The sequence below is a fragment of the Aotus nancymaae genome, unplaced genomic scaffold (genome assembly GCF_030222135.1).
Source record: "Aotus nancymaae isolate 86718 unplaced genomic scaffold, 86718_ANA_hifiasm-v0.15.2.pri h1tg000075l, whole genome shotgun sequence".
Lineage (NCBI taxonomy): Eukaryota > Metazoa > Chordata > Mammalia > Primates > Aotidae > Aotus > Aotus nancymaae.
In genome coordinates this window covers 1716031-1837926 of record NW_026988490.1, presented here as the reverse complement: position 1 = coordinate 1837926, position 121896 = coordinate 1716031, and the positions used below count along the sequence as shown (strand labels likewise).

Here is a 121896-nt window from a genome sequence, read left to right as displayed (position 1 = left end):
TGGGATTTTTGCAGCACTTTGGATTTCAGATTTGAGGATCAGGGAAGCTCAGCCTGTACCTCCTTCTTCTTGAACTCTCCTCGCTCCAGGTTCTTCTCTTAGAAACATGGACCGACACTTCTCAGCACACACCTGAGGGAGTGGGCAGGCTGGAGAAGGGCTGTTGACCTCCTGTTTCTAGGGGTCGTCAGCAAGAAGCTACCTGTGTGAGGATTGGGGAGGAATTTAACTTTCCAACTTCATTTTCTATCTTCCTTGCTTAAAAAAATAATACTCTTGATAGCAAAACTAGAAAGTTTGCCAGTGTAAAAATGTGTGCAGACAAGCGCGTGACTCGTAAAGCTTTGATCAAATGTCTTACAGGAACGGGCAGATCTCTGCAGAGCAGGCTTACGATGCTGAGCGTGAGGATGACGGGAATTTCATTTTATGCTCAGTGCCTCTTGCCAGCCGAGGAGGAAGGACAATAAGGCTGGGAAGAAAAGGCCTGGAGATTGGGAAGTGAGACCCATTCTGCCACTAGCATCACCTCATCGCAAAAGGTTCTTTTAAAAATCATTGTTTTTAAAGACACAGACATATTTAGAATCCTAAATAAGCATCAGAGGTGCACAGAGTGACACGCTTGGGAAATTCAGGTGAGGGTAGTTTGTCACAGTGCAAACTCATCAGTGCGTTGCCAGGCAGAGCAGGTGCTAACTTCTTTTAATGAGGCACTATTGGTAAGACTGCACGTGGAAGGAAGGCCAGATCTGGACGGGAGGAAACAGGAAACACACTAACGGCATTCTGTGAAAAATCAGGTGCTAAACTATTTAGAACAGGACAGCCACAGGAGAGATCTGGAGTTAAAAGACTATCTGCTCTGATTGTGGAACTAGTTAAAACTCCCTACCAAGCTTGAAAAACACTAAGTCAAAATGTTTTCCAAATTTTGTAGAGCTGCAAGGTGAACAAGGAAGAATGAAAGAAGGTGCTAAAAAGATTGACGTGCGGAGAGCATTTGCTGGTTGGAGGTAGGAAATGGGTTTATTTACCTTACCCTTCAAAGCAATTTTAAAGAAACCGATTTAGTTTCTAACTGCTGGCGTCGTTAAAAGACGGAAAGGGAAAGCAGTCAGAAAGGCCGGTATCGAAGTAATGGACAAGCAAAGACAAAATACATTTAAAATAGTGTGTACTATTATAAAAATCCTGTTAAAGTTAGAAATAGTAAATGTCGTGACAAATATATGTGAAACGCTCTCAATATTAACCACTTGTTCTATCACACATGACTGTGTTCTTAGAATAGATGCTATTCTCATGTTTTGAAAAAAAATTAAAAGAACAAAAATTTGTTACCACATTCCTCTTCTTCAAAAGACGGAAAACGTCTTTTGATGTTTAGCGGATGAAGCTAAAAAAGCAAAGATAAAAAATTGATATGGAAAGCACCTTCATTTAAGAAAATCCATTTAGAGCTTTCTTTCCGTCAGAGATGATGTATTTTAATCTTTGTGGAAAGGAGAATCAAAAAGCTGGATGTTTCCCTTTGTGATTTGGTTGCCTGGGAGCTCAGAGCCAAACTTACGATTCTGTTAGAACCACTGTCATTTATTGCTTCCTGATTGCCCATTCACGTTTTATAGGCTTTAAACACTTTCTCTGGTTCAGGGTTTTTCTTTTTTATAATGCTTTTTTATTACACAAGATATGCACACGCTGCTGTTGCAGCACAGAGTAGAAATCAACAAATACTAACACCCATACATCTGTATGTCCTGTCACCCAAAGGCAACCATCAAAAATGCACCGCTTTCATGCCCTCTGGATGTGTGTGTGTGCATGCATGTACGTGTGCAGGAACACATAAATCAGATAATTCTCATGTACCAGTGTGTATTCTCTGTTTCATTTTACTGTAAACATTAGCTGATGTTAGTGAATAATCATGTGTGTATTCCTGAGTTGTTTCATTCTGAGTTGTTTCACTTAGAATAGTGACTCCCAGCTCCATTCAGGCTGCTGCAGAAGACATTCTTACATTTTTGTATGGATGAGTAGCGTTCCATGGTATATAGATACCACACTTTTTTCCTCATCCATTCTGTTCTATGGAAATACTATGTTTTATTTGACCTGTTTTTGATGTTTTTATATTGTAAAAAATGCCTAAATATGTTCTTTAAAAAATTTTCAGTAGCTTTAGGGGTACAGGTAGTTTTGGGTTGCATGGATGAATTGTGTCGTGATGAAATCTGAAATTTTAATGCACCCGTCACCTAATAGTGTACATTTATCCGATATGCAGGTTTTTATCCCTGACCAGCACTCTCACCCTCTCCACTTCCGAGTCTCAGATGTCCACGATCCCACCCTGTGTGCCTTTACTTCCCCATAGCTTAGCTCCCACTTACATGCGAGAACACATGGTGTGTGGTTTCCCACTCCTGAGTCGTTTCACTTAGAATAGTGGCTTCCAGCTCCATTCAAGTTGCTGCAAAAGGTGTTCTTACATTTTTGTACGGATGAGTAGCGTTCCGTGGTATAGACACACCACACTTCTTTATCCACATTTCAGTCCATAGGTGCTTAGGTCGGTGCTATATCTTTTCAGTTGTGAATTATGCCACCATATATATGTATATATATATGTGTGTGTGTATCTCTCTCTATATATAGATATAGATATACATACATACATACATACATGTATGCAGGTATCTTTTTTATGTCATGACTTCTTTTCCTTTGGGTAGATACCCAGTATGGGATTGCTCGACCCAATGGTAGATCTACTTTTAGTCCCTTGAGAAATCTCCGTACTGTTTTCCATAGTGGTTGTGCTAATTTACATTCCTTCCAGCAGTGTGTAAGTTTCCCCTTTTCACCACACCCATGCCAGTGTCTGTGGTTCTTCTTTGACTTTTAAATAATGGCCATTCTGGCTTGGGCAGAATGGCAATCTCCAAAGTGGCATCTCCTTATGCCACTTAATTTGCATTTCTCTGATGATCAGCAGTGTTAAGCTTGTCTGTGTATGCCATTTGCCCACTTTGTGACGGGGTTGTTTGTTTTTTCCTTGCTGATTTGTCTGAGTTCCTTGTTGATGCTGGATATTAGCTCTTTGTCAGATGCATAGTTTGAAAATATTTTCTCTCATTCTGTGGGTTGTCTGTTTACTCTGATGATTACTTCTTTTGCTATGCAGAAGCTTTTTAGTTTAACTAGGTCCCACTTACTTATTTTTGTTTTTGTTGCATTTGCTTTTGGGGTCTTAGTTATAAATTATTTGCCTAGACCAATGTTCAGAAGAGTTTGTCCCTGGGATGCAAGGCTGGTTCAATATACACAAATCAATAAACATAATTTATCACGTAAACAGAACCAATGACAAAAACTACATGATTATCTCAATAGATGCAGAAAAGACCTTTGATAAAATTCAACACCCCTGTTTGCTCATGGATAGGAAGTATCAATATCATGAAAATGGCCATACTGCCCTAAGTAATTTATAGATTCAATGCTATTCCCATCAGGCTGCCACTGCTGACTTTCTTCACAGAATTAGAAAAAACTACTTTAAATTTTATATGGAACCAAAAAAGAGCCTGTATAGCCAAGACAATCCTAAGCAAAAAGAACAAAGCTGGAGGCATCACGCTACCTGACTTCAGACTATGCTACAAGGCTACAGTAACCAAAACAGCATGGTACTGGTACCAAAACAGAGATATAGACCAATGGATCAGAACAGAGGCCTCAGAAATAACACCACATATCTACAACCATCTGATCTTTGACAAATTGGACAAAAACAAGCAATGGGGGAAAGAATTCCCTATTTAATAAATGGAAAACTGACTAGCCATACATAGAGAACTGAAACGGACCCCTTCCTCACACTTCATACAAAAATTAACTCAAGATGGATTAAAGACTTAAATGTAAGACCTAAAACCATAAAACTCCTGGAAGAAAACCTAGGCATTACCATTCAGGACATAGGCCTGGGCAAAGACTTCATGACTAAAACACCGAAAGTAATGGCAACAAAAGCCAAAATTGACAAATGGGATCTAATTAAACTAAAGAGCTTCTGTACAGCAAAAGAAACTATCATCAGAGTGAACAGGCAACCTACAGAATGGGACAGAATTTTTGCCATTTTTTATCCAACTGACAAAGATCTAATATCCAGAATCTACAAGGAGCTTAAACAAATTTACAAGAAAAAAACAAACAACTCCATCGAAAAGTGGGCAAAGTATATGAACAGACACTTTTCAAAAAAAAGACATTTAAGTGGCCAAAAAACATATGAAAAAATGCTCAGCATCACTGGTCATTAGAGAAATGCAAATAAAAACCGCAATGAGGTATCATCTCATGCCAGTTAGAATGGCGGTCATTAAAAGTCAGGAAACAACAGATGCTGGAGAGAATGTGGAGAAATAAGAACACTTTTACTCTGTTGGTGGGAGTGTAAATTAGAAGACAGTGTGGCAGTTCCTCAAAGATCTAGAAATAGAAATTCCATTTGACCCAGCAATCCCATTACCAGATATACACCCAAAGGGTTATAAATCATTCTACTGTAAAGACACATGCACATGTGTGTTTTTTGCATCACTATTCACAATAGCAAAGACATGGAATCAACCCAAATGCCCATCAGTGATAGACTGGATTAAAAAAATGTGGCACGTATACACCATGGAATACTATGCAGCCGCAAAAAAGAATGAGTTCATGTCTTTTGCAGGGACATGGATGAAGCTGGAAACCATCATTCTCAGCAAACTAATACAGGAACAGAAAACCTAACACGGCATGTTCTCACTCTTAAGTGGAAGTTGAACAACAAGAATGTATGGGCACAGGGAGGGGAACATCATACCTGGGGCCCGTTGGGGGATAGGGAACAAGGGAAGGGATGGCATTAGGAGAAACACCTCATGTAGATGACGGGTTGATGGGTGCAGTAAGCACCATGGCATGTGTATACCTATGTAACAAATCTGCATGTTCTGTACATACATCCCAGAACTTAAAGCATAATTTTTAAAAAAGTTTGAAAATTTATTATGAAATTTGCAGGTGCATCAATTGTCAATCATTTAAGATGTAGAACAATATGATGCAATTTTGAACAAGGTTGTAGACCATCTTATTTTTTAGAAAGACTGTTAATAAAAGCATTCACTGTTAAAATACCAGAAAAATGGTATTTGGATGCAGATATGAATAAAAATTTTATGAAGTTTATGGCCAGTTGCAGTGGCTCACACCTGTAATCCTGCACTTTGGGAAGCATAGGTGGGTGGATCACTTGAGCCCAGGAGTTATGGCAAAATCCCATCTCTACCAAAAAAAAAAAAAAAACAAAAAAAACAACAGAAGTTAGCTGGGCATGGTGGCACACATGTGTAGTCCCAGCTACTCAGGAGGCTGAGGCAAGAGGATCACCTGAGCCTGGGAAGTTGGGGCTGCAGCAAGCTGACATCACGCCACTGCACTCCAGCCTGGGTGACAGAGTAAGACCCTGTCTCTAAAAAAATGTTATTCGCACATTCTAAGAATAATTATTTCACCAATTTCTTAATAGAGAATGAATATAAAGAAGTTTTTAAAAGCACTTTTGCTTTAATGTTTATAAATGTGTTATTTTGGACATAATTTATTGTTGAAAATAGTTTTGGTGATAAATATAAGTCTACTCATAGAATAAACCTGATTTATCAACCAATACATAAATATATCCTAATATATATAATTTAGTCATTTTAAGAACTACTTTTCACCCTCAAATTGTCCCCAAATGCACAATAAGGTCTTCCCACCTGCAGTGTAGTTTTCTTGTGTTCGATGTTTCTTGCACCTCCTAAGCAAGGAAAAATAGTTAAATAACAAACTGCGTATCCTGTATCTGTACTCTACAACCTGTAACATTCATTATTTCAGTTTACATGAAGACCTATTCTTTCATTAGATCAATTATCCCTTACCAAATACCATTGAATCTGCTCTTTCAGTGTGAGTATAAAATGCATGTGTGCGAGATCAGCTACATCTCCAAGCCAACCACTCCCCTGCAGACTCCCCCCCAGGGATGATAAGGGATTAGGACTTTCAGGGAACAGACCCTTCTGCTCCTGAGACCTCTCACAGGCCGATAAGCTTCACACTGCCTTGCCCTTGCAGTGCTCAAACAAATAGACTGCATCATTAGTAACACGTGGCTGGTCTTCCCTGTACTCACCTATAAATTCTATTGGTTAAACACAATACAAAATAAACAAAGCAAATTCTAAAATACCAGCAGGCACGATGAGTCCGTCACTTGCATGAAATCAAAATAATAATCCATCACTATCTACAAAGGGGCAAAAGAAAAATTCTACTTCCTTTTTGTATTAATTTGTGTATAAGTAACTGAGAAAATCTAAATGTCTGGACTGTGATATCAACAGCAAAATAACCCCAAGCACTCTAATTAAAAGACATAGACTGGGTAAGTGGTTTTAAAAAAGCAAACTAGGCCGGGCGCGGTGGCTCACGCCTGTAATCCCACCACTTTGGGAGGCCGAGGCAGGTGGCTCACCTGAGGTCAGGAGTTTGAGACCTGACCAACATGGTGAAACCCCGTCTCTAAAAAAATTTTAAAAATTAAATGAAAATGAAAAAAATTAAAAAGCAAACCAGCAAAGCACACCATCCGTTTCCACAAAGCACAGACGTTTTCTGCTTGTCCACTGCTGTATCCTTCTACAATGACTGGAGCTTGGTAAGAACTCAAGAAATACCTTCTCCTTCCATGACTGCCCTCACCCTGGCGGGAGCTGGAGTCCACAGAGAGCCTTGCCTTTTGCCACTTCCAGTGGAGCGTCCTCCACTGCTGGTTGGGGATTAACAGCAACGATTGCAGGCAGTCACATTTGTTTCTGGTTAATTTAAGGCCCATTTTATGTATCACATTTATATGTTAGATGTTCAAAAGAAATATTGGAAAATGTATCATTGGAATTCTGTTTGATAATCTCATGTTCCTTGGATATATATTTTGAAGCCACAAGCAACGGGGTTTCTTTTCCATTTTCTAGTCCAGAGGGGTGTGTATGTGAGAGAGTTTGTGTGTTTAACAATTTCTGTATAGTTTTTAGGACGCACATTAACATTATTTTGCAAATGTAGTCACACATATGACTGTAAAACAGACCATGTAAATGGTGCTGTGAGGCCAGCATGTGGAAAGTGTGTCTCGTTGTAATCCTTCAGACACCACTATGTCTACCCCTTGAGATTTCTGGGCAATAGAAGGTTTAGAGCCCCTGTTCTTATCCCATATTTACGATGCATAAATCTCATTGCCAGGTGCTCATCACGTGCTAGTACCTGAGAAAAAGACACTTTCTTGCCCTGAAAGAAACTCATAATCTAATAAAGTTAAGTTAAACAAGATCAACTTGAACATAAACGCAAAAAGGCAGAGAGAAGGAATGATGAAAAATGAACACTTTAAAGCTCAAACGTGGAAAACCATGCTGCCCTCTCTATGCCGTCAAGCATCTTTGATTGAACCAAGTATCTTCATCCCAGGGAGTCTCTTCCTGTTTCTTCAGTTGACCTCCCTCCTTAACAACATGCTGATGATGAACAGTCTCTTAAGACGAGTCTTTAGAGAATGGCAAGGGTTGCCACCCCACCCCACCCTGCCTCTGGCTGGCACAGTAATAATAGGTCGCAACCCTGATTGATTCCTACAGAGCATCCATGCAGCCACCTCCAGGTGGTCGGAGTATTTATATGAAATGAGATGCATTTACTATCCCTGATTTGAATTTGATTAGCACCTTTTTAGTGATAAGTATGTAAATGCAGTGTAAGTGTTTAATGGTAAACCCAAAACTATGGTGAGCAACTAAGCTAACGAAACTTTGGCAAACAGCCTTGTCCCCAGCCTAACTCCATCTAAGATGTTCACTGAACACAGAGTTATGTGACAGTGTCTGTCTCTGCCATCTGCAACTGTTGACTAAGTGTCTCGTCCATGTACCAACATTGGAATCAGCACGACTCTGAAGTGGATACACAGCTGTCTCGGTGACCATATTCAGGCCTTGAGTTTTTTCTGTGGCGTGGCTGCACTGCTGGGACTTAGCCCCGCCTCGCTCCACCCAAGTCTCCGGCACACAGCGGTCCCACTGTTCCATCTCGAAGCCCTCCCACCATAATTCGGACTGTGGGGAAGGGAGGCTGGAGCCTGTGCCCATCTGCTGCACCTGCATCCTGGGGCTTGGTTTTGCCCCTCTAGGGCCTTAAATACTTCAGAAAGGAATCCCCCTGTGGTATATCTGGTGATCACCGACTCCACAATCTTTTGTGGTCCTTTTCCCCAGAAATATGGACCTTGGTTTTAAGCTTGTTGTAAACTATACACTGCTATAAAAGTTTTATAACCATAATAAAGGGAAAATTTAACTTTAAAAAATTCAAAATTTCCATAAATGTATGGGGGTAAAAGTGTAATTTTGTGAAGTCAGGTCTTCTAGGATATCCATTATCAAATAATATACATGGTACCCATTGAGTAACCTCTTATCATCCACGGCCCTCCCTCCCCTCCACCCCTTAGACTCTCCAGTGTCTGTGATTCCATGCTCTATGTCCATGTGTGCACATTTTGTGGTATCTGTCTTTCTGGGTCTGCCTTGCCTCACTTAGGATGACGACCTCCAGTTCCATCCATGTTGCTACAAAAGACGTGATTTCTTTATGTAACGGGTGAACAGTGCTCCATTGTGTTTGCACTCCACACTCTCTTCATCCAGTCATCCCCGGAGCGTCACTTAGGTTGTTTCCGTATCTTTGCTGTTGTGAATAGCGCAGTGATAGACCGAAGCGTACAGGAATCTTTCTTTTTTTTTTTTTTGGAGATGGAGTTTTGCTCTTGTTACCCAGGCTGGAGTGCAATGGCGCGATCTCGGCTCACCACAACCTCCGCCTCCTGGGCTCAGGCAATTCTCCTGCCTCAGCCTCCTGAGTAGCTGGGATTACAGGCACGCGCCACCATGCCCAGCTAATTTTTTGTATTAGTATAGACGAGGTTTCACCATGTTGACCAGGATGGTCTCGATCTCTTGACCTTGTGATGATCCACCCGCCTCGGCCTCCCAAAGTGCTGGGATTACAGGCTTGAGTCACCGCGCCCGGCCAGGAATCTTTCTAATGTAATACTTTATTTCCCTTTGGGTAGATACCCACTAGTGGGGTTGCTGGATCAAATGGTAGAGCTGCTTTTATTTCTCTGAGAAATCTCCACGCTGTTTTCCATAGAGGTTGTACCAATTTACATATTCCCGCCAACAGCGTATGAGCCCCGTTTTCTCCACGTCCTTGCCAACACCTGCTGTATTTTGTCTTTTTAATAACAGCCATTTTAACTGGCGTAAGATGGTATCTCATTATGGTTTTAATTCAGGGCAACTGTTTGAATACAAATAGCTGGGCAGTTGCCATGTTACCTCCTTATTTTCTAGTCAGTTCTAAGGTGCTGAGCCACTGTAAGGCAGCTGCATGAATTGTGCTGTAGGAATTCAGGCTTTGACACATTATCACCCTGTCCAGAGGCATGACAGAGTCGGGAAGCAGCACATATGCCATGCCTGACACTGTGTGCCACACCCAAATAAAATGCGTCCCTTGCCATTTTTAAAAGATCTTTTGATTATAACTCATTCTATTATAAAGACACATGCACACGTATGTTCATTGCCACACTGTTTACAATAGCAAAGACTTCAAACCAACCCAAATGCCCATCAATGATAGACTGGATAAAGAAAACATGGCACATATACACCATGGAATACTATGCAGCCGTCAAAAAGGATGAGTTCATGTCTTTTGCAGGGACATGGATGAAACTGGAAACCATCATTCTCAGCAAACTGATAGAACAGAAAACCAAACACTGCATGTTCTCACTCATAAGCAGATGTTGAACAACGAGAACACATGGACACAGGGAGGGGAACATCACACACCAGGGCCTGGGGGGTGGGAGGGTTTGGGGAGGAATAGCAGGGGTTTGGGGGATTGGGGAGGGATAGCATTAGGAGAAATACCTAATGTAGATGACGGGGCGATGGATGCAGCAAACCACCACCACAGCATGTGTATACCTAGGTAACAAACCCGCACGATCTGCGCACGTGCCCTAGAACTTAAAGTGTAATAAATACATTTTTTAAAAGGATCTCCTTTTAAGAGACTTTTTATTTAGCATTTAAAAAAATAGGTAGGTTAAGTGAAGAAATAGGAAGAGAGGAGCCCTAGGGTAAAGATACTTTGATCAATCAAAGATGCTGACAGCATACAGAGGGCAGCATGCTTTTCCACATTTAAGCTTTAAAGTGTTCATTGTTCATTATTTCTTCTCTTTGTCTTTTGGATTTATGTTCAGTTGATCTTTGTGAAGTTTTCGGATCAGGATTATTTTGTCTTCATAAAAGAAGTTGAGAAGTATTCCCTACTCCTCTTTCCTTTCTGAAGATTATGTGTAAGATTGACATCAACTCCGTCTTAAATCATTCATAGAATTCAACAGTAAAATCATTTAGGCGCCAAGTTTTCTTTGTAGAAAATTTTTATTATAAATCTGAAGTCTTCAATAGATATAAAGTGATTCAGGTTTATTATGTTTTTCTGGTGCCAGTTTAGGAGCTGTGCCTTTCAAGGAATTTATTCATTTTTGTTAAGTTACCACACTCACTGGTAGAACATTGCTCAAAACAATTTCTTGTGCATAACAAATTATTACTCTAGGATCTGTAGTGATAGCTTCTCTTTTATTCCCAATATTTTAAATGTCATTTATCCTGGTTTTATTTCTTCCTTAACTCAAGATCAAGCAGGTTTAGTCTTCAGTTTTCTTCTAGAAATTGTATAGTTTAAATTTTCCACTACAGTCTGTGCAGTTTGAGTTTTGTACAAGTTTATTTTATTTTACTTTTTTTGCACATGCATTTACATTCCTCTTGGCACAATATGATTAATATAACTTTACAGGAAGTCATGAAACTGGTTCTTGTGAACTCCAATTTTGGTCTTTCATTATTGCTTTGTCTATTCAAGATCTTTTGCATTTCCATATAAATTTTGAAATTATCTTGTTGATGTCTACTAAGAAAACTGACTGAGATTTTCACTGAGGTTGCATTGATTCTATAGATCAGTTTGGGAGAAAGCTGACCTCAACAGTTCTGAGTCTTTCAAATCATGAACAAAGTATCTCTGAATATTTTGTTCAAACCATCAACAAATACCTTGTATTTAATTTCTTTCCTCAATGTTTTGTAGTTTTTGACATTCAAACTATAATCATATTTTGTTTGATTTATTTCTTATTACTTATGTTTTTATGCTGTTGTAAATGGTATTTTTTTTAAATTTCAGATTCTAATAGGTATACTGGTATATAATGTGACTAAGTTTTATACATTGCTATTGTTCTCTGCAGTTTTGCTAAACTCTCTTACTAGTTTTAAAAGATTTTTGTAGACTTTTTGAGGTTTCCTAAATAGACAATGATGTCGTGTATAGACAGAGACAGTCTAATTTATTCTTTCCAAATTGTATGTATTGTATTTATTTTGTTATTGCACTGATTTGGATTCCAAAAACAACGTTCAATAGGAATGGTGGGAGAGGAGGTGCTTGTCTTGTTCTCAATTTTAGGGGGAATGTATTGAGCCTCTTATAAATGAAGTTGGCTGTAGGTGTGTTGTAGATGCAGTTGGTTACAAGATCCCTTTTTTTCTGGATTGCTGAATGTTTTTATCATGACTGTATGCTGAGTTTTGTCAAATGACTTTTTCTGCATCAATTAAGATGATCCTTTGCTTTTTCTCAGTCCGTTAATATAGTGAATTACCTTGATTGACATTTGAATATTAAACAAGCCTTGCATTCCTGGGATAAACCCCACTTGGCCTTTGTGATGGTTAATTTCGTGTGTCAACTTGGCTGTTCCATAGGGTGACCAGATTAAACATTATTTCTGAGTGTGTCTGTGAGAGCGTCTCTGGCTATGAGATTAGCGTTTGAGTTGGTGGACTCGGTACCATAGCTTGTCCTCCCCAGTGTGGACGGGGGTCAAGCAATCCACTGAGGCCCAGAGTGGAGCAAACAGAGAAGGAAGGAGGAAGTCGCTCCCTTCTTTTCTGCCTTACTGCTGATCTCATCTCCTCCTGCCTTCAGCCTGAGACTTACACCATCCTCTCCCCTGGTTCTCAGGCTGTCTGATTTGGACTGAATTACACCGCCTGTTTCCATAGGTCTCCAGCTTGAATATAGCAGATTGTAAAACTTCACAGCCTCCAGAATTGCAAGAACCAGTTTCTCACAATAACTCTCTCTATATATACATATATATTTATGTATATATGCATATATGCACACATATGTACTCATATATGTGTATGTATATAATTGTTTTGGACTTTGGAATATGTTCATTATGCTTACCCATTGAGCATTTCTATGTAAGTGCTGTGCCGCTAGGGATCCTCAGTTGAAAACTTCTAATCCAAAATCTTCCCGTAAGCATTTCCTTTGGGCAACATGTCGGCACACAAAAAGTTTTGGATTTTGGATTTTTGGATTAGGATGCCTAACCTGTGAATGTGTGTGTGTGTGTGTGTGTGTGTGTGTGTGTGTGTGTTCTGCTTCTCTGGAGAGCCCTGACTAATGTAGTCTAGATCCTTTTTATATATCATTGACTTTGATTGGTTAATGTTTTGTTGTAATTGTATCTGAGTCCATGAGGAACTTGGGTATTTATGTATGGTATAAGTCCAGTTGTCTTTCTTGTAAGGGGCTTTGAATCCCCTGGTATTACAGTGATGCTAGTCTAAAGAAATCAGTTAGAGAATATTCCCTTTTCTTCTATTTCTTGAAAATGACTGTGAAGAATTGGTATAGTATTTTTCCCTAAATGCTTGGTGGACTTTACCAATGAGATCACCTGGTAAAGATTTATAAAGCCTGAAGATTTATTTGAGGTAAGAATTTTAACTAAAAATTCAATTTTAAAAATGGACGTAAGTTTATTATGCTTACCTACTTCTTTTTGACAAATTTTTGAAGTAAAATTTATATACTGTGCAATATATTTAAAACGTGTAATACTGTTTAGAAAATGTGCAGCTTTGCAACCATCAGCACAATCCAGTTTTAGAAAATGTCCATCATTCCAAGAAGATGCTCTGATCTGATTTGCAGGAATTCTGCCCTCTCATCCCCACCCCAGCCAGCCACTAATTTACCTTCTGTCTTTGCTGGTGTGTCTGTTCTGGACATTGTATATATATGGAATCATAAAATATGTGGTCTTCTTGTTATTGAGTGGCAAAATTCTTTGTCTATTCTAAATACAACTTTGTTAGCAGATAAATGATTGGAAAATATTTTCTCCCAGTCTGTGTCTTGCCTATTCACTTTTTTGATGGTGACTTTTAACATGCACAAGTTATAAAATGTTGATGAATAATCACTTTTTTCTTTATGGACTGTCCTTTTAGGCAAAAATTTCTTGATCGTTTTCTTAATCTCTCTTAATCTTAGCCCAAGATCATGATTTTTTTCCTAACTTTTCTAAAAGTTTTATACATTTAGTACTTATATGTAAATCTTTGACCTGGTTTGAGTTAATTTTTATGTATGGTATAAGGTCAGACTCTAAGTTCATATCTTCGAATGTGTCTATTCACTTGTTCCAGTACCATTCTTTGAAGACAACCCTTTTCCCCGTTAAATTGGCACCATTGTCAGAAATTAATTGTTCCTCGATGAAAAGTTTTATTTCTGGACACTCAGTTCTGCACCATTAATTTATCATCTATTCTTGTGCCAGCATCCGATTTTCTTGATTAGTGTAGCTTTATGGTAAACTTTGAAATCAGGAAGGAAAGCTTCTTCAACTTTATGTTTCTTTTCCAAGATTGTTTTACAATTTGGGGACTTTTGCTTTTTTACATTAATTGTTGAATCATTGTACCATTTTATGCATAAAAATGTCTGCTTAACTTTTAATTGGGTTACATTTAATCTTTAGATAAATTCAGGGAGAATCAGTAACTTAGTAACATCCAGTCTGACAATCCATGAACATGGAACATGGCAAACTGTACTTTTGTTAAATTTATGCCTAAATATTTTCTCATTTTGAGGTTATCATGATTAGAATTTTATTTTTAATTTTATTTCCATATTGTTTATTTTTACGTATAGAAATGCAATTAATTTTTGTATATTGATCTTGCCTCCTGCAACCTTGCTGAGCTTATTAGTGTGCGCGTGTGTGTCTGTGTCTGTGTGTGTACATAGAATCTAGGATTATTGGATAATGTCATCTTTAAATAAAGACAGTTGTATTTCCTTTTTTGCGTCCTGGGTGGCATTGTAAATCCATTTTTCTAGGTTGCACTGGAGAGAATGTTCACTGCCATTTGAACAAAAGTGGCATGAGTGGACACCTCTACTGTTTTCCTAAAATTAATAGAAAAACCTTCAGGCTTTTTTCATTGAGTATAATGTTAGCTATGGGTTCTTCCTAGGTATCCATTGTCAGATTAAGGAAGTTCTCTTCTATTCTAATTTGTTGATACCTTTTACCATTAGTGGGTGTTGGATTTCCTCAAATGCTTTTGCTTCATCTATTGAGATGATTTTGTGAATGTTGTCTTTTATTCTACCAGTATTGTGTATGATGTTAATTATTTTATATGCTAGACCACTCTTACATTCCTGGGGTAAATACCACTGTGTACTGTTTGTAATCCTCTTTATTTGTTGCTGGAACTGGTTTGCTAATATTTTGTTGATTTTTGCATCTATGTTCGTGAAGATACCGGTCTGTAGTTTTCTTTGTCTGGCTTTAGTTTCAGCATAATGAAGTCCTAATAAAGTAAATTGGGAAGTGCTCATCATTTATTTTTCTGGAAAATTTTGTGGAAGTTTGGTATTATTTTTTCTTTACGTGTTTGCTGCAGTTTACTAGTTAGACCATCAGGACCTGCCCTATTCTTTGGGGGAAAGCTGTTTATTTATTAAATTTCTTCACTTGTCATAGATCTATTCAGATTTTCTATTTCTTCATGAGTCAATCTTGTGTCTTTCTAAAAGTTTTTCAAATTTGTCTAAGTTGTCTAATATAGTGGCATTAATTTGTTCACAGTATTCCCTTTTAATGTTTTAAAATTCTTCTGAGTCAGTAGTGCTGACCTCTAATTCATATTTAATTTCGGTAATTTGAGTCTTTACTCTTTTTTTTTGTCAGAATAGCTAAAAATTTGTTAATTTTGTTTATCTTTTCAATATATCAGCTTTTGGATTTTTTGTCATTATTAATTTTCTGGGTTTCTTTTTCATTTCTCCTTTAATATTTAGTGTTTATTTATTTTTATTATTATACTTTAAGTTCTGGAGTACACGTGCAGAATGTGCAGGTTTGTTACATAAGTATACACGTGCCATGGTGGTTTGCTGCATTCATCACCCTGTCATCCATGTTAGGTGTTTTTCCTAATGCTGTCCCTCCTCTAGCCTCCCACCCCCTGACAGGCCCCAGTGTGTGATGTTCCCATCCCTATGTCCGTGTGTTCCCATTGTTCAAGTCCCATTTATGAGTGAGAACATGCACTATTTGGTTTTCTGTTCCTGTGTTAGTTTGCTGAGAATGATGGTTTCCAGCCTCATCCATGTCCCTGCAGAGGACATGAACTCATCCTTTTTTACAGCCGCATAGTACTCCATGGTGTATATGTGCTACATTTTCTTTATCCAGTCTTACATTGAAGGGCATTTGGGTTGGTTCCAAGTCTTTGCTATTGTGAAGAGTGCCACAATAAACATATATGTGCATATGTCTTTATAATAGAATGATTTATAATCCTTTGGGTGTATACCCAGTAATGGGATTGCTGGGTCAAATGGAATCTCTATTTCTAGGTCCTTGAGGAGTTGCCACACTGTCTTCCACAATGGTTGAACTAATTTACACTCCCACCAACAGGGTAAAAGTGTTCTTATTTCTCCACATCCTCTCCAGCATCTGTTGTCTCCTGACTTTTGATGATCGCCATCAGTCAGTTGGGGAGCTTAGAGTTTTATTTTTGGTTTACAGCTTTTTCACCTATTGATCAATCTACCTCATGTCAGTGACTTTCAGAGCCTATGGCCCCCACAAAGAAATATATTCTGTATCTTTTTTTTTTTTTTGAGAAGGAATTTTACTCTTTTTGCCCAGGCTGGAGTGCAGTGGTGCTCACCACAACCTCTGCCTCCTGGGTTCAAGCAATTCTCCTGCCTCAGCCTCCCGAGTAGTTGGGATTACAGGCATGGACCACCACTCCCAGCTAATTTTGTATTTTTAGAAGAGATGGGGTTTCTCCATGGTCAGGGTCGTTTCGATCTCCCGACCTCAGGTGATCTACCCACCTCAGCCTCCAAAAGTGCTGGATTACAGGTGTGAGCCACCACACCTGGCCCTATTCTGTATCTTTTAAAATTGACTGAGGGAGGTGTGTTTTATGGCTGAGCACATGGTCTGTCCTCATGTGTCTAGAGAAGAATGAATATTCTGTTGATGTGTGGAGTGTTATTGTTGTCAGATACATCAGTTTGTTTCATTATGTTGATCAAATGCATATCCTTGCTTATGTCTAGTAGTTGTATCCATTATGAAAAGCAGATGGTGAAGTTCTCCAGCTATAACTGAACTGCCTCTTTCCCCCGATTCCTTCCGTTTTTGCCTCATGTATTTTGTTTCATGTATTTGTGGAATTCGCTTTCTTAAATCCTTTTCTTGTGCTTCCTTTTGGGATTCCAACGTAGGTTATGTTTGACCATTTGATGTTTTACTTCAATTCTTAGATGCCTTTTTGCTTTTTGTTAACAAACATCTAATATTTGTTATTTTGTTCTTTGTTATTTTTTCTCTCTGCATTTCGGTGTGACCTGTTTTCAAGTTCACTGAGTTTTCCTCAATTGTGTTAACGAGTCCATTGGAGGCATTCTTCATTTTGTTGCTGTTTTAGTTTTTAGCTCTAGCATTTTCATTGGTTTATTACAGTTTCAATCTCTCTGCTAAAATTACCTTTGGATTTCCATTCCATTCCAACATTCGTCAGCATATTAATCATGGTGATTTTTGAAATCCCTGTCTGATAGCCCCAGTCCATGTGTCATATCTAGGTCTGGTTCTTCTGATTGTTTTGTCTCTTCAGACTGTGTTCGTTCTTTCTGTTTTGTGCGCTGTGTAATTTTTTTGCTGGAAACTTGACGTTTTATAGGATGGCATTACTGGGTATGTACGTCTTATGCTCAGAAATGAGGATGATTTTCCTTCTGTTAGATCTTTGGTGTGGACTTTTGTGTCACTCTCTTTAGGAATTAGGATGAATTTGAAGTTCGCCGTTGCCATGGTTACCATCCGTACACCCGGAAAGCTTCAAATTCCTGTAGTGTTACCTTATGCTCGTCTCCCCACTTGGCTTTGGGCTGTTTCTTTGCACTGTCTCTGGCAGATCCCCCAGATGTTTTTCCTGCTGTTTTTTTCTCGCTGCTTGTTAGCCTGGTGGTGAGTGGCAGAAGGGAACTTGCTGTGCCGTCCTGGTTAGTCCTTAGTCCCAGGCAGGCGCTGTGAACCTGACCTTGAAAGGGCAGTCTTCGTGAGTGTTCCTGTCCTTCCTCCATATGTAACCCGGTCTTAGCACATATCCATGCCCCTTCCGCAGGGGCAGGACTTCTCTTTTCTCCTCTGTCCTCTCCTGCAGTCTCAGGCTGTGTCTGTCTATGCCCTCAGGCTGTATTTTGATTTCATGCAAATTAAGGATTTTGTTCTTTAGGGAAGATGAGTCTCAGCAGAGTCGATTCCTCTCCAACCTGCGGTGAGATTCTCCCAGAGCCCTTGGGTGGCTACAATTTCTCCCTCCTACCACCCACACACCCACCAGCCAATACCACCTCTGAGCTTTCTCAAGATTCCCCTTATGCCGGCTGTAGGCACTTGGTGGAATCCTGGAGAAAGGCCTCCAGAAGGTAACAACACCTTTCATCCAGGTCTGCAGCGTAGAATCTTCACGTTCTCATCAGCCCTCACTCGGCCTTTAGTGATTTGTTAAAGATACTTGCTTTAATCTTTTTACCAGATTCTGTGGAGTTCAGCAGTATTTATCCCGGGTAAGCAAATACCCATGTCCTATTTCTCTCTGAGGGTAACTGTCTCTCTTTAGATTTTGTGCCAATTGTTTATTCTGTGATAAAATCTTTCTAATGAATTTTCAAAATTCATTTATTTGAAGTTTGTACAGCTTTTTAATTTTTTTTAATTAAAAATAAATTTTTTTGAGATGAAGTCTTGCTTTGTCACCCAGGCTAGAGTGCAGTGGTGCAATCTCGGCTCACTGCAACCTCCACCTCCAGGATTCAAGCAATTCTCCTGTCTCAGCCTCCCAAGTAGCTGGGATTACAGGCACCCGCCAACACAGCAGGCTAATTTTTTCTTTTTTCTTTTTTTAGTAGAGACAGGGTTTCACCATGTTGGCCAGGCTGGTCTTGGACTCCTGACCTTAAGTGATCCACCTGCCTCGGCCTCCCAAAGTGCTGGGATTGCAGGCATGAGCGGCCTTGTACAGCATTTTTACTGCATGGTAGGAACAATATTCTTTCCAGTTCTCTGCATCTCTAAATTGTAAACAGAAGTCACTATTTCCCCTTAAACCTCAGGCCTGGAATTGAAGTAGTACTAGACATGACATGCTAACTGCAACAATTCTTTACATTATTTGCTCTTAGGAGATAAGCAAAGGGCATCTTCATTTCCCCCATTCACCTCATGCCCAATATTAAGTTAAGAAAAGGTATCCACTTAATTACTTAAAACTATAGTCTATTTAGTGTAATCAGAAATATTGCTGGTCACTAATCAAAGCTGCATTCAGTTACATTTTCCAGATATATTTTACCACTACTTACAAACTCTAAATGCATCATCCTCGTGTGATTTAAGGAATGCAAATCTTCAAGCAGTCTTGTTTCCCTAGTCCTGTAGTATATGTTGAGTTAACAGAAAAGCATGTTACTGTGACTGTTCAAGAATTATGTTTTTAATTAAGAGGAAGCAAACTGCAAGGGAATATTAAGTCCAGCTGCCTGTAAGTTTATCAAATTTAATCAAAACTTTCCAACTGTACTGGGTCTTATTACACAATTAGACTGAAATTCTCCTGAGCAAATACATTTCTTGCAAGGTTGCAAATAGCATTTTTGTTTCCTGTACTCTGCAGACCAATCCAGAAATAGCAGACAATCCAATACTTCTTTATTTTGTAAAGTTTTACAAGGCCATTCTCCAGACTGGGTCTCCTTGGCTCACCTAGCTATGGGCAGTCTTACACATACGTGTACACCTACACACACATACCCACACACAGGGTTAGATGCACATGACCTGTCAGCTGGGAGCTAGGGATCCCAAAGCCCTAGGGTAAATCTCCAGACCAGTGAGTTTGGTTCTGGTGTTACTTGTAACCTTCTTTTGAGGCCTAAATCTTTGCTCTGTTTTTGCCCCAAGGGATCCCAACTTGGGTCTGTGGCTCCAAGTCAGGCAGAGCTCACTGGGTACCATTCCCAGCCACCGTGGCACCAGGGCAGGTATCTGTGGCATAACTTACTATGTGACATGTGGATTGTTTCGTTAGGTGAAAGGAGAGATAAACGTGTCCTGGAAAATCTACCGCTTTAATGGCAGGTGTCTCTGGGTTGCGTGTGAACTGGGGTTCATGTTCTTCACCTAGAAGCAGTCCTCACTGCTGCTCCCCAGTGTGAAAGGGAACTCCCTCAGTGCACAGGCTGTCCTCTGACTCCAGATGTCTTCCTGGCATGATTCCAGATTTCCCTGCCTGACTGCTATCCCTGTCCCCCGGTTAATCCAGCCCTGAGCTGCTGGTACACACTGAAGGCTCCTCCCATGAGAGGGGACCGTCTGTGTCTCTGAAGCGGAGTCTTTATTTCAACTTGAACTTGCCCATCATTTCTGTGTTGTGGCTGACCTTTGCATGGCAGCCTAGTGCCATTTATAATCTTTATTTTCAGTGGGAAGGATAATTATTTTTAATGTTGAAACACATTTCTTTATTGTAGGACTTCTAGGAAGCTTTAACATGTTAATGTATATTGTGAGCTTCTAAGGGAAGTGAAGGTAGGCGCTATTTTCTCAATGTTTTTTACTGCAGAATCAATTTCTGTAGAGAAACCTTTTCTGGCAAACTCCATACTAGAGTGTTTCCTTAATTTCAGTAAGGGATTCATTTTACCTTATTTTCAGCAGTAACTATTAGCTGGCCTGCATCCTTCAATGTCCTTACCACTCACAGCCTGAGTGCTTTATTTACTTAGTAAATAATAGTCTGGTCATAGTTACATGCACAAATTTCCAGTCTTTCTTCCACCCCTTCCTAACGGTGTGACCTTTAGCAAATTAGGCAGCTTCTTTGTGGCTTGGTTCTCTCTATAAAAAGGGGCTAAGAGTGGTCGGGCACGGTGGCTCATGCCTGTATCCCAGCACTTTGGGAGGCTGAGGCAAGCAGATCACCTGAGGTCAGGAGTTCGAGATCAACCTGACCAACATAATGAAACCCCCTCTCTATTAAAAGTACAAAAAATTCACGCCTGTAATCCCAGCACTCTGGGAGGCCGAGGCGGGTGGATCACGAGGTCAAGAGATCAAGACCATCCTGGTCAACATGGTGAAACCCCGTCTCTACTAAAAATACAAAAAAAAATTAGCTGGGCATGGTGGCGCATGCCTGTAATCCCAGCTACTCAGGAGGCTGAGGCAGGAGAATTGCCTGAACCCAGGAGGCGGAGGTTGAGGTGCGCCGAGATCGCGCCATTGCACTCCAGCCTGGGTAACGAGCAAAACTCTGTCTCAAAAAACATTTAGAATAGGGCTGGGTGCATTGCAAGCTCACAACAAAGAGCAGCCGCTGAGGTTGTGCTACTCCGAAGCCCACTAGTACCATCGCTGTTACTCAAAGCCCCAAGCTCCAGGGTAAGGCTGTGAGGCGCGGCTGGATCTGTCTCTCCTCTGATCTCAAGTCTCCCCTCATTCTGGCCGTGGATCCTTCTTCTGCGCCCGCTTCACTAGTCAGTGAGACGTTGTCCCTTGTCCCCAGACCAATCCCTAGTGCTCCTCTCTCCGGTGTGGACCTGGATGGCCGTGCATCCGCCCTGTGTGCAGTAGAGGACCAGCCTCTTGCCCATTGTTTGCTGCTTCCAGCACCAGCCTCATGGCACCCGGTCAGAGGCCCCGGCACCAGAATCACTGGCGGCCCTGTCCTCAGAGGTCTGGCCTCAGCTCAGCGGACTCCGGATTTGGGTCAGCATACCTTGTTCACTTTCTCCACTCTGCCAAACCCACGGAGGCGATTCCTGAGCTGGGATTCTCTCTGATTTGTTCTCTAGATGGGCCTTGCTGCAGCGGTCCTCTTGGCCTGGAGTGTTTCCCCGTCTCTTCCCTCCACGCTACTTCTCACCTGGCTGTTGTTATGTCTTGGCCTGAATCTCCTCCCTGCCCTCCCCAGCAGAAAGGCTCTCACTTCTTGCTATTCAGTGAATCGTTCAGTTCCACTCCTGGCATTTCTCCCAGTCTGTAATGGCTATTCATGTTTAGCCTGAGCCTCCTGAGGTCAGCAGTCGTGTTTCGTCTTCATCTTGCTGTTTCCGTGGCTTTCACTGCACCTGGGCCACAGTGAGCCCTTGCTGGGCATGCCTTCACGGAGGGAGCACGTTCCTGCCCTCTGTGGCCCTTTGAGCAATGGAACTTTCTTCTAGGAACGTGCCTAGCCTATGCCTGTTTCTCTTCCTGGTCAGCAAACAACAGAGTATATTGCCTTTGTTGTGAATACGTGACTTCCCCTGGTAATAGAAGCACAAAATTTTTTGCTCACCAAATATTAACAGACCCTGCAAAATTACACAGCATCATTAATATGATCCTGTTAGGGAATCCGGGGAGGTAATTTTTGCCTTTTGCTCTTTTTAAAGTGGGATTAATATCAGTAAAACAGTTAACCTCCTACATTATATCAATCAGTTTTGACAAGCAGAGCCCCCAGGGTCCAGAAGAATCTGCACTGCACTGAACCTTGCTTCCTGTCTTGGTCCGACCGTGCCCTAAGTGTCTCTCTAAGCAGCGTGGAGTCAGAGCGGGATATTTTAATCAATTACCTCCTGTGCAAATGCATGCATCAGTCCTTTTCAACGCTTACTGTTTTAAAACCCAGAATATCTCCCTTTGTAATATTTACCTTCATTATGAAGGCCTCGCAGACCACAATTCTGATTTTTGATTTTTGTCTCATAATATTATTTTTCTCCTGTTAGGCTGTTTTGTGCAGCCCACCTCTGAGAGACAACTATATGTGAAATATGGTGTAATCAATGAGATGTGAAGGGGCCACCCTCAGAGCACCTTTTAATAAGGAAGTAATTTCGCAGCCAGTCAAGACACTGTGACCAGCCTTGCGTTTGTATGATAAGATGGAGGAAGACAGCCTGTGCTGTCCCTAAGAGGCTGGATACCTACCTCTGACTTTACTGATAGATTTTTCTTCTCCCCAAACTGTCCCACTTCTGCTTTTTTGATCTGACACGATCATTCTAAGATACCTTGACAAATCTCATGTGTACGATGCTTCAAATATCACCCGAATGTGAGTTACTCCCAGATGTAGACCTGTAATCCCAGAACGTGTGTCTTCCTCCCAGGTATTCCCTTACCTGGCACCACTAGTGCCTCTTGACAGTTTCCCACCAAAGGCCTCCCCCAAGATACCTGTCCTCACGGTGCTCAGCCGTCTCCCTGCAGGGACTTCACAGCTCTGTTCCGACCCCACGCTGCTACGTGGGCCTTCTCACCGTATGTCACTCATTTCACTCTCCTGTGTGTGTGAATGGTCATCAAACATTTCCAGATTTCTACTTTCTGCGCCCATAACTAGGGTTGCTCATCCCTGACCCCTTAGAGGTTGGGGCGGCCATGGCAAGGCTCTGTTTCTCCTTGGAAGCCTCCAGGACTCTGCCTGTGCGTAGTGCTGACCTGCATTACATAGAGATGGCAGCTGCTCTGTCTACCAGACGGGTGGAGTGACCAAAACCCTGAACTGCCTGCCAACCAGTGATGGATGGGCAGCATTCCCCAGAAACAAACATGGGTTGTTTCGAGCAACTAGACTAAGAGATCGTTTATTACTTCAACACACAAAAGTTTATCCTGGATGATTCTCAATTACTTAAATAATCACTACCACTTTTAAAATATACGTAATATAAGAGCAGTAACAGCAAGCATCCTTTACATTTTAAACCACACACATGGTCCTTTTATCTAGTAGTTGCTCAAAAACAATGTTCTCTGAATTGAGATGTATTCAATAAAAACACAAATAAAAGTAAAGAAAGGCGTATGTGTTTACAGGGAGATGGAAGATTTTCCTTTTTCAGCTTGTAAACTGCAGTACACAGTAGGGATATCCTAGTGTTTTTCTGGGCAATGTTCAAGATGGAACTAAACAGATAGAGTATTGGGTACATTTTCAAAAATGGAAACTAAATCGTGCTGATTTTACATAAAGAAAGCTTTAGTTTTCCCGACACAGCTATTTCTCAGAACAATATAAAAATATTTGCTTTACCATACTGTTAAATGATTGTTTGGCTTTTAAAAAAGGGCACATCATTTATTAAAACCTCTTACAAGCTCAGTATCGAATTAACAGAGGCAAGTTTTGAAGATGATGATATCTATGAAGTGTTTTTACCCAAGGACATAAGCGTTTCTGTTCAGGATGAATTCATGTTACTGGTATATTACCTTCTGCTGTGGTTGAAATGTGTCCCCCAAAAGCTCATGTGCTGAACACGTCATTCACAATGAAAAGTGTTGGCAGGTAGGGCCTAGTAAGAGATGACGGGGTCATGAGGACGGAACCCTCAGAAATGGACTAATGTCAATTATCTTGGAAGTGGGATAGTTATCTCAAGAGTGGATTCTTGTAAAGCAAGTCCAGCCCTAGGTGTCTGACTCCCAAGGGCTCTCTTCCACTTTCCACCCTTCCCTCATGTTATGAAGCAGCAAGAAGACCCTCACAAGATCCTGGCACCATGCTCTCGGACTTCTCAGTTTCCAGAACTGTGAGCCAAATAAACTGATTTTGTCTATGAGCTGCCCAGTCTATGGGATTCTGTTATAGCAGCAGAAAATGAATGAAAATACCTCCCATCTGGGAGCGATGCAAAAGTTCAGCCTTATCCACTTGAATCAGGAGTGATGGAAATGCTAGGCAGGATAAGGTGTGGCTCATACCCAGGCTGGGACAGGGACAGAGAAGGGACTTGTTGCACATGAGCATCCCTTGAATGAGAGGTCCAATGAGATCTTCTGTTAGGGTAAGATGTCTATTTTTTGCATACACGCTGTATTCTGAGGAAACGCAGTGTCGGGGGGTAGAAGTGAACATCAAGCATGATTATACTGAGGCACAGAGTGAGAATCAGGAGTTAAACAGGAGGCCGAGTGTTTAAAACTGGGTATAAGGCAAGCTTCCCTGGTTTGCTCTTGTATATTATTTTGTCTCCTGATAGCCTGGCAGTACATGTCCTATGCAGCTTAGAAAGAAAAGAATAATTTATTGTACAACCCTTTAAGAACATGCAAACAAAGATTCTTATTTAAAATATCACAGTGTACCTTCATAAAAGCAAAACAATTTGAAAGAGAGGGACACAGCTCTTAACAAATTAAGCAAAGAATCATAAAAACTGAGCTCTTCTGACATCACAAAACGCCAGATTTTCTTCTGATTTAGGAAGTGTAGTGACCATTTTCCAGAAATAGCATTCTTTTTGAGATAAGCAGAAGCAGTATCCCAGTAGTAATACAGGCATTAATGCTAATTTAATTTTGAGATCTTTCACAGTTGCTGTTATCACCTTTGGAAATCAATGACTGTGTCTTACTCAGCGATTCAGACTTCTCTCGTGGTTTACTGATCTCCAGTCGCACTGCAGATGGTTGATGGGGTGGGATTTCCATGCCTGCTCAGATGATGTCTCTATCAGCTCTTCTGACAAATTCCAGGATGATCAGAGACTAAATTTGTTGATTTTTTTTCTCAGCTATGGCAATTTTGTTTTCAGATTAAATGACTATATTTTTGTTTTTTTCAAAAACTCTTCCGGGGGAAGAAAACGTTAAAAACACAATAAGAGCAGAAAATACCATGGATTTTATTGACATTACATTTCAAAATAGCTTTATAATATTTAATCACCTTGATTTACAATTCCTCATTTTGTTCCTCAGGGAAGATGTCATCTGTTAAAATTATGACCACTATCACATTAAGAAACAAAAATCTAGGTTATGAGGTACTTGCCTGACTTAGTCATTGTAAGTAGCAAATTGATACAATACTTTGCTTTAAAATATATGTGCCTCCGTGGATTTATGTGGGTTTATACATTTTATAGTAGTTTGTGTTTATCTGACATTTTGCTTTCTGAGCTTTCTGTTAGCTGAAGTCAATTACAGTTCAAAATTAAGTGGTACAGCACAAAAAGATACTTTGAGAGAGAGACCACATTCCCGTAACTTATCATATATTGATACATTGTTTAATGCTGTTATGAATTATTGTTGGTAGCTCTCACTGTGCCAGACTTATAAATTAAACTTTATCATAGCTATGTATGTTTGGGAAAAATAGTATATATAAGGTTGGGTACCATCTGTGGTTTCAGCCATATACTGGGAGTCTTGAACATACCCGCCATGGATACAGGGGACTACTGAAGTTAAATAAGTTAGTTTATGATATAGCCGGAAAAATGGCCATCAAAATGCTTAGATGTTAGACAGTGTGAAACAATTCAGGGTGAGAAGATCGGGATACACATATATTCTTATCTTAGAATATCTTATCTTGGAATATTCTTATCTTATCTAAAGGAAAGTGCTTGGATACCATTATGTTGTTATTGTTATGACTCATGGTCAGACCAAACTAACAGACAAAAAAGGGGGAGTGATGTACAGAAATCAGCAGTGTGGTACAGAAAGAACTGGATTGGTTACAGGTTGGCGTTTACCTTGTTTGAACACAGTTTGACCACGTAGCAATCCATGAATGGTTGAAGTCTGGCTGCTGGGATTGGCCAAGACTCAGCAACTGTTACAGGTGCATACTCCCAAGTTAGGTTTCCAGTCTTGTCTACCTACTAAGTTAGGTTGCAGTTCCTCCACAAGGACTCAAATAGAGAATGATGGGGTCCTTCTTAGGCCATATTTAGTTTGCTTTAACGTTCTTCACCAGATGTTTTATTTTCTTTGTTCCAAGTTACTTACTTTTATTCTCCCACCACACATCTGCTCTATTGAATGGGGCTGCAGCTTCATTTTTCAGTGAGAGGGCTCAAGAAAATAAGGGAAATGCTCAGGACGGGGCTTTGGTTCCAAACTTTGTCTTTGGCAAGGTCTCCATAGCGCCCTCTAGGCTTTTGCTGCGGTCATGGTTAGTGCTTCTGCCTCTCATCACCAGAGTTAACCATTTTTCCCCAACAAATGAGTACATACGTTTCCCTATATGTCACTGTCACAATGAACATTTTGAAGACAGCAGCCATGGTGTCCTCACCCTTTCACCCCTCATTTCTAGCACTGCATGTAGAGCTGAGTAAGTGCTTGTGAGTGCTAAGTGGCAAGAAAAGTTTCAAAAACTGAAAAAATAATATCGGGTCTTATAGACTAAATGATACCAATGGTGACAAACTTCTAAAATACACAACTAATTAAAAATCTGTGAAATATGGGATTAGAATTGGACTGCCAACTTTTTGACAAGTAAAGGTGTAAACCATTCTATTTACTGCCAGTATAATATTCACACACACACACACACACACACGAAATAATTTCAGAATTTTAGAAAGCAGACCATATTTTCCTTGTTTTCTGTTTACAGGAACAAGGCTCTTGAACACTATGTTATTTATTGGCTCTTGAACACTATGACTCTGTGAAAACTTCCGTATTCATTTCCTTTTATTGCCATAAGAAATTACTACAAACTTAGTGACTTCAAACAACAAAAGTTTATTTCTCTCTCTCTCTTTTTTTTTTCCTTCTGAGTTAAAGGACTTACATCTCCAGGGCACAGTGGGAAAAAAAAGCACGGAATCTTAACTACTAGACTACTAGCTGGACTGGCCTTAAAAGAGCACAAATTTGTTATCTATTATTTATTCTGATATAGTTCCACTATATATTCTGACATATAGGTCCATATGTCAGAAGCTGACTAGGATCTTACTGGGCTAAAATCAAGGTCTTGGTTAACATCAAGGCAAAGACTCCATTTATTTGCCTTTTCCAGGCCCCTGAGGCCCTCGTTCCTTGGCCCTGGCCTCTTGCTTTTCTCTACAAAGCCATCAGCGTCTCCTCTTTCTGACCCTTCTTCCATTGTGACATGTCTCTGACCAGTCAGAAAAAAAGTCCTTTTTGGAACCCATGTGGTTAGACTGGGTCTCCCAGGGTAAGCTCCTTGTCTCAAAATTCTTAACTGAATCACTTTGCAATGTCTCTTCTGCCAGGTAAGGTTCTGGGTTTTGGGTCTGGGTGTCTGTGGCAGGGAGTGTTATTCTGCTGACCACAGTCCCTATACAGAGGCCTTCTGTTTGAAATGCCTGGATTAAACTTCCCTGAGAAGAGAAGGCATGGATGGGAGTGGTCTGAAGCACAGGGGCAGGAAAAGCTGAAAAACAGAAAATCCTGATGGCTGATTTACAATGAAAATGTTGTCTACTGATCTGACTCATGGGAAAATTGGGTCACTTTGTGGAGCTGATTCATTGCACAGGATTAGAATTTGCACCAAGCTCCCTTGAGATCAGTTTTATACCACCAGGTCTACAGTAACACTGTATTTGTGACAACGTGGGTAAGATTTAAACAAATATCTCTCCTTGTGGGTTGGTGTGTGGAGAGTCTCATCTGGGACAAAGAGGCATGGAGGGGCAGGTTTACAGCTTTGCAAAGCTTGCCATCTTAAGCAGCTACGCCCACCCTAAGCACACAAGCATTTACAGTCTTCACTTCAAGCTTTGAACTGTTCTTCCTTGATTTAAAACTCTTATTTTCCTTTTTGGTCCATTTTCTTTCTTTCCATTGTGATTATCCAATGGACAGAGAAAACTTACCTAATTTCCTTAATTATAAAATAATGCTTTCAAGATTTTAATAACTTTTAATGAGTGTCATGTAAAAAATGTGTCATTGATATGTGCATTCCACTGAAACATAATTAAGTTCATTCTGAGACACATGCTTCTATTGAACCATCACATTGCATAATTGCGTTGTTTTTCCTCTTAAATTGTATTATTCCATTTATAATAGAAAGGTACTGAATGTCCTGTGTAAGACTTTGAGTGTTTTTTTAATTGCAGCTTTGCAAAGATTTAGTTGCATATTCATAACCGCTGGTAGCATGGTGCCAAGTGCTGAAACAATTATTCAGTGAATTCTTTGCCTGACACTTCAGGGGAAGGGATGAAAGTGCTGAAACTGGGTTCTATTTTAAGATTCTTGGCTGATGATGGCTAGAACCACATAGGGAAGCGCTTTGCCACTAGAAAAAGGTAAGAAGAGGAAAAACAAAGTGTATGTGATTAGTTATAAGCAAACAAACAAACAAGATGTGGAGTATGGAACACACTATATTCAATAAACAACTGGACAATTGAAATCACTCTAGTTCTAGAATAAATGCAGTAACTCATTTTTACAATGTTAGTATTTATACCTACTTCTTGATAGTTAATAACATAACTCGCAAAAGTTTATGAGTTAAGTAATAAGAGAAAAACCGAGGCCTATCATTCTTTTCTCTTTATCAAACATGTGGAACTGTTATTCCATTTGATCAGAAATGATAAGCAAAATAAGAGTTACTTACATACTTTTTGTAAAAGAAGAAACTGAGGCAAATGGATTTAAATGTCTTATTTTGAGACGTAGTCTCACTCTGTCGCCAGGCTGGAGCACAGTGGTGCGATCTCAGCTCACTGCAACCTCTGCCTCCTGGGTTCAAGCAATTCTCCTGCCTCAGCCTCCTGAGTAGCTGGGACTACAGGCGTGTGCCACCACGCCCAGCTAATCTTTGTATTTTTTTAGTAGAGACAGGGTTTCACCATGTTGGCCAGGATGGTCTCAATCTCTTGACCTCGTGATCTGCCCACCTCGGCCTCCCAAAGTGCTGGTATTACAGGCGTGAGCCACCGTGCCCAGCCTGACAATGTATTTCTTTACAATATTTCTTATTTTACTTTAATCAGGACTAAAAGCGTTAATATGAAAATGTTAATTAGCCAAATTCCTCCAATTCTCTGTCAGGTTTTACAGAATATTTTATTATCTAACTTTTGCAAGTTTCTATCTTCTCTGTATGTGCATGAAGATAGACACACAGAGAAACAGAAAAAAAAAATCCCTGCATCTCTCTTACACAGACCATGCGGTTCTCATGATAGTGAGTGAATTATTAGGAGATCTGATAGTTTTATAAAGAGCTTTTGCCTCCTTTGCTCCACACCTCTTTCTTCTGCCACTATGTGAAGAAGAACATGTTTGCTTCCTCTTCCACCGTCATTGTAAGTTTCCTGAGGCCTCCCAGCCATGTGGAACCGTGAATCAATCAAACCTCTTTCCCGTATAAATTACCCAGTCTCAGGCATTTCTTCATAGCAGTGTGAGAACAGACTAATACAGAGGGCTCCCAAGACTCCTGGCCCACGGCAGCTGAGCCAGGAGCAATGTGTTTCTGGTCAGGAAACCAAAATTGTTACTAAAACACCAGGGGTTTGGTCCAGGTCCTGCTGCTCACCACATAGAAAGTAAATCACCGAGATGGCAAGTATTGCCAAGGAAGAAGGCTGTAATTAGCTGCTGCAGCTGAGGAGACAGGAGCTCAGTCTCCAATCCATCTGCCTGGCTGACTAAAACTATGGGTCTATCTAGCAGGGAACAAAAGTAACAATGTGTAAGAAAACAGGAACTCGGGAGAGCAAGGAGGAGTATGGTGTGGTGATCCGATGAGTTTCAGTTTTTTGAGAGGCCTGAAGGTCCTTTCCCGAGGAAGGAACTCAGATAAAACTAATACAAATTTCAAGTTTTAACAGCAGAAGAGTCAATTTCTAAGTTTATCCAAAACTGTCTATGGGACCACTGGGCCAGTTTTGAGAATAGCTATTCTAAGAGTCATCCATGTTGTAACATACCAAGAGTTCATCTTTATCATTGCTGAGTAATAGTCCATTGTGTGGATATATTCCGTTTTGTTTATCTTTTTATCTGTTCATAGCTATTTGGGTTGTTTCCAATTTGAGACTTAAAAATAAAGCTGCTATGAATAGTTTTATCTAAGTTTTTCCACAGCCATATTCTTCCATTTCTCCATATCTAGAGTGGAATTTCTGAGAGAGATAGTAGGTATTTAACATTTTAAGATATAAAAAAAATTTTAGTTTAAAATTTAACATTTTAAGACATCATCAAACTGTTTTCCAAAGAAAATTAAGGAAGTAATGTATATTGAAAAGAAAACTAAGCCTTTGAACAATGCACTTCCTGTTCACCTAGTGAGCTGGCAGCACACAAGAGTTCTGGTTCCCACATATCCCAATATTCTTACAAAAGTCTTGGCGTGGTGAAATCTCTTATGTTTTTCTCAACTTTATTGAGGTATGATTGACAAGTAAATATTATATATAATTAAGGTATACAACTTGATATTCTGATACATGTATGCGTTGTGAAATGATCACAGTCAGACAGATTAACACATCTATCACCTCACATAGTTACTGTGTGTGGGGGTGGGTGAGTAAGGACATTTGAGATCAACTCTCCCAGCACATGTCAAGTATACTTGTTTTAGGCCAAGTGCAGTAGCTCATGCCTGTAATCCCAGCATTTTGGGAGGCCTAGGTGGGTGGATCACAAGGTCAGGAGATCGAGACCGTCCTGGCCAACATGGTGAAACCCCATCTCTACTAAAAATACAAATACTTGGCAGAGTGGGCCGATAAGTCTATGGGTCCATTATAATTTTCCCTTGACTTTATGTTTGCAATTGTTCATAATTTTTTTGAATAAAGCAAATCAAAATAAGGAAAAACCAAAAAATTCCCCACTAATAATACAAAGATAAACGACAGTAATTAATCAAATTATATCAAATACAATAAAACCCATGAATTAATAATGGTACTTTTAAATTCTTTGGCCACCCTGAGGTTGCTAGGGCGTGAACTCATTATTTCTGAAAAATTAATAAACTGTAAGAGAAAGTAAAGGCTTTCACAAATAAACTATATTTGGTGAGAGAAAATTATTCTTTATAGAAGAAGGACAGCAGGCAGGCATGATGGCTCACACCTGTAATTCCAGCACTTTGGGAGGCCTAGGTGGGTGGATCACTTGAGGTCAGGAGTTTGAGACCAGCCTGGCCAACACGGTGAAACCCCGTTTCTACTAAAAATACAAGAATTAATCAATTCTTGATTAATTAATTAACGTAATTAATTAATCAATTACAGGTGGTGGAGTGCACCTGTAATCCCAGCTACTCAGGTGGCTGAGGCAGGAGAATCGCTTGAACCCAGTAGGCAGAGGTTGCAGTGAGCCGAGATCACGCCACTGCACTCCAGCCTGGGAAACAGAGAGAGATTCTGTCTCAAAAAAATAAAAAAGACAGCTGATAAAAGTAGGAAGAAAGATCTATATCTATTTTTCAAATGACATCTTCCCACCTCTAGTAGAATAATGAAATGAAGCAGCATGCATGGAGAAAGCCACTGGGGAAAGGCTGAGTGGAGCTCTGCAATGGGGGAAGCCAGCCCTCGACGCTTGCGCTTCACCTTAATGTTAGTGACCTGGGACACGTGCGTCTTTCCTGCCGGGCAGCAACAGGAAGTGCCCACACCGCTTGTCAAGTGTGCTCACCCCAAACCTGAACTGTCATCTAGTGAAGACTCTCTATCTGCCCATGAGTTTCAGAGCATGCTGAGCACAGGGTAGCATCTTTAACAAAACAAGGAAAAAGCGGAGACTGAAATAAAAAATGTAATAGTCTCAGGACCACCTATACAATTTCTTCAGTAAATAACATGGCAGAGAAAAGGAGTGGGAGACCTCTCAGTCCCCACACGTGCGGTGGCCCCTGCCTGCATCCTGGTTCACACAAGCCAATTGCCAGAAGGCCTTTTTCGGAAACAAGAAAGTCTGTGCACTGTCTGGATATAAGACAGTGATGCTAAGGAACTATTGTTACGTTTATCAATCATGGTGTTGTGCTTATGTTATATAAACAAAAAGCACCTCATCCCGTAGAGATACCTACTCAGATATTTGCAGGTGAAGTAAAATGGAGTTTGCCTTAAAAGACAGCAGTCCTTTGCACAGAAAAAGTGGCGGGAAATGGAGAAAATGGCAAAACTAAATGACTTCAACGGCAGAAGAAAGTCAGAGTGAAAGAAGCTGCGGGAGCCACGGGCTGCATTCCCACGTGCCGGGTCGTTCTGTGTTCCCTGCTTTTATACGTGTTTGAAAATTTCCATCAAAAGAAAAAAAGAGAGAAAGCTCCTTCCTCGTTGTTACATATATCGATTACCAACTGGTTACTAGAACAGAATCAATGTTAAATTTTTTGCTTTTGGAAAACAGATATAAGCCAAATTCTGATTCTTCATCCTTATGGAGCTTAGAGTAACATTTTTATTTCCTTAAACGAAATTTTCAGAATTCCACGAAGCAAAATATATGGGTTTCATCTGGTAGACAGCAACAAGCCTCACTTATAAGGACATGTTTAGGAGCCATTTAGGAACGGTCCAATACACTGGAAGCCAGCAAGCATAAGTGTTGCAGCGATTAATGAAAACAGCCTTTAGGGTCTTTTTATAGCTAAAAAAAGAAAATGAGAAAGAAAAAGAAATCCCTCCCTCCAGGCTTTCATTTTAGCAATGGAAACTCCTTGTGATGTGATTCAATGTGCGCTCAGATTACTGATTCACAGAAAAGTCCTTACACGAAATCCACCATGTGGCTGCGAACATATGAATCACCAAATGCTCTCCGCTGTCTCGGGTGCAGGCTTGGATCCAGACCTCACTTTGGGCAGGAGCTGTGCTTCCTAGGACTGGAAAAGACGAGCCTGTGTGAACGAAAGACTGACGAATCCCAATTTGCCCAGGACAACTGTTTTGTGAGATGAGGACACTGACGGGCTAAATGAGGTCCTGGTGGCCTCCCCACAGGGATCTGTCATCCTGGCTGCGGATGCGGAAATGCGGGTGCCTGACTGTGATAGCAGTGGCGTGGACCCAACATTCAACTTTCAATCTTTAAGTCTCTTTGATTGTTATTATTTAAAAACTCTCCTAAAGTAGCAATGGACTGTTTGGGTGTATAGTTCTCTGAGTTATGCAACCAGCAGTACAGTCGGGATATACAGCAGCTCCACGTCACAGACTCCTCCATGCTGCTGCTTTTCCCTAAAACACTGCACTGGCAACTGCTGATCTTGCCGAGTCTTTTTAAACTTTTATATTCAGGTTATGTTCCCCAAGATTAGATGAATGCCACCTGCCTACTTTCAGTGGGCTTTGCCCAATACCCCTGTTTTCGTGGACAACTCTTGCTGTGTTTCCATCGTTGAGCATAAAAGGGTAACACACACTTTGAGGCCTCACTGTCATCACAGGTAAACTACCCCCAGCCTTTCTTCCAAATGCACGTGCTGTGATCAGCGTGCCCACGTCATCTCACCCACAATGAGGTCCAGCTTTTATGCTTTCACTTGGGAGGGCCATAAGAGAAACAAGAGCTGAGATGAACATCTTAAAGCCTTGCAGAATTATAACTGCTCAGGAGTGGCCACAGCAGCAGAAGCAGAAGAATTTGAGAGAGTGTGGAAAAACGCCCACATCCCCCACCCCAGCCCCAGAAACTGGTCGCCACTCAAGGACAGCAAAACGACACAAGGAAATGTTATCAAAGGCCAGTTTATACGAAGCAGAAAATTCAAGTGGGACTTCGGCTTATCAGACACACAGGCTTTAATTGAAAACTCATGAGTTTAGAAAGTGTTGGAAATTATAAAAAGAGAGGAGAGAAAACGCGTACCTGCTATATGCCAGGAACTTCTTTTCTCTGAACTTCTGTTATTGAAACAGTCTTTGAGGACAGCAGGATTAACTTCTGCTTTTCAGAGGTGCCAGATCTGAGGCAGTGCAAGCTTAGCTAATATGCCAATGAATCCCACTAAAATTTGAGCCCAGGTCTTTTTGACTTCTGGCCTGCAAGGAACCAGGAAGGCCTTGCGAGGGGAGTTTCTCTTTAAACGATGTACCCCTGTCTTAGAGTATAGGAAAATGAATTTTACACATAGGTTTCTCCCAGCTTGCTCTTCCTATAGTTGTATCTTGCTGGATAATCACTAGTCAACACTGAGGCTTCTGAGGCAGATCCCTCTCCGATGCATTGAAGATGGCAGAAGGGATGGGCTCGTGATGCAGAAGCAATTGGCACAGAGCATAGAAAACAGAACATGCCAAGCTGCAGACACATCGCTCCTTGGCAACTGAAATCAGCCTGATCCACTCTGGAGAAACCTGAGCTTCTGCAGTAATTTATCTGCTCTCCTCCCGTCCCGTTTTTGATCAGTTCTGCAGAGCGGCTGCAAAGTGAGCACCGCAGAGCACTCAGCGGCACCGAGCCCTGTGGCACGCCTGCTGGAAAACCCAATTTTCCCCTTTCAAAAGCAGCAAACAAAAACAACTGATCCAATGTATCAGAAATGAATTGTAATTAGAGGAGGAGGAGGGAAACTGACCAAGTCCCTCCTTCCCTGGTATACTGCAGGACCTTACCTAAGCTAAGACCGGCAGTAAGCTGGATTTGAATGCCAGTTAAATGCCCTGTAACTAACCTGGATCTCTTGTCCTTCAGTCTTGCTTGGCCTGTCCCTTGTCATTTGCAAAGATGCTGACAGCGGAGCCTCCAGGCAATTTTTCTTATATTTTAGAATCTCAAACCAACAAGCACACATTTCTCTGAACTCCTGTAGCCCCGTAGCACCTGATACTGGGGAAATTTTTCCTTCTTGAGGCTCATCCCTGCTCAGAGGCAAGGGCAGCTTTTATGCTGCTGTGGCTCCCCAGTGCCTAGGAGGGTGCTTGGAAGGGAGCGGGTCATCAGTAAAGGGTGCTGAGTGTTATTTGCTGGGAGAACTACATCAGTGGAGTAAGTGGAAATGCAGGGACTACGGGGACCCAAAGAAAAACATTCAGGAACACAGCGGACGACACACACCTGCCTCCGCGCTGAGTCTCATGGAGTTGGGAAAGTATGGGGTCCACAGGGAGGGAAAAAGCTGAGAAGAAAATAGAATACCTGTCTTGGGGCAAGTTTATGACAGTAAAGGAGAAATACACACATGCCTGCTTTCGAACTGGCATTTGCTCTTGACCCCATGCTCTATGCGGACAGGTTTCGGGGCCAGGCATTTCTGGGCGTGCCCACATGGTTTCAAAACACCCTGATCTCTGGTTGTCTTTCTCGGGACTTGGTCATGGTTATTTGGTGCCACAAAGCAACACAGAGGAAGAAGCAACATTGAATGATTCCGGACTGAACCAACCACTAGCCTCTGTAAAGCTGCCTGGCTGCACATTGAGAGACCTGAGGCCTTTGCCTCGTCCACGTGGCTTTCCCCATCTCCAGTGTGCAGCCAAGAGGATGAGCCTTTGTACAGCAGCAAACACGGGGGCTCTTCAAAAGCAGGAAGATTTATTTAATTTTAAGTAATGTAATCATTTCATTAATTCTTCCAGTAGAATATACAGCGTTAATTTGGAGGTGTTTTCAATAATTTTAGAATTATTTTTCTTCAGACATTTATGTTAACTCGAAAATTAAATGAAATCCATTGCTTCAGTTTGACTCCTAAGAGCCACGTTGGGAAATGATTGAACTGGAGTGAAATCCGTGAATCTTGGTTCAGTTCATAGTTGAGCTGAAGGGAGTTCACCTGTCGCTAGTAATCAGCTGTATATAGTACGAATGGGTGCTGCTACTAAGTTCTTTAAGTACTTAGTGCTTTTACAAATTCTCTAAGTACTTTTTGCTGGACCTCAGATTTATTGTCTGAAAAATAAGGTGGCTGGACATTAAGATTTCTAGATATCCTTATAGTCTAAAGTATTTTATTTCTTTACCATCTCTTAATTTTACAGAAAAAAATTGTGTAATATGTTTTTCATTCATTCCATTCATACTTGAATTTTGAAGTTGCCATATACATGTATAACAAAAATAGTCATATTGAAATGTCCATTTCAAAAGCTATCCTTAATTTAAGGCCCAGTGCCATTTTGATACCATTTTATACATCATTCTTAGAAAATACATTTCGGTATGACCTACATATGTGTCTCTATTGGTATATTCATTATATTTTCCATATGCACACATAACACACACACATATGTGCTTATCTTTTGAAAGTCAATCATTTCTATTTGTTTACATGAAAAACTTGGGGAATTATGAGGCACTGGGGATTATACTTGGACCTCAACTTGTGTAGAACTAAGGTCTGCACATTCAGCTTTCTAAAGCCCTTATTCAGCACCGCCACCCACCTTCAGAACCTCACTCCCTGTCTAATGTTGTAACTTGTGTGCTGATCTCTGTCTGTCTCCATTTTAGAGACCTGCAGATATATGAGGGCTGGGGGAAGGGAGTCATCAGTATGAGCTGTGGGTCGACATCTCCATCACCAACTTAAAACTGTGATTTGGATGAGGACATCAGGATACAGCAGTGAGTTCTAGACACGCACAGACAGAGAAAGGTTGACCTGAGTCTTCTTGTGTGAAGGGTTCTGCTCCTGAGAGTAAACCGTGCCCTGGAGGAAGTCAGGGCCAGCTGGTAACATCCACCTCTCCCTCCTGTCAGACACTGCCCCTTCATCCCGGCATGGGATCTGGGGCACTCCTGAGGTGACAGTGCTCCCAGCCTCAAGCAGCAGGACCCTGAATTACAGCTTAGAGAAGACTTCATGCCCCATCAATGACATACTTGGGGGGAATCTGTGGGCAGTTCCCGCACAGGCCCTGACCCTCGGAGGGCTTCTGTGTTCACTTCCTTTCCCATACACATGTCACCTTTCAAACTATTGCACGCCCGCTGCTTTTAAGAATAGATAACGAATGGAAGCTGAGTGCCCACTGCAATCCACACGTGTATTGAATTTTCATGATTCAGACACACACTTTATCTTTGCAATTTCTCTGATTTCTCTACAATAGTGTCATTAGACCTAAAAACTACTATTGATACAATGCCTATAAATGAACTTAAAATTCAGAGGATAGTTATTGCTAGAAAGCAAACAATATAGAACATGATTGCAAGAATATTTCCAGGCCAATCTAAGAGTTATTGATGTGCTGTTTCATTTTATTACATGAGCTGTTTCCCTGCTATTGAGCCTTTGTCTTTCCCCAACAATCGATGCTGAACCTTAATCCCACTGAAGTAAATGGAATAGTGTTCCCCCAAATTCGTGTTTTCCCAGAAACTCAAAACGTGACTTTATTGGATAGAGCCTTGCAGATGTCATTATTTAAGATGTATTTGTCTCAAGATGAAATCATCTTGGATTTAGAGTAGATTCCAAATCCTGTGGTGTCTCTGTAAAAGGATAGGGAGGTTTGAGAGACACACAGAGAAGGCTGTGTGAAGACAGAAACAGAGACGGAGGTACGAATGCCGTGTGCACAGCCAGGGAGGACGCTAGCAGGCAGCAGGTGCCAGGAAAGAGGCATGGAACGGATTCCCCCACAGAACCTCCAGAAGGAGCCAACCCTGACACCACCTTGATTTTGGACTTCTGACCCCTGAACTGTGAGAGAATCCCTATCTGTTGTTTGAAGCCACCCAGTTGGTGATAATGTGTAGAGCAGCAGCCACAGGAAGTGAGGCACTTCCCTTTTGGAACCAGTGTCATCAGACAGGCAGGGTGCTGGCATGTGGTCCCGTCGGCCTCCCAGCACTGGCCGCTAGGCGCCCCTCCCACCCCCCTTTGAGTGGTGCACTGGCCCTCAAAAATGCCCAAAGACGCCCTTTGAGATCATCACACTTCAGATGCTGGAAAGAGACAGACAGTTCTACAAGTGGCTGTCAACTCTTCATTCTTGTCTAGGACTTCCACTCTTCATAACCATCCTTCCGCTCCTCTGCTTAGCTGTGGGTCATGCTGAACCCACAGGAGCTGGCACCAGCCCCAGAGTTCTCAGATTCCCCAGAGCCTGCCTGGCGTTCTCATCTCCCTGCAGGCCACTGAGTCTGCACTTCTCTCTCTCCTCCTGTGACATCTCACACTGCCGTCCCTGCCAGCGAGGCATTCCCCTCGTAGCCTGGGTCTGTCATACTCATGGGTATAGCAAAGCTCTCTCCTCAGATCTGTCTCCAGATTTGGCCCTGGACACATGAAAGCCAGGATTTTGCCACCATGCCTCTGAAAAGCGTGGTTGAAACTAAAAATTGAGCTGTGGATTTTTTGTTTCTATACGTAGTGTCTGTGCCTCTCGGAAGTGATCGATGCTGTTGATATGGTGGGCGGGAAGCCGCAGGGTGACCTGCATTACTTTAAGTTGAAAATACACTAGCTAATCATTTTTCAAGCCACTATCTATCTACACCGCCTTCCATCATTCGCTGGTTCTGTTTTCAAGTACCCACTGTGTACCAGACTTTAGAGGCGATGGGAACAGTCTTGACTTCAGGAACCTCGTGGTGAACAAATGTCAGGAGCATGGTAATAGTGACGACAGCGCAGTGTGACAAGGCCCTCATGGGTACAGGTGCTGGCTCTGCTACGAGCCTGTTGGGGAGCAGAGGTCCTCCAGCTGTCTGCAGCCTCGCTGCGAGCCGGTCCATCATGTTTATGGCGCTGGCCTTTATGACACGGGGTAGGATATACCAATTAACCAGCTACATAGCACCAACATCCACAAAGCCACGGCCAGGCGGCGTGGAATCGGCCCACCCGGCCCCTCCCTGGCTGCTTTCTGACTTGGAGTATTTGAAGTCCTCTTTAGCAGCCACTGCAGGGTGCGCGGGGGGGGGGGTTAGGGGGTGGTGATGTGAACCCCTCTTTCTCCCTAGGAGGTGAAGGGCAGCGATGCTCTGCCCAGCACAAGGCCTGTTGCCCGCCGTGGCCTCTAGGGGGAGCCCAAGGCTCTTCCCCAGAGAAGACCTGGCACTGAAGGTCCGCTGGCCTCAGGGGGACCTGCTGGCCTCCTTATGGGAAGTTGCGTATTTCAGGGATGACAAAGAAGAGAGGCTCTCCCTGCGCCACCATGTTCGGCAGCCCAGGAGGCCCCTTCTCTTTGGACGTTTCCCCTCCTGCAGCAGTTGGTCTCTGAGCCCACCACCCTCGCTGCCCCTGGTGGAACATGTGCTCTCGGAAGCTTTTCTGGACCTCGCTTCTGCTGCTGGCTGGGACGTGCCCTCTCATAGGGTTGCCGGATCAAATACAGGACGCCCAGTGGAATCTGAATTCAAGATAAGTAGCAATAACGCTGTGGTATCTGTGGGTCCCAGATGCTGCATGGGTGATAGCACCTGTGGGCGCCCACACAGTGGGGCTGTGCCTTCCACTGGCCTCACCCAACACTTGGGATCCTGCCTGGGGCTGTGAGCCAGAGCTTGTCTAGATGAACTATTGTGGCCAAGTTGCTACGAGGGCATTTCTGGACCCCAGCTTGGTCCTGATGAAGCTCCGTGATGACAGCCTGCCTTCTGCCAACCACTCTGCTGACTTTGCAATCTCTAATCCGTGTTGTGGACCCAGGCTTAAGCCATGCCACTTGTCCTGAGGGAGACATTGGAGTGGTGGTCTCAAGATCGACACACAGCAGACCCCCCGAGACTCAGTTCCATCTTGCAAAAGCCTGTTCTGGAGGGGTTGAGAAACAGAGTTGTTGTTTTTCATGCCTGGAATGCATCAGGTCTGATTTAAAGATCAAAAATACAGTTATATTTTGCATTCTTAAATCCTGAAGAAAAATGTGCTCTACCCAATTGCTTTCAGCTATGACTGTAAGTGGTGACATTCTGCTGGTGGCATTCAGAGTTCTATCTTTGAATGCCATGGTAATCACCTGCTTCCCTTCAAGTCTGTCGTGTCTGGCATGAAATTTAAGAATTTAAAATACCATATCAACAGGCTCACACCCAGCAGACATGGCACATCTAAATGTGCAGTTAATGACTACCCTTGGGGTCTATTTCAATGTGAAAAGTGAGGCAGGCAGTGACTGACAGCAAGACAAAAGCAAAAACAAATTAAAAATCTAAACTAAATTAGAAATAAGCACTTTTAACAGAATGGTACTAGTGTTGAAGGGTACAGATCAGAAATTTGATCACCACTGTTCTCTTTGGTTCTAGGATATCACCTTGAAGAAATTTGTTTTAGATTCCACATATAAGTGAGATCCTGCAGTATTTGTCTTTATGTGACCGGGAAGGGGGATGGGGAGGATGGAGAGGATGGAGAGAGGTTGGCGAATGGGTACAAAGTTATGGTTAGGAGGAAGGCGTTCTGGTATCTTATTGCACAGTTGGGTGAGGATGGTTAACAGTAAGATACTGTAGATTGCAAAATAGCCAAAGGGAGGCTTTGAATGTTCTCACCACCAAGAAACGACAAATGCATGAAGTGATGGACATGCTAAATACTCTGATTTAATCCTTATACAACATATATATGTATTAGAACATCAAATTAGAGCCCATAAATATGTACAAATAACAATGTGTCGATTAAACAATCAATTAATTAAAAAATAAACTTGAGATTCCCCTACTTATGATGTGCATAGGTTGGATAAATTCAGTTCTCTCTGGCTTGCTCAGGGAAGATGCCCCAAACCAGATCAAGACCCTTCAGGCAGCCCTCAGCTCTGAGGATGTAAAGCCTTGGGCAGGCTCTGGGAGAAGGAGTTCTGCTGCCTTGGTTGTTTTCATCACCCCTAGTAGGCACATGGCACAGAGTAGATGCTCAATTAGTGTTTGTTGAATTAATCCATTTACTTAAATTTAAAAGTGGAAGACTGTGTGTGTGTGTGGTGTGTTTGTGTGTGTGTGTGTAAAAATCTTCCCCCAGTGTTGATTACAAAATCAGCTCTAATAAATAGGTGAAGGTGGCTTCTCTCCTTTCTGCAACTTTCTTCTATCCATTGACTTCATGAATATTGAGTAAAACATAGAAATAGTAATATGCCTCTAATGTAGATGTGGCCAGAAATCCATTCTGGGAAATTGCTGGTACTTTCAACGTTTTGTACAATCATTATGAGCTTGAGAATCAGGGTACACCTGCATTCTAATGGCGTTCCAACGCTCACTCATAGCTAAATGTACAAATATTAAGTCATTTTCTAATTTGGAAAGAGCAAATCTCATATTTAGCAGGTAGGTCTATTTCTGATACTGCGCACATAGAGTAGTTTCAGGTATAGCCAGTGATTAAATAGAATCTGGGAAGTAATTTAGCAATGCTGCAGGAAAGTGGCAGATGAAAAATAACGTGAGCAAGAGCAAATAACACATCCAGAAAAAGAAGCTTAAGCTATTTTCGTAAGATTCTGAGCTTTATGAACTTTCAGCCAGGATCCAGGAAATGGACCTACCTTTCACTGTACACCATTTATTGAAGACATTATTTCAGTGTGTTGCTGCTGCTACCAGAAAGGTCAGCCAAATGCTCTAATCCAACAGAAAGAACTGGAAACCATCCAGAAAGGGTCACTTCACTTCCCTGTGTGCAAAATCATGTCCTTACACCCTAGTTGTGCCGTTGCCTGAAGTTCTAGTTACTGGAGAACATGAATTTTCTGGCAGGACCAGAATCAGCTCAAATAAAGGAAGTTGAAATAATTGTTATGATGGAGACACTGGTTAGAAGAGAGAAACAATCTCTTCTTCAGTGTTTGATAAATAATAATAAGAGTTTGGTCAGGTGTAGTGGCTCACGCTTGCAATCTCAACGTATTGCGAGGCTAGGGTCAGAGGATAGCTCGAGGCCAGGAATTTGAGAACAGCCTGGGCAACACAGTGAGTCTTCTTCTCTACAAAAAAAAAAAAAAAAAAAAAAAATCAACATTAGCCAGGCTGCTGGCATGTGCCTGTGGTCTTAGCTACTCAGGGGACTGAGGCAAAAGGATTGCTTAAGCCAAGGAGTTGGAGGCTGCAGTGAGCTAGGATCATGCCACTGTATTCCACCCCGGGCAAGCGAGAGAGATGCTGTCTCTTAAAAAAAAAAAAAAAAAAAAAAACACCTAAAATTTAGAAAAGTAAAAATCGGAACTTGATCATGCCTTTGGAATTCCATGTACATGTTTAGGAGAGATGAATAATAGTGTTAACTTACAAAACAAAAGAAAAATTATCTTATTAACTTAAGTAGTGAGAAAGTTGGAAAATCTAAAGTCCTAAAAGACTTGAGAGAAATACACCTCTTATAATTTGAGTTAATTATAAAACAAATAATATTTGGAAGGATATTTTGAATGAAATAACATTCCTGCAAAATGCTTCACCCCAGAGGCAGTAAGCAAACCCAGTGCCCAGACACTGGTTTCTTACACCACACTTCAATAAAAGGAATCAGGGCTCCTTGGAGAAATGGCTGACTCTAGGGTTGGGGCAGGAAATACACAATATGAGCCCAGAGTGTCTTACAGTATCAGAAAGCAAACAAGTGCTGAAAAATCAAATGATGGGCTTGTGAGGGGCACACAAGAGTCAACTGAAAGAGCTCTCAGTGGCCAAAGATGAAACAATTTGAGCAATAAAATAAGTAACATCATACTGGATTATAACCCGGAGCATAAAATAAATACCCATGAGTCAATACTGCTATAAATACAGTATTGCATACACAAATAAGCGGGGGAGTACGGGCAAGTCTCCATGTAGAAGAATTCCAAATAATTTTACATAGCTGTTCTTCCCTCCAAGAGGTGAGGCATAGCTCCTCAGCCGTAAGTGTGGGCTCCTTTCCAAAGTGATTTCCAAAATAGTTTCCTTCCAAAGAGTACAGTATAGGAAGAGGGGAAATAGAGTAATTTTACAGTGGAGAAATCTGATGAATACGGCTTCAGCCAGGTGATCAAGGTGGGCATCAGCAGTGACGTCGATTGTATGCATCTCCCATATGATATAATTAACACAGCACTTTACCTCCATGGTCTTTTTCCCAAGAACCCACTAACTCAATGGGAAAAATATCAGACAAACTCAAACTAAGGAAAATTCTACAAAATATCTAGCTGACACACCTCAAAACTGCCACGCCTATCAAAAGCAAGAAACTGTCTGAGAATCTATAGCCAAGAGGAGTCTAAGAAGACATGACGACTAAATGCAACGTAGGATCCTGGATGGAATCCTGGAACAGAAAAAGATGTTAGGGAGAAACTAAAGAAATCTGAATAATGTATGGACTTTATTACAATATGATTTATAGTACCATGGTAAGACACAGATTTCTGGAATGGGCATTATTCAAATTACTTTTAAAATGAGAGAAAATATGAACAGGGGCAGTGGCTCATGCCTGTAATACCAACACTTTGGGAGGCTGATGCGGGTGGATCACGTGAGGTCAGGAGTTCGAGACCAGACTGGCCAACATAGTGAAACCGTGTCTCTACTAGAAATGCAAAAATTAGCTGGGCATGGTGGTGGGCGCCTGTAATCCCAGCTACTCAGGAGGCTGAGCCAGGAGAATAGCTTGAACCTGGTAGGTGGAGGTTGCAGTGAGTTGAGATCGCACCATTGCACTCCAGCCTGGGCGACAAGAGTGAAATTCTGTCTCAAAAACTAAATAAAATAAAAAGAGAGAAAATATGAAAATAAATACATAAGAGGAGGCATAATCAACTGATGCACTTGAAAATACAGAGCCTCTGTGTCCTGAAATTCCTTTTGGAGGTAAAATTAGAGAAATCGTTTGCTCTCAACATAGCAAGTGAATCAGCATTTTGGACACACAGTATCAAGCGACCAGGAAATTTTTTTTTATTTTTTTTTTACCTAAGTAATCACATTTCCCAGGTTAATGTTGTGTTTATAAGCATGGCTTTATGTTAAGCTATGCTTCTCAATGAGTAACTCTGAAGCCAGGGAGGCTGTGCCCTTCCCTGGCCATTGGCAAGCATGGTTTTGTGAAAGCCCCTGTAGACGTTTCCCAGACCTCTCCCATTCACACTGCAGAGTTGAAGAGGATATTTTTTGAATGGATAAAATAAGAGCTTCTTCCTTTATTTCAAGGAGCAATAGCTAGTCCCCCCAACACAATACTTTGTTCACTTACTGCGTTCAGCCGACAGCTTGCACTGAGTGTCTACTCTGTACCTGGCGCTGTGTTTACACCTGGGGACATACAGATGCATAAAATGGGGAAAGATTTTGGGAAGATGGTGGAGCAGGAAGAACCGACTCTGTTTCCCCCTGAGACAATTGCACTGACAGAGTGTGTCTTATGTAACTACTTCAGAGCTCTGGAGTCTACCGAAGGCTCGCACCTTCCGTGCACATTGTGGTTAATTTTGGCCAATTTCAGCTTTTAGCACAGTAGCTACCCAAGCCCCCCTCTATCCCCGTGGCAGCTGGCTGTACCTGTGTTCCTGGAACAACAGCACGTGGTGAGGGAGCCAGGGTGAACAAGAAGTGGCGGTCCTATAAATATCAGCAGTCTACGCTCTGTTGCTCATTGAGCCTGTCCTCACGGAGGTGCAGAGGGATAGGTGGCTGCTGTAGCTGCACAGCCTCCAATCCTTGCAAGCCGTGCCTCTTGCACAGCCATTGTTGCCAAACTTTCCTCCATTGCTGCAGTCCCCTCCTCCTGTGGCCAAAGTGACTGCCAAGAGAATTAAAGGGATGGCATACTTTCCCCTCCCCTTTAAAGGACCAGTACTCATCCCAACCCCCACCCCACCTTTTTAGGAGTCAGACATTAAACGTTAGGTAACTCAAAAGCAATGTTAAGAAGACCTTAAGTTTACACCTCAGGCTGTTCTTTGGCACAAAGACATACTACAACAATCAAAAACAGTTCGAGACCAGCCTGACCAACATGGTGAAACCCAAAGTCTACTAAATACTAAAAATTAGCTGGGCAGGTGGTGCATGCCTGTAATGCCAGCTATTTGGGAGGCTGAGGCTGGAGAATTGCTTGAACCCGGGTGGTGGAGGTTACAGTGAGCCAAGATTGTGCCATTGCACTCCAGCCTAGGCAACAAGAGCAAAATTCCATCTCCTAAATAAATAAATAAAAATAAAATAAAAATATGAACAAAAAAATCACACCCTAGGGAAGGGGGAGAATCTGATTTCCAGAGTTACCATATTATTTGATTCAAATGTCCAGGTTTTGACAAAAATTCACATGACACGTTAAAAAATTATGACCCTATTAAAAGAAAAAAAATCCGTTGAAACTCTCCCTGAAAACGATTGAATGGCACTGGGTGCAGTGGCTCGTGCCTGTAATCTCAGCACTGTGGGAGGCTGAGTTGGGTGGATCACTTGAGGTCAGAAGTTTGAGACCAGCCTGGCCAACATGGTGAAAACCCATCTCTACTAAAGATACAAAAAGCCAGGCATGATGGCAGATACCTGTAATCCCAGCTACTTGGGAGTTTGAGGCAGGAGAATCACTTGAACCCGGGAGGCAGAGGTTTGTGGTGAGCCAAGATTGCACCACTGCATTCCAGCCTGTCCAACAGAGCAGGACACCAACTTAAAAAAAAAAAAAAAAAAAAAAAGACCTAATGGCAGATGTACTAGATGACGACCTTGAAACAGCCTAACAATGCTCCAGGAACTAAAGGAAGATCTGTAGGAAGTAAAGAAAATGATGTATGAACAAAATAGAAATATCAGTAAGGAGACAGAAATTCTAAAAAGAAACCCCAAAGAAATGCTGGAGCTGAAAAGTACAATAAATTAAGTGAAAAATTTACTAACAGAGTTTAAAGCCAGATTTGAGCAGGCAAAAGAAGGAATTCATGAATTTGAAGATGGGACCTTGGAAATTATTGAGTCTGAGAAGCAGAACAAAAAAAAAATTGCAAAACAGTAAACAAATTTTTAGAGAGCTGCAGGACACTATCAAGCAGACCAACATATGCATTGTGGGAGTTCCTGAAGGAGAATAAAAAGAAAAAGAGGAGAGGGAAACTCGAAGAAACAATGTAATAATAATTTTTCCAAATTTGATGGAAGACAAAAATATAAATATCCAAGAAGCTCAATAAAACCCAAATAAGATGAACTCGAAGAGTCCCACACTGAAAAACATTATAATAAAACTTTCAAAAGCCAAAGAAACAGAAAAAAGTCTTGAAAGCAGCAAGAAAGAAGTGACTCATCATATGCTGGGGGTCTTGAATAAAACTATCAGCAGATTTCTCATCAGAAACTTTGGAGGCAGTGGTCTGATATATTTCAGGTGCTAAGAGGAAGAAGAAGAAAAAAAAAAACCTGTCCACCAAGAATTCTATATCTAGCAAAACTATCATTCAAAAGTGAGGGAGAAATTAAGATGCTCTCAGATAAACAAAAGCTAACAAATTTAATTACCACTAAACTTACCCCACAAGAAATGCTCAAGTGAGCCATGTAGGATAAAAAAAGAATATTAGACAGCAAGTCAAAGATATGAAGAAATAAAGATTTAAATAAAAGTAAATACGCAATTATAAAATCGAGTCTTATTACGACAATGGTTTGTAACTCCATATTTTTGTATTCTACAAGATTTAAGAGAGTAACATGTCTTTAAAAAATATTAGTGTAAAAACACATATTATTGTAACTTTGGTTTGTAAGTCAGCATTTTATTTTCTACATAATTTAAGAAACTAATTTTTTAAATGATCAGTTTATGATTTGGGGCACACAATGTATACAGATATAATTTTGAGACATCAGCAATTGAAAAGGGTAGGGACAGAAATGTTAAGAAGCTATTAAAGTGATTTTGTGTGTTACTGAAGTTAAGCTGATAGAAATTCAAATTAGAGTGTTATAACTTTAGGATGTTAAATGTAATCCCCATGGTAACCACAAAGAAAATAGCTATAGATTATATACAAAGAGAAATGAGAAAGAGATTTAAATATTACAGTACAAAAAAAAAATCAGCTGAACACAAAGAAGACAGTAATACAGGAAATCGGGGCAAAAAATCTATTAGGCATAAAGAAAACAAATAGCAAAATGACAAAAGTAAGTCTCTCCTTATCAGTAATTAATTAAAATGTAAGTGGATTAAATCCTCTAATCAAAAGACAGAGATTGGCAATATAGATTTTTTTAAAAAATGATTCAGCTGTATGCTGTCCATGAAAGACTCACTTCAGATCCAAAGACATAGACTGAAACAGAAAGGATGCAAGAAGATACTCTATGCAAATAGTAACCAAAAGAGAGCAGAAGTGGCTATACTGATATCAGGCAAAATAGACTTGCAATTAAAAAAGATGAAAAGAGACAGTAAATATTAGTAGAAAGGGACATTATAAATTAATAACAGTTTTAATACTACAAGAATGTATAAACATTACAAACATTAACACACCTAATAAAAGTCTATCAAAAATATGAAGCAAAAACTGACAGAGTTGAAGGGAGAAATCATTCTGCAATAATATTTGGACACTGCAATACCTCACTGTCAATAATGGCTGGAATAATCAGACAGACAATAAGCAAGGAAATAGAGGACCTACACAACACAATAAACAAACTAGATATAACAGACATGGAAGAATACTCTACCCAACAACAATAGCACACACATTTTAACTGCGTACAAGATATTTAACAGAATAGGACATATTTTAGGCCACAAATTAAGTCTCGATGGATTTAAGAAGCTAGGTATCATGTAGAGTATCTTCTACAATCACAATGGGTTGAAGTTAGATCAATAGCAAAAGTAAAATTAGAAGAGTCACAAATTTGAGGACATTACATAACACACTCTTAAACTATCAATGGATCAAAGAAGAAATCACAAGGGAAATTTGAAAATACTTAGGAATAAAAAGAAAAACACAATGTACCACAATTTCAGGAGAAACAGTGAAAGCAGTGCTAAGGGCAAAATCTATAGCCATAAACACATTCAAAATAAGAAAGATCCCAAATCAACTACATAACTTTATAACATAAAGAACTAGACAAAGAAGAAAAAACTAAACCCAAAGCTAGCAGACAGAAGACAATAATAAAAATGAAAGCAAAATGAGGTAGATAAACCAAAAAGAATAGAGAAACAATGGAGTGAACCAAAAGTTGTTTCTTTGATAAGATCAACAAAATTGACAAATCTTTAGCTAGATAGACTAAAACAAAAAAGAGAGAAAATACTCAAATTACTAAAGTCATACATGAAAGTAGGACATTACTACTGATTCTACAGAAATGAAGTTTGTAAGAGAATACTATGAACAATTGTATGTCAACAAATTGGGTAAGCTAGATAAAATGGGCAAATTCCTAGAAACAGAAAACCTACCAAGATTAAATCACAGTTGAAGAGAAAATCTGAATGACCTATACCTAGTAAAAAGATTGATTATTAATCAAAACTCTCCTGACAAAGAAAATCTTTGGACCTGACAGCTTCACTGATTAATTCTATCATAATTTAAAGAACAAACACGAATCCTTCTCAAATTTTTCCAAACAAATGAAAAAGAGGAAATACTTCCTAACTTATTCTATCAGGTGGGATTACCCTGATAACAAATCCAGACAAAGACACTACAAAAGAAAATCACAGACCAATATCTCTTACGCAAAAAACCCATGACAAAATATGAACAAACCAAATTCAACAGCACATTAAAAAGTCAATTTACACAAAAAAAATTAGCTGGGCATGGTGGCGCGTGCCTGTAATCCCAGCTACTTGGGAGGCTGAGGCAGGAGAATTGCCTGAACCCAGGAGACAGGGGTAGCGGTGAGCCGAGATCGCGCCATTACACTCCGGCCTGGGTAACAAGAGCGAAACTCCGTCTCAAAAAAAAAGTCAATTTACCATTATCAAGTGGGATTTATTACTGGAATGCAATGATAATTCAACATACAAAAACTGACCAAGAAAGAAAATACACCACACTAAAAGAATGAAGGAAAAAATTGTCATTATCTCAATCGATGCGGAAAAAGCATTTGACAACATTCAACACCATTTTATGACAAAAACATTCAACAAGGTAGGAATAGAACAAAACCACCTCAACATAATAAAAGCCATGTATGAAAAACCCAGAGGGAACATCACACTCAATAGTGAAAGACTGAAACTTTTCCTCTAAGATTCAGAATAAGGTAATCATGTCTGCTTTCATGATTTCTATTTAACATAGTACTGTAAATTCTAGCTAGAGCAATTAGGTGGAATAAATAAATAAAATACAAGTTAGATTAACTTAAAGTGTCTTTGTTCACAGATGATATAATCTTACATCCAGAAAACCCTAAGGATTTTTTTTAAATGTGCTGGAACTAAAGAATGAATTTGGCAAATTATCAGAATACAAAAGTCAAAATACAAAAATCAGTTGCATTTCTATATATCTATAATAAACAACCCAAAAAGAATATTATGGAAATATTTCCATTTTAATAGCATTAAAAAGAAAATATATATACTTAGGAATTAAATTAACCAAGGAAATAAAAGATTTATTCAATGAAAACTATGGAACATAGTTTAAAAAAATTAAGACATAAATAAATAGAAACATATTCCATGGTCATGGATGAGAAACAATATTGTTAAGATGTCAGTACTACCTAAAATGATCTATAGATTCAATGCAATTCCTATTAAAATCCCAAAGACATTTTTTACAGAAAAAAATTTAAAACCATCTTAAAATTCCTATGGAATCTCAAGGGACCCAAAATAGCTAAAACAATTTTGAAAAAGAAGAACAAAGCTGGAGGACTCACACTTTCTGATTTAAAAACTTACTGCAAAGCTACAGTAATTAAAACTGTGTGGAACTGGCATAAAAATAGCCATATAGGTGAATGAAATAAAACAGAAAGCCCAGAAGTAAACCCTAGCATGTATGATCAAATGATTCTTGACAAGGGTGCCAAGACTATTCAATGAAGAAAGGACAGTCTCTGCAATAAATGATGCTAGGAATACTATATGTTCACATGTAAAGGAATAAAGTTGGACCCCTACCTAGCATGATATACTCAAAGATCTAAATATGAGAACTAAAAGTAAAAACTTCACTACAGTAGAGTTGGCAGTGATTTCTTGGATAAGACATCAAGATAAAGTACAGACAACCAAAGAAAAAATAAACAAATGGGGATTCATACATTTTTTAAAATTTGTGCGTTAACAGATAATATCAATAAAAAGGCAACCCACAGAATAGGGGAAGATATTTGCGAAGCATATATCTGGTAAGAGAATAATATCCAGAATGTATAGAGAACTCCTAAAATTCAGCCACAAAAAAATAGCCAACCCAATTTAAAAGTTGACAGAGTACTTGAATAGACATTCCTTTCAAGAAGATATACAGATGGCCAACAAACACATGAAAAGATTTTCAACATCACTAATAATTAAAGATATGCAAGTCAGAACTGTAGATACCACCACACACCACTTGGGATGGCTCCTGTCAAAAAACAGAAAATAAACGCTGATGAGGCTGCGGAGACATCACAACCTTTGTGCACTGTTGGTGGGAATGGTGCAGCCACGGCAGAAATTAGTTATGTCAGTGCCTCAAAAATTTGAAAAAGAACTACCATGTGATTCAGTTATTCAACTATTGGATATATACACAAAAGAACTGAAAGCAGTCTTAAAGACATTTGTATATCAATTTTCATAGTACCATTATTCACAGTAGCCAAAACACGGAAGCAACCCAAGTGTCTGTGACAGATGAATGGATAGGCAATGTGTACAATGAAATATTATTCAGCCTTAATATATAAAGAAATTCTGGTGTACACCACAGTGTGGATGTAGCTTGAAGACGTTTTGCAAAGTGAAATAAGCTAGTCACAAAAGACAAACATGTGATTCCATTTATATGAGGTACCTAAACAAAATCATAGAGACAGAAACCAGAATGGACGTTGCCAGGGGATTTGGGGAGGGAGGAAATGGGGAGTTAGTGTCCATTGGGTATAGAATTTCAGTTTTTCAAGAAGCAGCGTTATGGAGGTGGATGGTGGTAATGATTGCACAACATTTTAAATGATTTAATGCCACTGAACTGGTTAAATATGCTTAAGATGGTTAAGAATACATTTTACATTATGTGTATTTTACCACAATAAACAAAATTGGGATAAAAAGGATGCATGGAGGGACGCTCTTGCTCTCAGGCCATTGGGGAGGCAAGCTAGCAAATGAATCGCTCCAAGGCAGTGGTTAAGTGTCCCCAGAAGTGTAGGGGCACAGGGAAGGGCCTCTGAGCAGACTTTGGGGACTGGTGATTTCATTGTGGAGAAGGTGATGCCTGAAGATGTGGGAAAGGGTAACCAATGTGAGAGCAAAGCTGAGACCTTGGAGTGTGAAGCACAACCCACTGTCACCTGAACACAGGGTGCAAAAGAACGTCCAGACCTGACAGTAGCCAAACATCCTCTGCTATGCCAGAGAATGGCTCTTCATCATCAAAAAGGTTTTAACAGAAGAATGACGATCACTTTTGTACTTTGCATCAATGGCAACTATATGAAAAATGGTCTGGATGATGGAATGATTGAAGGTATAAAACCAGATCACCTGAGGTTGGGAGGTCGAGACCAGCCTGGCCAACATGGAGAAATCTCATCTCTAAAAAATAAAAATAAATATAAAAACAGATCTGTCTATCTGATGCGAAAACCAGAAAGGCCTGACCCAAAGTCATGAAACAGGGGTATGCTGGCAACAGGTTAACAGCAGTTCTGAGAAAAACAGGAAGAGTAAAGACCCCGAATTGTAGCATTTGACAATTCTCATGGTGTAAATACTCCCACCTCAGCCAATTTCAAACTGCCAATGTGACATGCACTGGTTAGCAAAATTACTGAAAATGTAATCATCAAGTCTTGAGAACTGGGAAGAGACTGAACCTGCCTTGGCACACGGTGACCTCAAGGAGATGAGGAAGGGAAAAAAGCCAGAGAAAATGCCCCCTTGGGAAGTGAGAGAGGATCTTAACACAGAGGAAGAGTTGAAAGGCCAGGATGCTGCGGACAAGTAACACAAGGACTAAACAGGACTCTTGGATTTTGCAGTTGAGGATGTCAGTCCCCTGTTAGAGCCCCTCGTGTGGAGCACCGGGGGCTGAAGTCTGTCTGCACTGTGAGAGTCTTCCAGGAGGAGCTCACACATAGTCACGCCCTGTCCTGCTTACAAAACCCCTCATTTGAAGAAAAGCCAAGTAGGTAACAGACTAACAGTCTGAAGGTCTACACTGAAAGAAACCCTCCATCTTCTGCTTTTAGAGTATTTTCAGTTCTTAGAAATATTCTCATAGGCAGATGTTGAACAATGAGAACACATGAGCACAGGGAGGGGAGCATCACACACTGGGGTCAGTTGCGGGGGGCGCTAAGGGAGGGACAGCGGGGGGTAGGGAGGTTGGAGAGGGATAACATGGGGAGAAATGCCAGATACAGATGGCGGGGGGATAGAGGCAGCAAACCACCTTGCCATGTATGTACCTATGCAACAATACTGCATGATCTGCACATGTACCCCAGAACCTAAAGTGCAATTTAAAAAGAAAAAGAAATATTTCACTTCCCTTCCTATGATGCATGCCAAGGTAAGTTAAAAAAAATAAGTAAAACAAACCAAAAGCCTTTAGCTCAGGCGTCGTGCAGCCTTTTTTAAAAATTAATTAATTTTTTTATTGAATTTTAGGTTTTAGGGTACATGTGAAGAACATGCAAGATTGTTGCACAGCAGCCTTTACCAGCAATTCTTTCCTTAACATGTCGGACCTCAGAGAAGTTCCTTACCTCCTCTTCCTGGGCAGGGAGACACCGTCTGAGGTGTGCACGAAGCAGCCTCCGGGGGTCAGAGTTGCCCTCGTGCGTGCACATGCCTCAGTGTGGACGGGCGGCTTCAGCCCACCCTGGGGACAGAGAGAGCTAGACCACGAAAAGGGGAAGGGATTCCTCCAAGTCACACCTAAAAAGCGAAAAAGGCTCCAAGGTGGGTGGATTGCCTGAGCTCAGGAGTTCGAGACCAGCCTGACAAACATGGTGAAACCCAGTCTCTACTAAAAATACAAAAATTAACCGGGTGTGGTGGCCTGCACTTGCAGTCCCAGCACTTTGGGAGGCAGAAGTGGGTGGATCACCTGAGCTCAGGAGTTCGAGACCAGCCTGACACAACATGGTGAAACCACGTCTCTACTAAAAATACAAAAATTAGACCGACATGGTGGCATGCACCTGTAGTCCCAGCTACTTGGGAGGCTGAGCCAAGAGAATTGCTTGAACCCTTGGGCAGAGGTTGCAGTGAGCTGAGATGGCACCATTACACTTCTGGCTGGATGACAGAGCAAGATTTTGTCTCAAAAAAAAAAAAAAATAGTAAAAGGCAGCACACAGGCTTCATTCCATTCCAGGATTTTTGACCCATGCCCAGGATGCCTCCCCTTCACTGCCATCAAAACATTAAAAATAAAATGAGACGAAATGATAGCAATAGGAAGGAAAATGGTTTAACATTTTGCAAAGCAATGTTACATTATTTGGTACCCCGTTTTAAAGATGAATAACCTAATGCTAAAATAGTTAAAGCTACAACCTGCTGAGATCTGAATGGTTGTGTTCCCTCAAAATTCCTGTGTTGAAACCTAACCCCCAAGGTAATGGGCGCAGGAGGTGGGGCCTTTGGGAGGTACTTCGGTCCTGAGGGTGGACCCTGGTGCATGGGATTAGTACCCTTACAAGGAGGCCCTGGAGAGCTCCCTCACTCAGTGAGGACAGAGGAGTGGGGGGGACAGCGGTGGGGGGGGAGTTGGGGAGGGATAGCATGGGGAGAAATGCCAGATATGGGTGAGGGGGAGGGAGGCAGCAAATCACACTGCCATGAATGCACCTATGCAACAACTTTGCATGTTTTTCACATGTACCCCAAAACCTAAAATGCAATTAAAAAAAAAAAAAAAAAGAAACTGCTGGGCATGAACCAAGAAGTGAGCCCTCACCAGGCGCCAAATCTGCCCGCACCTTGAAGTTGGACTTTCCAGCTTTCAGAACTGTGGGAAATAAATTTCTGCTGTTTATAAGCCTCCCGGTGTATGGCATTTTGTTACAGCAGCTGGAACAGACTGAAACATTCCAGGCAGAACCGTAGTGAACGATGGGAACTACTCACATCACCGTGGGAGATGACAGAGCTAGTTCATCTCCACTGGTGCCTCTTCAGCCCAGCAACCCTCTTCCTTTATAGGAGGGAAAGTAGAGCCACATAAAAATCGACAGATGGGCTTTGATTTTAGCAGCAGGAAGGTGGGTCTCCTAAGTTTTCACTTTTCTTCCACTCAGATTTATTTTCACATCTGAGAGCCATTTAACTTGACTGCAGTTAAGCTAATTTCAAATTATAGACATGAGCAGGGTCTGGCTTGTTTTCAACTAAATAGGAGACCCGATTGCAAGAAGCATTGTGGGCATCTGGTTGTGTGGCTGGTTTTCCTCCGTAAATGCAGAAAAACCATAGCAACCATCAGCACACAGTGAAACACAGCGTCACCAAGTAGCTCGGCCAGTCAGTGGAAAGGCCCTGTGTGGGGCTCAGGGCCCTGGAAGGGTGCATGGGGGAGGTGGGAGGGAGCAGCCAGTGCCCTCCAGCCTTTGTCAGGTGGGGCAATGTATTAGTTTCCAAGGCTGCGTAACAGATGCCACCAAATTAGCAACTGAAAACAGCCAATCACAGTATCCAAGTATGCAGCTCAGAAGCTCAAGCAGGCTCACCTGGGTTCTCCGCTCTGGATCTCACAAACGTCAATCTAGGTGTCCCCAGGACTGGGCTCTGACCTGGAAGCTCTGAGCAGAACCTGCTTCTGAGCTTATTCACGTCCGTGGCAGATTTTCATTCCTTGTGGTTGCAGAACAGAGACCCGTGCTTCCTTGTGGGCTGCCAGCCAGGGGCTGCTGTCAGCTTCTAGAGGTCACCCACATTCCTTGCTATGTCCCACCCTCCCCTCAACCCCCCCACCAAATCCTCAAGCAGTGACAGTGACTCCCTCCCGTGCTTGGATTCTTACTTCCTCTTCTGCTACCAGCGGGAGAAGTTTTTCTGTTTTCAAAGGGCTTACCTGATTGGGTCAGCCCTACCCACATACATTCCCACATCATATTGTAAGTTCAACTGACTTAGGATAATAATTACATCCAGGAAATCCTTTGTGGCAGTCTCAAATTAGTGTCTGATTGAATAACCAGGGATGGAATCGTAGGGGTCATCTTTAGAATTACACTCATTAGAGAGACTTCAGACAGCCCCTGGGAGGCTACAATGAACACAAAAGGGTACAAAACCAGGGCTACAATTTACACACTAGTCATTTCCCTTGAACCAAGGAAGCCATCCTGGGGGAGGCGGCTCTGACGTGGGCGTGAAGAACCAGGGGGACTTGAGGTACAGGTGAGGAAAGGGGCAGGTGTATCAGATGAGAGGAGAGAAAGGAGGTGTTGAGGCCAGGGAGCGTTGCGCATGGTGGCCCGTGGACTAGAACAGTTGATAGGCCTGTGAGGGAGCAGACTCCGACTGGAGTAAGGCCAACTGAGGGAAAAGAGCTGACCAGGTCAGTATCCCTTAAGTAATAATGAATAATGCTTCCTCTAGGACTTGCCATGTAAAAGTTCCACCCACTTTTGCCCCTCACACTGGGCTTCTATTAACAAAATGAGGCAGGGAGCTTCCAGAACTCCTTCTCAGGGGCGGCTTCATGGCTCTGTCGGAGTGTTACTGTGTGTTATCCTTGTGTTAGTCTGCTCGGGTTCGGGCTACCCTAAGAAAGGAATGCAGACCGGAGGCTTATGACAGAGGCGTATTCTCTCGGGGTTCTGGAGGCTGGAAGGCTGAGATCAAGGGTGGTTCCTTCCGAGGGCTGTGAGGGAGAAGCTGCTTCAGGGCTCTGCCCCGGCTTCTAGAGTTTGCTGGTCTCTTTGGTGTTTCTTGGCTTGGAGAGGTGTCATTGCGATCTCTGCCTTCATCTTTATGTGGCTTCTGTCCCCAACTCTTTCCTGTTTTTTTTTTTTCCCTTGAGACAGAGTCTTACTCTGTCACCCAGGCTGGGGTGCAGTGACAGGATCTCGGCTCACTGCAACCTCCGCCTCCCAGGTTCAAGCAATTCTCTGCCTCAGCGTCCTGAGCAGCTGGGACTATAGGCGCGCCACCACGCCCGGCTAATTTTTGTATTTTTAGTAGAGATGGGGTTTCTCCATCTTGGCCAGGCTGGTCTGGAGCTCCTGACCCCGTGATCCACCCGCCTCAGCCTCCCAAAGTGCTGGGATTACAGGCGTGAGCCACTGCGCCCAGCCAATCTTTTCTTTTTATAAATACATCAGTCACACTATTAGGAGCCACCTGCCCCAGTATGACCTCACCTTAACAAATTACGTTTGTGATGGCCCTATTTCCAAATAAGGCCACATTTGAGATCCTGGAGTTTAAGACTTCAATGTGTGACTTTGTGGAGGACACAGTTCCACCCATAACAGTCTTCTGTGCTCTGCTCTAGAGATAGCCCTCATCTTTTGAAGGTAAGGATCAGATAACTTATAATGAGTAATGCCTCTTCATTATAAATAAATTACAAATAATGTGAGCCAAATTCTAGGTAGGGAGAGCCTGACTTCTTGTTTTTCAAAGTGTGGTCCTCAGACAAGCAGCTTCAGATCACCTAGCAGCTTGGAAATGCAGAGTCTCAGGCCCCACACCAGGCCCACGGAGTCTGACTGTTCATTTTAACAAAATCCTTGGAAAATATTTTTTTGTGCATAAAAATTTGAAAGGCAGTATTTAATATACTTTGTCAGAAACGGTTGGACAATTGTTCAGGGCAAAACCATAATGTCAACCTCACACCACCATTTAAAGAAATGAAAAATAAGTTTTTGAACTAGTACAGCCACTCTAGAGAACAGTATGGAGGTTCCTCAAAAAAACCACAAATAGAACCACCATATGATCCAGCAATCCCACTGCTGGGCATTTCTCCAAAGGAAGGGAAATCAGGATATCGAAGAGACATCTGCACCCATGTTTATCTCAGCACTGTTCACCACAGCCGAGGTATAGAATCATCCCAGGTGTCCAAACACAGGTGAACGGGTAGAGAAAATGGGGCGTATGCATTATGAAATACTATTCAGCCATAAAAAAGAAGAAAGCCCTGTTGTTTGTAGCAATATGGATAGGACTGGAGGACATTATGTTAAGCGAACTCAGCCAGGAACAGAAACTGAAACATCGCCTGTTCTCACTCGTCTGTGGAAGCTAAAAAAGGTTGATCTCGTAGAAGGAAGGAAAAACTAGAACAGAAGATACTGGAGGCTGTGAAGGATAGGGGAAAAGCGGGAGAGAGGACAAGATTTGTTAAAGGGGGCACATTTACAGCTGGTTGGAAGGAATCAGTTCTAGTGCTGCACAGCACTCTGGGTTGACCATGGTTAACAATGATATGTTACAGAAGGAGGATGTTGAATGTTCCCGACACAAATGTAAATGTTTGAGATGATGAAGTGCTAATCATCCCGATCTGATCACCATACATTATATGTGTTGAAACATCGCCGTGTACCCCATAAATATGGAACGCAGACCGGGGTTCCACATTGTATAATATGTCTAATTATTATGTCAATAATTTTTTGTTTTAAATATATATATTTTTTGAGACGGAGTCTTGCTCTGTTGCCCAGCCTGGAGTGCAGTGGCACGATCTCTGCTCATGGCAATCTCCACCTCCCAGGTTCAAGCAATTCTCTGCCTCAGCCTCCCTAGGAGCTGAGATTACAGGCACCTGCCACCACAACTGGCTGATTTTTATATTTTTGGTAGAGAAGAGGTTTCACCATCTTGGCCAGGCTGGTCTTGAACTCCTGACTTCATGATCCACCCACCTCAACCTCCCAAAATGCTGGGATTGCAGGCATGAGCCACCGTGGCTGGCCAATAACTTTTTATAACTAAGAAATGAAAAAAAAAAAAATTTAGCAAGATTTTGGAAGAGGTGGCTCGAAAACTTATATTTAGTATACTTCTGTTAAAGAGATAGATGGGACTCTAAAATAAACTAAAATGATTGGTTATTTTTAAAAGATACAACCAACTGAAGCTAGAACAGAGTTTTGCATGGTTACGTAGCGTAGATTGGGAGCTAGAAAATGTTCATTCACTTGACAAAACTTCGTGGAGCCCCGCGGTGTACCAGGTGCTCCAGTGAGCAGAACACCCATCGGAATCCTGACCAGACTACATCCTGGGCTTATGAACCTCTTCAAACCGCAGCCTTCTTTTCTGTAAAATGGCTGAAGTCATTGAGCTGACCTCCGAGGTTTCAGGGATTCAGCAAGGTCAGTGGGGGCGCTTACCATAGTGCCTGGTGCAGGTGGAGTGGCAAATAAATGCTGTCATGATGATGTTCCTGCAGGTGCTGTTTGAGTCCCTCTGTCTGGACTGGGGGGGGGGGGTGGAATGAGTGACAGGCACACAGATGTGGATATCAGGTGGGGTCTGTCCAGGGGAGTCAATGTGAGCATCTGGGCAGGTCCCTGACTGTACTGCGCGATCCCAGGGAATGGCAGCCCTGCCCCAGGTCACAATGAGGACCTCGGTGCCAGAATCCTGCAAACCTGCACTCTTATATTGAAGCCTGCAGCTGGCTGGGCTCCACCCTCCTTCCTGGCCTCCCTGTGGGAAGTTGGAGTTTGGGAGGCAGTATAAGGAGACGGAGGCATTGTGCACTCGCCCTGGAAGGCTGGAGATTGGGAGGCAGTGTGAGGAGGCTGAGGCATTGTGCACTCGCTGTGGGAGGCTGGAGTTTGGGAGGCAGTGTGAGGAGGTGGAGGCATTGTGCACTCGCTGTTGGGAGGCTGGAGTTTGGGAGGCAGTGTGAGGAGGTGGAGGCATTGTGCATGTGATGTGGGAACTTGGAGTTTGGGAGGCAGTGTGAAGAGGTAGAGGCATTGTGCACTCAACGTGGGAAGTTGGAGTTTGGGAGGCAGTGTGGGGAGGTGGAGGCAGTGTACACTCGCTGTGGGAGGCTGGAGTTTGGGAGGCAGTGTGAGGAGGTGGAGGCATTGTGCACTCGCTGTGGGAGGCAGGAGTTTGGGAGGCAGTGAGAGGAGACAGGGATTTTGCACTCGCTGTGGGAGGTTGGAGTTTGGGAGGCAGTGTGAGGAGGCCGAGGCAGTGTGCACTCGCTGTGGGAGGCTGGAGTTTGGGAGGCAGTGTGGGGAGGTGGAGGCAGTGTACACTCGCTGTGGGAGGCTGGAGTTCGGGAGGCAGTATGATGAGGTGGAGGCAGTGTGCAGTCCCCGTGGGAGGCTCGAGTTTGGGAGGCAGTGTGAGGAGGCTGAGGCATTGTGCACTTGCTGTGGGAGGCTGGAGTTTGGGAGGCAGTGTGAGGAGTTGGAGGCATTGTGCACTCGCTGTGGGAGGCTGGAGTTTGGGAGGCAGTGTGACGAGGGGAGGCATTGTGCACTCGCTGTGGGAGGCTGGAGTTTGGGAGGCAGTGTGACGAGGGGAGGCATTGTGCACTCGCTGTGGGAGGCTGGAGTTTGGGAGGCAGTGTGAGGAGTTGGAGCATTGTGCACTCGCTGTGGGAGGCTCGAGTTTGGGAGGCAGTGTGAGGAGGCTGAGGCATTGTGCACTCGCTGTGGGAGGCTGGAGTTTGGGAGGCAGTGTGAGGAGTTGGAGGCATTGTGCACTCGATGTGGGAGGCTGGAGTTTGGGAGGCAGTGTGAGGAGGCTGAGGCATTGTGCACTCGCTGTGGGAGGCTGGAGTTTGGGAGGCAGTGTGAGGAGGCTGAGGCATTGTGCACTCGCTGTGGGAGGCTGGAGTTTGGGAGGCAGTGTGAGGAGTTGGAGGCATTGTGCACTCGCTGTGGGAGGCTGGAGTTTGGAAGGCAGTGTGAGGAGACGGAGGCATTGTGGAGTTTTTCTTTTCCTCGTCTTTCTGGTTTTTGATGACTAGTCTCTCGCATTTAGTTTTGAGTCCAACTTGCGGTTTTAAATTTGCGTGTTTCTTGGCGTAAGGGAAGACTGTGAGAAGGGAAAGGCCAGCCCAGGCCAGGCAGCCTGTCTTCCTGGCTAGCCAGCCAGCTGGGCACATGGCTGTCTCACAAGCCTGACAATCTTGAGATGATGGAACTCCCGACTTCCAGGACCTTTTGTGGGTGCTTAGAAGATTCCGGTCCCTGGGGATTTGTTTAACTGCAGTCACGATTGTGTTCCCAGGTATCCCCATGGTGACTTCTTCCAGCTTTCCAGAGCTGCTCCTTCTCCCACCTCAGGTCCAGGAGACATGTCAGCATCGTCAGCCTCCTGCCTGTCTCCGGTACCTTGAGAGTAGGGCTGGGTCAGGTGACGCTCCCCTCCTGCCTTGCCACCACAGCTGTTAGCCATTGGTGCTGCCTCTAGGATTCTCAGGCAGGGATGTCTCCAGCCCCAACCTTCCAGAGAGGACTTGGAAGGCCTCTCCGTGGCTCTACAACAGGAGGGAGGGGGGCACAGGCACCTTCCAGGCGAGTGCATGGGAAGAGGTGGGAATGAGCCACCGCACAGCCTCCAGCTCACGCCAAGGTCACCCCTCCAGTCCTCGGTTGGCTTCTCTCTGCCTCCCTTCCTTTCTCACTCTCCTGTGCTTTGTTCTCCAGAGGATGAGAGTACAAAATGTATAAGGAGACTTTCTTTTGTAAATTCTGCATGAAAAATTCAGGCACATGCCTTTGCAATCGCACCTTGACTGTATTTGGTGCATGGAGGAAACTTCCATTTTAGCACCCTATCTGAAACAATTTTGTGTATGTAAATCCAACCAAGACATCTTTGAACAGAGGGAAGGCAGACACTGAGCTACATAGAGGGAAACCTAGATTGCAGGTGACCCTGCGGTGGACAGCGTCCAGGGGGCTACAGCAAACTGACACAGTAGGACCCGGAGTGGGAGAACACAGCTCACAGAGGCAGGCAGGACGCTGTGAGTCCAGGAACCAGGGAGGAGGGCAGCAGGCCCCACCTGCAAGGTCAGGTTAAAGGGAGAACATACACCTCAACAGGTGAGGAAAAGAACCCCAATATGGTGACATGGAACTGCCAGGGCTGTGTTAAAGGCTGTGGCTGGAAGATACACACCCCCGAAGACCCATCCACACATCTCATTCCAGGTCTGGGATGCGTGCAGCCCCTTCTCAGCTTCCTGCGGCCACTTGAGCTGGCTTTGGGCAGCAGTTCTCCATCCTGGCTGAGGCATGGAATCCCCTGGGCAGCTTTTTAAAAATGCTACCACTGGGCCGGGCGCGGTGGCTCACGCCTGTAATCCCAACACTTTGGGAGGCCGAGGCGGGTGGATCACGAGATCAAGAGATGGAGACCATCCTGGTCAACATGGTGAAACCTCGTCTCTACTAAAAATACAAAAAATTAGCTGGGCATGGTGGCGCGTGCCTGTAATCCCAGCTACTCAGAAGGCTGAGGCAGGATAATTGCCTAAACCCAGGAGGCGGAGGTTGCGGTGAGCCGAGATGGCGCCATTGCACTCCAGCCTGGGTAACAAGAGAGAAACTCCGTCTAAAAAAAAAAAAAAAGCTACCACTTCTCTTTTTTCACACCTAACACACCTAAGGATTCTTGTTGTATTGATCTGTGTCTCTCTCTCTTTTTTTTTTTAAATTTTTGATGGAGTCTTGCTTTGTTGCCCAGGCTGGAGTGCAATGGTGCGATCTTGGTTCACTGCAACTTCTGCCTCCCAGGTTCAAGCGATTCTCCTGCCTCAGCCTCCCAAGTAGCTGGGACTACAGGCGCATACCACACCTGGCTAATTTTTGTTGTTGTTATATTTTTAGTAGAGATGGCATTTCATCATGTTAGCCAGGATGGTCTCAATTCCCTGACCTCATGTTCCACCCACCTTGGCCTCCCGTGGTCTGTGTCTTAATCAGTTCCAGCTGTCATAGCAAAATATCTGAGACTGTGTAACTTACAAACAACAGAAATTTATTTCTCACAGTTCTGGAGGCTGGGAAGTCCAGGATTTAAGTCACCTGCAGATTCAGTTGTCTGGTGAGGGCTCACTTCCTGGTTCATAGACAGCACCTTCCTTCTGGCATCTCAGATAGTACTAAGGGCAAGAGATCTCTCTGGGGCTTCTTTTGCAAGGGCACTAATCCCATTCCTGAGGGTCTAATTTATGAGAAGACATACTCATCTTCCCAAGGCACCACCTCCTAATGCAAGTTGCATATCCCTTATCTGAAATGCTTGGGACCAGAAGTGTTTTGAATTTCAGATTTTTGAATAATTGCATTATGTATACCTCGTGGTCGAGCAGCCCACATTCGAAAATCCAAAATTCAAAATTCTACAATGACTTCCAGTTTCATCCGTGTTGCTGCACACGACAGAATTTCATTATTTTTTTTTTACTGGCTGAGTACTCTTTCATTGTATATATGTACCACATTTAAAAATTTCCTTCCTCTGTTGATGGACACTGAGGTTGCTCTCACATCTTGGCTGTTGTGAATAGTGCTACAGTAACCATGGAAGCGTGGAGATCTCTTTGATATATCGATTGCTTTTCCTTTGGATATACACCCAGCAGTGGGAGTGCTGGATCACGTGTAGTATTTCAGCGAGCATTTCCTTTGAGTGTCATGTCAGTGTTCATACAGTTTCAGATTTTAGAGCATTTTAGATTTCAGATTTTCAGAACTGGGATGCTCAACCTGTACCATCACCTTGGGGATTCAATTTCAACATAAGGATTTGGAGGGGACACAAGCCTTCGAACCACAGCAGTCGGGGTGCGGGTTTTGTTTTTGTCTCTAAGGTGAGAGTGCTGAGTAGGGGAACCCGAGCCAGGACCTGTCTCTCAGTGGGCAGGGAAGTCAGGAAGTCAGGGGCTGACAAGAGGTCAGGAATCTGGGCTTGGGTCCCGTTAGAGAAAGCCTGCAGGGCCAGGTGGAGACGTCTGGACTATAATTTACATGCTGCATGGGGATCATGCTGACAAATGTGGGGCAAGAAAATTATATGTTTGGAACTGTGTTTTAGGGAGATGAATTTGGCTGTTTTGTGCAAGATGGGTTGGCTGCAAATCAGAGACCAGTGGGAAGCTATTGTGGAAGGAGATGTGTAATGAAGGCATCAAATGCAAGGTTAGTGCGGGGGGAGATTCCAGACCCTAAAAATCCATCCACTCAGAAGGTGTAGCAGCCTGAGTTCCAGTGCGCAGGAGGCAGCGGGCTTGTAATTAGTCTGCACCAGCTCCCTGGTCGCCTGAGATCAGGGTGGCTGCTGGCTAATTAGTGCTTCCTGGAGGATGAAAGCAGCTGGTATTTTCCTTTCTGATTCCAGTAATGACGTCCTATTTTAACATAATAAAAGGATTCTCTGGTAGGGAAATGGGGCTGAGGGGATGGAAAGCAGAGGTGGCCCAGGAGCCCCTGCCAGTTGCTCAGGGAGTGTGCAGGGCACCCTGCGGGAACCAGGCACCCTCAGCTGCTGCAGCACCTGCATCTCAGGCTACGTTTCATGGCTGGAAGCGCATAGGGAAGATCAGAATTTTTCCTCTTGCCTTTGCTCTTTGGAATCCTAAATATTGCTGTTTAAGAAACATAGACACGTGCCCAGCCGCTGAGTTAGGACACATTGTGTGGTTCCTTTATATAACATTCTTGAAATGACACAATTTTAGAAATGGTGAACAGATTAGTGACTTTCAGGCCTAAGGGCAGGATAGAGGAGACAGTGGTGGGAGGGAGGTGGGTGGCAATAAAAGGCCAGCCCAAATGCCCATAGATGATAGACTGGACAGGGAAAATGTGGCACATATATACCATGGAATATTATGCAGCCATCAAAAACGATGAGTTCGCGTCCTTTGTAGGGACATGGATGAACCTGGAAGCCATCATTCTCAGCAAACTGACACAAGAACAGAAAATCAAACACCGCATGTTCTCACTCATAGGCGGGTGTTGATCAACGAGAACACAGGGACACAGGGAGGGGAGCACTATACACTGGGGTCTGTTGGTGGGAAATAGGGGAGGAACAGCAGCGGGTGGGGAGTTGCGGAGAGATAGCATGGGGAGAAATGCCAGATATAGGTGAAGAGGAGGAAGGCAGCAAATCACACTGCCACGTATGCACCTATGCAACAGCCTTGCATGTTCTTCACATGTGCCCCAAAACCTAAAATGCAATAAATAAATAAATAAATAAAAGAGCAGCAGGAGGAATCCCTGTGGGGATGGAAGTATCTGCATCTTGACTGTGGTGGTGGAGATAGGAGCTTAGGTGTGTGATGGAATGTGTAAAAGTGGATACGGGACACACAGAGCTATCTGCGTGAGGCTGGAGTGTTGTAGAAATGTCAGTAGTCTGGCTGTGACATGATGCCAGACCTCTGTAAGTGATACCGTTTAGGGAAACTGGGTAAGGAGCACAGAGGATCTTCCTGTCTTATTTCGCACAACTGCGTGTGAATCCACAATTATCTCAGCAAGTAGGAAAGGGCATCAGGAGGGCGCTGCAGGCAGGATCAACAGTCAGTACAAAGACCCTGAGGGGAGGGAAGAATGATGAGTCCCTTGTGAGAACTGTGTCTTTAATTCCAAAGGAGAAAGGAAGCTACTGGAGGGCACGGCAGAAATACTGAAGGCTGACCCAATGTACTCACCTACATTTCCAGCCCCTTTGAGTGGGCAGGCCCCAGAGATCAGCTGTGGCCAGTAGACAGGCTGAAACAGAGCAGCGGGAGCATAGGTGAGTTTGCTGTGCTCTTCCTTCCACGGACATTGCCCCGTGAAAGACACAGATACAGGGGAAAAGCAGCCTGCATCTTTGAGTCGTCACTGGATGGGAGTTTTGCTGAAGTCCCAAGGAGTCCCAGAGGGCTGCATGTTGTTGAGCCTCTGAGGTCTCAGGGTTTACTGGTTAGTGCAGCATACCTAACTTAACCTCACTGGTATGGGAGGTTTCGAGAAGAGCAGTTAAACTTACCTTTTTTCCATGTCAGCAGGATCTCCTAAGCTCCTGTGTTGAAAATAGGCTGGGTGAGGAAGCATTGAGTCCAGTCGGGAAGCTATTGCGGTAGCCCAGATGAGACCAGATGAGATGATAAAGCTGGTACCACTGTGGTAGGATGGGAGCTGGCGCTTTCTAAACATATTTTGAAGGCGTATTTGACAGGATTCTCTGATGGATTAGATGTGCGAGCATAAAAGAGAAACCAAAAAAATCACTCTGAGAATCTTACCCTGAGCAACAGTAAGAATGAGATTTTCATTAACTGGATGGAGTAAGACCATGGAAAGTGCTGGTTTAGGAAGGTGGAAGGAAAGGGTTAGGAGACACAAGCTCTGCGTTTGAGCTGTTAAGTTGGAAATGCCTATAGGATGTCCAGGTTCTCTGATCTGGGTTGGAATCATCAGGTGGTGTGAGGTTGGAAGTTAAGCCCTTCAATCACTGATTTTCTAATGATAGACAAATACATAAGGAAAATATGGCACATATGCACCATGAAAGGCTATTCGGCCATAACAAAGAATAAAACTCTGTTGGCAGGGCACTGTGGCTTATGCCTGTAATCCTAACACTTTGGGAGGATGAGGTAGGTGGATCGCTCGAGCCCAGGAATTAGAGAACAGCCTGGGCAATATGGTATAACCCCATCTGTACAAAATATACCCCCAAAATTAGCTGGACTTGGTGGCACTCGCCTGTCATCCTAGCTACTCAGGAGTCAGAGGTGGGAGGATCACTTGAACTCAGAAGGCTGCGGTTGTGATGAACCCTGATTGGACCTCTGCACTCCAGCCTGGATGACAGACTGAGACTTCTTCTCAAAAAAATATAAATAAATAAATAACCTCTGTCATTTGCAGCAACACGGATAGACCTGGAGGACATTTGTTAAGTGAAATAAGCCAAGAAGAGGAAGTTAAACGCCCCACGTGTTCTCACTTATAGGTGGAAGCTACAAAAAGTAATTGATCTCCTAGAGGTAAAACGTAGAACATGGGCACCTGTAGTCCCAGCTAGTCAGGAGGCTGAGGTGGGAGGATGGTTTGAGTTTGAGCCTTGGAGATGGAAGATGCAGTGAGCTGAGATCATGCTGCTGCACTCCAACCTGGATGGCAGAACCAGACCTTAAGAAAAAAAAGTAAAACAGAGGAGACAATGAGACGCCCACAGTCTGCAGCCCAGAAGAGGGGCCTCACCAGGACATAACCACGTTGGCACCAAATCTCTGACTTCCAGCCTTCAGAATTGCAGGAAATAAGTTTCTGTTCTTTCAAAGCCACCCTGGTCTATGGCAATTCCTTATGCCCTCCAGAACCAACTAAGGTAGCACCTAACTCACAGAACTGCAAAAAGTGAAATGAATTTATGCATGTAAAGTACCTGAAAGCGTGCATCATACATAATGACCAAATTCGTGTCCATTAGTATCACTTTCTTTTTTTTTTTTTTTTTTTTTTTTTTTTTTTGAGACGGAGTTTCGCTCTTGATACCCAGGCTGGAGCGCAATGGCGCGATCTCGGCTCACCGCAATCTCCGCCTCCTGGGTTCAGGCAATTCTCCTGCCTCAGCCTCCTGTAGTATCACTTTCTTAAGGAAAATACCATTTTCTTACAAGAGACTTTATGTACACCTGCCTCTGATTCTTCAGAATTAAGGAAGAACATTGAGTACCCCCCTTGCATGACGGCCAGGGCTACGTGGGGGAAGGGCCAGCAGGCAGTGTGGGTGGTGGTGGTGGTCCCATCACAGCATACTGGGGATAAGGCCAGTCAACCAAAAGAAGAGAAATTCCACAAATCTAACCCAAGTTCCAAGTTTAGGGGAATACATGTTCCAACTTCCAAGTGGCCATCTTATGAGAAATTATGAGAGCCCAATTTAATTGGGGGTGGCCTGAATATGGTGATGACATCAGTGACAGGGATGTGGTCCTGGGGAATCTGTCGGCTGTGTGCTGGGTGACAGGGAGACGGAGGCTTTCACAGTCTCTTCACTTCTGTTACTGGTTTTCCATGACCTTCCAATCCCAGTCAGGGCTGGAGTATTTATCTTGATTGTTAAAAATGTGAGTTTTTTCCTGGCAGTTCCCGGTCACAGGCTCGAAATATTCCCGCTTGGTCACTCGACCCCTGTCAATGCCAGCCCAAGCTCCTTCCCACACGGATCCCTCGTCGTGAACCTCCCTTTGCCTAGGCACCCAGCCAGTGGGGCCAGCTCTCTTCACAGCTCTTAGCTTTAGAGATTTGTGTCAATTGGATGTAAAAGCCCAGGGGTCTACACCCTTCATCTTTTCCAAGGGCTTCTTTTCAGTGCCTGGATTTCTACCAAATGCTGAGTCTAACCCTAAGCACCATGGTTTTGAGCTTCCAACATCTTTGTCAGGGTTCCCAGATGGGTCTTCCCCTGTCCCTCTGTTGTGTTCAGAGGCCGATATCAGCAGAGAGTATTAGTACGACTACCACTCAATTGCATGTTAATTTCATCCGAGGGTGGGATGGGCTCTCAGATTGCATTATAATAGCAGGGATGAGAAACCACATTGTTGCTTCCAATCCACAGCCTTAGTCCTGCTGCCTCCTGCTGCTGTGCCTCTGAGTTTATACCTCCTTCCTCACTCATTCTGAGGTTATTACTGCTTACTCAACAGGGGAGAAGAGAAATACTGATATTTAAACTATAATACACTTTGAAGGCTGAAAACTGTAGTCTTTACGTATGGTATTTTCTTGGTGAGCCTTTAAATAGAGAGGGGACCTATGAGCTAAGACGAGTCTCTGTGAAAATGGATGAAGGATATTGAAAGGGAAGGCCTTCAGTGGCTGCTGTCCATCCTGTATAGTGACAGGTAAAATTCCTCATGGTTACTTTCCCTTCCTAAACGCGTTCGCATTCTATTGTATTTACTGTGTAGTAGAGCCTGTCAATTGTAGAACAGTGATCTAAAAACAATGCACGTTGTATATTCAGATGTTAAATTTCGCATGGAAAAAAATGCACCGGGACCATTTGGTCTGGCCAAGACTAGCCCAGGTCAACTTCACGTCCAGAGAATTGCCATTTCAAGGTACTTGGACAGAAATCCTCTCATTGCTAGGAGTTTGAGTGCTTGTATGGATTTCCAGGGTTAGTTGAAATATTCTGTTTATGAGAAACATGTAAAGCAATTCCTGCAGGGAATCCTGCATTTCCTGAAGAATTAAAAAATTGTCTTAAATATAGATAGAAATTGAGAGCATGGTGCCAACATCTCGGGAGCCCGGCGGCTTAGCAGCCCACAGCCAGGGATCTGCAAGGAGAGAATTTTCATCTAAGGGCAGCTTGGGAGATTCAGTTTGACTTTTCTGAAAGAATACTGCCTGAAGCAAGCAGCTCTGTTTTCATCTGGCTTCTTGTTTATGCTCTTCTTTACCCATGGCCTTTCTGAGCCGGATCTGTGTCAGAGGCCTAGAAATTTCTCTTTACAGCTGTGGATCTGGGTCTTGGAAAACTCATGTACAGCAGAAAAACCTACCAGTAATGACTTCAGGTGGACCCAACCCCCCTGAGGGCTGGCTGGCAGCACCCGGCTCTCCTCCGAGGTGAGTCATGCTTGAGTCTGCATGTTGTGGGCTGTGACTTGGGGGCTCCAGAGTTTGCCCCCCTTCCTTCCTGTTACCAACAGGGATAACCTATTTCTGAAGGGTAAGAAGTCTTCCAGAGGGTGGCTCATGAGAGGACTTGAGGGAGTTTGAAGAGAAAGGGGTGGAGGGAGTATCCAGTGTTGCAGAGAAACCCAGAATGTAGACTTGTTGATGGAAGGCTGTATGAAGTCCAGGGACCAAATGCTCTCTATTTATGATCAATCAGCTGGAATCTCAGACTAAACATCTGAAACCCAGCAAGCCAATGGCATTCAAATCCCTTTAGAGCCCTCCATAGGTAAAAGGAAATTGTATTTTCTTTTCTTTTTTTTTTTTAATTGTACTTTAAGCTCTGGGGTACATGTGCTCATCCTGCAGGATTGTTGCATAGGTACACATATGCCATGGTGGTTTGCTGTCTCTGTCCCCCTGTCACCTACATCAGGCATTTCTCCCGGTGTTATCCCTCCCCAACCCCCGCACCCCCCACTGTGTCTCCTCTCCCCTGGCCCCCCACCTCCTAATCTACCCCAGTGTGTGATGTTCCCCTCCCTGTGCCCATGTGTTCTCATTGTTCATCACCCGCCTATGAGTGAAAACATGTGGTGTTTGGTTTTCTGTTCTTGTGTCAGTTTGCTGAGAATGATGGTTTCCAGATTCGTCCATGTCCCTACAAAGGAATGACCTCATTGCTTTTTATGGCTGTATAGTATTCCATGGTGTATATGTGCCATGATTTCTTTGTCCAGTCTATCATTGATGAACATTTGGGTTGGTTCCAGGTCTTTGCTATTGTAAACAGTGCCACAACTAACATGTGTGTGCATGTGTCTTTATAATAGAACGATTTATAATCCTCTGGGTGCATACCTGGTAATGGGATTGCTGGGTCAAATGGAATTTGTATTTCTAGATCCTTGAGGAATCGCCCCACTGTTATTTTCTTAGTACCTTTCCAACAAACAGGATCCAGAATGTGGGAAGAATAAACAATGAAGGAGGCTATGCTTTGTAACGCTAAAACGTGGTTTTCTTTCATGTTACCTTGTGGAAAAAATAGAGATTTGACCTCTATTTTTAACCATGGAGAAGGGAGTTTCCTGGGCAAAGACCCTGGCATTGTGCTCAAATTGCCAGACACTTTCAGCCTGGCAATGTGTACCGTGTAGAGGTGTATAGAAGGGCGTGGGTCACTGTGTGAAGTTGCTGAGTGGTTGAGGAAGAGGACGTTGCCTGAGTGTTGTATGCGCTCACTGGGCTTCTCCCTCCCTCCCTCTCTCTTTTGTTCTCCTACACTCTCTTTCCTTCATGTACGTTATTAGTAAATGACAGCATCTTTATTTAAAAGTTTGGGTCTCTGTTCACATTTTGAGAGACTTTTAAGTCGTATTAGTCTGTTCTCACGTGGCTAATAAAGACAAACCCAAAACTGGGTAATTCTTTTTTTTTTTAATTGCATTTTAGGTTTTGGGGTACATGTGAAAAACATGCAAGATTGTTGCATAGGTGCATACGTGGCAGTGTGATTTGCTGCCTTCCTCCCCTTCACCTATATGTGGCATTTCTCCCCATGCTATCTCTCCCCAACTCCCCACCTCCCGCTGTCCCTCCCCTATTTCCCCCCAATAGACCCCAGTGTATAGTGCTCCCCTCCCTGTGTCCATGTGTTCCCATTGATCAACACCCATCTATGAGTGAGAACATGCGATGTTTGATTTTGTAAAACTGGGTAATTCTAAGAAGGAGTTTTAATTGACTCATAGTTCCATGGATCTGGGGAGGCCTCAGAAAACTTACAATCATGGTGGAAGGAGAAGCAAACACATCCTTCTTCACATGGTGGCAGCTAGCAGAAGTGTGGAGTGAGGTGGGTAAGAGCCCTTATAAAGAGATCAGATCTCATGTGAATTCACTCACTATCATGAGAACACCATAGAGGTGACCGGCCACATGATTCAATTACCTCCTACTGGGTCCCTCCCACAGGAGGTTAGATTTTTATTAGAAGTGATTGTTCATACCCTTTGACTGCTTTTTGATGGGGTTGTTTTCCTCTTGTAAATTTGTTTAAGTTTTTTGTAGATTCTGGATATTAGACATTTGTCAGATAGGTAGATTGCAAAAATTGTCTCCTGTTCTGTAGGTTGCCTGTTCACACTGATGACAGGTTTTTTGTGTTGTTGTTGTTGTTATGTGAAGCTCTTTAGTTTAATTAGATCCCATTTGTCAATTTTGGCTTTTGTTGCAATTGCTTTTGGTGTTTTCATCATAAAGTCTTTGCCCATGCCTGTGTCCTGAATGGTATTGCCTAGTTTTCTTCTAGGGTTTTTATGGTTTGGGGTCTTACATTTAAGTCTTTAATCCATCTTCAGTTAATTTTTGTATAAGGTATAAGGAAAGGGTCCAGTTTCAATTTTCTGCATATAGCTAGCCAGTTATCCCAGTGGGCAAAGGATATGAACAGACACTTCTCAAAAGAAGATATTTATGCAGCCAACAAACATATGAAAAAAAGCTCATCATCACTGGTCATTAGAGAAATGCAAATCAAAACCACACTGAGATACCATCTCACACCAGTTAGAATGGCGACCATTAAAAAATCATGAGATAACAGATGCTGAAGAGGATGTGGAGAAATAGGAACACTTTTACACTATTGGTGGGAGTGTAAATTAGTTTAACCATTGTGGAAGACAAGACAGTGTGGCGATTCCTCAAGGATCTAACTCTTCTTCTGGTATCTTCTGGCATTCTCTGACCAGCTGGGAGAGGTCCCCTGATTTCAAGGACATTTGTGATAACACTGGGCACACAGAGATAATCCAGGATCATGTCCCCATCTCCAGGTCCTTAACTCAAATGTTGTACCGGAGCGAGCAGAAAATCAACACCAAGACAAAAGTATGCCAAATTGCAGGGTCTCTTTATTGCAGGCAGCCATGGAGGACTCAGGTCTCTCCAACCCGTGGCCCTGAGCTCAGGGGGAGCAAGGCATTTAAGCTGCAAAACCACATCCTTGTTTGGGGGGGCCCAGGGGTGTGCAAGGCAAGCTGTGTGTACAGAAGCTAAAGTTAGCAGTTTGTTGCAAGAGGAGGGGGGTAGCAGTGGAAATTTTTACCCTTAACACTTCTCAGAATTGCAGTACAATAACAGTTCTGAGAACGACACCTCTGCCCAGGGCCCGGGTGACTTCTCTATAAGATGGCAGTGCCTAGGCTTCTGTTTTAGCCCCTATCTCATTCCCCCCTTTTGTTTTGTACATGAATCAAACCATTGATTCCTGATTAAGACTGTTTGGTCAGTGTGGCTCAAAGGCCCATACTGGGATCTTAGGACCATTAACTTTACAGATTTATTCTTGTCTGGATTATTTTGAGTAGCTGATTTAAAAGGCAAGGGACAAACATTAGTCCCAATATGAGTAGGGTTATGGGGTCCTGCCAATAGGAAAGTGAGCCAGGGGGACCAGGAGAACATTTTTTTGATACCAACTTTCAGAAGCTTTTCGGAGGTGTTTTGTTTCTAGATTTTGTCTAACTAGAGCGAGGCTGTCTCAAATAAGTCCAGATTTATTAGTGTAAAAACAGCATTGTTCATTGAGAGCTGCACAGAGCCCCCTCCCCTTGTTTTAGGAATAATAAGTTTAGCCCTTGTCTATTTTGGAGTGCCATCTCAGCTAGGGAGTCCGCCTGACTCTCATATTCCACCCGTCCATATATGCCCTGAGCCCCCAAGTTCGCCCTGTTGTTTATCTACTATCTGGGGTAGTTCGTTATTTGACTGGGTTACAGGACCCGGCAGAGCACTGGGATGAGGGAGATGTCTGCTGAAAGGAGATGAATGAGTCTTTGTCTTTGATGTAGTTTGATATGGTAGAGATAGTTTCACATCCCCAGTGGGGGCAAAGGAACTCATTGAAATTTCCACAGTTCCACTTTTTTTTGGGTGGACCCTGGGCATAAGTAAATCCCATAGTCTGAAGTTTTGGTTCTGGTTGTGTGCTCCCACATCCCATTTCCTTTACCCCTGCTCTGTTTCCCCTCTTCCCTTAGTCATGGTATTTTTGCTGGCCCTGATATTTAGGCTTTTGCCCAGGAGGGTACAGAGGTCTAAAGTGAAGACAACAGGGTTTTTTTGGGGTGTACTCGAGGGTTAAGTTGACAAGAGTGGATCCCTGTCCTATTAGGGAACTAACATAACCTTCCGTGGAGCCCACAGTAAGGATCCATTGAAGAGCACAGAAGTCTCAGCTTTAGTGGGTCCAGGGATGAGTGATTGACGCTCCATTGCTTTTTCGGTGGGGCAGTCTTGACATGGGTGTGATGAATCCAGGCAGTCAATCCGTTCACCTTGAGTGCAGTGGGGGTGGTTAGGATGACTGTGCAGGGTCCCTTCCAATGGGGGGTGAGGCAGGAGATGGTGAATTCTTTTAACAAGGACCAAGTCTCCAGTCTGGAAGGGGTGCATCAGCTGGGCAGTGAGGTTCACCGGGGTGGGACGAGTGTCTTTCTTTGATGAGCTGTTGTACCTGGGATTGAACAGACTGGAATGCCTGTAAGGACTTAAGGACTGCACGGTTATGCATTTCAGTTTGCATGGTATTTGCAGGTTTTGGGAGCAAGGGATGAGGTCTGTCACACATAATTTTAAAGGGAGAGAAGCCTTTTTGGTAGGGTGTGTATCGGACGCAGAGGGGGACAAAAGGAAGCAGGCTGACCCAGTTTTCACCGGTCTCTAGGATGAACTTTGTTAGAGTTTTCTTTATGGTCCAGTTCATTCTTTTAACCTGCCCTGAACTCTGGGGGCGATAGGCACAGTGTAGGATATGCCCAGGGCCTTGGCCAGGCCCTGAGAAACTTATGCTGTGAAAGCGGGGCCATTATCTGATTCCAGAGTCAGGGGCAGGCTGGACCGAGGGATCAGGTCCTATAATAGTTTTTTGTAACCACTAAAGTGGTCTCAGACCTAGTGGGGGAGGCCTCGACCCATCCGGAGTACATGTCCACAAATACAAGAAGGCATCTGTAGCTACCCACCGGGGGCTTTATCTCAGTGAAGTTCACCTCCCAGTGTTCTCCTGGGCTAGCACCCCCAAGTCTTATTCCTGCCTGATTAAAGCTGCTGCTTTCTGGATTTACCCTGGCACATACATTACACCGAGTTGTGGTTTCCCTGACAAATGCGTGTAGATGTGGAATGCGGTATCTGGCCCTCAGCAGCTTAGTTAGTCCTGTCTGTCCTAAGTGTGTGGCCTGGTGCGTGTCCCTAACTAGGGCCCGTCCTAAGGTCTTGGGGACCACAGTCCTTGTGTCTGGCAGAATCCACCATTCTGGAGGGGACAGAATTGGGGCTGGCAGAGTTACAAGCGAGGGGTCCACCCTGTTATGTCACCCAGGCAGGGAGGTGGGCTGTGCGCAGTAGGGGGCTGGAGATTTCAAAGGATTTCTAATAGAAGGATACTGTAAGCTTAATGTACTGGGAGCTGACAGACTTGTGCTTTTCTTTTGAGATATTTATGGGAGGATGATTTGAGCTAGCACAGGAGCGAGAAAAGACAGACGGTGTACAGCCCCTGTGACTGGTCACACCAGAGGGGTTTTTCTCCCTCAACTACTTCCAGGATTTTAGGCCTGAGGCCTACTTTCCACAGGAACTGGATGCAAAGTACTATAACAACTCCTTTATCAGGAGGAGAGGCTCTTGCTCCTAGCCTGCCATACAGCGTATGCCCTTTCAGGCAGGGATGCCACCGCCTGGATCTTTGATTTTTGTCCTGGTCTGGCTGTTTTCCCTTGAACTGCTTCTGCTTTGTGACTGCTGTAGGCATTTCTCCCACTATAAGCTACTATATGGTTATCAGCACTAAATGTGTCCGTATAGCTCCAACTACATGCAGGATTATATAAAGGAAACAGCTGAGTAATATTACTATAAACTAAGATTTTTTTTTAGGCACTGGTTGTACCTGTGGTCTGGACAGTTTTTTTTTCTTGGTGCCCATGGGGGGTGTTACCCATATATCAGGATGGGCCCGGGTGTGGGCCTCCTAAGCCGCCCCCTTAACCCCTGTTAAAAGATACCGGTGAAAAGGGTTCAGAGCCTGGTGACCCCCGAGGTGTTGGGGTCCCAGTGGGGTTAGAGGGAAAAATGTCTCTAATCTGGTCTCGGTTTTCCTCTATTGTACCTTTCACCAGACCTATAATGACCTTAAAGGCCTTTTATTTAATTCTGCTTTTTTCTTCAGTGGTAATCAGAATGAGAAGTAACTGCTGACAGTCATCCCAAGTGGGGCGGTGAGTCTACAGAACTGACTCCAGGAGTCCTGTGAGTGCCTGAGGCTTTTCAGAGAAAGGAGGGTGCTGAGCCTCCCAGTTATACAAGTCACTTGAGGAAAAGGGGATGTGGACCAAGAATGGGTGACCCCGGCTACTGCCTTCCATTGGGGGTGTCTTTTGGAGGAGAAGAACCCCGCGTGGGTGTGGGGCCCCTCTGTGGGTTTGCAGTGGGGACAAGGGCTGGCCACTGGTGCTGTCCGGGGTGGGGTGTTGAGGTTATTGCCTAGAAGGCCTAGGGTAAGGTGGGGGCAACTCTTGGTCCTCCACGGCCTTTTGTATACATTTGATTAACCATGGTGGGGGGGCGTCGGACCAGATTTAGCCACTGATCCATGTATGGGTATTGGTCAGGGTGCCCAGAGGGACCCGTCACAACGTTCCATACTGCTTGGGTGAATTTTGGATTGTAAGTTCCCGTGTCTGGCTACCCCACTCCAAACGACAGCCACTCTAGTTCACACAATGTGCGGAGTTTTCCCGGTGTTAATTTTCCCCCATATTGTCCTGAAAACCCCACTTTGAAATTGGCCATCATGCATTGGAGTGGGGTGCAGGGCCGGGAGCTAGATGATCCCATTTGGTTTTTCTTGGGGTCCTGGACCCGGTTTTAACTATGCTTTTTTGGTTTGTTTTAAGCCAATTTAGATGGAAAAGTTCTGCTATAGAGAGCCAATTTTAAGCAAGACAAATTATACTGAACATAAAGTTCTACAGCTTTTAGCTTTTGAATTTTTCCAAGAGGTTTCCTCTTAAATTTAAGACTGGCTCCACTGAGGATTTGAACCAGCAACCTTGCAGTTGCAGGCCCTATACCTTAACTACTATGCTAACAGGCCACTTGCAGTAAGGGCAGACAGAAAGCTTTCTTGAGTCATATTTTGGATGCAAATACTGCGCCTTGAGGTGGTGTGGCCTGCCTGGAAGCTGGGCAGGGCTGGCAGTTGGCAGAGAAAGGAAAAAAACACTTTTGGTGTCAGTTTAAAACTGAGCTCGCAGCCGCCCTGAGCTCACAGCTGCTAGGCTGGCTGCGAATTTCCCGCCCCTGTGGTTTTTGTTCATCTTGACACAGGGACCCTAAAAAGTATTAAATTTCTCTCTCCCTCTCTCTCTCCTTTTGTCTCCTCTTCCCCTCCCCTACTTTCTTGTCCTCTCTCCTATCTTTTGACAGAAGAGACAATTACTCCTTTTTCACTCTAAACAGGTGAAGAGGGCTGGTAGTTTCTTATTTAAGGTTTGATTTCCTAAGACAGAGAAAAATTACATCCAAGTCGCCGAGGGCAGAACTTTCTCTTAGACATGAAAAAGAAGAAGAATGAGGAAAGGAAGAGTGAGGTCTCAATGATGGAAAAGGAAAGAGAACAGAGTTACTTCCAGGGGCATGAGCTCAGTAAAGGTCCCCTGCAGCCAGTGGTCTGTCAGCCACCATAGAATGTTTTCTACCTTAAGGGAAGCAGGCCTGAACCATTGTGTAACAGCCAGCAAAAGTCTAACAAAACTGGTGAATCCACAATACAAACAGAACCACATACAGGATTGACAGACAAAGGGTGGGTGCCCCCCAGATGGGAGACCAGTCTGATGCCTGCCCGGCCACGTCCCCGGAGGGATGTTTCAGAGCGTCTTGGCTAAGGTGTACCCATATAAACCCCGGGCCTGGTCACCTCAGAATTTTTGGTTCTGAGATGAATCACCATTATGCCTTATGACACTCCTGTGGAACCGCGGGTGAAGGCCCTCACAAGCCCCATAACCCATTTGCCATGTAAAGTCAGAGTCATAGGTTTTAGGGATTAGGATGCAAGCATCTTGGGTCTGCAAACCACAGAAGGGATTTCCAAGCCTCATTTTAAAAGCATTAATTGTGGTTAACCAGTAAGTTCTTTTTACTCTCTGGTGTTCTTGAAGAATTCTCTGACTTCTGTTTCCTGTCTACCAGGTTGTGTTTACTTCAGGAAGAAGAGTTCCCCATGCTCCTGCACCTCTGCCATGGTGCCAAGAGTCCCAGAGTATGAAATAAAAAGGGCATTTCACTCGGGCACGTGCTTTCTGTGTGAGGGCACTTCCTGCCCTCCTGAGTAAGCACACATGGAGGATCTGCCCAATGCCCAAGGAAAACCTGCTCTTGGCTTGTCCTCCTGGGCAATCTCTATCTCTGCAGAACCAAGGATGTCTTCCTCAAGAGAGACAGCCCCACTCTGGAAGCCCTCACAGACTCAGAGCTCCCTGTGCTCACACCAGCTCTTGGTCCTTCCTCCCCATCCAAGCTGTTGCCCTCATGTGAGTAGTTTGGAAGAGACAGAAGCAGCAAGCATCCTCCTCCTGCTCCCTGGGTGGAAGATTTTTCACACCTTTCCCAATTTTCCTGTCTCTAATAAGTTTACCTATTTCTTCATACTTTGTCCTACTTCTAGGTCTGTTCTGAGTCCTGCCTTTCTTTTTGATCATTTTTCAAAGAAAAGGCTGAAATTTGTGCAATGTAATATAGAGTTAACCTTATCCATAGATCGTACTTGGGGAAGGAGTTCCTTTTATATTTTCAGTATCAGGGGATTATATGGTACCATCTTTAACTCTCTCTAAAAGCAATAAGTATTTATATAATTGGGGTTTCTGAGAGTGAATTAATTTGTCTCACATGGCAAAGCTGTTATACCCAATATGAGTTTTAATAACCAATGTGCTATTTACAGTATTTACTTAAAATACAACTGTCTGAACATTAGATCCTTTGAATGCTACTTTATTTTTAAGAGACATTGGAAATCATTGTCTGAGAAAGTACTTTCTTTTGATTATTCTACTAATGGCATAAGTTGTCCACTTACTCACAGAATAGCCAATGGACTCCAAGGAGCAGTGAGAATATGAGAAAAGGCACGCTGGTCTGTCCATTCCGCCGCCCCGCTCAGGAACTGGCAGGTGGCCTGTGGTGGAGCAAAGCACTTCCAGAGCTGGCCAGGCTCCCTGCTTGGCTCTGCCACGCCACGTTGACCTGTGAACTGTTGAATCTTGTGGTCAGCATTTTCACAAATCATCGTCTCTATGTTCTCAACAGGTAATATACAAAAATCAAGTCCAAAAATCTGTTGTTAGGGCAATGGCATATTTAAAACACATCCCAAAGCATTGTTGTCTAAGCAGTGAAATGGTTCTGAATGTTTTAGCTCAAAACGGAGTAGAATTATCTTCTAACCGATGATTAATAACGCGAGTTCACACTACTAGGACTTAACTGCAGTTTTGAAATCCTTAAGGCTCTGAAAACTCAAAGCTGTTTATAAATTTGGCACCAGAGCTCATCAGCCAGCAAAGCCTGATATGAACGAATGGAAATACACTTACAAGTTGTATTTATTCCACTATGTATTTCACTGCAGAGCTATTGATGTGTTTGATTCCATGGTGTTCTCTTAGATGTTGCTAGGTGTGATATATACATGGTTATAGGCACTCTATTGCTTTTTTTAAGTCCAACATTTTCTAATTTCCAAATATATCGGGATATAGGAGATTTGGACAAGGCATTGTGGGCTTACAGTTGGTGTTAATGCTTTATATTACAAGATTGAGTTACCTTCAAGGTTACATTTAACTGCTGTCTACATGCTACCAAAAGAAATACTCAATATAATGAATAAATCCATAAAAATGTAAAAATAGCTGTGAGCAGTTTTTAGACATGAACACTGCCCAACTACATTTTTTCATTTTCAAACAGTTGGGTAGAAACCACTTTAATATGCAGTACAGAAAATTCTCCTTGTTCAGTTGGATGAAATTCATCGAATATGTATTGTGTGCATCCTTCTCTGCAATGCCCTGTGATAGCTACTGTTGGAAAAACAAAACCATTGACTGTACGGGCATCTGAAAAATATTATCACCACCTGTGAAATTTTTACATAAGTCTTAAAACTGTAACTTCCACATGTTCCTGAATTGGTTCAGTCTTCCTCGTCTTAGTTCTCAGTTGTCATTAATAGTGATGTCACATTATTCCTGCATTAAACATGTTAATAAAGCTCATTGAAGTTTTGGGTACTTTTACCAACTGTTATTCCTGTTACTGTTAAACTTATCTTTCGTTCTGTTTCCTGACGCTTTTGTTATAGTTATGTAAAAGCTTCAAAAACTTCTTGAGAGGTTTAAATTAGGGATTTATTTTGAACTTGAAACTTAGAGGCCCAATGTTTATCTGAATTTCTTTGATGTAACATCAGACTGAATTTGTAAAGAGAAGCAACAGACTTCTCTTTACAAATATTGCTTCTGGTAGGATCAGAAGTTCAGTGAAAATAGAGTTTCCTCAGGGATTTAGAAGAGATTTTTTTCCAGGCTAGGTTGAAAACTATATGAAATCAAAAGGAGGGAAAACATGTTGTTTGAACCTTTCGGAAACTCTAAGAAGAATGCATTTGGCTCAAAAACTAAGTCAAAGTTCCAGAAAACAAAACTGAATAATTAATTTAAAAAAAACGTGAATATGTATATTTATCAGGAATGCCCGTTTCATTTACCTTTTAATTAAAACTAAGTTTTCATGATTTCAAAAGCTGTATTATGCCTAAGTAAAGTTAGAAAGCAAAGATTAAGAAGATTGAGAGAGTGGTGTATTCCACACCCAGATGATGGCACCGCCCACCCCAGGCAGATATGCCTCCAGACCCTCTTTGTTGCTCGTATACACACAACATTACAGTTTCACCAAAATAATTCATACTGTAAATGATATTTTAAACCTAACAATGGATATCATTTTATGTCAAAAATTTATCTTATGCAATAAATTTCCTTCATCTTCTGAAGAGTTTCCTCCACTCCCTTCTGTCCAAATCGGATCCAAATCCATGACTAATCAGTGACTTTGGTGGTGGTGGCCCTTACATTTCTCTCTGCTTCACCCCTGCCCCCATTTCTTTATTCATGTCGCAAAATTATTAAAAAACAAAATTCACAAGCTGATTGTCCTGAGGAAAATATTCAGCCTTCTGGATGTGCCTGTTTGTGTCCCTGTAATCAATCTCAGTTTAATCCTCTGGGTCTTGTACTTTCTACAGATTGGTAGCTAGATTTGCAAGCCAAATAGAATCACACAAAATATTTTGCCTGCATCATTCTCTGTGATGTCGTGTAATTCATGTTGCATCTCATCAGGAGGCGTGACTGATGGTTAGTGATGGGAAATCAACAGCTGCATTCGAGTCACGATACTTTACCCCTCCACATACAGTTAGAATTTTCACCTCACTTCTCAGAACCAGTCTATGTGGGATTACTTGAGCCCTATGCAAATACCCAGTTCCCCAGGAATGCAATGGAACGGTTTTGTTTTATTTTTATATTTTATAGTAGCTTTGTGTTTTTTTCCTATTATTATTATGATACTTTAAGTTCTGGGGTGCAAGTGCAGAGTGTACAGGTTTGTTACATAGGTATACACGTGCCATGGTGGTTTGCTGCATCCATCACCCCATCATCTACATTACGTATTTCTCCTAATGCTATCCCTCCCCAGTCCCCTCACCCCCTGCTATCCCTTCCCTAGCCCCTCACCCCCTAACAGACCTTGGCATGTGATATCCCCTTCCCTGGAACAGTTTTAATACCACTTAGTAACCCTTGTGGTGACATAATGATTTTTCTAATTCAATCGTATCATTAATTTTGACTGTTATTAGCTGCTTTCTCATATAACAAAGAGCTTTCTTCACCACTCAGAGTTATTTGTTCACCTCCCCTATAGTTTCTACTGGAAGAGCCAAATAAAGTCATCAATTTTAAACAAGATAGCATGAGTTTTAATTATTTTTTCCTGGCATTTCCTTTTCTGAGTTCGAAGAACCTGTGTTTTCATTGATTAAATGCATTCCCACTGCTACAATAGAATACCTGGGTTCTTTTGGTGTGTTCTCCTTCGTCTTTGAATTCTTTCTTGTTTTATAGCACCTGTACCTTCTGGTATTGCTTGTACCATCATTTCTCCAGGGAGTCAGTGATTTACTGACAAGTAACTGAAGGAGGTTAAAATTAGACTCCCAAGAGCTTTGATTAGATGGCTAAATCAATAGAAAGTTAAAAGCCATTTCTGTCGATTTCTATTGATTAAGGAGACCTCAGGTGTAAAAGGCCAAACCATGATTAAAAATGGAAAGTATGTCATTCAGAGTAATCCCTTCATATTTGTCCATGGAAAACTCAGGACAAAAATTAATCAAATAATTTTATGGTTTTTTCCCCCCAGAATTATAAAAATTTGCTTAAGTCAATTTTAGACATGCAGCCAGATCTGATTTAAGCTTAGTTCCCGACTTCCTCTCACTGGAAAACTGAATGTAGACTCCCACAACTAAATTTCAAGCCCATCTGTTACTAACAGCATTCCTATAATATTTGAATTGATTTAATCAGAGTCAACTGGGTAATGGTACAGCCAGCTGGACGTGGGACACATAAGAGGAAGGGTACTCTCTGTGAGAAGGAATTGTCCATCAGGAAGGAATTAGCAGAACACTTCCTCCTGCCCTACAAGCTTTGCAATCCTGGCAGCAGATTTCATGCAATATTTGGGACACACTTACACTAAGTAAAACATATATATATATATTTTTTTTAATTCCAGATAAAATATATATCTGGAATTAAAATTTAACTGGGCATCTTATATTTGATTTGGCAGCGTTGTTCTCAAAGCCAGTTCTTCCATGCAGGGAGGGAGGAAGGTCTTCTATCCCTGCCCTTTATTTTACCTGCCACAAGTTTCCTACCTTTAGGAAGCTTTGCCCGTCTGCTGCTTCAGGCTCCATCACTCACTTGCTATGGCTCCTGCTGGGTTTCAGTTTGAATCAAGGTTGTACGTTGTCCTTCATGCCCTACCGTTTCCTCCTACCTCGAACTGATCATCCAGTTTCAGATCTTACGTCCCTAAATACCTGACCCAAACACATCCAACCTTGCTCATTTCTGCTTCCATACGTCCTACTTTTTCATGATCTTGAGTACTGCTGAGGCTGTTCATGCTAGCCTTGCATACTCTGATGCACACTTTTAACGGCCACGCCCACAATCTGATAACTTAGATGACCTTTACACATGACAAGAATCCTGACCTGGCATCAAGACGGCTTTATGTTATGCTTTTTTCAGAAATGGTGATGGATTTTATTGTATGTACCTCTTATGCTTTGTGGCAAGGGATTCTCATTGTTGACAATATTGCAAGGGTTCTTTTTAAGGAAATAAAGTGTTAAGTTGTCTTTATTCAAAGCTAAATGGACCATGTGGCTTTTAACATTTGGCCTATTGACATTATAGCTGAACTATCTTGATCCTGGACACACATTAGGATTACTCAGGGTGATTTTGATTCTTGCCATTTTTCTTTTTTTTTTTTTTTTTTTGAGACGGAGTTTCACTCTTGTTACCCAGGCTGGAGTGCAGTGGCATGATCTTGGCTCACCGCAACCTCCGCCTCCTGGGTTCAGGCAATTCTCCTGGCTCAACCTCCTGAGTAGCTGGGATTACAGGCACGCACCACCATGCCCAGCTAATTTTTTGTATTTTTAGTAGAGACGGGGTTTCACCATGTTGACCAGGATGGTCTCAATCTCTTGACCTCGTGATCCACCCACCTCGGCCTTCTTGCCATTTTTCTTAAAGATCATTGCCTTGACCTCACCTCTGGAGGATCTGATTCAGTTGGCCTGGGGTTTGATCCAGGTAATCATATATTTTAAAGTTTCCCTTGTCATTTTAATGTATGTCACAAATAATAATTGAAAACATAAAACCAAACCCAAATGGGATCAGAGTATCACAGTAAGAACTTACTAAATATCTGCTTTGGCCCAGTGGAAGAAGCTAACTCTGAGGGGATGGGGAGTTCTTGGTAAGATTTTTGGATCAGAGCACTCTTAGAGAAAAGAAGGGGATTCTAGCCAGATGAAAGGGCAAGTAAAGGGCTACTAGTGAAGGCATATACAACACATTCTAGAAATAAAAGATTAAATTGGTCTTGCAAGAGAGATCCCTAACAAGACAGACACATGCATTTGGGCATGAGGTTCTTACCTCACCCTACCAAACTTCTCAAAACAGTTTATCAAATCCACACTGAAGAATTAAATTCCATAAAATGCACCTAGAATATACATTTTGCATTAGGCTCAAAAGTATAATAAAATGACCAGGCTTTCTGTCATTCAAAATAAAAAAACAATGTCAGAGAAGACCTGTATTAGGATATTGACAAGCATCCAGGAATCAGTAGCAATAGATACGGATGAATAATGGAAGAATGAGAAGAGGACACTAGCCTGCATATAAAAATGATTCCAACTGGATTTTGTGCTCAAATTGCATGGTAAATTTAGTTCCAGCTTCCTGGCCAATGCAACTTTATAACAGAATTATTTCCCATACAGTTGTGCTTGTATGCACATACAGACGCAATAAAATTTCTCAACCTCATCCACATGTCCTAAAACTATTATGCCTGCTATGGTTTGAATGTGACCCCCAGATTCACGTGTGGAAACTTACTCTCTAATGCAACAGTGTGGAGAAGTGGGATCTTTAACAGGCGAGGTTATGAGGATTCTACCTCTATGAGTGAATTCAGTTCTTTATCCTGAGAATGGGTTGGTTATAAAAGTGAGTTTGGCCCTCTCTTACTTGAATGCTCTTGTCCTCTGTTGCCTTCCTGTCTTTCACCCTGGAGTGATGCCACACAAAGCTTCTAGCTAGATGCCAGTGCCATGCTCTGGTGTCTCTCAGCCTCCAGAATCATATGTCAAATAAATATGTTTATTTTAAATTACCTAGTATGTTTCACTCTGTATAGTGGCATGAAATGAACTAAGACACTCTCTATAGTTCACTCCAGCCCTCTCTTACCTTTAGTTGAAGAATTGTGAGCATTTCTTTCTGAGTATTTTTGAAGAAACTTAAAAACATAGTAATAGGAATTATTGTTATAATTATTTTCATCTATGAAAGAGATGAAGACAAATCTCTTGGAGAATTTCTTCCCAAACAGAAATGACTTAAGATGAATGTAGATGGACGACAGATCCAAGATAGCTGATTAGGAACAGCTCAGGATTGCAGCTCCCAGCAAAAGTGCGGAGGGTGAGTGGATGCCACATTTCCAGATGGATTTTTATTGCCCACAGGCCAGGAGATTCCCAGGCAGAGGAGCCCCACGGGTCACCAGCGTGGCTGTTTTGGCCAGTGCCCCGGTGCAGCAGTTCTCTGTACAAAATACATGGGTCCAGGCACAGTTTTACCTGGTGATTGGAGCTCAGGGAAGGCAGAGTCACCCATTCAACTGATAGAAAAGGAGACTGAAACAGGGAGCCAGGCCAGGAGATTCCCGGGCAAAAACGCACCACAAATCTCAGCGCTGCTGTTTCAGCTGATGCAGTGGGTTGCCACATGGGAAATCACATAGATCCCAGCGCCTTTTCAACAGGCAACTGGAATACCTGGTAGACAGAGTTGACGTTCAACTAAAAAAAAAAAAGGGCTCTGAGGCAGGGAGCCAGGTGATCAGGCTCGGCTGGTACCACCCCCACAAAAAAAAAGAAACAGCAATTGGAAACACTCTGGGTTGAGAGTTTCACAGCAAGCACAGCTGAACCTGGGACAGTCCAGCTCTGTGGGAGAGGGGCATCCACCATTACCAAGGCAGTCCACCACTACGGAGGTATTCCGCCATTGCTGAGGCAGCCAGGTGTTGCTAAGGCAGCCCCCCATTACAGAGAGAGTCCGCCATTACAGAGGTGGGCCACCATTGCTGAGGCAGTTCTAACTATGCCCGTATAAACAGGACTGCAGGGAAGTTCACATGGCAGCTGGGCGGAGCCCACAGCAGCTCAGCAAAGCCTCTGCAGGCAGACAGTGACTAGGCTGCCTCCTCACTGGGCAGGCAGCCCTGAAAAAAGCCAGCAGCACAACAGAAACGCATAAATAAAGCCCAAACTCCCTGGGACAGAGCACTTGCGGAAAAAAAGGGGGGGAGGGTGGTTTATGAGTTCTGCCGCAGCAGACATAAACGTACCTGCCCAGCAACTCTGAATGAACAACAGAGCTCACAGCTCAGCACTTGAGCTCCTTTAAAGGACAGACTCTTTCCTCAAGCAGCTCCCTGATCCCCGCATATCCAAAGAGTCACCTCATAAAGGAGAGATCAGACTGACATCAGGCGGGGATCCTTCAGGGACAAAGATAGCAGAAGAAACTGGGAGCAACCCTTACTGTTCTGCAGCCACTGCAGGTGATCCCCAGGCAAGTAGGGCCTGGAGTGGACCTCAGCAGTCCTACAGCAGAGGGGCCTGGCTGTTAGAAGGAAAACTAAGAAACAGAAAGAAATAACTTCATCATCAACAAACTGGATGTCCACTCAGAGACCCAATCTGAAAGTCAACAACTATAAAGATGACAGGTGGATAAATCCACAAAGATGGGAAGAAACCAGCACAAAAAGGATAGAAACACCCGAAACCAGAACACCTCTCCTCCTACAAGAGATCACAACTCCTCACCAGCAAGGGAACAAGGCTGGATGGAGAATGAGTGTGATGAAATGACAGAATCAGGCTTCAGAAGGTGGGTAAAAAGAAACCTCTGTGAGCTAAAAGAACATGTTCTAACCCAATGCAAAGAAACTAAGAACCTTGAAAAAAGATTTGACAAAATGCTAACGAGAAAACACAACACGAGAACTTTGCAAAGCATACACAAGTGTCAACAGCTGAATTGATCAAACAGAAGAAAGGATATCAGAGGTCAAAGATCAACTCAATCAAATAAAATGAGAAGGCAAGATTAGAGAAAAAAGGGTGAAAAGGAATGAACAAAGTCTCCAAGAAATATGGGACTATGTGAAAAGACCTAATCTACGTTTGATAGGTGTACTTGAATGTGACAGAGAGAATGAATCCAAGCTGGAAAATACTCTTCAGGATATTATCCAGGAAAACTTCCCCAACCTAGCAAGTCAGGCCAATATTCAAGTCCAGGAAATACAGAGAACACCACAAAGATATTCCTCAAGAAGAGCAACCCCAAGGCACATAATTGTCAGATTCACCAGGGTTGAAATGAAGGAGAAAATGCTAATGGCAGCCAGAGAGAAAGGCTGGGTTACCCACAAAGGGAAGCCCATCAGACTCACAGCAGATCTCTCAGCAGAAACCCTACAAGCCAGAAGAGAGTGGGGGCCAATATTCAACATCCTTAAAGAAAAGAACTTTCAACCCAGAATTTCATATCCAGCCAAACTAAGCTTCATAAGTGAAGGAAAAATAAAATCCTTTGTGAACAAGCAAGCACTCAGAGGTTACATCACCACCAGGCTTGCTTTATAAGAGCTCCTGAAAGAGGCACTAAACATAGAAAGGAACAACCAGTACCAGCCACTCCAAAAACATACCAAATGGTAAAGAGCATCAACACAATGAAGAAACTGCATCAACTAAGAGGCAAAACAGCCAGCTAGCATCAAAATGGCAGGATCAAATTCACACATAACAATATTAACCCTATATGTAAATGGGCTAAATGCCCCAATCAAAAGACACAGACTGGCAAATTGGATAAAAAACCAAACCCATCAGTGTGCTGTATCCAGGAAACCCATCTCACATGCAAGGATACACAAAGGCTCAAAATAAAGGGATGGAGAAAGATTTACCAAGCAAATGGAGAGCAAAAAAAAGCAGGAGTTGCAATTCTCTTCTCTGATAAAATAGATATTAAACCAACGAAGATCAAAAGAGACAAAGAAGGACATTACATAATGGTAAAAGGATCAATGCAACAAGAAGAGCTAACGATCCTAAATATATATGCACGCAATACAGGAGCACCCAGATACATAAGGCAAGTTCCTAATGACTTACAAAGAGACTTAGACTCCCACACAATAATAGTGGGAGACTTTAACACCCCATTTTCAATATTAGACAGATCAACGAGACAGAAAATTAACAAGGATACCCAGGACTTGAACTCAGACCTGGACCAAGCAAACCTAATAGACATTTACAGAACTCTCCATCCCAAATCCACAGAATATACATCCTTCTCAGCACCACATCACACCTACTCTGAAATTGACCACATAATTGGAAGTAAATCACTCCTCAGCAAATGCAAAAGAATGGAAATCATAACCAACAGTCTCTCAGACCACAGTGCAAGCAAGTTAGAATTCAGAATTCAGAAACTAACTCAGAACCGTACAGCTTCATGGAAACTGAACAACTGACTCTTGAATATTGACTAGATAAACAATGAAATGAGGCATAAATAAAGATGTTCTTTGAAACCAACGAGAATGAAGACACAACATACCAGAATCTCTGGGACACATTTAAAGCAGTCTCTAGAAGAAAATATACAGCAATAAATGCCAACATGAGAAGCAAGGAGAGATCTAAAATTGACACTCTATCATCAAAATTGAAAGAGCTAGAGGAGCAAGACCAAAAAAACTGAAAACCTAGCAGAAGAAAAAAAATAATTAAGATCAGAGTAGAACTGAAGGAGATAGAGACACGAAAAACCCTTCAAAAAATCAATAAATCCAGGAGCAGGTTTTTTGAAAAGATCAACAAAATAGACCACTAGCCAAATTAATAAAAAAGAAAAGAGAGAATAACCAAATAGATGCAATAAAAAACGATAAAGGGGCTATCACCACAGATTCCACAGAAATTCAAACCATCATCAGAGATTATTACAAACATATCTATGAACATAAACTAGTAAACCTGGAAGAAATGGATAAATTCCTGGACAACTGCATCCTCCCAAGCCTAAACCAGAAGTCGAAACTCTGAATAGACCAATAACAAGGTCTGAAGTTGAGGCAGGAATTAAGAGCCTACCACCTAAAAAAAGCCCAGGTCCAGATGGGTTCACAGACCAATTCTACCAGACATACAAAGAGGAGCTGGGACTATTCCTTCTGAAACTATTCCAAACAATCCAAAAAGACAGAATCCTTCCCAAATCATTTTATGAGACCAACATCATCCTGATACCAAAACCCAGCAGAGACTCAACAAGAAAAGAAAACTTCAGGCCAATATCCATGATGAACATAGATGCAAAAATCTTCAATAAAATACTGGCAAACCGATTGCAACAGCACGTCAAAAAGCTTATCCACCATGATCAAGTAGGCTTCATCCTGGGGATGCAAGGCTGGTTCAACATACACAAGTCTATAAATGTAATCCACCACATAAACAGAACCAAAGACAAAAACCACATGATTATCTCAATTGATGCAGAGAAGGCCTTTGATAAAATTCAACAGCCATTTATGTTAAAACCCCTCAATATCCTAGGTATTGACAGAACGTATCTCAAAATAATAAAAGCTATTTATGACAAACCAAAAGCCAATATCATACTGAATGGGCAAAAACTGGAAGCATTCCCTCTGAAATCTGACACTAGACAAGGATGTCCTCTCTCATCACTCCTATTCAAGATAGTACTGGAAGTTCTAGCCAGAGCAGGCAAGAAAAAGAAATAAAGGGTATTCAAATAGGAAAGGAGGAAGTCAAATTGTCTCTATTTGCAGACGACATGATTGTATATCTAGAAGACCCCATCGTCTCAGCCCAAAATCTCCTGAAACTGATAAGCAACTTCAGCAAAGTCTCAGGATACAAAATCAATGTGCAAAAGTCACAAGCATTCCTATACACCAATAACAGACTTAAAGAGAGCCACATCAAGAACGAACTGCCATTCACAATTGCTACAAGGAGAATAAAATATCTAGGAATACAACTAACAAGGAACATAAAGGACCTCTTCAAGGAGAACTACAAACCACTGCTCAAGGAAATAAGAGTGGACACAAACAGATGGAGAAACATTCCATGTTCATGATTAGGAAGAATCAATATTGTGAAAATGGCCACACTGCCCAAAGTAATTTACAGAGTCAATGCTATCCCCATCAAGCTACCAATGACCTTCTTCACAGAACTGGAAAAAACCACCTTAAACTTCATATGGAACCAAAAGACAGCCCGCATAGCCAAGTCAATTCTAAGCAAAAAGAACAAAGCGGGAGGCATCACACTACCGGACTTCAAACTATACTACAAGGCTACAGTAATCAAAACAGCATGGTACTGGTACCAAAACAGAGATATAGACCAATGGAACAGAACAGAGGCCTCCGAGGCAACACCACACATCTACAACCATCCGATCTTTGACAAACCTGACAAAAGCAAGCAATGGGGAAAGGAGTCCCTGTTTAATAAATGGTGTTGGGAAAACTGGCTAGCCATATGCAGAAAGCAGAAACTGGACCCCTTCCTGACATCTTACACTAAAATTAAATCCAGATGGATTAAAGACTTAAACATAAGACCTACCACCATAAAAACTCTAGAAGAAATCCTAGGCAAAACCATTCAGGACATAGGTGTGGGCAAGGACTTCATGACCAAAACACCAAAAGCATTGACAACAAAAGCCAAAATAGACAAATGGGACCTAATCAAACTCCACAGCTTCTGCACAGCAAAAGAAACAGTCATTAGAGTGAACTGGCAACCAGCAAAGTGGGAAAAAATTTTTGCAGTCTACCCATCTGACAAAGGGCTGATATCCAGAATCTACAAAGAACTAAAACAGATTTACAAGAAAAAAACAAACAAGCCCATTCAAAAGTGGGTGAAGGACATGAACAGACACTTTACAAAAGAAGACATACATGAGGCCAACAAACATATGAAAAAATGCTCATCATCACTGGTCATTAGAGAAATGCAAATCAAAACCACATTGAGATACCACCTCACGGCAGTTAGAATGGTGATCATTAAAAAATCTGGAGACAACAGATGCTGGAAAGGATGTGGAGAAATAGGAACACTTTTACACTGTTGGTGGGAGTGTAAATTAGTTCAACCATTGTGGAAGACAGTGTGGCGATTCCTCAAGGACCTAGAAATAGAAATTCCATTTGACCCAGCAATCCCATTACTGGGTGTATATCCAAAGGATTATAAATCGTTCTACTATAAGGACACATGCACACGAATGTTCATTGCAGCACAGTTTACAATAGCAAAGACCCCAACCCAAATGCCCATCGATGATAGACTGGACAGGGAAAATGTGGCACATATACACCATGGAATACTATGCAGCCATCAAAAACGATGAGTTCGTGTCCTTTGTAGGGACATGGATGAACCTGGAAACCATCATTCTCAGCAAACTGACACAAGAACAGAAAATCAAACAGTGGACACAGGGAGGGGAGAACTACACACTGGGGTCTGTTGGGGGGAAATAGGGGAGGGACAGCGAGGGGTGGGGAGTTGGGAAGAGATAGCATGGGGAGAAATGCCAGATATAGGTGATGGGGAGGAAGGCAGCAAATTACACTGCCATGTGTGTACCTATGCAACAGTCTTGCATGTTCTTCACATGTACCCCAAAACCTAAAATGCAATAAAAAAAAAGATGAAGGTAGATTTTTCCTCTTTTCTCTTCATATCATATCATTGTCATGGTCAACATCACCTTTAAGATTTTCAATAAACAAGAAACTCATCATTATTGCTTTCTGGAAAGTCTTAATGAAGAGCAATGTGCCTTCATCCTGTACACACCTAGAGGCCACATGAAGCTTCTTCTATTTTTTTTTTTTTTTTTTTTTTTTTGAGACAGAGTCTTGCTGTCAGCCAGGCTGGAATACAATAGCTCAATATTGGCTCACTGCAACCTCTGCCTTCCAGATTCAAGCAATTCTCCTGCCTCAGCCTCCCAAGTAGCTGGGATTACAGGTGCCTGGCACAATGCCTGGCTAATTTTTTGTATTTTTAATAGAGATGGGCTTTCACCATGTTGGCCAGGCTGGTCTTGAACTCCCGACCTCAGGTGATCCACCCACATCAGCCTCCCAAAGTGCTGGGATTACACGCGTGAGCCACTGCACCCAGCCTCTCCTCACTCTTTTAATCAAGCATGATGAATCTTGGAAACAAAAAGGCTCACAGTGCTCTCAGCGGAGAGGGGCTGTAGAGGCAGATGCGACAATAGGTGTGGCTAGATTAAATTCAAAGAGAATAAAGTTTGAGGAAAATGGTAGGGATACAACCATTCACCTCACCTCCTGCCCTGTAGGCTCACTCCTAAAGGGACATAAGAGCTTAGAAAAAATCCTGTCTCAAGAATCTTAGACCTCATCCATCTCATAGATACAAAGATTGATAAAACACATGGTATAAAAAGAGAAAAATAAAGTGAACACCTTAGATCAATGTGTTTCTCAGAAGAAAAGAGAATGATCCACCCGGTGTAAAGTAAGCACTCCTCCTGTAACCTGTGGCCCACTAATAAATTTAGCGAATGACAACAAAAATGACTCTCTTGTTGGAATTTTTTTCATTCCATTTTTTTAAATAAACGTGATTCTCATAGTACCCTAGAGTCAAAACCATTCATGGGAAGTTGAGGTGGAATCAGGATGAATTGAAACTAGACTTCCTTCTGTTGCATTATACATGGACAATTTGCCAAATTGCCAATGAATGTCTGGAGGCCCATTTTTTAATACGTGAATGAGCTAATGTGGATGTGCAGATGATGGGAAAGGCAAGGGTTCACCCTGCATTAGCCTTGACTCATCACGATAAATTTTAAATGTTACCAGAAATAGTTGTCCTCTTTTTGTAAGTGACCTACATGCCATAACTTAAACATTTGCATGTCCAAATGCCTTGATGGAGGGCATTCTGCTTGCCTAATAAGGTCTGTCTCTTGGGGGAAGGACGCCCTGCAAGGACAGGGAGGCAAAATTGGAACCTGATGATGTCATACAGAAAGAGCCATCCTCAAGTGGTGAACTTGCACTTCCCCACAACAAAGGACCTCATAATGACAAAGTCAAATTGTGAGGTAATGGATATGCATGGGAATATCTTTTGAGTCTGGGGTACTCAAAGAGTCTCCTTCTTAAATCTTGACTGTATAGGAATTGTCTTTTCCCTTTTTCATGCTTTCCTATATATTAGCACATGTTTCGTGTCTACCTAAACCATTCATTCAATAATGTTACATCAATCATAAATGAATCAAACAAACCATGTAAGCTTGAAAGTGAGACATACCCAAGTGAGAATCTCAGCTGTGTCTTCTCATTGTGGTATAAATCTAAGCAAGCGAATGGCCCAACCTCCATAGCATAGGTGTGTGTGTTTGTAATGTGAAGATAACAATTCCTATAATGCATCACAGAGCTGTGGTGTGGAGCGGGTGAGCTAATACACCTAAGTTCCCACTGCAGTATTGAGAGTCTGCGGTGTACATAGAACGTGCGAGGACACCCAGAAGACCAAGCACTCTCCCACAACCAGAAGAGCAGAAGTCTTGTGAAGAAGTTATGTAGGAAGCAATGCCTGCAGCAGCCATGTGTTCGCTAACCTCCATGCGCACAAAAGGAGCTACTGGGGAGGAATTTTCCATCTCAGCTCTACGGCCTTTACAAATACTTGTTTTGTTTCTGTCTCTACTTGATTGAAAGATTCTCTGTAGGAAAGTCCTTATGACTTACTTAGAAATTTAATTTCCCTAATTCCTTTTTTCTTATGAGGATCATGCTTGCAACTTTGTGGAGTGGTTTTTGCTAAGCACACTATAGAAAATCCTCTTGAGACATTTATTCAATAATTGACAGGATGCAGTATATAATGAAGTTTCACTAAAAATTAAAATTGGATGGAATCCTTACAAATAAATGTCACAGACCACTAAGCCCCACAGAAGTAAATATCTGCTGTTGACATTTCACATTTTAAGCTATTAATAGATTCCTACAGATTTAGTACCTGTATTGACAAGTTATTAAAACACTACATTGTAAGAGTGATGTGTTAGTCGTAAGTGAGTGATCATGATGACACTGTAACCTATGAATGGCATGTTAATACCAGATGCCCAAAATCATGGTAACTGAAGGCAGTGCTAATGCCCAGCATTTTTGTCATGCTTTCACCTAGCTAAGAAGAAGGACCAAAGGAAGAAATTGGTAAACAAAATTATGAAAGGCTATTGTTTTGCACTGAGCATCTGCACTGGGCCCCAGTAGAACAGACTAAACTAAAATGGAGTTACTCATGCTAAATGCCACATCATCACATTGAAATCTTAAGGAGGCAGATAGATCCAAATCTAGATCAGTTTCTCCTGAAGAGAGGAGAGTCCAGTCTAACTGAGTCAGTCCCCTCTGCTTTAATCCTTACAGAAAAGTAACCTGGAGTAACCCGACATTAACCCACGAGCTTCTGTTCCATGGTTCTGTTTCCTCGTTCCCACCTTACAAACCCACTGTTCTGCTGTTGCTCCTTCTATTTTGTAGAACACAGACTTCTCTGAGTTGTGAATCACCAATAAAAGCCAATTAGATCTAGATTCGTTGTAATTTTGTCTTTTGGCAGTTCTGACAACTGACAGAGAGACCTAAGGGACACTGTTAGTAACTTCCAAGACCCCTTGAGGAATGCAAAAGAACTACCTTGGACCCCTTTTGAGATTTCCTGCTTTTCTCATGGAGCTCTGAGAGGTGTAAGTTCCTCTTGGGTCAGACTCCGCTTCTCTTGCATTGAGCATCGCACCCCTGAAATCTTTTTGATGTTCGAATCCAGGATTAGTTTGTGCTGCAGAAGAGCTCATGGCCTTGAGGCAGGTACCAAGCGTTGGTGTGCACTGTGAGAGAGCACATGGCCTGCTGGGGTTGCGGGAGCTGAAGGTTCACTGGCAAAAGCTACAGCTTTTGTTTGCTTGTTTGTTTTGAGACGGAGTCTCCCTCTGTCACCCAAGCTGGAGTGCAGTGTCACGATCTTGGTTCACTGAAACCTCTGCCTCCTGGGTTCAAGCAATTCTCCTGCTTCAGCCTCCCAAGTAGCTGAGATTATAGGCATGCACCACCACACCCGACTAATTTTTCTATGTTTAGTGGAGACAGGGGTTTTGCCATGGTGGCCAGGCTGGTCTCGAACTCCTGACCTCAAATGATCCACCCGCTATGGCCTCTCAAAGTGCTGGGATTACAGGTGTGAGCCACCATGCTTGGCCCAAAAGCTACAGTTTCAGAGGTAACTGACAGCATTTGCAGTAAGTGGGTGGTTATTACTGTAGAGAGTGTAAACTCAAACTTTTGGAGCATGCAGGAATTTGGGGTTTATGCATTTTATTTGCTTTTCTTGTGTGCTTAAATGGGGTAAATCACTGGCTAAGTTGGTCAAGGGATGTCAGAGCCAAGGCCACAACTTGGCCGGTGGGCGCAGGTTGGGCACTTAAGAGGTATTAGAGTGCTCATCACCAAAACCAGACTTCCATGTTAGAATAAGCTGCACCCGGAATCAGGTCGCCCTGGCCTCAAGAAAATGTCCATGTGATGACGTATACTCTGAAAGCACTACAGGATCCAATCTGTGATGTTTCCCTCTTAGGCTTTTATCTTGCTCTAAGAGATCCAAAATTTCATGGAAAAATGGGATCCTTAATTTCCAACGAACTCTTCACTCTGCCTTCCAGGCACACCTGCCTTTGCATGCACAGGCCAAGTATCCCTTATCCAAAATCCCTGAAACCAGAAGTGTTCTGAATTTTGGATGTTTTTGGATTTTGGAATATTCACATTATATAGATTGAGCACTCCAAATCTGAAAACCCTAAACTGGAATGCTCCAATGAGCATTTCCTTTTGGTGTTACATCGGCACTCAAAAAGTTTCAGATTCTGGAGCATTTTGGATTCTGGATTTTGGGATTTAAGAAATGCTCATCTGGGTACTAGGCCTCAGAAACTGCAACTTCTTATCAAAGTAGCAAAACCTTACTAAAGATAATCTTCAGAAAAGATTTTTTAAAAATTTTCTTACAAAGGAAAATGAAAAGCATAAGGCACTAATTGATAAGAAGACATGGAATCTTCCAGCTTTTTCACTTTGCTGCTATAGGAACTAACAGATATTTTCTTACTGTTCTATTTCCTGGTTTCCATCTTACAAACCCACTGTTCTCCCATTGCCCAGTGGGAGACTCCCTTCTATTCTGTAGTATGGAGGCTGCCCCAGTTAATTAATCAAAAATAAAAGCCAATTAGATCTACAATGACATTCATTGCAATTTGTTTTTTTAACTAGTACATAATAAAAAATTCAACTGAAAATTCAGGAGGGATCCAAGATGGCCGATTAGGAGCAGCTCAGGATTCCAGCTCCCAGTGAAAGAGCTGAGGGTGAGTGGATGCCGCATTTCCAGATGGATTTTTATTGCCCACAGACCAGGAGATTCCCAGATGGAGGAGCCCAATGGGTCGCCAGCATGGCTGGTTTGGCCGGCAGGGCCGTTTTGGCTGGCACGGCTCTTTTGCTGGTGCCACAGCATGGCGGTTCTCTGTACAAAATACACGGGTCTGGGCGCCATTTTAGCTGGTGATTGGAGCTCCGGGAAGGCAGAGTCACCCACTCATCTGATTAAAAAGGGGACTGAGCCGGGCGCGGTGGCTCACGCCTGTAATCCCAGCACTTTGGGAGGCCGAGGCAGGTGGATCACGAGGTCAAGAGATCGAGACCATCCTGGTCAATATGGTGAAACCCCGTCTCTACTAAAAATACAAAAAATTAGCTGGGCATGGTGGCGTGTGCCTGTAATCCCAGCTACTCAGGAGGCTGAGGCAGGAGAATTGCCTGAACCCAGGAGGCGGAGGTTGCGTTGAGCCGAGATCGCACCATTGCACTCCAGCCTGAGTAACTGAGTAACAAGAGTGAAACTCCGTCTCAAAAAAAAAAAAAAAAGGGGGGGACTGAAAGAGGGAGCCAGGCCAGGAGATTCCCAGACAAAAAAGCACCACGAATCTCAGCGCCACTGTTTCAGCTGGCACAGTGGGTTGCCACACAGGAAATCACACAGATCCTGGTGCCTTTTCAACAGGCGACTGGAACACCTGGGAGAGAGTCTACTGTTCAAATTAAAAAAAAAAAAAAAGGCTCTGAGGCAGGGAGCCAGGTGATCAGGCTCGGCTGGTACCACCCCCATAAAAAAACAGCAATCGGAAATGCTGTGGACTGAGAGTTTCACAGCAAGCACAGCTGAACTCGGGACAGTCCAGCTCTGTGGGGGAGGGGCATGTGCCATTACTGAGGCAGTCCACCACTACAGAGGTAGTTTGCCATTGCTGAGGCAGCCTGCCATTGCCGAGGCAGCCTGTCATTACAGAGAGAGTCTGCCATTATAGAGGTGGGCCGCCATTGCCAAGGCAGTTCTAACTACACCTGTATAAACAGGACTGCAGGGAAGTTCACACGGCAGCTGGGCGCAGCTCACAGCAGCTCAGCAAAGCCTCTGCAGGCAGACAGTGACTAGGCTCCCTCCTGGCTGGGCAGGGCAGCCCTGAAAAAAGCCAGCAGCACAAAAGAAACTCATAAATAAAGCCCTAACTCCCCAGGACAGAGCACCTGGGGGGGAAAAAAAAGAGGGGTGTGTTCATGAGTTCTGCCACAGCAGACATGAACGTACCTGCCCAGTAGCTCTGAATAAACAATGGAGCTCACAGCTCAGCACTTGAGCTCCTATAAAGGACAGATTGTCTCCTCAAGCAGCTCCCTGACCCTCATATGTCCAAAGAGTCACCTCATAAAGGAGAGATCACACTGACATCTGGTGGGTATCCTTCAGGGACAAAGATAGCAGAAGAAACTGGGAGCAACCCTTACTGTTCTGCAGCCACTGCAGGTGATCCCCAGGCAAGCAGGCCCTGGAGTGGACCTCAGCAGTCCTACAGCAGAGGGGCCTGGCTGTTAGAAGGAAAACTAAGAAACAGAAAGAAATAACTTCATCATCAACACACTGGACGTCCACTCAGAGACCCAACTACAAAGACGACAGGTGGATAAATCCACAAAGATGGGAAGAAACCAGCATAAAAAGGATGGAAACACCCGAAACCAGAACACCTCTCCTCCTACAAGAGATCACAACTCCTCACCAGCAAGGGAACAAGGCTGGATGGAGAATGAGTGTGATGAAATGACAGAATCAGGCTTCAGAAGGTGGGTAAAAAGAAACTTCTGTGAGCTAAAAGAACATGTTATAACCCAATGCAAAGAAACTAAGAACCTTGAAAAAAGACTTGATGAAATGCTAACGAGAATGGACAACTTACAGAGGAATATAAGTGAATTGACAGAGCTGAAAAACACAACATGAGAACTTCGCAAAGCATACACAAGTTTCAACAGCCGAACTGACCAAGCAGAAGAAAGGATATCAGAGGTCAAAGATCAACTCAATCAAATAAAATGAGAAGGCAAGATTAGAGAAAAAAGGGTAAAAAGGAATGAACAAAGTCTCCAAGAAATATGGGACTATGTGAAAAGACCTAATCTACGTTTGATAGGTGTACCTGAATGTGACGGAGAGAATGAATCCAAGCTGAAAAATACTCTTCAGGATATTATCCAGGAAAACTTCCCCAACCTAGCAAGTCAAGCCAATATTCAAGTCCAGGAAATACAGAGAACACCACAAAGATATTCCTCTAGAAGAGCAACCCCAAGGCACATAATCATCAGATTCACCAGGGTTGAAATGAAGGAGAAATTGCTAAGGGCAGCCAGAGAGAAAGGGCAGGCTACCCACAAAGGGAAGCCCATCAGACTCACAGCAGATCTCTCAGCAGAAACCCTACAAGCCAGAAGAGAGTGGGGGCCAATATTCAACATCCTTAAAGAAAAGAACTTTCAACCCAGAATTTCATATCCAGCCAAACTAAGCTTCATAAGTGAAGGAAAAATAAAATCCTTTGCGAACAAGCAAGTACTCAGAGATTTCATCACCACCAGGCTTGCTTTGTAAGAGCTCCTGAAAGAGGCACTAAACATAGAAAGGAACAACTGGTACCAGCCACTCCAAAAAAATACCAAATGGTAAACAGCATCAACACAATGAAGAAACTGCATCAACTAAGAGGCAAAACAGCCAGCTAGCATCAAAATGGCAGGATCAAATTCACACATAACAATATTAACCCTATATGTAAATGGGCTAAATGCCCCAATCAAAAGACACAGACTGGCAAATTGGATAAAAAACCAAACCCATCAGTGTGCTGTATCCAGGAAACCCATCTCACATGCAAGGATACACAAAGGCTCAAAATAAAGGGATGGAGAAAGATTTACCAAGCAAATGGAGAGCAAAAAAAAGCAGGAGTTGCAATTCTCTTCTCCGGTAAAATAGACTTTAAACCAACAAAGATCAAAAGAGACAAAGAAGGACATTACATAATGGCAAAAGGATCAATGCAACAAGAAGAGCTAACAATCCTAAATATATACACACCCAATACAGGAGCACCCAGATACATAAGGCAAGTTCCTAATGACTTACAAAGAGACTTAGACTCCCACACAATAATACTGGGAGACTTTAACACTCCATTGTCAATATTAGACAGATCAACGAGACAGAAAATTACCTAGGATATCCAGGACTTGAACTCAGACCTGGACCAAGCAAACCTAATAGACATTTACAGAACTCTCCATCCCAAATCCACAGAATATACATTCTTCTCAGCACCACATTGCACCTACTCTAAAACTGACCATATAATTGGAAGTAAATCACTCCTCAGCAAATGCAAACGAATGGAAATCATAACAGTCTTTCAGACCACAGTGCAAGGAAGTTAGAATTCAGAATTCAGAAACTAACTCAGAACTGTACAGCTTCATGGAAACTGAACAACTGGCTCTTGAACGTTTACTGGATAAACAATGAAATGAAGGCAGAAATAAAGATGTTTTTCGAAACCAACGAGAACAAAGACACAACATACCAGAATCTCTGGGACACATTTAAAGCAGTCTCTAGAGGAAAATATATAGCAATAAATGCCCACATGAGAAGCAGGGAGAGATCTAAAATTGGCACCTTATGGTCAAAATTGAAAGAGCTAGAGGAGCAAGATCAAAAAAACTCAAAACCTAGCAGAAGATAAGAAATAACTAAGATCAGAGCAGAACTGAAGGAGACAGAGACACAAAAAACCCTTCAAAAGATCAATAAATCCAGGAGCTGGTTTATCGAAAAGATCAAAATAAACAGACCACTAGCCAGATTAATAAAAAAGAAAAGAGAGAATAATCCAATAGATGCAATAAAAAATGATAAAGGGCATATCATCACAGATTCCACAGAAATTCAAACCATCATCAGAGATTATTACAAACAACTCTATGCACATAAACTAGCAAACCTGGAAGAAATGGATAAATTCCTGGACACTTGCATCCTCCCAAGCCTAAACCTGGAAGAAGTTGAAACCCTGAATAGACCAATAACAAGGTCTGAAGTTGAGGCAGCAATTAAGAGCCTACCACCTAAAAAAAGCCCAGGTCCAGATGAGCTCACAGTCGAATTCTACCAGACATACAAAGAGGAGCTGGTACCACTCCTTCTGAAACTATTGCAAACAATCCAAAAAGAGAGAATCCTTCCCAAATCATTTTATGAGACCAACATCATCCTGATACCAAAACCCAGCAGAGACTCAGCAAGAAAAGAAAACTTCAGGCCAATATACATGACTAACATAGATGTAAAAATCTTCAATAAAATACTGGCAAACCAACTGCAACAGCACATCAAAAAGCTTATCCACCATGATCAAGTAGGCTTCATCCTGGGGATGCAAGGCTGGTTCAACATACACAAGTCTATAAACATCATTCACCACATAAACAGAACCAAAGACAAAAACCACATGATTATCTCAATTGATGCAGAGAAGGCCTCTGACAAAATTCAACAGCCGTTTATGCTAAAAACCCTCAATAACCTAGGTATTGACGGAACGTATCTCAAAATAATAAAAGCTATTTATGACAAACCAAAAGCCAATATCATACTGAATGGGCAAAAACTGGAAGCATTTCCTTTTAAATCTGGCACTAGACAAGGATGCCGTCTCTCACCACTCCCATTCAGTATAGTACTGGAAGTTCTAGCCAGAGCAATCAGGCAAGAAAAAGAAATAAAGTGTATTCAAATAGGAAAGGAGGAAGTCAAATTGTCTCTATTTGCAGATGACATGATTGTATATCTAGAAGACCCCATCGTCTCAGCCCAAAATCTCCTGAAACTGATAAGCAACTTCAGCAAAGTCTCAGGATACAAAATCAATGTGCAAAAATCACAAGCATTCCTATACACAAATAACAGACTTAAAGAGAGCCACATCAAGAGCGAACTGCCATTCACAATTGCTACAAGGAGAATAAAATACCTAGGAATACAGCTACCAAGGAACATAAAGGACCTCTTCAAGGAGAACTACAAACCACTGCTCAAGGAAATAAGAGAGGACACAAACAGATGGAGAAACATTCCGTGTTTATGGTTAGGAAGAATCAATATCGTGAAAATGGCCACACTGCCCAAAGTAATTTACAGATTCAACACTATCCCCATCAAGCTACCAATGACCTTCTTCACAGAACTGGAAAAAACCACCTTAAACTTCATATGGAACCAAAAGAGCCTGCATAGCCAAGTCAATTCTAAGCAAAAAGAACAAAGCGGGAGGCATCACACTACCGGACTTCAAACTATACTATAAGGCTACAGTAATCAAAACAGCATGGTACTGGTACCAAAACAGAGATATAGACCAATGGAACAGAACAGAGGCCTCCGAGGCAACACCACACATCTACAACCATCCGATCTTTGACAAACCTGACAAAAGCAAGCAATGGGGAAAGGAGTCCCTGTTTAATAAATGGTGTTGGGAAAACTGGCTAGCCATATGCAGAAAGCAGAAACTGGACCCCTTCCTGACACCTTACACTAAAATTAACTCCAACTGGATTAAAGACTTAAACATAAGACCTACCACCATAAAAACCCTAGAAGAAATTCTAGGCAAAACCATTCAGGACATAGGCGTAGGCAAGGACTTCATGACCAAAACACCAAAAGGATTGGCAACAAAAGCCAAAATAGACAAATGGGACCTAATCAAACTCCACAGCTTCTGCACAACAAAATAAACAGTCATTAGAGTGAATCGGCAACCAACAGAATGGGAAACACATTTTTGTAGTCTACCCATCTGACAAAGGGCTGATATCCAGAATCTACAAAGAACTAAAACAGATTTACAAGAAAAAAACAAACAAGCCCATTCAAAAGTGGGTGAAGGACATGAACAGACACTTTACAAAAGAAGACATACATGAGGCCAACAAACATATGAAAAAATGCTCATCATCACTGGTCATTAGAGAAATGCAAACCAAAACTACATTGAGATACCATCTCACGCCAGTTAGAATGGCGATCATTAAAAAATCTGGAGACAACAGAGGCTGGAGAGGATGTGGAGAAATAGGAACACTTTTACACTGTTGGTGGGAGTGTAAATTAGTTCAACCATTGTGGAAGACAGTGTGGCGATTCCTCAAGGACCTAGAAATAGAAATTCCATTTGACCCAGCAATCCCATTACTGGGTATATATCCAAAGGATTATAAATCGTTCTACTATAAGGACACATGCACACGAATGTTCATTGCAGCACAGTTTACAATAGCAAAGACCCCAACCCAAATGCCCATCGATGATAGACTGGACAGGGAAAATGTGGCACATATACACCATGGAATACTATGCAGCCATCAAAAACGATGAGTTTGTGTCCTTTGTAGGAACATGGACGAACCTGGAAACCATCATTCTCAGCAAACTGATACAAGAACAGCAAACCAAACACTGCATGTTCTCACTCATAGGCGGGTGTTGAACAATGAGAACACACGGACACAGGGAGGCACAGGGAGGGGAGCACCACACACTGGGGTCTGTTGGGGGGAAATAGGGGAGGGACAGCGAGGGGTGGGGAGTTGGGAAGAGATAGCATGGGGAGAAATGCCAGATATAGGTGATGGGGAGGAAGGCAGCAAATCACACTGCCATGTTTGTACCTATGCAATAATCTTGCATGTTCTTCACATGTACCCCAAAACCTAAAATGCAATTTAAAAAAAAAATCCACTGAAAATTAAAATTTCATGGGATCAATTCCAAATGCACATCACAGACCATGAAGCTCTACAGAGTAAATGTGGCTTCTGAGGTTTCATATTTTCAGCCAGATTTCTATGGATTGGGGACCTGCCTTGACAAGTTACGATGATCGACACTGTGTGAGTGGCTTAGGAGTCGAGACAGGCAAGGCCACGCCGCAGAGCAAACAATGGGAAATCCAGACAGCCCACAGCCACAGGGACCAGCCATCCGCAGATCTGCCCTCTTCGTTGGTGTCACTTGGGAATTCAGGCTAACAGAGGTTCCATTGCCCCTTCAACTCAACTTCAAGGCATGCCAGGCCGGGGGAGACAGCATGAAAAACTGGTCACCAGTTCTTAATTACGTCCACTTAGAAGTGGCACCCAGGCCGGGCGCGGTGGCTCAAGCCTGTAATCCCAGCACGTTGGGAGGCTGAGGCAGGTCGATCACAAGGTCAAGAGATCGAGACCATCCTGGTCAACATGGTGAAACCCCGTCTCTACTAAAAATACAAAAAATTAGCTAGGCACGGTGGCACGTGCCTGTAATCCCAGCTACTCAGGAGGCTGAGGCAGGAGAATTGCCTGAACCCAGGAGGCGGAGGTTGCGGTGAGCCGAGATCGCGCCATTGCACTCCAGCCTGGGTAACAAGAGTGAAACTCCATCTCAAAAAAAAAAAAAAAAAGAAGTGACATCCTTCTTCAGCTGGCATTTCAGTAATCAAGACAAGCCACAAGGCTACCCCCAACATCAAGGGTGTGTCGTGGAAGAGGGGGATCTGTCATGAAAGGCACCTATTAACTAATCTATCGAAGTCGACCCTTTTATTCATCCTTCTTCTCACGTATGACTATTCGCCCTCTCTCTACAAAAAACACGTCAAGTCCCCTTGTTCCTTACATCTTCAAGTTGTTTTAAAGGTGCATGAGCCTATCTTCATCAGGTATGGACATATTCTAGAACCCCAAATTCAGGCTCGTGTACCCCATGTGCAGCGGAGGCTGAACACTGGGACACCAGTGCTTGGAGGCAGAGAAAGGTTTATTTAATTTAGCCAAAGTGAGAGCGTGTGAGAGCAAATCCTTCAAGTCTGTCTTCAAAAAGAGATGAAGCAGAAAGTTTTTATGTGGCTAGAGAGTAAGAGAGGGACAGCTTCAGGGAACCGAGGGGAAGAGCCTGTGTTTCTTCAGTCTCAGAGAGCGCTTTGAGCAACCTGACTTCTGGGTGTCAGCAGCTGGTCACAATGTCTTTAAAGGTATTCATTCCTTTTGCAAAATGTTTGTGTCACCCTGAAGTTATCTCCTGTTTGACAAACAGTACATTGGCGGTTTATAATTATACTGCCGGAACAAGGGATGCCAGGCAAAAGCAGGCAATTAATGAATGCAAGCAGGCAAGGGTCGATTCAGATTTCTCATTATTTCTGTCACTGAAAATGCTGGGTGCTGCAATCTCAAGGGGCCCGGTGACAAGTACTTCTCCAGTGAACTAAGAAGCATGTTTCTGTCCCCGTGGAGCACTACAGTGTCCCTGCAGCAAACACCCCTGTTTGGAAAGGGGAAGACAGGTGCAGAGAGTCACTGGTCTAGGGCTACTTGAAAGCACCCCTGGGTGGGCAGTGTGGGTGTGCCCTGCGCTGCAAAGGGTGGAGGTAGTTAGGGGTTAGGTAACGTCATAAGAGTAGGGCCTTGATGTGACGTGGTTAATGCCCTTATAAACAGAAAGATCAGGCCGGGTGGGGTGGCCCATGCCTGTAATCCCAGCACTTTGGGAGGCCGAGGTGGGTAGATCACCTGAGTTCAGGAGTTCAAGACCAGCCTGGCCAACATGGCAAAACCCCGTCTCTACTAAAATACAAAAATTAGCCTTATGTGGCAGCGTGCACCTGTAATCCCAGCTACTGGCAAGGCTGAGGCAGGAGAATCACTTGAACCCAGGAAGCAGAGGTTACAGTGAGCCAAGATCGCACCATTGCACTCCAGCCTGGGCTACAGAGCCTGACTTTGTCAAAGAAAGAGAAAGAGAGAAAGAGAGAGGAAGGAAGGAGGGAAGGAAGAAAGGAAGAAGGGAGGGAGGGAAGGAAGGAAGGGAGGAGGGAGGGAAGGAAGGAAGGAGGGAGGGAGAGAAAGAGAGGGAGAGAGAAAGAGAGAGAGAGATCAGGGGCTTTGGGGAAGAGTCTGCTTCTAAGCTCCATACGAATTGGATTTGTGTCCCTTCAAGTCCCACGCTGACATGTCATCCCCACTGTTGAGGGTGGGGGCTGGGGAAAGGTACTGGACAGCAGGAGTGGGTCCGTCACGAATGGCTCAGTGCCCCCCCGGTGACCAGTGAGTTCTCCCTCTGACTTGTTTAGAAGAGCCTGGCCCCTCCTCTCCGTCTGTGTTGCTCCACCTCCCCCGTGCGATGGGCCTGAGCCCCCTTCACCTTCCACCCTGGCTGTGAGGTTCTTGGGGCCTCCCCAGAAGCGGACACGGGTGCCGGGCTGGGACAGCTGCGAACTGGGAGCCAGTCAAGCCTCTCTTCTTTATATGTGACCCAGTCTCCGGCATATCTTTATAAAGACGCAGGAAGACCTGATACCTGGGCCAAGCAATCACCAGCAGCGGCTGCTGCCCCAACCAGTCCTTTCAAAACAGCGTTTAGACACATCAGTCCTCTGCTCAGACCCCTTCCTTAGAGACAAGGCCACACCTCTGCCCAGGACCGTGAGGCTCTGCAGGGCGTCTCCCCTGACACCCAGCACACTCCAGCTCCAGGCCCTCTGCACTGTGTCATTTCTTCCGGGACGGCTCTCCCTCCCAGGTCCTCACGGGGTAAGTCCCTCATCAGTGCCCGGAGGCCTCCTTGTCCCGTGCCCCAGTCTTACCTGGAGTGCCAACATCCAGTCTACACCAGCGCTCACGCCTGCCGGAGCCTCCGTCCTCGCTCCCTGTCTCGTGCTTCTCGGCGCCCGTCCTGATCGAACACACCTGGGGCTGCCTGTTGGCTATTGGTTGATTGTTGACTCCTGCCACCGGGATTCGAATCCCACCACAGCAGGGATTTCACCTGTTCTCTGTGGCGCTCCATGCCGGGGTCCTGGGCAGGGACCAGCCCTGTGACAGCCGCTCAGGGAGAAGCTGTGATGACCAAGTGGGCATCTGAGTCAGAGGACCTTGATGTTTCTCCAACTCCCAGGCAGCTCTCCCCGAAGACCTGTCACCAGCCCTGAAGCCCACTCTCCAGCACCATCCTCTGAACACAGAAGCTCTGGTTTATAAAGGAGACCTCCATCTACCCTTCCGTTAAGAACAGGACTAGTGTGGAGAGCAAGCCGTCCGTGAAGTGTATCCTCAACTGCCAAGCAGAGTTGGCTTGTGAAGTTTTATCCTTTCCTTAAAATGCTCCAAGTGTGTGTTATTTCCCATGGCTGTTCTAACAAATTTCCACAAACCGGGTGGTTGAAGACAACAGAATGTATTCGCTTACAGCTCTGGAGGCCAGAAATCCAAAATTAATATCAATGGATGGAAATCAGTGCTCGCTGGACCACGCTTCCTCCCGAGGCTCCAGGGGAGAACGAGTCCATTCCTCTCCGGGTTCCTGGCCGCTGGCGGCATTACTTGGCTTTTGTCTGCGTCACTCCAATCTTCAAGCTCAGGACATTGGAATCTCTCTCTGCTCCATCTCTGCTTCTGAGTGTGTGCTGGGAGAGCTGTGCGTGTGAAATCTCCCTCTGCTCCCCTTTTGTAAGAACATCTGTGATTGCATTTAGGACCAACCCAGATCATCCAGGATGCTCTCCCCATCAGAAAACCATTAATTCATCACATCTGCAAAGATGGCTTTTATTTGTTTATTTATTTATTGCCACATAAGGTAGCACTCACAGGTTCTAGGGATTAGGACATCTTTTCAGGGGGTGATTTTCAGTTTGCACCACATAGAGTTTGTAATTTCTATCAAAAGATGATTCACAGAACATTTAATGAAAATTTCAAAGAGAAAAATCAGAAATCAAAGGATCAATTTTTTTTTTTTTTTTTTGAGAGGGAATCTTGCACTTTTGCCCAGGCTGGAGTGCAGTGGTGCAATCTGGGGTCACTGCAACCCCTGCCTCCTGGGTTCAAGGGATCCTCCTGCCTCAGCCTCCTGAGTAGCTGGGATTACAGGCGCTCACCACCACACCCAGCTAACTTTTGTATTTTAGTAGAGATGGGGTTTCACTATGTAGGTCAAGCTGGTCTCAAACTCCTGACCTCAAATGATCCACCCGCCTCACCCTCCTGAAGTGCTGGGATTATAGGCGTGAGCCACCGGGCCCTGCCCCATTTTTGGTATTTATATATAAAGTTGTATAATTTTTCTTCTCTAAAGATACTTATTTCCCCCAAACAGTACTTGCTTCTTGGAACTACTTTGAATTTGGTAGCATTCAATATGGAAAGATTAATTATAGTTACCTCTAATGGCTTTAAAAATGCCAACTGCAATTAAATTGCATTGTTATAAAAATAAAATTCTATTGTTTTGTAGCGACAAAAAGTGTTTGGTGTTCTGGTTTTGTAATATGTATGTTTTCACATAACTAAAATACGTATCTGTGCAATTTTTGATAATATGAAGACCTCCTTTTACCTTTTATATGTAATTGGTACACAGGACATTGCATTATACAAGTAAAATATTTGAATAGTGGTATAAATACATCTCTAGTCATGGATTTTATCTGTTTGACTTTAAAAAGGATACCATTTTGCATTTACTCATGGATTATGGATGCGTAAGAGATGCCGTTATTCTTCACTTAGTACTTTCATGTTACTGGAGAAGAGAATCTTCTCATTATTAACAGATTTAGTTCTCTGGCAAAATCGTATAAGAGGAAGTTGAGGATGCCATGAATAATACTGAAGACTCACACATAGATCCAGAAAAATCTTCAACTGCCCTAGATTTTAAATGATTTTAGAATCTTTTCAAAACCTCTTTTTTAAAAAAATGCAGTTATTTGAAATGCCATCATGTGTTATTTTGGCTAAAATGGTATTTATATTGAGAGTTGTGAAGAGAGAAAAATGGTGTGAAAATATATGTGGCTGAGATTATTCTAATTCCCTTTAACCCTGGAAGGTTTAAGGCCCTATTGTTTCCTTCAATCCTGGGCTTTAAAAAATCTCAAATTCCACATTTCTTCCAATTCTAGGATGTGTGTTTTTTTTTACGTCTTCACACTTCTGAAGATGAGAAACTTTGCTATAAAGGAAGGAATAAATTGTGGCGCCCCTGGGGGAAGTCCTTCTCGATCCAGGTAAAAACAGACACTGGAGAAAGGGTTTTCTGATTTATCACATCTGAGATATCTTCTTTGCAAGTTCCATAGGGAGTTGACCTGTGAAGTTATTTTTTAACTCTTAATTGTTGATTAAGATGACTTGTGGCCGGGCACAGTGGCTCATGTCTATAATCACAGCACTTTGGGAGGCCGAGGCGGTTGGATCACGAGGTCAAGAGATCGAGACCATCCTGGTCAACATGGTGAAACCCTGTCTCTACTAAAAATACAAAAAAATTACCTGGGCGTGGTGGTGCGCGCCTGTAGTCCCAGCTACTCGGGAGGCTGAGGCAGGAGAATTGATTGAACCAGGAGGCGGAGGTTGCAGTGAGCCGAGATCATGCCATTGCACTCCAGCCTGGGTAACAAGAGCGAAACTCCGTTTCAAAAAAAATAAAAAACATTCGTCTTGAGGCCAATGGTCCTTCCTGTAACTCTTGCTTGAAGGAAGCTCGAATAAAATATAGATTTTTCTCCGTAAGGCACATCTCAGCCTTCTTGTGCCTAAGAAAACTAAGCAACACTACTATTGGGGATCATTTTAAACAGTGCAGTCACCCACACAAATGCAGTGAAAAGGACACTGGTTCTCAGTGTGAGAGCTGAAAGCAAAGGCGGAATGCCGCCGGCGTCACCCCAGCTGGGGACGTGTGCCTCGGGCAGACTCAGAGTGTTTGCTGCTCTGGGCATGTCTGCAAATGACTGGGAATGCATCACAAACATCGATTTGGGGGTGACAAATAAGTTTTAGTAAGTAGAAAAATTTTCAAATGCAGAACCTGCAAATAATGATGATCAACTGTATACACACCAACTTCCCTTCTGTTTACACTTCATTCGCCAGTGTAAGGTTTGAATTAAAATTGCTCTGAGATGCAGGTATTAGCACTGAACTTGATGCCTGAGTTTAGGACCTTGTTATCAAGCACACACTGATGAAATCCCCAACATATATTTTATAGCTGTTTCCTCTATTGCATGTATCCAGCTGTAGAGAGTTGACTGTGCATTTCTCTGTAGACAGCCTTGTTCTTTTCTGCCTATGGATAAAATGGTTGAAGCGTATTAATGTCTCTCTACTATAATAAGCGGGAGAGGATGGACACAGAGTGGGCCACGAGCCATCTAAATAGATAGCAACAAATTAGAAATTACAGCAGACAGGAAGTGCTGATCATGCCAGTGATCACGTCCCATATCTTGGTGGAAAGGGGAGTTTGGCGTGTGGGATGATGGACTGCCCACGTGTCCCATGAAGGGAGGTCCCATGAAGGGATGATGGCCTGCCCACATGTCCCATGAAGGGAGGTCCCATGAAGGGATGATGGACTGCCCACGTGTCCCATGAAGGGAGGTCCCATGAAGGGATGGTGGACTGCCCACGTGTCCCATGAAGGGAGGTCCCATGAAGGGATGATGGACTGCCCACGTGTCCCATGAAGGGAGGTATTGCTGCAGACACAGGGCATCGTCTCCTGGCATGGACAGCCTCTGAATTACTAATAGTTCAGTACTATGAAATAAGCTTCTGTGGGTCAAAAATAGACATTTTTATGTGGCTCATGTTGATAATTAGAGTGCCCTGTAATAAGGCACAGCAAAGCAAATAGTCACCAGTGTGAGGCTCCCAGTGGCTGGTCTTTGACTGCCAGAGGTTCACAGAGGTGGCTTCAAGGGCAGAGCTGCAAACAGAAAGGGTGTGGCAGGAGGGAGCGTGTGTGTCTCTGCGCAATTGTTAACAGTGAGTCACACTCACCGTTGAGTCTTTCCCAGACCACAGCTGGCATTTCTGCTATGATGGCTCTGAGTGGCTACTGGGGAAGAGAGCGAACCACATGTGGGACACCTGAAAGCAATTATCTTGGTAAATGTGAGGCGACAACAATAAATATTCACCTTTTAAAGCAGCCTCTGGGGAGCCAATTTGGAAACAGGGAGATAAATGACACATATACAAATATCATTTCATCTATTAATAAATCTTTACAGACCTGTCCCTGTACCCCAGGTTGGAAATCATCACCAGCACTGAACAGATGCCTGCTAAGGTTAAGGCATCATTTTAAGATCTGGGAGGGAGGCAAAGAGGCATGAGACACAATTCTTGTCCTTCAGGATTTTAGACTGTGGTTGGAAACAAGATATATGGTACAAAAAAGAGAGACCAGGCCAGGTGTGGTGGCTCACGCCTGTAATCCCAACACTTTGGGATTACCTGAGGTCAGGAGTTCAAGACCAGCCTGGCCAACATGGTGAAACCCCATCCCTACAAAAAAATATAAAAAATAATTAGCCGGACGTGGTGGCGTAAACCTGTAATCCCAGCTACTCGGGAGGCTGAGGCACGAGAATTGCTTGAACCGGTGAAGCAGAGGTTGCAGTGAGCAGGGATTGCACCACTGCACTCAGCCAGAACAACAGAGTGAGATTCTACTTCGAGAGAGAGAGACCAATACACTTTGGATAATTTCTAGATTAATACACAGAATAATAATGCATTATGAAATATTACATGCTGTTACCTAAAACACAATTCCATCTTTGCTGTGGAGTGTAGGTGCATGGTGCAGGTGTCCTGGTGCCGCACCCTGGCCTGGGGTTCTACTTCCACACAGACAGTCTCCAATGCTCACTGACAGTGGGAAGACCTGGGTCTGGGCAGCCAAGATGTCCTTCTTATTCACTCAATTTCAGAAGCAAAATCCCATTTTTAACAGAAAAATGCAAAGTATCAAGGGACATGGCTTAAATCCCAGGGTACAAGGACTTTTCAATCCACATCCTAGAATGAGGCGCACAAGTCTCTGGTCATCCCCAAAGGCCAGGGAGGAGGAGAAGAGCTGCCCCCCACCAGGAGCTGTGTCCTAGGAGGAAACAGAGGGCAGGACCCACACTGAGCACTCCTGCGCCGTTCTTCTGTAGAGAAGAGCCAGATAACCTCCCTCACCCCAGCTTCAGCACAGAGTGAACGAGTGAGTCGGGGGAGGGCTGAGGTGCCGTCTGTCCTGCCCTGAGACACAGCCCACCCTGCACTCACATCAGTGACAGCCTGAGATGATGCACGGGCTCCCAAGACCTTTAACAACCACTTCAAAATCAATTTCCTGCAGACGGCCACGGAAGGAGGCACAAAAATACAGACTGAGATCAACATTTGGGAGCAATGAATGAAATGCCGGTTTGGATACTGTTGACTAAGTAGGACTCATGAGTTACCAAAACAACCATCGTGGAGCGGAGCCTTCAGGGTTAAAAGTTCCACTCCCTCCCTCCCCGTGCCTTGAATGAAATGCAAGGTCCAACTACCTCACTGACGCTGGGTTCTCCATAAAGTAACAGAACTTCCTGTGAAAACGCTAATTTTCACACATAAGACGTGGAGGTGATGGCAGAAAAAATGTGGGTTCTGTAATTGCTTCTTACAGGATAATTAAGAGCTTAATATTATAAAAGTTAATTATAAAATTATATTAATTAATTTCGATAGCCCAGCGATCCTTCTGGAATTGATGTCTGAGAAGAACAAAGTCCCCAGAGAGGCCCACAGGGAAAAAGTCGAGTCAGACAGAAATTTTCAGGCCCAGAGCTGTGACTGCTTTGTTCTGAGCTCTAATTTGGGAAACATAAGAAGGAACAAAGATGGACACATAATGACAGGGACCCTTGGGCTCCTGGGGGTGGGGGCAGGAGCACATGAGTGACAGCTGTTCCCAGATACGGACCGGTGACAAGATGCTTCCAAGAACCAAAAGGCAGGCCTTAGTACTTCCTTGTAAACTTTCTCAGGCTTATATTATACAAGGGGTAATTTTTTAAAAATAATCATCATGATCTTTTCTAAATGAAAAATTTGATGATGCGTTTACTACCCAAATTACTGTAATAATGAACTGTCTTCTAGTCAATTTCTAATATAATTGGGGGATCTATGGCATAAAGCTTGAGACTGAGACACAATTCTCCTCCTCTCTGTCACCAGCTTCAAGCCTGAGATTTTCCTGGCAGCTCAAAGCCTTCTTTTAATGTTGTCAGCAATACATCTCCCTCCCCAAAATTTATAAAAAGTGGCTTTGTTTGGGTTTGTGTTTTTTACAGATTAGGAAAGATATTTTCATCCTTCAAGTGAAAAAGATATCTGCTAGCAAGAATCATGAGGATTTGAGGAATCACTGTGGAAAAGAAGGTTTGTTTATACGAAGCCAGTGACTTTAGCCTGACTGTCAGACGTCACGTAAGCACATCTGACCGAAGCAAAGGCAAACTGAAAAATTCGAGGCTTATGCCCCCAGCCCGTGTATTTGAGAAGTGAGCACCTTGGGGGTGGTTTGAAGCAGGGGCTTTGGTGAAAGACAGACCTTCTCCTTCTCCTTCTCATGCTTTTAATTTTACTTATAGTTCTGGGATACATGTGCAGAACATGCAGGTTTGTTACATAGGTAAATGTGTGCCATGGTGGTTTTCTGTACCTATCAACCCGTCACCTGGGTACTAAGTTCCTCACTCATTAGCTATTTTTCCTGACGCTCTCCTTCCGCTCACCCCTGGACTGAGAGGCCCCGGTGTGTGATGTTCCCCTCCCTGAGTCCATGTGTTCTCATGGATCAGCTCCCACTTATGAGTGAGAACACGCAGTGTTTGGTTTTCTGTTCCTGTGCTAGTTTGCTGAGGATGATGGCTGCCAGCTTCATCCATGTCCCTGCAAAGGACATGATCTCATTCCTTTTTATAGCTGCATAGTATTCCATGGTGTATACGTGCCACATTTTCTTTATTCAGTCTATCACTGATGGGCATTTGGGTTAGTTTCTTGTCTTTGCTATTGTGAACAGTGCTGCAAATAAACATGCATGTGCATGTATCTTTATAATAGAATGATTTATATTCCTTTGGGTATATACCCAGTCATGGGATTGCTAAGTCAAATGGCATTTCTGGTTCCAGATTTTTGAGGACTCACCACACACTTACAGTATAAAAGCATTTCTCTTTCTCCACAGCCTCGCCAGGATCTGTTGTTTGTTGACTTTTTAATAACTGCCATTCTGACTGGCATGAGATGGTATCTCACTGTGGCTTTGATTTGCATTTCTCTAATGATCAGTGATGTTGAGCTTTCTTTCACATGTTTGTTGGCTGCATAAATGTCTTCTTTTGAGAAGCGTCTGTTCATGTAGAAAGGCAGACTTTCTTTCTCCACTATGGGACCTTGGGTTGGTGTGTCTGTGGTTCCCATGGCAACTCTCAGATTTGATGATTTACTGAAAGGACTCACGGGACTCAGGAGAGTTAAAGCTTGTGACTGTGAAAGGACACAGATTAAAATCAGCAAAGAAAAAAGGCACACAAGGAAAGGTCTGAGAGAGAAAAGGACACAAGCTTCAAGTTGTCCACCCCAGTGGAGTTGCCTGGCACATGCTTAATGCCCCTATAGTAACAGGGTGTGACACACCTGCGAGGTGCTGCCATCCGGGGAAGCTCGCCTGGGTCTTCGGTGCCCGGGGTTTTTGTTGGGGGTTGGTCGTGTAGGCAGGCAGTGCCTTCACAGCTGACCTTAGCTACTCAGTCTCTAGCCTCGCCAAGGTCCAGCTGATACAGCATGGCCCAAAGCCCCAGGCATACAACAAGGGATCATCGTAAGTCACACTGATAGCACAAACTATCTGAGCAAGCTGGTAGATAGAGCATGACTCAAACCTCAGTGGCACAAACATTCCTGTCAGGCCTCAGACATCATCTTGCAGGAGTCCTTCAAGGGCCAGTCCTTTGTTTGGAATAGTGTAAGGTTTGAGCACCAAAGCCTGCTGAGCTAACCTTTTACTGCACGATTAATTACTCTGCCTCCCTGGAACCTGATTTTCTTCTCAGAAAAACTAGACTAATAAAAGTATCTTTGTGATAACTCCAAAGGTTGTCCTGAAGATAATATATATGTCACATGTTCAGAATAATGTCTGACTTACATCAAAAACTCCATGTTATCATTTCTAAAGTTTTAAACTTTTAAAAACTTTATACCAGGGTGTGGTGAGTCTTCTGACTTGGCTTATATGTCCCAGACTTGGAGCTGAAAATGTTGGTAAACAAGAAATGCTACTTGGAACAGACAAAAAAAAAATAGCCTCAAGAAACGACAACTATCTCTAGCCAAAGGAACAGAAAAGTGGCATCCTAGCAAGACAGAACACTTTCAGACAATACCTGCTGTGGTGCAGAGAACGCCACAGGGAACCTGAGCCCCAAATATACCCCTGCCAGCAAAGGCCGAGTAGGGGGCCTCCGCCACCACCATCGCCAGGCTGTAACGAGCTACCTAAACCTCTCTGGGGTGATGTCAGAGAAGGCGAGGTAGGAACCTGGGACTGCCAACTCTGCTAGGTAGTAATGAGTACCACCCACACACACACCAGCATTAGTGGAGACCATGTAAACAACCAGGACTTGCAGGATATCATGATGCTATGAGGCACCTTTCCCCTGACCAGATGGGATGGTATCCAAGGAGGCCTGGTGGAAAGTCAGGACTTCCATCACTGCCTAGTGGTCATGACCACACCACATCTCCTGCTCCGTGGTGCCAGTGGGGCCACGTGGGTAGCAGTAACAGGGCGTTCTTACGAATTCCAGCCAGGATGGTATCAGCAGCCTACTCCCAGCCCCAACCATTAGTAACAAGGGTGCTCTCCTTCCACCAAAAGCCAATGAAGGGTGAGTAGGGAGGAAGGTGCTGGAAAATGCTACAGGAAGCAATGACTGAAGATATCTCGAATCTTGCAAAAATCATAAACATAGAGACATAAGATGCTGTGGAGATTATTTAGGATGAACCCGAAATAATCCACTCCAAGACCTGTCAACGTCAAACTTCTGAAAACCAAAGATAAATTTAAAAATCTTGAAAGAAGTGAGAAGCAGTGCCTTACATACAGGAGAAAATCAATTTGAATGACAGCTTATTCCTCATGAGAAACTATGAAAGCAGTGCCATATTTTTTATGTGCTAAATGAAAAATATTTTCAACCTATAATTCTATATCCAGCAAAAAAAGAGTCCCAAAATAAGCTTCATCTCAAAGATAATAAGGAATTTTGTGTATTTCTCCCTCATCTTAATCAAAGTCCCCATTTTATACACAGGAATTAATCTCTTACTATAATTAATGGCAATGAGAACAACTAGATCCTGTAGATGAAACCAACTATTAGCCAAAGCGATATGTTTACTCAAGCATTGTGGTCCAAACATGGCAATAATTAAACACCTTGACATTGGTACCTTTTCCAAGGGTGGAAATTACTTTAAATCCTGTTATTGTATAGAGTTATGCTATATTTAATTTATATGATGTTAAACTTTTTGTGAAAACTCATTTAGAAAACTGTTTTTATATCTTTTTACTTTTGAATCTCTCACATACACACTTTCAAAGTATAGCAGGTGAGTAAACTGGGAACATCTTCCACAGCTGGATTATCTACTTGGACTAGTCTACACTGTAGAGCTTACAGTGTAAAGCATAGTCCCTAGCCACATATCATTATTAAAATTTAAAATAAGTAAAACTAAAATTTAGTTGCTTAATCACGCTGGTCACATTTCGGGTGCTCAGTGTGGCCAGCGGCTGACATATTGGGTACGCAGATACAAAACATTTCCATCATCCTCAAAAGTTCTATTGACAGTGCTATTTCACGGAGCTAACCGGTTCCCTTTATTTCTTGGGACATATTTCTCTCTTAGAACATAGTTTTTTTTTCTTTTACATAAATTGTGAATTTTGGAAATATATATCTAATAATGCGAGATTTTAAGTGTCAATAATTAATATCTGATGTATTCACGTTACCATCATATAATAAATCCACTTTTGCATCAACATTTTCCATCTTTTCCCAATCTCTCTCCCTCTCTGCCAGAAAAATCCACCTGCCTACTGGAAATTTTGGTATTAAGTGTTCAGTAAGTGCTTTTTGCTGCACTTCCAGGAGGAAACCAAAATAAAAACTTAGGAAATGTACGGCATAAAGTACATAGGTTTGGTTAAAATAGCTTTCCCTCAGTACACACATACACATACACAAAATGTAAATAACATCATGAGAAATTCAAAGGTCCCCAAAGTGTTCTGTGGACTTTATTTCAACATTAGTAGCACTTTATTGCATGGTTTGCATGTTCTTCTTCCTGCTGTCTAAAATGCCTTCACAGTGCCCTCATGCGATTGTTGAGAACCCATCGCTATAGTTAGCACAAACTTAATTGAAAAATTATACATGACTCCCCAAATAAGTAACTGAAAATAAAATTATTAAGATTCACTTCAATAATTAGTTGTGACTATTTCTGCTATGTCAAGGAATGTTTTACTCAAGCAACAACATAAAATATTAATGAATCCTTAAAGATGGAGATGCTGAGTTTCTGGCATCAAATATAGCTCTGTGGCTGGGAAATAGCTCCAAATGCAGGACACCCTCGGGCACAATATTAGTGTGTGGATCATTACAAAGGGAACACTCTAAAAACTAGTGAATCTACAGAATCAAATCCAAGAAAGTGCTGCACTGGCTTCAGTAATGGAGCCAATGCAGTCACTGGATGGCTTCCATCACCAGTAAACGGAGAGGCCATGTTGACTTGCCCTTCCCATTTTCCCCAGTGTTCCACCACTTAATGCCAGCAAAATGGATTCTCAATGACTTCTTTAATTGCTGCTCGAATTTCATTAGGTCTGTCTTTCCCAAGCTTTAGAGTGCTTATGTATCAGCTGCAGAGCTCATCACAATGCAGATTCCTGAGCTGTATGTTAGAGATTCGAATTCATTCAGTCTGGGTAGGACCCAAGAATCTGCATTTCAAAAAGCACCTCCATGTCATTGGATGCAGATGTTTCATTAACCATCCTTTGAAAAGCATGAGCCAAAGTCTTCCTTCCTTCGTGCATTCTCTAACCTAAATTTTTTTTTTTTTTTTTTTTTTTTGAGACAGAGTTTCGCTCTTGTCACCCAGGCTGGAGTGCAATGGCGCGATCTCGGCTCACCGCAACCTCCGCCTCCTGGGTTCAGGCAATTCTCCTGCCTCAGCCTCCTGAGTAGCTGGGATTACAGGCACCTGCCACCGTGCCCAGCTAATTTTTTGTATTTTTAGTAGAGACGAGGTTTCACCATGTTGACCAGGATGGTCTCGATCTCTTGACCTCATGATCCACCCGCCTCGGCCTCCCAAAGTGCTGGGATTACAGGCGTGAGCCACCGTGCCCGGCCTTAACCTAAATTTTTAACCATTCTGCCGTAGATAAGAGCATGCGTTAGAAAACTAGGCAGGGTCGGGTTAGAATCGCACATCTCTACTGAGTCGTATTAACCTTGGACAAATTTCTTATTGTTTTTAATATTGAGGTTTTTGCCTCATATTGTCATAGTTGTTGTTGCTTTAGCGCTATCTTCAGTGGCCGTCAGCGGTTTAATCACATGTGCACATTTTCTGTTAAGAATCTTAAGTGAGACAGAATTTCTTCTAGGCATCGGTGTAGCATCCCTTTTAAATTAGCCTAGTAACCACTAGATACACAGGTATTTTTTTCTATAGCTTTAGAAGTACTATTCTTTTTTTCTCTATCTCACTTTTTCTTTTCTCCCTCTTTTTTCTTTTCTTCCTTCCTTCCATTCTGATGTTTGCTGTTAAGACGCTAATTTCTCCCATATTGCCCAAAGTATCATAAAAACTACATTTGTAATCTACCGGATTCAAATCAGAAATTTCATTTCTGGAGTTTTTCAAAGGTCCATAGTCTACCTTTGGGTTCACTGAACTAGGGTTATTTTATTGGCACAGATTTTTAAAGATTGTTAAAGTTGATGTGTCTTGATTTCTGCTCCTAGCGTCTTCTTGGTGGTCCAATAAAAAGAAAACCGTCCTAAGTGACTCAACCACAGCTCAGAAACGTCACGTCTGCATCATGACACACGAATACTTTCTGATGTATTTTTAAGCACTGTATTCATAATGTCAGTCTTTAATTCAACTTGCATACTATGAAATTGTTCTGTTTTATATTTGTTGAAAACTCTTTTCATTTTATTTTTGCTTGAGTCCAACAGTTAAATCATTTTTCCCATTTTTTATGGATTGGCGTGTCAGGAAATTGAGTGATTCAGCTAATTAAAAGGTCTAAACCTTGTCCCAGGTAATTGATTCACTAGAGAAAATGGAAGAAAGATGTGATATAAATAGTAATGCATTCTTGATTCTCTTTTGTGCTCTTTTTATTGATCCAGCACATAGTTGTGAAGTTCTAATTTGTCTGAGTGGCCTGGCTCAGTGGGTTCTCGCATGCACTTATGTGTGGATTACACACATACACTGGCACACTAGATTCCGGCTAGGAGAGCATGCCAGGTTAATCAACTGGTTCTTTCCTGTACTTCTATAAAAAGCCAGAGAAAATACTGGGAAAATGGCTCGGCAGGCCTGAGGTACAATGAGCTGATGACTCATTCTTTTATGTGTGTGCGACAGGGTCTCACTGCACCCAGGCTGATGTGATCATGACTCACTCCAGCCTCAACCTCCTGGGCTGACGCCTCCTGAGTCGCTGGGACTACAGGCGTGCACCTCTACACCTGGCTATTTTTTAAAATATTTTTTATAGAGATTGGGGTCTCACTCTGTTGCCCAGGCTGGTCTCAAACTCCTGGGCTCAAGTGATTCTCTAACCTCAGCCTCTCAAAATGCTGGGATTACAGACATAAGTCATGCACCTGGCTCCAAATTTTTTAATGTACATTGAGCACTGGCTTTGTAAGAAGAAAACCTAGAGCCCTGTGTCCTGATCAAAAGAAATCAATAACAAATGTTAAATCAGCAACAAAATTTCCTGTTTTTTAATGAATTGTATTGACATTCATTTATTCATTATTTTATTTTTATCCTTGTGTTTTTAATCTTATTTCTTTTTTAAGCTTTATTGGGGTATAATTGACATATAAAATTGTACATATCTAATGTGTACAATTTGATGAGCTTGGATATATGCAAACATCTGTGATATCATCACAACAATCAAGGTATTAAACATATCCATCACCTCCCAAAGTTTCCTTGTGTTTGTGTGTATGTGTGTGTGTATGTGTTTGTATATACGTGTGTGTATGTGTGTCTATATGTGTATGTGCATGTTTGTAGTAAGAACACAGCATGAGATCTATCCTCTGAACGTATTTTCAAATGTTGACTATCTGCGCTATGCTGTACAGTAGTTCTCTAGAACTTACTCGTCTTTCATGACTGAAACTTTGGACCCATTGAGCAAGCCAGTCACAGAAGGACATATATTTCTCTCTTTTTTTTAAGAAATTTCAAAATCCTGTATTTGTATTCATTTCTAAGTACCTGGAATGCCATATTCCAACGAAGACACTTTATGCAGTAATAAAAAAGAACCCATCTAGTTATCTGTTCCATCAGTGAAGGCCATTTGATAAAAAAAAATGTGTATGTCAGTCATATCAGTAAGAGAAATAGTTGTAAATAAGGAGATAAATAAAGTATTTATAAAACAAGAAAATCTGTCATGAACTTGAGCAGACTTCAACAGACACTGTGTCATGCTAATTTATGAATATAATAGAAATTTTAAGGCAAAGGACATAATAATTTGATCCAGATCTTGTGTTCAAATTTTCCCTGATCAATGCAGCAGAAAAAATACTAAATGCTAATCAAGGAAATGTGCTTAGGTGTGATAATGATATTGTAATTGTGTTTTTACTTGCTTTTATTTTTATTGAAATATATTTGACAACTGTATATGTTTAAGGTATGGGATATGATCATTTGATATACAGATACATTGTGAAATAATCACCACAAACGTCTTAATTAACATATCCATCATCTCACATAGTTACCTTTTTTTCTTTTTGGTGAGAACCTTAAGATCTGTCCGTTTAATTTATGGAGCCAACAAACATATAAAAAAAGCTTATCATCACTGGTTATTAGAGAAATGCAAATCAAAACCACATTGAGATACCACCTCACACCAGTTAGAATGGCGATCATTAAAAAATCAGGAGACAACAGATGCTGGAGAGGATGTGGAGAAATAGGAACACTTTTACACTGTTGGTGGGAGTGTAAATTAGTTCAGCCATTGTGGAAGACAGTGTGGCAATTCCTCAAGGATCTAGAACTAGAAATACCATTTGACCCTGCAATTCCATTACTGGGTATATACCCAAAGGATTATAAATCATTCTACTATAAAGACACATGCACATGTATGTTCATTGCGGCACTGTTCACAATAGCAAAGACTTGGAACCAACGCAAATGCCCATCAATGATAGACTGGATAAAGAAAATGTGACACATATACATGATGGAATACTATGCAGCCATAAAAAAGGATGAGTTCATGTCCTTCACAGGGACATGGATGAAACTGGAATTCTCAGCAAACTGACACAAGAACAGAAAACTAAACACTGCATGTTCTCACTCATAAGTGGGTGTGGAACAATGAGAACACATGGACACTGGGGGAGAACATCACATACTGGGGTCTGGGGAGTTGGAGGCTAGGGGAGGAATAGCAGGGGGTGGGGACTGGGGAGGGATAGGATTAGGAGAAATACCTAATGTAGATGACGGGGCGATGGATGCAGCAAACCACCACCATGGCACGTGTATACCTATGTAACAAACCTGCACGACCTGCACAAGTATCCCAGAACTTAAAGTATAATAGATAAATTAAAAAACAATTCTGCCCTCTTGGCAAGTTTGAGGAATACAATAAGGTGCTGTTAAGCACAGTCCCATTGCTGTGCTCTGGCCTCCAGGTCGTATTCATCTTGCATAACGGAAATTTGTGCTCCTTGACCAACATTCTCCCATTTCTCCAATAACATTTTATTTTTTTAATCAACAAATTTGAATATGTTTTGCATTTTAATGAGAAACCGTTGAAACAAAAGCCCTCCTCCCTGTGACTCTGGTCTGAGAGCGAATATGAGAGTTACAGCGTCACGTAAGGAGAACTGCGCGAAGTCTGAAGTGTAGCATGGATTTTGGACGTCCTGTATTCGGTTTCTCATGCCAGGCATTTGGCACTGCTGGGCCTTTGCTCCACCTGGGCTCAATTCCTGTCTCCATCTTCCTGGACCCTGAAACTTGTTCCTCCCTGGTGAGTTCAAATACGACCCTTTCTTTGAGGCCTTCCCTCAACCCTCTTCCTTTAACAAATCCATGTTACCCTCAACCTTTCTCAAGACAAAATCAGTCATTTCCTTCCCTGAGCCCCCAAAATACTTAGAACGCACGTCTGAATAGCGGTGGCCCATGTTAAAACAGGTATGGCTTATGTTTGTTCCTCTGATTTGACTACTACCTCTGCAGGGAAGGCAGGGTTCAGCCACTCCCTGTGCTTGAAGAGCCTCTGGTCCTCCGCGGGTACTCAGACACATGTCCTGGGCTGTGCTGACTCAAACAGGAGGAGAGGCATTGGCCCCCGCCTGCTGCACACCCTGCGTCTGCCCCAGCTCGCCTACTCCCTGTCTCTCTCAAGTACCACTGGGTGACTTTGCAGCAAGGAATAATAACAGGCAGCCCTCTTGTGGATGAGCCTGAAATTAACCAATTCCTTTTTTGTGAAGGTTAGATGAGGCTTTGCGATCACACATGGCCATGCTTCCCCAGGACTGCCCAACTTTGTGTTTCAGTTATTTCAGCACTGACACCTCACAGGCACGCGGGATGTCACCCTCAAAGCCTGTATCTGTGAGCTTGGCAGCTTTCTGAGCTTTAAGACAAATAGAATGTTTTGGCCACAAGCACATATTTATGTGGTCTGGCCCGGCTGTGATGTTGGGTAAACAGCAACTTTGGTGATGGGTCAGTCCATGAACCTGTGCAATGCATGATGTGAACCTGTGTAATGCATGCATGGAGCGAACCTCTGCAGTGCTGATGTGAACCTGTGTAATGCA

The 121896-nt window shown here is 42.8% G+C and overlaps 1 long non-coding RNA gene across 1 annotated transcript; it reads left to right on the top strand.

Moving 5' to 3' along the window:
- Nucleotides 1-411: 411 nt before the first annotated feature.
- LOC105722687 (uncharacterized) lies at nt 412-75507 on the top strand. The gene is made up of 3 exons (XR_001108638.2): nt 412-542; nt 941-1016; nt 75384-75507. It is a non-coding gene; the product is annotated as an uncharacterized LOC105722687 (long non-coding RNA).
- The last annotated feature ends 46389 nt before the right edge of the window (nt 75508-121896 follow it).